Source organism: Pseudochaenichthys georgianus, chromosome 9 (genome assembly GCF_902827115.2).
Source record: "Pseudochaenichthys georgianus chromosome 9, fPseGeo1.2, whole genome shotgun sequence".
NCBI lineage: Eukaryota > Metazoa > Chordata > Actinopteri > Perciformes > Channichthyidae > Pseudochaenichthys > Pseudochaenichthys georgianus.
The window spans coordinates 11,821,222-11,946,256 of NC_047511.1; the positions used below are offsets into that span (position 1 = coordinate 11,821,222).

The window sequence follows — 125,035 nt, forward strand, 5'->3', positions numbered from 1 at the left end:
CACACTTTTTGCACTTACAGAAAATGCCTTAGGGGGTCCTCTGATTGATCCTTATAGATTATTAATACTTTTGTTCCAATCCACTTTACCTACAGAAATCTAAAATATTATTTTCATACTGCTTTCCTGATAGTGTCAGTTGAAGCCCAAACTATACAGCGCCTATAGCAAACATGTCTCTCTTTTAAATCCTTCCTCTAAGACTTCCAAAAATCAGATTTAAAATGCAGTCCAAATAAAAACTGAATGCCTTGCACAATTATAGGTAAAAGCTTAATCTGACTTAAAAATAGAGAACAAGGCTAAAGATCTGACATTCTGTGCTCATTTCTGGTCCTTCTATGATCTATGATCCTACAGACAGATACAATTTCACAACCATGATTAGTTCAGTGGATGGTTATTTTCAGTGGTGGAAGGTACACATACTCAAGTAATGTACTTAAGTGCCTAATTGAGGTACTATAATCAATGTACTTTACTTGATTGTTACCATTTAATGCCACATTATAATCCATTTTCACACAAAAAAATCTAGTTACTTTGCAAATTCCAATTATTCAAGCAAAAATATGTTCAACTTATTCTGCATAATAAGTACTTTTGGTTTTGTTACTTATGTATTTTGATACTACTACTTTTTTTACTTTTTCTTAAGTAACATTTGACTTAACAGAAATGCATTTGAAAAGATCTCAATTGTTGAAAACCTGTGTTTTCCTCTCAGGTCTGGTCATTTGCTCTACTGTAAATCGTTGAGTTGTTGCCTTGTGAGAGTGGTGATTTTCATATTGAACACCTTTTGCCTTTATGTCTAGGGCGATTCAGGTCTTGTGCCTTTGCTCCTTTACGAATTGATAATCTACACAAAGTGAACCAAACATGTTTTTTTTACTGTATTTGTTTTGTTTGTATTTATTGACAAGAGTACATTAAAACACTGATGATATGCATGTTGTTATAGAGTACATCTGTACAGACTGACATTCCCTTGTTCACATTCATACCTAAATACAGTACTGACACAAAAGTAACATATAATATTCAGCAGCATGAACTTAAAGTGCTACAGCGGCTACATCAACGTTGTCTTGATAGAATTCATTCAGTTAGCTTAATTCAAGAACATTCTATTTGTTTAAAGAGCAACTTAACACTCTGTTAAAGCTCTAACAGATAATAACTCCCTTTAAATAAATAAGTAAAGTAAGTGTAAGTGACGAAAAGAACTGAGCGAGTACGAAAATACTTACAAGAGAGAGCGTGTTTCAGTTCGCCCCATTGATTTGACATTACATTTGGACTCAAATAAATGTATATCTGTCTAGGTAGGTAAACAACACACAAACAACAAACATTTTTAGAAGGCAGACAGAAAGGAGAGGTTAGGTGCTTAAATTGATTTTGCTCTTGCATGTTGACTTGCAGACTGAACGGCGCCCACATTTGTCACTCGCTCAGTCCTTTTCTCTTATAAAGGTCCACATTTTCCCTCTCAATTGTAATCAAAGGGGTTGTTTCATTTCTTGGGTTTCACTACTATCTTTCCTACATTCTCCACCTCGTTTGAAGTGGTTACAACTGAGGTTCTAGAAATGTATGACACCCAAAACTGTATTTACATAAATGTCTTGGTTTCCAGCGTCTTTGGCAGTCAGGAATAAAAAAACAGACCTTTTCAAACCGTTGATTTCTGATTCTGTCTGATTCTGCCTTGTACTTTTTGGGTGCACAGAGCACAAGACAGCAACACATATTTGTATTATTTTTGTTCTAGATTACATATTTTCTCAATATTGCTCTGGAAAAAAGGATTCAAAACAGCTTAACACTAAAGACAATCAATTAATAGTATGATACAATTATGCTAATTTAACTGGTTTTAGTGTTAAGTTACTCTTTAAAGTATAACTCTGTTATAGTACTCAATAGTTCATCCACCTCTCCTGTCAGAGTTAGGGTTTTTCTATTCAAATGTGAGCGTGATAATATCAAAATCAGATCTTAAAGGGATTCGTTTTTTTATGAATTTCAACTATATCAAGACATGCTTCTAAAACCTTCGTCCCTGCGGCTCCTCTTCTTCCTCTTGATTTATTGTACTGACATCATGAGAGCTTCAGTATCACAGAATATTATTTGCTAAATTCAAAATACAGTTATTTTTCTTACTTTTATGGCTATATAATATTCTCTATGGCTTCCCTTTTATTTATATATATATATATATATATATCACTAGTATTTATAGGATTTCTAGTGCACAAGTTCATCACGGTGCCATGCACTTCTAATGAAAAAATAGTTGGTCAGGTGAGATGGATGCATCTTTGCTTTACGAGGGAACTACTTGAAATATGTCCATGTTTTAAGAAAACGCTTGTTACCAGAAATTGGGTAAGTGTGTTTCATTTGTTTGGTCAAGGCAGTGAGCAAAGCTTGTCACAGTGATGCATATAATTAGCAGAATGTACTGTATTTCTGAAAGAAAAATATTGTATAATAAGCAAAGGCCACAAAGCTAGCAGAATCTGTCTCGAACACACGGGATGCTTAAAGAGGCTAAGACTGGTTATTCATATGTAGCCTATTGTGTAATGTTTCTGACCAAGGACATGCTTGATTAGCATGAAACAAGTGTGTGTTATTAACCGAACAGGCTTAGATTTGTTTAGACCGATATACAGTCTATAAACACCTGGTGAACCTAATACATTAATTTAGTGTTTGTTTTTTTACATAATCAAGGGTGTTAACATGCTATGGGTTTAAAATAAAATAGTCATTGGAAGACATGATTTTCAACCTCAAAAATGGAAATAAATTGATCCAGGACCTTTCTTGACAGTCTTACCTGCATGGCTACAGTAATTTGAGATTTAGGTTGCGCTATTTTGTAAACCCCCTGCATTTGTTCTGATACGGAACACATTTTCGAGCATTGAATTCATGAAATGAAACCATAAAGATGGCGTGATAACGTTATAAACTCTTCAAGCACCCTGTTTGTAGACATTTCACCTGACCAGATCTCATAAATATACTCTTTATAGCAACAGCATGTGAGTTATTATTATTACTGCTTGAGCAAACAGAGCAAAGCCTGATTCTCCACAGAAAATATAAAGGCTAATCACTTTCTTTTGCTCTGTTACAAAAACAAAATTCTGCCTCGTTTATAAGATCGACTATTGGCCGTCGATTGGATGGCGGTCAGAACAGTCAGCAAAATCAGCCATGGGATTGTATGTAGAGTTCCTGTTGTAATGATTGAGCTGCAGAGTTATACAGAGTGTTAGTTCAGTTGGTGTTATCGAGACCAGGCTGGGAAACGTATAAAGGTACTAAAGAGGTACTTGTATTTAACTTCAGTATTTCCATTTTATGCTACGTTGTACATTTTACTCCACTGCCTTTTAATTTGTCCTTTTAGGCAACTTTGCAGACTTTCAGATCTATCTGACGACTATTTTATGGTTATTTCCCCTCAATACATTTAATTTTTTCGGTTATAGTTTGGTCTTTAAAATGTCCAAATATTTGTGAAAAAATTCCTTTTTTATTTCCTCAAAGACCATGTTGATGTCTTTAAATGTCATTTGTTTTGCTTTTAAAGATAACCTTAGTGATCAATTGAGTTCACAAATAGTTGCCATATCATTTTCTGTCTATTGAATAATAGATTGCATCTCTAAAACATATTATTGCACAAATAAAATATAATCCAATTATATAAAATGCATTATTCTAAAATGGGCTATACTGTTACTGAGTACTTTTACTCTTGGTACTTTATTTTATATTAATTAATTAATTAATATTAATATATTTTATGATAATCACTTATAATAATTGTCACTGATTATGCTCATTTATGCCAATTGACAGATAATAAATGAGCTGATACAGCACATTTTAAGTGTTGTTTTCAGTCATTTGGCTAACCCAAACCGTTTTACAAAAAATTGTAAATGGCTAGGTAATTTATTTATTTTACTTGCAAGTATAGGTTGGATATACAAATATGTAAATGATGGTGGTTGGTGACTCCTAAAGTGGACAAAGTTCCATCCGCAGACTAAATGTTATACATTTCCCACCCTGGTCCTTTCAGCTCCTCTTTTATCCATGCAAAGCGCAGAAGTCAAAGTCTGCGAAGGCTTCCTGCTGCTCGGCAGAGAGGATAAAGGGTTTGGCGGGAGGCGACAGGATTGGCTGGAGTTGAGTGAACTCGCTGTCAAAGTTTCCGACATCCATTGACTCTTTGATTGACGGCAGGAATGGTGGCTTGGCTGTCTTAGCCAGAAGGGCTTCCCAGTCGATGGTCTGAAAGACAAAGTTATATGTTCTTGTTGAATCAATATTAAATGCTGTACACTCTTTTTTGTAATTCAGACCAAAATATAGCAGTAGTGGAAACATGTACTCAAACACTGTGCTTAAATTCCAGGTATGTACTGGAGTATTTCCATTTAATGCAGATTTAGACTTCTACACATCTCAGAGGCATATGTTTTACTCATGACTCCACTACATGTATCCGACAGTGAAAACCATATATCTCCAGATGGGTTGATTAGCCTTTTTTTCTTAAAGGGGCCCTGTTATTCTCCTTTTCAGGTTTCATATGTATATGTTGTGCCTCTACTGCAAACTGTTTCCATGCTTAAATGTTCAAAAGCTCTTTCTTGTTCTCATACTGCCTGTGCTGCAGCACCTCTTTTCACCCTCTGTCTGAAACCAGAGCCCAGTCTGCTATGATTGGTTAGCTGGCCGGCCCTCTAATGATTGGTCAACCGTTTAGAAATGTCCCGCCCCTTAACCTATCATGTACAATATGTTTCAAGCGCTAGCCAATAGAAGCGCACATGTTACGTAGTGATGTCACTATGTGACGGAAGTAAACAAAGGAGTCCAATGTAGGCGTTTCAGGTGGGGCGGGCGGGACTGTCTGGGAGTGAAACTCTCTCTGGAGGGAACTTTGGGGATTTCAGCCTTTGCAGACCATTAACATGCACAGAAACCTATATATATACATACACACTACTATTTTTAGCTAAAGAAACTGTTTTAAAAGCCTTGAATTAAGAATCCTTCCAACACCCCTTTGGATTTGATTAAATACACAAAATGATTTATTTAGTACCTAAAGTTAAATAAAGGGATTTTACCTCAAAGAATTTCTCCCCTTTGACCTCATTTGCATCTCTCTCTCCAGCGCCGAGTCTTTTCAGAGGATTCCTCTTCAACAGCTACAGAAGGATGATTGAGTAATATGACATGATCGTTACAGCCATCTTAACCAAACACTTAACATTTCTGCAATCAACATTAAACCTAAGGACCATGACAAGATAACTCGTTTTGTTGTCCTTGTTTTCCGCTGGTGGTACTGTTATTATCTTCTTTTATGTCTGTCTTATGTCTACAATTATACCAAAAGATGTTAAGCTGAACTAACAAAAACATTTAGTATGAAATTAAGCTTAAACTCCTCAAGTAATTGAAATAGAATCAGGGTTTATGTGAGCCTTAGATGAGAGGCTTTTACCTTCTTGATGATGCAGACCGCATCAGGAGGAAGAGACCCTGGATACTGCACATCATCATTGACGATGCTGTCGAACACCTCCTCCTCATCCTCACCAGGAAACGGAGACTAGCAGCAGGGCAGAGTAACACATTTAAAGGGGACATATAATACAGATTTTCAAGCTTATACTTGTATTTTGTGTTTCTACAAGAACGTGTTTTTTGAATACACCTGTGTTCACCCACTGTCTGAAACGCTCTGTTTTAGCATCTTTGTCTTTAAGGCTCTCCATAAAAAAGGCCAGTCTGTTCTGATGAAAAATATGATACACCTTTACAAGGGTAGTTTTCAAACTGTTGGTGGAGATGCGGGGCAGTTTATTCTAATACGCCTGCATGTGACAAAGGAAGGGGAACCAAATCCAAATGACTTGTTGAATCCTTGTGTGGCACTTCTTATACCAAATGTATGAGCACAAGCACTGAAAGAGTGAGTTTAGAGTAAAAATCCCCTTTACCTATAGTCCATTTAGGAATTTGATAATTTAAAGATAAATGGGTATGTAATGTTGCAATGGATGTTAGAATTGTCATCAATGTTTTGAAAACTAACAAAAACGAATCGAAGAAACACAAAAACACGTATTAGCTACCTCTCCGACGAGCATCTCAAAGATCAGGACCCCCATCCCCCACCAGTCCACCGCCCGGGTGTAGTTGTCGTCTGTCAGGACCTCGGGAGCCAGAAACTCAGGAGTCCCACAGAAAGTGGAGGTCCGATCTCCGTGACCCATCCCTGTCGAAATATGTAAAACCCAATTATTCCAATTCTTTTTAACAATCAAAATCATCCAGGAAAAATGTTAATGACCATAATCTCATACAAACACACGACATAAGGCTTTCTGTAAACCTTTAAATTGTACTGAAGAAATAAGCAAAAAGAAGAAAAATAAATACTCATTGCAAAACAACAAAATGTTTTATAACATAGTTCTAAAAATATTCTATTAAAAGTTAGATACAAAAAACCGCACCAAAAGTAAAAGCCCTCATTATGCTGACGGCCCATTACTGCTGTATTCCAAGTATTGATGCATTTAGCGATCAACTCACCTTCTTTACAAAGTCCGAAGTCTGTGATTTTCACAAACCCATCTGCATCCATCAACAGGTTATCCAGCTTCAGGTCTCTGTGGAAAACACCCAGCGCATGGATAACCACGTCTGAAGCTACAGTACAATCAGGTGAAATCACTTTATTCTGTAGACTTACCGATAGATGATTTTATTCAGGTGGAGAAACTCTAAACCCAGCAGGACACATGCGGAATAAAACCTGTAGACAACAACAAATACATTAACAGTTATAATACAGAATACGAGCACACTTGCTGGACTTTCTTTCTATTTCTGGAGTTTTTTTTAATGCATTTATAGAATTTCAAGTGTTGTCATGTTGCAGCTGATCAAAGCGGAGCTCATTTAATCCCTTTTTATACTGCCGGGCGGCTTCATTTTCTATAAAATATCATAATGTTGGAGTTGATTTGCATAAAATACTTTATACAATTACCTCAGAATAATGCCTAGTAAACATACTTAGTTATATGCATTACACAAACATATAGGAGGACAAACGGGAACCTGGTCTGGGCCTCGCTGAACACGTCGTTGTGGATGTGGATCATGAGGTCTCCTCCAGGTAAATACTCCATGACGAAGCAGACGTGGTCGCTGGTCTGGAAGCAGCCGTGGAGGTTCACCAGGAACGGATGTCTGGACGCGTTGATCATCTCAAAGATCCTCTTCTCGCTCATAAGGCTGCAGAATAACAACTCAGATTCAATACTCTAAACGTCATATATTTACGAGACCTGTATAACAAATGACCATCTCTATACATTAGCTGAGTGTCTTCGATTTTGTTTTACTGGGTTACAATTGTTACAATCTCCGAGATATCTGTTTTATGATCTTTGATTTATTTTGATATTTGCAGTGTGTTTTTTGGAACTAACTTGCCAGGGATCCAAACAGTATTGGAACTAGTCTTTTTCTTTTTTTTGATGCTGCCAATACAAGGGCCTTTTCTCAATAATCCTACAGATTATTACTCTAAAAGTGGGGTAGGTAATTTTGGAGAAACCGGCTCGAGTGCGCTAGAATTTGAAAATACACAGCCGGAAAAAATCTGCCACTTCCTCACAGAGCCCCTCCTCCAACACACACAAACGCGCACATGACCAATGAGGGCACGAGATAAATGTGTGCACAGATGGAAGGCTGACAGGCAGGTAGGCCATCCAGTTATTTTAGCCGGGCCGGATCAGATGATTAGTTGTACTTTTTACAGTACTACGGCTTCCACAGATGACACTTTTGTATGGATTTTTTGTCAAAGCACTTAAGATACTCATTGCTATCGGGATGTTAAGAGCATTCCATGGAATATAACAAAAAGTGTATCTCGAGCCGGTTTCTCAAACTTACCTACCCCACCTTTAAGTATAGCCATGGTTTACTCGTCGGAAAGTCACAAACAAATTAGTAAGAAGACACAAAAAATGCCCTTCAAACTTAAAGCCTGAGAAATACAATCAGCAAATTGTAGCTATTTGTTTAAACTCTGTCTTGTTTTAGCTTTAAACATTTTTAAATTACAGCAGACTTTTAATGTGTCTTTTATGGCTCTGCTAATTTCTTGAGAAACTCTCTCTAGCGTGATCGTTGGGATTTTAGCCTTTGCAGAACATTTAAATGCACAAAAACTATATAACACACGACCACAGGAAAGGGAAACCTCCAAAAAGCATAAAGGGCCCCTTTAAAGCTTTCCCTTCACACACCTGTCCACTTCATCTCGTGTCACAATGTCTCTTTTCTTCAAGGCTTTGATGGCGTACAGTTTTCCTGTCTTCTTGAACTCTGCCAGCAGAACCTGAACAGAGAAGATTCACAACAAACAACTAAAGATGAACACCAGAAGAAGATCATTTAACAGTTTAAAGGTCACATGTCATGGCCATTTCCACTGATCATAATTCCATTGTTGTGGTCTACTAGAATAAATTTATACTGTGCAATTTTCCAAACTCACATTGGTTTCGCATACAGCATCTCTGTAAAGTATGTGTATTCACTCTCTCCACTAAACGGCTCGTTGCAGCTCGTTGCAGCCCCCCCCCCCCCCTCCTCCTCCCTGTGAGCCCAGTGTGCTCCGATTGGTCGGGACCAGTCGGGACGTTGTGAATCGCGCTAAGCTCCGTGGAGGTGTGATTTCCTTGTTTAGCGATACACAGCGAAACACAGCCAAACTCACCCTGAGCACACACAAAGTCACAGCCGAAGTAAAAACAATAAGTGTGGCTTGATATTGAGTAAGAAAAAGGTTGATAAACGCTGTGAGAATGGGTCTGCAGAGAGAATTTCGCCGCGATCCAAACTGTCTGTTATCAGCCTGCAGCCAGGGAGGAGAGATCAGCAGAGCTGCATGCACTGAGTGTGTGAGGAAGTCCGTGGATTGGTCAATTTGGACCAATCAGCGGGGGCTTAACGTAACGGCTCCGCGGACGTAACGTAACGGCTCCACCGATTGGTCCATTTCGTTCCGGGGACGACATGACATCATGATGTCCCCGGAAGAATCAAATGGACAGTGACGTATCTCCAACGAGGCGTTTTGGGGAGGTATTTTCTGTTTTAGAGTTTTACTCCCTACATGGTGTACTTTGAGGGTTTTGACTCTGCACACAAGGGGACGGGCAATAACCGGAAAAGCATGACATGTCACCTTTAAGTGAAAAGTGTTCAAACTTTTACCTTCCCAAAATGTCCTCTGCCCAGTACTGAAAAATATTTGAAATCATCCATCTGCATCCTTGTGAAAGAAGAGCCAACAATTAACTTAAAAGTCATTAGGATTTGTGTATACATATGCGTGCGTTCGTTTGTGTGTGTTTACTTTAGAGCAGATACAGGCTGGTCTCCACTTTCTTCTGTGTTGTTTATGGAAGACTGCAAACAAACAGACACAACGTTTGGAACATTTGATCATTCAGTCACCTCAACACATGACATCCTAACATCACCATGTCTGCAAGAGCTTTCTTAATGATCCACTGCATTTGGTATTATAACTATGTTAAGGAGTGTTGCTTGACTCTCACTCGAGTGTTTCCTCGCTTGTGTTATGAAAGACTTTCTACTTTAAAGCTTCCGTTTGTCATGATCTTAGTTTTTGTGTTGAATGTTTCTGGTTTTATTTTGAAATGTATATTCTCATTGTGTCTTGTCTGGTTTTACTTCCTGTCTTTTTGTTTTTAAACCTGTGTGATTGTATGATTGTGTTCATCTTGTGTGTATATAGGCCTGTCTCCCCTTGTGTGTGTAGGTGTGTCGTCTTTGTTCCTGTCCGGTTCCCCGAGTACCTGCCTGTGTCCTCGGGGACATGACGCTGGTCCTGTGTTTGTTGACCTGCTGTTGGGGGAGTTTAATAATAATAATAATAATAATAATACATTTCATTTCGAAGCGCTTTTCCAGGTGCTCAAAGACGCTTTACAGTGGTGATAAAACATGATAAAATAGAATTTAAAAATGTATAAGAACATGATAAAATAACATTTAAAAGTTATTAAAACAGCAACACAGCATAATTCACAGATTAAAAGTCAGTCTGAAGAGGTGTGTCTTGGTCAGTGTTTCTTGAACATCCACACTCATTTAGACTCTAAAAGGTGCCTGGTGCGTCAGTATGAAGACGCTCTGGGATTGAGACCAACTGTATTTGAAGTAGTTAAAGCCAGTTTTTTTCCAGCTTCGTACCATGGCCAAAATGTATCTGTTTCTCTCTTCCAATAATCTTGAGAAAGTTATCCACGCCTTTATATCGTCCCGTCTAGGCGACTGCAACTCCCTATATACTGGGATCTGTCAGTCATCCCTGCAACTGGCCCAGGTATTTAACTGGTATTCAACTCCAACTGGTATTTATTTATTTGATGAAAGGTTGTCTTGGCCACCTGCTCTGTTCTGTAAAGCAGTTTGGTGAACGTGGATTGTTTTTAAATGTGCTTTATAAATACATCTGATTGATTGATTGATTTATATGTATAATATTGGAGGTCAAACACTTTAGTATTTAGCTACTGTCTTCATTGTTTCAAAATCAATTAAAAAAACAGTCATGTACCAGATTTTCTTGCGAGGCAGGCACAGAGGATGTTTTGTGTGCTGTGGTGATGATGGCGGGGGGGTCGTCTCCCGGCTGGAGGCTGGTGGGAGGCGGCTGATCCTCAGTGAGGCTGAGTCTGACTTCTGGAGACTTGCTGCGAGATACAAAGACATAAAAGATGTTGGCTCACACAGTTTGGGCAGAGATGTACACCCTACTAAGTGTCAGGTGATTCTGACCTTGGCAGTGGAGTGGTAGCTAGAGGCTCCTTCTCAGTTGGAGGGGGGGGGTTGTTGGCCACCAGGTCGGGGGGCGTATAGATGGACGAGCTGAAGGTGGTGAAGGAGCTGTAGCGAGGGAGGATGTTCATCATCAGGTGACCCCATGTGGCGAAATTCATGTTCATCTGGGCCGCTCTGAGGAAGTTCTTCCCTGAGGAAGAAAAGGTTACCATGTTACACCAGAGGAGCAGAAACACAGACGAAGTCCTTTGAAAGGAAATTGTTTGATGCTTTCGGTATTTCCGCTGTACCTCTCTCTTTAGTGAAGATACATCTCTGACGCCTCAGCTTCGGCTGCCGCTCAACAACAGTGTCGATGAATTGAAGCTGAAAAAAGATAACAGGAGAAGAATTATTTTGGACATTCACTTGTGTTATTGCTCAATTTCTCAACATCTTATATTCAAAATATATGCATGATTTACATATAGAAATTTAGAATGCTAATGCTGGGAGAGTTGTTCTTGTTATACTTTGGTTTGTTTGGTCAATTGGCTCGTGACCCCTTCTTTGTTTGGAGTCATTAAAACATTATCTTTTTAATTTTGCTGATCAGTTTCTCCTTCTTCTCTCCCAGTTATTTCATCTTTTGCCCTTTCATCCCTAGACTAATAGGGAACGTAACAATATTAGTTTTTTGGAATCATTTTTGCTATACTTCGAGTAACCCAGAATGTATCTTTTGCTGTACTTTTTGAGAATGTATTTAAAGGAAAGCGCATATTAATGATATAAAGCAACGTTTTTTCACCACATAGGATGTTGAGGCCTCCGATGCAGAGAGAAACAGGTTTTCAAATGTTTCCGAAAAGTACAATTGCTTTAGGATCCTTTTGTTTTGATGTGTACACCAGTAAAAGGCTCTCTATAGTCTAGTTGTCATTGTTTGCCTAAACAATTTCTCCATACTACACATTCCACTGAAATCACACTAGCCTCTAAAGCTCTCCACTTATACATAAAGGGAACCCCTGCTTCCCCCTAAAACACTTAACATGTCCACACTCAGGAACATTCTCACCTGAACGATGTAATAACCATTCTTCATAAAACTCCAGTACGTTCAGAACCTGTGTGTCTGCCTGCAACAAGTACCTGAACATTTCATTTTGAAACTGTAGGCCTTAAAGGATTGATTTAATCATCAAAAATATACCCTCCTCAGAAATATGATCCGTACAAAAGCCTGTTTAGACATTATAAGACTTTTACTACCAAACACCAAGTGGTGACACAAGTATTTAAATATTTGATGTAAAGGTACTTATACCACCATTTGAAAATAAGTACAAATTCTGCATTCAAAACCTGACTTAAGTAAAACGATGTTGGAAGTTATGAGGAAATATGAGCTGCCGCATTAAAGTGTATGCCTCATTATACTGCTTTAGATGTTTAGAATATATATTTTGAGTCCATTTACATGTATTGTACAAGTAATTTTTTATTTCAGTTACATTCCAGCACTGCAAACACCAGGAAGTCGTTGCATGTACCTTGGCATGGAGGAGGCCCTGTGGCTCCAGAGGGAACTCCTGGTTGTGGTCCTGGTTGTCCATCATGTCCTCCAGTCGCAGCAACTTGACGGCACACATCGCCCTCCGGTCCTGCCAGAACACAGCCACCTCCAGCTCTCGAGACTTTTCAACAAAAGGAGAGCAGACAGAACAAGCACAACAGTTAATGAACACAAACAATTACTGATTATAATTGATTTACAAATGTGATCCAAAAACACAACCCCACAATATGAAAACAATTAAAAAATAACTCCCAAAGCAAAAGCCATCTTATTCTAAAATAATAGTGTCATTGCATGTAATGAATGATTGAGCTGATGAAAGAATATCTGCAGGTAGTAGATGGACACCTGCTGGTTCCAGACAAAACTACAACAATAATACATTAAAGCTTAAGAAAATGATGATACACTCTCTTGCAAGTAAGAATTCAAAAATATATCAACAGTATCATCAGGAGAATAACACAAGTTTCAAAAGGTGGCAAGTAGGAGTGCAGATTTCCCAGAATAGCTTTTCATTTTGTCTTATGATTGCAGCTATTTAATATTCTGATGGTGTCTCATTCTTCCTCCCAGCCCATCCAATCAGCCCCCTCTGTCTTCCTCGAAGCCCTCCTCCATTCCTCCACCAAATGCCCTTGGACTATTCCATCATCTGCCCTGCTGAAATTACCACGAGTGATATTATTAAACGAATAACCACCAGTAGAGGGCAGCACTGTGACACTGCACCATCTAGTTTGCCAAATAGGAAGAAGAAGACAGTGGCTCTGTGCTGGTTCTGCAATATCGTGCTCGCACATGCGAAATGTGTAGACTATCGTGAGAGTAATTAATAAGTTGCGTACGTGAACAGTATTGTAAGACACTCGTCCAATGGACAGAAAGTGGCTATTAGTTTTTGTACACATTCCTTCAGGCTGCACGACCGGTAATGGGACGGACATGACGTCAGCTTGGCGGGAGCCCCTGGGAGCAGAGCGCGCTGTTATTTTTCCTCCCTTTCCCTTTCTGTTCTTATTATATATCCATGGAAGGAACCCATCCGCAGCTTACTTCTGGGTTTTAGGACGCGTCATTACACCACTCTATATCAAGTCGGTGGTGTTTTACTTTATCACGACAGCCTATATTTAATTTACATACAGTAGCCTATAATGTGTTTTTTATTGCGGTCCTCTATAAAAAGTCCCAATCCCTAGTCAGGACCCCCGTGGAATTTACCTAACAAGTGCCATTTAAAGACACACTAACCCAGAAAAAGACACAAACTGACTACAAAAAGGGGTAAAGTAAAACAAAAAACAAAACGATATAAAGACCAAAACTATCTAAATTACACAAAACAACTACAAAAAGACTAAAAATGACAACAGTATATATTGCTAGTATGTAGTTATTGTGGGGTATCTTTCATGATTATTCCCAGGATCCCATCGGTTCAAGTCTCAGAGGGAGAGTACACTACAGGTTTCAGTGTCTGGGTTGGGGCATGTCAAAAAAATGCAGCCATTACCATGACATCCTGCATAATGAGATAACAAGAAAAAGGGCACGAGCACCTCTGCTGCAGGACAACGTGCCAGCTCCCCCTTTTCTTCAGAAGGAGAGCAGCCCAGAGAACAATCTCCTTCTCAACCCAATGGAAAGGCACAAAATATACAAAGAGGTCGGACCAGATCCAGATCCCCACTTCCAGCAAGCACGAGAGCCCACAGATTTATAACTTCATTTTTGTTTTAATTGCCTGCCTATAATATAATATAAAGAAAACAAGTGTTATTAAGAGTTTACACATTTAAGTATTTAAGTTATCTAGATGCAAGAAACATTAAAAAGATTTCCTTCTCAAATATATATGTATTATTTTGTAAATATCCCCTGTGTTATGTTGAGGACAAAAAGGAATTGCTTGGTTCAACTTACAGTTTTTACACACGTTTTATTAAGTGTGTACTTCCTGTGTATTCCCTCCCTGCATGGTGCCCTTGTACACTCTAAGGTCCTGTGGTGGACGTATTATACAACGTGTCAGCACATGCAGCGTTACTACAGCCTGTAAGCTGCTGATCCTCTTTCTATCTGCACCAATGTCACAGAGACAAAGTCCAGTCCATCCATCATACAAGGAGAACATGCTGTCTTTGATCCTGGAGTATCTCAGTGGTGTCCTGTTTCTGTTGTTCAACTTATTTCAGGTTGAAACAGGATGTACATGCAGAGGAAGTACTGCATGGACCTGGGTGCTGGTGATCAGAATAATAAAATTAATCACATAAACGGGTAGCTGGACTACAGTAAAGAAGGTTTATATTATGGGATATCTGGAGCTATTGTTTAAGTTTTCCCCCCAGTTTTGGCCAAACGTGCCACTGTAATTGACTTGGTTGAATTGAGTTGGATTCAATCATTTCATAGGGGCTAATTAGCGTACAAGGTAAAGAGAATGTAACAATTTCCCAGAGTTAGTCGATTTTTGTACTAACTGGCTTTCAGGAAAAATGGCCTAACTTAGATTTCTCCATGTTTAATATAGGTGTAGTATGGGGTAATAAACTCAATACGATCATCAGAACTGAAATGCTACTGGTGTATACATGCTGGGTTGACTGCACTTCAGTGACTCACCCGCTCCAGCTGGATGCAGAACGTCTGATCCCAGGTCAGCCTGCCGACAGCAGCCAAGCGCGTCCGTCCCACCACTCTGCTGTCCAATCGGAGCACCGCACTGATCTCCACTGTGGGACAGAAACACATAAAAGGAACTGAAACCACAGAATCACCACATTCTACAAAAGTGTTTCTAATCAGATTAAGGCAATAATCTGACTGTTGTAACCATCAATTGAACAGCTCTTTCTGTGGAGTTAAATACGATCTAAAATCATCCTTAACTTGTTTAGTGACTACAATATTTACAATTAAAACCTAGGTCTTGTTCCTATTGTTTGTCATAGTAAGAAGTCAAAGTTCTTTTTTTATTTCAACTGTGAAAACAAGATAAAATAGATTGTAAATACTGCATTTACCATAAGCTATCAACTATGTGAATATACATGTATATATTTATAAAAACAAATACCGTGTACTCACAAAACTGAGCATGTTCAAAGTGGGAACAACACATTTGAATTAGCTTAAAGCTGCATTTATTGTTTTGTTGGCCACATTTAAGCCCAATAACTGCCCAACAACGTTACAGAGAGAACTGTGACACACTGCAAATTGTCATAATGTCACCATACCAGAGACAGAGCAGTTATCCAGGCAGAAGTCATGTTTCTGTCCGCCTGATGAATGTAAGTCAACATTTCACTCTCTTTGGTTTCTGTTTTGGTCGCAATTTTCTCCAGAGAAACTAATCTGCCTCTTTAGCTGCTAGAAGCTCCACTTTCCTCAACACATGGCTTCACCTTTGCTGCAGGTAGAATGTATACTTTGGCTTTATCAGGGTTCACTGTAGAGACTCAAAGAATAACACCATCTACAGGGATTCTCCTACTTCCAAAGATGCAAATGTATAACCACTTTTTACTTGTTTACCATTTATCTTAGAGAGTAAATGTCATGCCACTTGGCAAATGGCCTTTTATAGATGGCTTCCAATATTGTTTGAAAAAAATACAATGCAATAAACTCACTGATTAGATTACATTTAACAAGCATGTTTCAGTTTTCATGAAAAATGCTTTTTAAAATCTGTTTGCTTTAAATTCATGTTCTTGTTAGGAGAATTACAACATTGAACAATTCTATTCATTGACAAGGACCACTGGAAGACGCTGGAAGACAGTTTGAATATGTACTTTAAGTTAAGATTGATATCAAATTATATTAAACGTCAACAATTCTCACACACCCACTCATCATGAACAAAGGTTTGCATTTTCATGTTTTTTTATTTCATCAATTACATTGCTTTCATAATTGTATTTTAGTTTATGGGGTAATAATAATTTCTAAGAATAGTCTTTGGAAAGAACTTTGTTTTCTCCCCTTGACAAGCTCAAGTTAAAGAGGAAATGTTAAGCTCATTTTCAGTTTCATATTTGTATACAGTATGCCCACTTACCAGGGTGTTCCTGTGTCCTGGGAGCATCTGGACTGTCTTCAGAAGGACAAAGATGGTTCTCCTGCTCTGGGTTTGTCCGGGATGTCAGTACACCCTCACATCCAAGAAGTCTGACTTCAAGTTTCCCTGAAAAGAAAGAAGATCAAAAATATTTTGACTTCTAAAAAAAAAGAAACATTTGAGATTCAATTTACACGATCAGCCTCCATTAAATAAAAAAATAGTATCAAGTGTAACTGTTACGGTTTGTGGAAAAGGTAGGACCCAAATGCAGACAATAAAAAAGGTAAAAGGTCTAGAAACAAAAACGAACATTATTTAAAAGCTGATGAACATAAACATGGCACGAAAAAACACAAGTAGCACCAGGTAGCATTAACAAACTAAACTGACCGTGACCAACATGGAGGGAGACAGGAAAGACAAACAAGGGACGGATCCCAGTCCCACAAACGAAAAAAAAAAAAAACGTCCAGCAGGGTGGGTGGAGGGGGACCGGAGGAGGGACACAAAACTAGGGCCACCAGGGTGGGTGAAGGGGGTCTGGAGGACGGGTTTGGACTGAATGCCCAGGAGCAGAACGGAGGACCCGGAAGGGATCTCGGGTGGACGGCCCGGGGGCAAGGCAGAGCTCGCGGTGGGGGTCTCAGGCGGACAACCCGGGGGCAAGGCAGAGTTCACAAAGGGGCGAAGGCCACAGCGGGCGAACTCAGGGGGCCGGGCATGAGGGCGAAGGCAGCGTCTGGAAGAGTCAGGGGGCAGGGCCCGAGGGCGAGGACCGCGGCCGGGATAGTCAGGGGACCGGGCTCGAGGGCGAAGACCGCGGCTGGGGAACTCAGGGGGCCGGGCACAAGGACGGGCAGGAGCTGGTCGGACGTAGATGAGACCCTGGACAGAACTTGGGCTGGTGTCAGTGGGACCCACGACGGAGCAAGGGCTGGTGTCGTGTCGATGGGACCCAAAACAGGACAGGACACGGTGTTGGCAGGAAACCCTGCGGAGCAGGTGTCGGCGGGACTCCCAAGTCCAACAGTACAGGATATGGTGTTGGCAGGACCCCCGGCAGAAGAGCAGTCGGCGGGACCCCCAACGGGACAGGACACGGAGCTGGCAGGACCCCCAGTGGAATCTCCAACGGCACAGGACATAGGTTTGGCAGGACCCCTGGCAGGAGAGTAGTCGGCGGGACCTCCAACGGCACAGGACACAGGGTTGGCAGGACCCCCGGCAGAAGAGCAGTCGGCGGGACCCCCAACGGGACAGGACACAGTGTTGGCAGGACCCCTGGCAGGAGACTAGTCGACGGGACCCCCAACGGGACAGGACATAGGGTTGGCAGGACCCCCGGCAGAAGAGTAGTCGGCGGGACCCCCAACGGGACAGGACATAGAGTTGGCAGGACCCCAGCGGAACCTCCAACGGCACAGGACATAGGGTTGGCAGGACCCCCGGCAGAAGAGTAGTCGGCGGGACCCCCAACGGGACAGGACATAGGGTTGGCAGGACCCCCGTCAGAAGAGTAGTCGGCGGGGCCGCCAACGGCACAGGACATAGGGTTGGCAGGACCCCCGGCAGAAGAGTAGTCGGCGGGACCCCCAACGGGACAGGACATGGAGTTGGCAGGACCCCCAGCGGAACCTCCAACGGCACTTGAGTAGGGAATAGAGAAGGGACTTGAGTAGGGACTGGAGAGGGGACTTGAGATGGAACTCGAGAGGGAACTCGAGAGGAGACTCAAGAGAGAGGGCTCGAGAGAGAGAGGGCTTGAGAGGGGACTTGAGAGAGGGCTTGAGAGGTGACTCGAGAGGGGACTCGAGAGGGAACTCGAGCGGGGACTTGAGAGGTGGCTTGAGAGGGGACTCGAGAAGAGACCCGAGAAGGAACTTGAGAGGAGACTTGAGACGGTCGGCTGGAGTCGGCCAGAACACCGACAGGACACGGGGAGCTGGCGTCGGCCGGTACGCCGACAGGACACGGGGAGCTGGCGTCAGCCGGAGAGCCAACAGGAGACGAGGAGCTGGAGTCGGCCGGTACACCGACAGGACACGGGGAGCTGGCGTCGGCCGGAGAGCCAGTACTGGAGCCGAAACCATGGCTGCTGGGGCCGGTTCTGGAGCAGGAACCATGGCTGTGTGGGCCGGCACTGGAGCATGGAACCATGGCTGCTGGGGCCTGTACTGGAGCCCAAAGCATGGCCTCTGGGGCTCGGGTTGCTAGCCTGGACTTGCGACTCTTAGGAGCCTTTTGGAGGCTCAGTGGACCTCCAAAAGCCAGACAAGTACCCGAGAACGGCTCCTGGACAGGAGCAGGAAATGGGGAAGAAGCAGGGGTTGACACCAGAGGGAACACACCGAGACGTATGGTGTCAGGTTGGGAATTGAGAGGCAGGGAGCTAACATGCCTGGGGCTAGCAGGCCGGGAATCACATGTCTGGAGGAAGTCCATAATCCAGCCAGGTAAAAACGTCACTAAACATAGTTTCTCTGTTGCCAACCGGTGCGCCTCTACCAGAGCGGCCCTCTTCTGCCGAACACTGGACGCTCCGCTCCCTTCCACCAATCAAAGCAGCAAGCCAAAAAAAAGGTAAAATTACTTAATTCCACCTAAAATGGATCATCTGCTGGGTCCACTTCTGGTTGGTTCATTCTGTTACGGTTTGCGGAAAAGGTAGGACCCAAATGCAGACTATAAAAAAGCTATAAGGTCTAGAAACAAAAACGAGCTTTATTTAAAAGCTGATGGCATGGCACGAAAAAACACAAGTAGCACCAGGTAGCATTAACAAACAAAACTGACCGTGACCAACATGGAGGGAGACAGGAAAGACAAACAACAACAGGCAAGACAGGCGGTGAACACTCTTCAAAAATAAAACCAAAGACAGAAAAAGACAAAACACAACACAGACAGATTGTGACAGTAACAATAACTAACCAGATGTTGGAAGTGGTTTTGAGCACATCAAATGAACCCGGTGTGTTTCAAATGCCTGGTAATGAATCTCAGTGAAGGCATGTGAGCTAGTGAAGCGTGAAGAAATCTCTCAGACCGAAGCCTGTAATCAGTGCTGCTCTCTGGCGCTCGTACATCTAAATGTACTTAATCTAACTGTAGTGCAAATAGCTGGGGAGCCAAAAATCAACTTGAGTGTATTCACTGCTCTGAGACCAATTTTTTGCTACAGAATTTGTCTCCTTGTTACATCATCAAAAGGCTTTTTGTGCGGCTTACAAGTGAACTGACCAAAAAAAAAACAGATTACACATCCTGATTATCCTCTACCAGAGGTCAGCGTATGCTCACCATGTTCAAAAACTAGGCATCCATAATACTACTGAATATTTGAGTAAAAAAATTATTACATTCAGAAGTACATTTTATAGTAAGAGAAAATACTACTACTACTTTTTAATTCCGCACTTATACGAACGGCATGAAGATGAATCTTTCAGAACATTTTTTTTTATTCATAAACAGTTTGAATTGGGTCATTTTAAGATATACCTTTATTAATTCCAATGGGAAATGTTACCGTTATAGCAGCTTAGAGCAAAAGCAAAGACCAAAACCATCCTTTTCAAAAATAGATAATGCCTTATAACTTAATACAAGTTTGAGAATAGCTGTATATAAACATGTATAATGCTGTGGTGTGATAAGTAAAGTAAAACCTTGTGAGATGGACTGGTAAAATAAATTAAATGTACGGATATTAACGTTTTAAGCAGTTCAGATCCGTGTCAGTATTGCAATGTGTACCAGTCAAAAAGGCAGGTCTGAAAGAGAAGATGGACGGGGACGTGGACAGGGGACATCCAGGTCTGGAGTTTTTAGGAGACAGAGTTCCCTCAGAAGAAACGCCCCCCCCTGCAGGCTCCTGGTTGTTTTCCTTCTTGCACTTATCCAGAGACAGCCGCAGAAGATCCAGCTTCTGGGAGGACTCCTGCACCCGGGTCTGAGCCTGAAGGAAGACAGACAATGTGTTGTTATGATCGGTCTGCTTGACAGACAAGAGTTAAAGACAATTCAGCCTAACCTTAGTTGATGATAATATATCAGGGTATGAAATTAACCTGCAGATGTCCTGGTCCAAAATCAGACCAAACTTGTTTATGGATGATGATTTTCAGCTAGGATGAAGACCAAAACAGGCTTTTGCTACTTAATAAGTTGTTAACCCTTTCAGCCTCTACCAGACAGTTCAGGGTGGTGAGCAGTCAGCAGCCAATGACGGTATAAAATAGTAATACAAAAGTTTAACATTTTAAGCCATTAGAGTTCATAAACATGCACAAGAAGTATTGGGCTGATGTGACCACAGTACCAAATTAGCTGTGGACAGACAGATACACACTCACACGACGGGACGCTTGATCCCCTCGAGGATTACGTCTGTTAGACAAACCTACCGCACGATGCACTTGAAAATGGTCATCAGTCATTTTATGTTAAGATTGCAAGATAGATGATTTGCAATGGGCTAGACTATACACCAGTAAAATTTAACATTATTTATAAATGTATTCTTCATGTTTCTGTGCTACAGTATTTTAAAGTGTTGCTAGCCATACAGTTAATATCCTTTTATGATCAGAGATATTTTCATATTGATTTAATTTTACCATACATGTACTTTTTTGAACATAATAAATACATTATTATTACAATTATAATAAAAACAAATATATAATAATAAAAATGGAATTCATATATTGAACATCTAAAATAACTCATTAGAATAAATCTTATTACGTGGGGTAATAATAAAAAATGAGCACACTACCATTTTTAGAGTTAGATTAAAGCTGATAAAGCTTTTACGCAACAGCAATAATTCTGTTATCAGAAAACAAACTCAAAATATTAAATAAGATCTCTAAGCTGTCCTTCAGAAATGATTATCAAGAAACCCAAATGTTCTACACATCTTTCTCTATAGCTCGAGGTTATTCTACAACAAAAAAGGAGTAGGAAATGTGCTGTCATGACGATATCCTTTCATATTTTTGTTTGATACAATTTTTTATAGAGAGTTCTACCTCAGTCAGTGCCTTCTGGTCCAGTGCTGAGATTCCCTCCAGCTGCTTCACCACATCTTTGGCCAGCACCAAGGCATCGGTCTCTCTCTGCATGTAGTGCTGCAACTCTGCCAAACGAGCCTCCACAGCACTGACAGGAGAGATCCCTATAAGACGAGAGGGAGAGTATTTCAGTCTACAGGAATTCACTTCAGATGAGTGATACAACCTCATATAGCCTCTTCTCACTCTTGCATTCAATATTTATAACGCTTAGCAGAGCCCTTTTCTCTGAAATGTCTCTGTGCTCCTCGCAAAGGTCTGTACGTTACATTTTTATGTTCCTGACATTTAGCTGACAATTATCTGAAATGTATGAAAGCTCTAAAAGGAAATATAAAAACGACACATTGGGAGAAAACCGTTTATCCTTTGCAAAGTTAATACAAGGAGACAAGGAGACAAGGAACAATGAGTTAGGTAAAAATGAGTACCTCACTTTTCTTTTTATCTTTCTGCTTTGCTAATATTGACTTCTGAATAATAATAATAATAATAATAATAGTAATAACTTGGATTTATAAAGCGCCTTTCAAGAGACCCAAAGGCGCTTTACAATAGGACGAGGGGCCGTTGTGAGGACAAAAAGGAAAACAAAAAAACAGAAATAAACAAAAGGCTGGTCACAAAACACGTAGAGGAGAGAGATCATTGAGGCTGAAAGCCTTGACAAACAGATGTGTTTTGAGTGCTTTTTTAAAGATATCAACAGAGTCAGCGGCCCTGTATAGTCCTGTAATGTATAGTGTTAAACATTTCATCATTGTTTTTCTAAATTCTAGATTCTCTACAAATTCTTTGTTTTCCGTGGGGAATCGGCCTTCAATGGGCCTTAGCTCATTTTAGGTTCATTTTTGTACTATGCTACATGGGAGTGAAACTCTGGAGGGAACTTTAGGATTTTAGCATTTGCAGACCATTTACATGCACAAAAACCTATGTATCACACTACAGGAAAAGGAAAACCCACAAAAAGCATAATAAGCCCCCTTCAATTAACATTTCCTGAAGCGTGAACATGGTAAAATGGTTTCTGTGTACTATCTGTATCATCTGTATGGTATACATTGAAATGCATCAATTATGTACCTTATTTCTCAAAATGTTGTATTCAAGTCCTGAGTGTTCTTTGAGGGCGTGAAAAAATAATAGTTATTTATTGTGGAAAATTGTGAATAAATCTATTATTATTCTCTTAATGACTCTTAATGTTAAGTGTTTACTTGCACCTTACTGTTTTATATTTGTAAAACTTAACTTGTTAACACCCCTGAAAGTGTGGTGTTTTGTTTTTTGCACCCCATCGATTACCCTTATTGTCTATATTTTTCCACTTTTTCCCACTCTATACTGCAACTGCTGAAAAACAATGTCCTTTGGGATGAATCCACTTTTATCTGATCTCTTCCAAAGCAGCAGCACAGTGTGTAAGGTGCCCTACTGTCTTATCAAATGTAGCTGACACTTGGATACACAGTGAATCGAGCTGCTAGTAGTAACAAGGACTTAAATTCCCGACAGAACAAAACATAACAAAAGAATCAATGAGAAAAAAGGTCAGGGGTGAAGGAAATGAAACGTGAGACGAGGTAACAAGGTACAGTTACATGTCTCGTATTACTTTTGAGCCATGAATAATTTTGTGTTAGGTTCAGAGTTTTCACTCTGTGGCACATATCTACAGTTCCGAAGTACGCTAAATGTACCGTCTCTTATTAGAGGTGCAAGAGTGGTTTCACTTTCCGGATTAAACAAATAACGCTTGCAAAAAGGAAGGGTGGCAGGAAGCACGGTTCAACTAATATGGGTAGTATTATATTTCAGGACAGAAGTTTCTGACAGGCATTGTTAGCTGTCACCAAGTGTCTTTCAGCTGTATTTCTTTCCCTGGAAGGGTTTTTGAAACACAAAAACATTATTGAAAATGAAAAACTATTGTCACAGCTTGTTACAGCATGTCAACCAAAACCTGTTTAATAAAAGGAAGGTCTTGCGTAATTTACTGGCTTTACTTGTAGGTGTGTATCTGGCTTGACATCAGCAGGGTAAATAAATTGGCACGGTTTACAAAAGAAAAAGGAAAATCCTAAAACCTTTTTTTTACCCTTAATCCCCTTCCTTGAAAACAGAGTTGTGACCTCCTTCCACAGAAGAAGGACATCCACATCTGACATCATAATGTCTCTTTTTAAAAAGTATTTTTCCTGACACACAGGAACATTTATAATAACCATACCGTTTCTGCTGAAAAGTATGGAAATGTATATCAATACCAGCGACCCTGAGGCTGAGCTTGAGATTTTGAGTTTAGAAAGTATGGTTCTCTATTACAAAATGGCATTACAGTTTGATTATCCTACTATGTTGTTATCTATTATGTTTAGATTCCTTCTTTCTTATAGATTGCTGGTGTAACGAGCCAGCTTGCTCTACATTAAGAAAATGACTGATTAAAAACCAGCGAAAATGTGTGTTACAGATGTGTTGCTCGTGGTGAGAGATGTATTGTATGACAGTAAATATGATTTCATGCCTTGTTGGAGATAGTTTACATGCTAGAAGAAGCTGTACATTTCCACTACACATGCCTCTAGAAATAAACAAAATTCCAACCAATCATGTAAACAACTAATCATCTTTTTGACATGCAGCGACCCTCTACAATAGGGGTCATGGCCCAAGACTCTGACCTCCATGAGTGGGGTCTCCGCCACCATCCTCGCCAATTCCACTGCTGCTGCCAGCCTGGGTGACTTTGATAATCTGCAGTCGGATCAGCTCGATCTTGGAGCGGCTATCCTGCAGCATCTGCTGAGCCGTGGACAACATCTGATCCTGGATAACGAAATCACATCAAGAGACAACAAGCCCCACTTCATCACCACACTTGTTTCCCCCTGTCATATCAGTCGGGACAGGGGAGTAAGATAGAAAACAGCCATTATTTATCAAAACAAATCTCACAGCATAAAGGGAATCACCAGAGACATGCAGCTCTGCACACACCACTCGTCTCCATATTGGACAAAAACAAGTGGCAAAGAAGATAAGTGAGAACAACATGTTCACATCAGGTGGAAACAGCATGACTTTGCACTTCACTCACCTCAGGTTGATGCTCTCGCTCCTTGCTGAATAAGGACTAATTTGACATCCTCTGTGGAGGTAGAGGGGAGGACTTCTCAGGTTGCCACCTTCACTATCCTTGAAACACAAGTCCTATGATGTTATGGTGCGTTCACACACACACACACACACACACACACACACACACACACACACACACACACACACACACACACACACACACACACACACACACACACACACACACACACACACACACACACACACACACACACACACACACACACACACACACACACACACACACACACACACACACACACACACACACACACACACACACACACACACACACTGACTTTGGACTCCTCTGATGCCGCTCCTACATCTTGAGACCTGGATCACACAGACTTGTTTTTGCCTCTGTGCAGCCTCTTCTAAAACGTCCCCTTCCCACTGCTTCCTCATCCTCCTCTGCTCTATTAACAACTCCTCTGTGTCTCTCCCATCTCTCTCTGTCTCTTTTAGAGGGGGTTGCTTTCTGCAGGGGGACGGACGGCGGAGTTCCTCTCTGGTGCCAGCACTGCTGCTGCTGCTGCTGTAGTCTGACAGTGTTGATCGCCTGCTCTGGGCTTCGTATTGGCCGCTGCAGGACCACATGTTCCTGTGTTGTCACCAACCAAAAGGCAAACAGAGCTGCTGCTGCTGCTCTCTTCGGGACAAGGCAGTGCGGTGGTTACGAGATTTGTTTATCCTGCTCTGACAAGAAGGGGTTGTGAGAGAAGTTAATAACCATAAGTATTGTAGTCAATATACATCTAGGGGGTGGAGAATGGTGGAGAAGCTGCTGGTGTGCTGAACATGATGCTGAACATAAAGCTTACTGACAGCACTGTGGATGATTACAAGCATGTGCACTTCTTGTCTGCAGCAAGCATGACAGCTCTATGATGCCCTGAGAAATTGGAACCGAGATGAATGGCTCTGTTCCTTGAAATCCATTAATATGAGTAACATGTACACATGAAAGGACACCAGTGGTTCATTAACATAGAAATACAATGGTAAAAAAAACGCTATTCAAATGTAGTTTCCTGCATTCTAAATATTAGCATCAACATTTACTAAGTGTTTAGCATTTACTAAGTAGTGAGAATATACTATATTTTGTCATATAAATAGACTATAATGGTTGATGAGCAAATGTAGTGAATTACTTTTAATGATATTTTGTATTATAATGTAAATCTGCAAAGTAACTGCTGTCAAATAGAAACAATTAAGTAGTCAAATAGAGTAATAGAAGTAAATAGAAAAAAGTACAGTATGCTGTTTCCTTTTGAGTTGCTGTGGAGTCGAACTGTAGAAATATAAAGTAACATGTAAAGGAAATGCCAGGGTATACCAGTATACCTCAACGTTTTTAAACAGGAGAGACAGAAACGTACACACGGCACCAAATCTTCCATATTGTGGCACACATTGGGCTAGTTTGAGTTATTGCCAGTATGCTTTTTACAAGAGTAATTTAATTGAACTGACTGCATGTGCTAAATACTGTATGTAGTCCTACCTATAGCATTGCAGTCCTATTTGTATTTTAGGCTATATTACCTTTTAATTACATTTTAAATACAGATATGTCTAAACGTCCTGTTTACTTGTCCTTTTCGTATCAAACACGAACAATTAAATCCTAAAACTGAAAAGCTAATTTGCATTGACCACCAGAACGAGGTCCCTCCTGCCTCCAATGATATACAGCATCTTTTTAAAAGTGCGCAAGTGCGAGTCGGTCCAAATGAAGGTTTGGCCTGGTCCTAATAAAATATTTTGGGCGGCCATTAACTTCAAAATTGTTTCTGAGATCAACATTAGTACTAATTAGAAATGTAGTTCAATTTGAGTGATATTTTAAGAGGAGAAAGAGGTGTAAATCAGCAAATGTGAGCAAGGTAGTGAGACCTATTTTGAGAGGCGGAGCTCGCCCTCTTCTCCATTCGGCGAGGCGCGTCGTAATGAAAGGAGCGCGTGAGCGGCGGTTGCTGTGACTTCCTTGCTCGTCGGCAGCTACATTGTGTGGAAGCAGCACGTTGTTGGCTTCTGCACGCTGTGAACTTTACACCGAAAATTCTCCTGTTCAAGGAGAAACCAGATTTAAAAGCTACCAGCTAGTTTCTCATACGACAGTTAGTTATCCCAGCTTGAGAAATCATGTCGGCCGCGGCGGCAAAAGTGAGTAAAAAGGAGCTGAACTCGAACCATGACGGAGCGGACGAAACCTCCGGTAAGATGGGGAATCATGGCGGCCTCCCGTTCACCGCCATTTTCACTTTCTTCTTCTAACACAATTTGTATTGCTACAGGGTTCAATATTGTTGATATATACTGTGTGTATTGCTTTAATTTAGCTCCAGGACCGTATTTGTGGTGGACCGCGGCTGTTTGCTGCGTGTGTTCGTATTTCGATAACAGCAGCTAGCTCGTCAGCTAGCGCATTTATTAGCATGCTCGCTGTTGTTCAGTTCAGACCGGCGCTGAGAGGCCATGTTAGCTAGCCCTTAGCATCATCAGCGTGGCCAGTTGTGTCGTTCGCTGCCCACTAAGTGGATGTGTGCGATGCTGGATGATCCCTTGCATTGGGTGCTGTTCTAAAACGAGCTTTAATTGAGCAAGCCACCATTACATCGCTTTTATTGTGATTTTGAAACAAGGAAAGTGAAAATTTCATTCAGGCGATAGCCGTTAGCCAGCTACTGTTGTTGTTGTAATGTTACCTAATGTTAGCTGACGACGTTATGTTTTGTTACTGGTCAAAACGCATCCATATTTACCAGCCTTTCTGTCTGTTTAACGTGGTGAATATTATATGTATACAACTGTACGCAGGGCTCTGCCGTAAGACCACCGGTACGACTATTAGGGGGGGTTGTTCTGGCATCTGTCCTAGCTTGGTCTCACGTTATCGCGGCAATGTATGTGCAGACTCACATTTAAACCACGCGGCCTTGTCGGTTGCAGCCGGCAGGAAACGCAGAGTGTCTGAGCCGCTAGAGCTGCAGCTATTGGCCGCTCATATTACGTTAACCTCCGGGGGAGCCCGCATTTTATCGGGCGATTAAATATTGTAATCTCAAAATCTATTTGAATGAGTAAAACTTCGAAAATCTTGAAAGTACACTAGGGGTTCATTGTGTCAAACACACACATGACTTGTAATGACTTTGTAAAACAAAGTATGCATGTATCTTTTTCTGAGCAAATCGTTTTTTTCCCGAGCTATGTTATGCATCTTTTATAACATATTTTTTTATTTTCACAGAGAAAGAGCAGCAAGAAGCTATTGAACACATCGACGAAGTTCAAAACGAAATTGACAGGTAATTTTAAAACACTTTTTAATTTTTAAGGTCAGGGTTGCTGTTTTGTAAATGTAATAATAACTAATGAAGTCAGATGGGGCAGCCTGTTTTGTGGCATAAACAAATGCAGATTCTGAACGGTTTGACTTCCTGTTACTTTTCAATTTGAAAGCATCACGTTTTTTAGAAACACTTCTTCAACTTTGTTCTCCAGGTTGAACGAGCAAGCCAGTGAGGAGATCCTCAAAGTAGAACAGAAATACAACAAACTCCGTCAGCCATTCTTTCAGAAGAGGTCAGAACTGATCGCCAAAATCCCCAACTTCTGGGTCACTACGTTTGTCAACCATCCACAAGGTGAGCTACTCAACATGAAGTGTTTATTTTCATAGCCTAGTCATTTGGAAGTTATTTCATTACCAGGTTAACATGATTTGGACAGTGGCTCAAGTTAAAGTCTGGTCCCCTCCCCCCCCACAGTATCTGCCCTACTGGGAGAGGAAGATGAAGAAGCACTTCATTACCTCAGCCGAGTGGAGGTGACAGAGTTTGAAGACATCAAGTCGGGCTACAGAATAGATTTTGTAAGTATTGACACACACGCTATGGAGGTACATGTTGTTTCATATATTCGTACTCATTTTGTAATGTTTTTGTTTTCTAGTATTTTGACGAAAATCCATACTTCGAAAACAAAGTACTTTCCAAAGAGTTCCATTTGAATGAGAGCGGGGACCCATCTTCAAAGTCGACAGAAATCAAATGGAAATCAGGAAAGGTATGTGTATTTTTCTAAATCTTTTTGCTAAATAGTTGATATGCTAGTTTGAGTACTTGACCAAAAGCAAATATCAAAGCAGTATGATCTGACAAAAGGACTTGCATATTGAACATTTTTAATCTGAATTTGTTTTGTTTATGCTCCCTCTGTTTGTAGGACCTGACCAAGCGCTCCAGCCAGACACAGAACAAAGCCGGAAGGAAGAGGCAACATGAAGAGCCAGAGAGCTTCTTCACTTGGTTCACTGATCACGCTGACGCCGGTGCTGATGAGCTTGGAGAGGTCATCAAGGATGACATCTGGCCTAACCCCCTGCAGTACTACCTGGTATGTCTACAAACGGGGTTATCTATCTTTAGCTACCACTTTTCACAATAAGCAGACCTGTTTTTGACTTTATATTCATTTATTGTATTCCGTTTTGGGGGTTCGAGGCATGCTATCTTTTTTGGTATGACTTAAAAGACACACATTCTCAACGTGATTTTCATTACTAGGTTCCTGACATGGATGATGAAGAAGGAGAAGGTGAGGATGATGAAGAGGATGAGGAGGGTCTGGAGGACATCGACGAGGAGGGAGATGAAGATGGAGAGGAGGACGAAGAGGAAGATGGAGAAGATGGAGAGGTATAATGGATAAAGTCCAAAATGTTTCTTTAAATGGTTTGTTTTTCAACAAGTCGCTAACTTTATGATATTTTGTCCTTTCAGGATGATGAGGGAGAAGACGACTAAGTAATAACTTTATCTACCCAAACCCTAAATCTTCTATTCCCTGTTTGGTTTTTCCACTCACATTCGGGAGCAAAGGTTTTAATTTTATTTTTTTGGTTACTTTTTTTTATAAATCTGTGCTTCATTTTCCATTCTGAAGCCTCTTCACCTTGGTGGTGCCATGTTATGTTCTCTTTTGAATCATCTTAGGACAATGGCACTTTGCCCTGAATTGTGAGTACCATCCCCAGTCATCTAAAAAAAAAAAAAATGTATAAAAATAGAATCAGCACGGCATCCTGAGTACAATTTTTAAACGACCATTCACAATGAATTCCTATTGTTAAAGGTTGTGTTTTAAATTGACTTAAAGCCATGGTGTAGTGACCCAGTGCTAGTTGACCCTTCAATTTCTTTTCCATCTATATATTTTTTTCGGTTGGGGTTGGATCCCTAGAAGAAAAACTGTTGTTTTCCCTTATGTGGAGTACCAGCTCATTCCTTTTGACTTGTAATGTTTAGTGGGAGGGGGGGGGTGGGGCAGGAATATGTTGGTTATTGGGGAGAGTGGTTATTTTTGACACCATTTCTATGGGACTTTTTTTTTCATTGTATTGTTTTACAGATATCCATGAGATTTGAAATGACATTTTTAATAAAGAACAAAATGGAAAAAAAACAAGCTTGTAAATTTTGGCCCCCACTGCTTTATGGGTAAAAAAAAACACTACTTAACATAGAATTTACATGAAGTCACCTTTCCTTTTCTGCTGGGGGGGGGGGTGAATGAACCATTTGAAATTGGAGGTGTAAAACTTTCTTTGTTACAATAATAAAACAATATTTAACATGTGGTACATAGACATTTATTGAAAAAATATATTTAGGTAGTGGCAGAGGCACCTGGGTTCATTGAACAGTTGAAAGTCCCATCAACTCTTGAAGGATTTTGGAATCATAAGCAGGCTTGAAGCAAAGTCTTCTCTTAAAAGACGATGGGTGATTAAAGCCAGGAAGGTATGCTCCGACTCCTCAAATCTGTTTTTCGTGACTGTATCCGGCCAGTCACTGGGCTGGAAGGCCCAACCTTGAGTGGGGGGAAAAAGAAAGATGATTTAAAACAGACAAGACTGAATAAACGGGCATTCTAATAATACAATCTAGCTCTAGGCAAGTGAAAAGTGTTTGAGATGGTCTGTGTCATATCTAATTCTTGAACATAAATTATGAAGCTATCGAAATACAAAGATTTCCTCAGATTTTAGGAGTGTGCATAACTTATTTAACTTCGGTTATGCATTTTCCTATAAAGACTTGCTTTACAAAATCCTGATGAGAACATGTTTATAAGTCTTTCAAAACTAATTGAAACAAAAGTGTGTTTGACTTGATTTAATATAATTATTACTTGTTACATTATCAAAACACTGATAAATAATATCATGAATATATCAATATAATCATTTTAAGTAGTTAATTGGCGTAAACTTTCTTTTTGGGTGGTGCTACTTTAATTATTCAAGTTACAGTACTACCTAACAGACCATCTATATTGTAATATAGACTTATGTGACGTTAGTGTAAGTACTACACAATTATGCCCATACAAAGAAGCTAAATAACAGTTTAATGTTGTAAAGTGATCTCACAGTACACCGTCTGTTACAGTTCCCACTCCCAGTATTTATATATTTATATTTTGAAACACGAAAACTGCATATTTGCCCCGTGATGGGTACGCACCTAAATGAGTTCCACACCGTGGACAGGTAGCCAGCGTCCATGAGAAGCCCGGGAACCAGGAGAAGTGTTTATCTGCCGGCCAGTGCAGGGTAACGTCCGATTTCCTGAAAGTAATCACCTCAAACTGGTGTCCGTGGGGGTTTTCAAAAAGCTGGACGTTAACCCTTCGGCTCCTGATCGACGTATCGTTGCGGATGGAGAGCGCCATCCGGCTCTGAACATTGTGGATGTCCGTCCCGTCCGCGAGCTCGTGTCCGCACCCCCTGCACAGTATCAGGGCTGCGGCGGGGCTGCTGCTGGTGCCCCCTTCCTCCTCTCCGGCAGCAGCACACGCCTCACCGGGCTGGTATGCAGCAGGATAAACCAGAAGTAATAAGGAAATATACTGCATTATTATGAATATGTCCTGCATCATTCCTGCCCCCCGCGCACATGGAAGGCTAATCACAAACTAGCTTAGCTTAAACTCCTTAGCATTTGGATGTGTTTTTAGCTGAAGTGATCTAACATCGATGTCGCTTCCTTATCGTATACCAGTCCAAGGTGCAGCAGATTAATCATAGGAGTATTTTAAATCCGACTAAAAAAAACACTTTTAGTGTACATATACTTCTACATCAATTTAAGAAGAGAATAGTTTGCTAGCTCTCCAGGCTAATTTATGGGCGGAAGTGCCGTCATCTCAACAATTTCCTTTAACAGTGGCTACATCGCAGTACAACATCAACTCTTCTATACAGTCTATTAACAACACAACTAAAAGTCCTGCAAATAGTCACTTGTTTTATGATGTAAATGTTATTAAAAACTTTTGATTGTGTGAGATTTAAGTATCTTTATTTATCGAATTATCATCTAGAGTACATTAAGTTCACACATTCATACATCCAGTGTGTTATCGTTTATTTACTTTCAAACTAGAACTCGTGGATTATGTGAACATGTTTATACATTTACCAAAAAGCTGTTCTGCAGTTTAGTATTAAAAGTATTAGTTTTATCGGTAGGCCTATAGTGTGTGAATAGTCATATTTAGTCAGCAGATAAATGTGTTTTACTGTTTATTGATTAATATGACTGAAGCACAAATTGTGTTGCATTTCATCGCATGAGGTTTACATGTAGGAATACATTATATGCTAATGGTTTTTAATTACTGTTCTATTTACTTTAATGTTGCTCCCAGTCAAGCTGGAATCTAATTTTAATATTTAATATAGTTTAGGAGCTTAATCTTAAACAAAACATCATCTAATCTGAATCTTTAAATTAAAATAATGAGTAACCACTTCTGTGGTTACCACGGACAACGTTTATCGTAAACTCGCCTCCACCAATCACAGACGAAGATACTGCAAATGAGCCAATCAGAGAGGTCGTTTGTAAATCCAAACAACCGTCTGCTCCACAGCAGACGGTAGAAGAGAGACAAACGACGAGATTTATCCTGAAAGCATGTAGCTGCTAACTTAGCACGGTAACATTAAACTACCCATTAGGTTTTCTAATGACAGTTTGTTTGTGTTTCTGTTGTTATGTTATGTTTTAACATCCTAAAAGAATGAAAACACGGGATTCACCACCGCCGCCGGTCCACTTCCATGTACCGGAGACCACACCTGTACATGTTCATATGAGGAGGAGTCCCTGCAGGACCCCTCAGGTTATTATGCTGTTTGTACATTATACTGGAAATACAGGTTTTTATATTGTTTAGGGTTTAACTAGCTGATGTGTACAATTCACAGTGGTAATAAATAGTACTGCTTTCAAATGTTACTGAAGCAAAAGAAGAGAACAGTTTTGTTGTTAAAAGATACTTCAAGTACCAAAAGTAAAAAGTACTCATTATGCAGAGCGACCTATTTCAGGAAAAAATTACACATTATATTATTCGTGCATCCTCACTTTAAAGTTTCAGCTGAGGTGAGAGTGGAGCTAATTTGTATTACTTACTGCTGCTGGGTATATTGTGAATTTCCACCCAGAAGTCAATAAAGCTTGATCTTAAAATGTACTATAACATTAACTTGTTTATAATGTTTCTGTCATTTATATTCGGAATCTGCAAAGTTGTGGCGTAAAGAGTACACTATTTACCTCAGAAATGTAGAGAAGTAGAATTAGAAAGAGGGATACAAATGTATCACTGATCCTGATTTGTATGTCGTTTTTACCTTTTAACATGCTTTTTAAAGTGTTAACAATAAATAAACTAAATTATGGGGAGAGTGAAGATGTTACAATAAGTTCAATGTGTTTTACCTGTGGATTCCCCCTGCAGATTAAAGCAAAAGACACACAGTTGAGGGGAGATGGCGGGCGGCCAAAGGTCCGTACGCCGTGGATTCCTCCAGGAATCCTGTCCTGCAGAAGAGATGTGGGCTCCCTTAAGTGCCAGGTATTTTCATAGTGTGTATCTATCATTGCAATGCTTTCAACCAGAGCCAAATACAAATAAATGTGCTTGCAAATGAATGCAGTGAACGAGAGTGCAGGATATTTTGTAAGTTGTGTTAATTTGTGTCTCACTGGCAGAGAAGCAGAGTAGAGCATCGGTCGGGAAGTGGAATCGGACATCAGTGGGATGAAGAGGAGCAGGAAGAAGAACTCGCCGGAGTATCCACAAATCTCACTGTCCTCCTCAGAGAGCAAGACAGCATCCGTCAGTTAAAGAAGTAAGCACCGCATCAGCCGCATGCCACCTGTCAGAGTAAGCTGTCTCCAAATGACTTTAATAGTGTTCAAAACAACTTTAAATTATGTTCTTTTCATATTTTATTTAGTTAGGAATTGCCTTTTTTTGGTGGATACATCAACTGTTCAACATAAAGACAAGGACATATTCCATTCAGATACTTTTAGTTGGCATTCGTTTTGTTGCTGTTGTCATTCCCCTCAAAATCAATATAACATCCCACAGGAGAGGTTTGCTGGCGATAAGGCCTAAATCCAGACTTTTGTCGTGACAGTCGGCACAAGTGTACTGGAAACATTTGAAGCCAATTACATTTTGCTTATAATACTTGAACACATTTTACAGCTTGATAATCTTCTCAAATTCATACCACTGTTAGGATTATGGAAGCGTTAAAGGGGTTTTCCTTCCTGTAGGTTTTTGTACATGTTCATAGTCTACAAGGGCTAAAATCCCATAGTTCACGCCAGAGGGAGTTTCTTGTTGGAGTAAAGATGTCGCAGCAGAGGCACAAAATATAAATATGACCCTGAAAATGAGAATAATAGGGCCCCTTTAAAGCTTACATTTGACTTCCACTACAACACCACTAAGCTTTAAGCAGGCTAGGAAGTAACACAGGAAGTAACACAGTTAACAAGTGTTTACTGACTTATATATTTAATTATATTATCTTATATACAGAACATATAAAACAAAAAACACTTAGTATCATTACTTTATCATCATCTTATGTACATTTTTTAATAAGATATAGCAGACTTGATGCTTTAAACCACACCATTGTCACTTTATCACTTAACACTGTCTTTCATTTGGCATGGAAAAATAAAAATTATATATTTACTTATTAATCATCATTATCAATTTGTTTATATTCTATTTACTCGATTCTCTTTGTATATCTGTCTTTGGGCTGCTGCAACACCTGAATATCTCTTCTGGGGATCACTAACCTAATCTCACTTTGATTGTTTCCCTCTTACTCACAGGTCTGATTCCAGAAGTCAACACAGAGAGACCGACGAGCTCTTGAGGGCGCTTGTAGAGGCAGAAATCGACGGTGTAGCAGTAGCCAATCAGCTGACAGCCCTGAAGGACACTATCGACAGCCTCGCTAAGGTAAACCTGGAGGGACAGATGAGTGATTGGTGGGGGCTTTTTGCTGTACATGATTGTGACTTTATTTATGTTCTCAGGACAAGAGGCTGTCAAAGTTGCACGCATCTTCACTGGCACGGCAGCAGGACTTGTTGCTAGAAAAGATTGAGATGTTTGACCACACGAATCACAGCCTGCGAGAGCTCCTCAGAGACTGGAGTGAATATGAGGTACAGGAAGTAGAAAACAACTCAAGGAGATAAAAAGAAATGCCAACATACAATACATGTCTACTGCCTGTGATAAGCATACTATGTTTTATCCATAGAGAGAATCCTTGGAGTGGATACAACAGAAAGATGCTATAAAGAAGAGATTGACTGCCAGTGAAGCAGAGAACACTGTGAGTGCTAACCACCCAGCATGTGCAGCGCTGCATCCGAGCAGTTGTTTCATGTTTTTCTTTTTCTCCTACAGCGACTTTTGACAAAACTCACCAACAAAGAGAATGAGGCTTCGAAGCTCGCGGAGCATTTGAACTTCGAAAAGGTTTGAAACTTAGCATGTGCTACTCAAAGACAAAAGGTTTTCAAATCTTTGATTTTGTCATGACTTGGTAGAAATATGTTAATTTCTCCCACACACATTTTTACAGAAGCCCTATTATGCTTTCTGGGTTTTCCCTTTCCTGTAGTGTGGTAAATATATAGGTTTTTGTGCATGTAAATGGTCTTCAAAGGCTAAACTCCAAAAGTTCCCTCCAGAGAGAGTTTCTCTCACAATTTGACTACTTTGTTTACTTCTGTAACATAGTGACATCACAATGTATCACTCGCACTTATATTAGCTAGCGCCCCAACACATTGTACATGAAAGGCTAAGCAGGGTGTCCGCGGGGTCTTAATAAATATTAAAAGTTGATAAATCAATTTAGCGAAAATTAAGGCTATTAAAAAGTATTAAACTGCATTTTCCAAGGTATTACATTTTCTAAGCTATTACATTTTGTAGCTTGTTTTCAATAAGTATATACATCGTCCAAAGAGGTTGTATTCTACAGTCTGCCTGAATGTAATCATGGCGTAGGTGTGCAGTGTGATTCTGTGTAGTTTATTTATGACATCCCGTTGGGCTTGACGTCATCTGAACAGGACATCGTGCGCTCACTGCTTGATAGCGCGCGAAGGTCCGTTTACGCCGGTTGTTAAACAACATCGTTACAGGGAAATGCAAGTCTGCGTCCAAATGGTTTGAAGATCAGGAGGAAGGACAATCAATACTGTATATAGTCAATGTGAGGTAAAGTGTGTCGCCAAGGTAACCGGTTAAAACTCAAAGTGGCGATGAGGTCTTAAAATGTATGGAAAGGGTCTTAAAGGTCTTAAAGGGTCTTACATTTGACTTCAGGATTCCTGCATATACCCTGCTACGGTGCAGGACATCTCTTATCGGTTGACTAATCACAACAGAGCTGGCCAGCTAACCAATCAGAGCAGACTAGGCTCTGGTTTCAGACAGAGGGTGAAAAGAGGTGCTGCAGCACAGGCAGTATGAGAATAATAAAGGGATTTTGGAACATTAAAGCATGGAGACATGTCACAGTAGAGGAACTAAATACAAATATGACACCTTTAAGGTTTAAGGTGTTTACAAATATACATTCTGCATCACCTTTCTCTGTCCTGGCAGGAAAACGTGAAGCAGACGGAAGAGCTTTCAAGAATCCTGCGGTCAACCCACGGCCATCTGGAATCAGAGCTGAGCAGAGCAGAAGCGGAAAAGGTCCATCTGGATGCTCAGATTCAGGTCTGTGAACATTAACAACACACTTGAACTGTTGGAGGTGGACCTGTTGGTCCAACATAAGGACTTGAATTGGGTGCTGCTGTTGATATTACAAGTAGGCACCATTTATTTACATGATATCAAAATTGAAGTATGGACTAGTGCAATTTTCAAAATGCAGGAAATTAAAACATTTGTTTAAAGGTTCATTATCGCCTACAAATCATTGTCTACAACCCTAACACAACCCAAAGGTTTGGTATAAATCCTCTTTAAATTAATCCTGATAATTGTAATATATTTGACGATTATGTGAATAATGTTGCAAAAAATATCTATATAGTAATTGGAATATATTGCAATTTTTTTCAGTTCATAAAAGTTATTTATAACAATTTAGTTGTTTAGTCGTTCCAGCTTACTGTTTCGTTTAGGGACTACATCCTATTCTTATATACAGTCTATGTCAAAAGATAAGAAACAAAGTGTAAAACATTCATATAAACTTTGCAAGCAATTCCCGTTTCATTACACATTGATATGAAAAAGCTTCTTCGATTGATCTTGGAAGTAGCATATTAAGCAAGATATTGGCAAAGTGACCCGACAGACCGGGGATTGATGTTTGCTAACTTTTGCTATTGATTGCTTTTATGAAATGTTACCCAGTCCTTCAGAATATAAAAATGTGGCTGCTCTTACTTTGCCTTTTCATCGCTTTCAGACTGTTAGAGCAGCATATACGGCCTTAGATATTTAGAAAATCATTCAATAAGATGAAATAACTCAAGTTCTTGCCAGATTAAGATCCCATTTTACTTTATTTTATTTTAATTCTGACCTTTTAAAGGTGAGATTTTTACGTTATCTGAAGATGGAAAGTATGACCAAAGACTGTTAGTGTTGTTGTCCTTGTCGTTGCAATGTATTATATTGTTTTGCTTTGTATCGTACTACTTTAACATGACACTGTCAACAATGACTGCTTTGCCATTGCTGTCAATTTGTTTGAAAAATCCATGAACAAAGATAGTTCAAATCTGTCGGAGAAATGTAGTGAATTAAAAAGTACAATATTTTAAAAAAAGTGTCATGAAAAGAAAACTCCAGTGAAGAATGGCTGGATGTTTGTTTCCCACTCTGTGTGGAGCAGAGGATGCAGCAGAGCCAGGAGCTGCAGCAGGAGGAGCTGCACACTCAGCAGGGGGAGCTGCAGACCCTGAGGCAGCGGAGAGACGAGGAGCAGGAGGAGCAGGAGCGGCAGGACCAGGAGGAGCTGACCCTGCTGACCCAGAAGGCCGAGCGAGCGGAGGAGAACACCAGGCAGCTCGCAGAGAAAGTGCAGGAGAAGGTCAGCCTTGAGAAGTATCACAGTGTACACCACGAGGTCTGTTTGCTTGGGTACCATGGTTTTACACAATAGGAGGAATTAAGTTTTAAACATAAAACTACCGTAAGAGCTATTTAAAAAAACCTATAACCAAGTTAAAATATGAAAAGAACTGTTTATAAGAATTTAAATATACAACAAAGGTCAGTACAGTACATCATATCTGTGAAATAACTTCAAAGCAGAGGTGTGAGAAGTACTCGGATATTTGACTTGAGTAAAAGTAGAAGTACCAGAGTGTAGGAATACTCTGTGACAAGTAAAAGTTCTGCATTAAAGGTCCCATCATAAGGACAGAGAGTGAATACACAGACTATACAGAGATGCTGTTTGAGAAACCAATGTGAGTTTGGAACATTGAACAATGTAAATCTATTCTAGTAGACCTCAACAATGGAACTATGATCAGTAGAAATGGCCATGACATGGGACCTTTGAAAATGTTAGTCAAGTGAAAGTACAACAGTATTAGCATCAAAATATACTTAAAGTACCAAAAGTAAAAGTACTCATTATGCAGATTGGTCTATTTCAGAATTATATATATAATACGTTTTGATTATAATTATGAATGCATTAAAGTGTTCTCAAAGCTGGTAAAGGAGCAGCTAGTCTGAATGACTTTGTATTCTGCAGGGTAGCTGGTGAATTTACTCCAGGTGGAACTAAAGTCTGATTTAACACTTGATTATATTTCACATAATTAATCCAAATCTGCAAAGTAACCAAAGGTATTAAATACATAGTGGAGTAATTATACATGATTTACCTCTGAATTGTAGTGGAGTAGAAGTACAAAGTTGCATAAAATAGAAATACTCAAGTAAAGTACAAGTCCCTCTAAATTGTACTTCAGTACAGTACTTGAGTTAATGTACTTAGGTACTTACCACCTCTACCCTGTGTTTTGTTTCAGGAATTCCAGTTGGCCCAGGCTCTGTCCACATCCAGGGACTGGAGCCTCCGCTGCTCCAGAGAGGCTGCCGCTAAAGCCCAGCTGGAGGAGCACGTCTCTGCTCTCAGATTGTGAGAACATGTCAGACACAAATGTTTTCTTGTTTCTGTGAATATCAGTATGCACAGCAGAAAGCTCCTTAAAACCACTTCATATTTCTTCTTTTTGTTTGAGGATTTCTCATGATAGAACTTAGATTTGTGACTTTAAAGTGAAGACAGAATTTAGGTCAGCACCTCAAGACACAGTTACAGTCTATTCACAAAATAGAACTGGTTTAATGGATTAATTCATTCTTGCTGGAACACACAAAGAAGAAGAAGGAAATAATCCCCATGATAAAAAATCTAAATTATGCGATGTGAAAAAAATATACAATATATATTATAAATTATAAAAATTATATTATTACATACAAATATGATTGTATATAATTAAATATAAAATAATTTTTATTTTTTTTAAAGCTGACTTTAATAGAGGACTTTCTGCAACCTGAAAACGTGAAAGACCATTTAGAAATATAAAGTAGTCCTCTTATAAGCCTGGCTGTACCAAATCAGGCTTCTTTGAAGGAGACACATAACTTCAGAACAAGTTTTACAGGCCTGTTTCCCTCCCAGTCAGGTGACGGAGCTGAGCTCTCAGCGTCTCGCGGTGGAGGTGGGGAGTCGGGCGGAGGAGGAGGGGTTCAGGGAACAGCTTCATCATCTCAGTGCTGAAAACACCTCCATCAATGTGGACAACCAAAGACTCAAGGTACCTTTAGAAATCTCGCCAGAGGATTTGAGTTTCTCACAACTTCAAATCACATAAGGCGGTGTTCAAGCATTCATCAATTAAAAGCCCAGTATTCATCGCATTATTCTATTAGGAAGAATAACATGACATTGGTCAATGTCCTATCAATGGAGGACTGCCTTTTACTGTTTTATTTAAAAGTCTCCTATTATACTATTTTCAGGCATATATTATAGGTCTCAGATATATAAAAACATGTCTATGAAGTGTTTTGCTCTAAATACCAAACGGATCACCCATTCTAGCCATGCCTCATACGCCTCTATTTCTGCCCTGTTAGAGAAGTGCTGATTCTGGGTCCGTAGCTTTAGGGAAAAAAAGAGAGGAGAGCTCATGCATATACTCAGCTAAACGCTGCCGTGATTAAACGCCATATTATGTCAAAAAGTGCATTTTGCATAATATGGCACCTTTAAAGCTTTTTTATGGGTTTTAAAGTTTTGGAAAGCTTTTTACCGTTTCCTTATTTCTGTGCCGTATTTAGGGTCACTTGACATCCGCTGAGGAGAAGCTCGGAGCGCTGCAGTCTGAAGCCCGTCGGATGAAGTTGTCAATTAAAAAGCAGGAACAACTGGTGGAGAAATACAAGAAGAAGGTAAAGTCAAGTTCTGAGTGACGAGCTCCACGGAGATTTAAATCAGCTAACCAAATATCTGCACCATGCACAGATTCACTTTAAGGTTTTTATAAGTCCTTGGATGCAAAGTTGATGTAGAAACAAACAGATATCTGCAAACATGCCCGGGGAACAACAAAATACCTCTGAATAAGAAAGCGATTGGATATTAATTTTTGTTTCTCACAGAAATGTAATCTGCCAAACAATTCAAAATACACAATACAGGAGAGCAATATATCTAATTAAAATAAGATATACAAGACATCGAGTGAGAAACCCTAAAATATTCGAAATAAGTAGAAATATGTATAATAATCAAAACTAAAGACATTTAAAAAAATAAAATACTTCAAATGCATAAAAAGATACCAAAACATTCAATCTGTTGAATTATAGGCCTTTTCATTTGGTTATATTATATTACAAGAAACTGTTAAATGTTTAAACATTTAGCAAGCATAGACTTATATACAATCAAAAAAAGATGAAAAAGGGGGTTTTAACCTAAATAAAGTATGTTTTTTTCAAAACAAAAATGTCCCAATAAAGTCAAAGAAAAGTTAACAACATAGTTTAGGGATTATAAAATAAACTATATAGACAATAAAAGTATTGAAGATTAGACAACATACAGTTCACACACAATACACAAATCAAAATAAAAGTGCTAGGTTGATTGATCTTCCCCTGTCGTGTAGTCTATTAAAATATCATGGCAGAGAACGAGACTCAGTAGCGTTAACTTGGAAAGGTTGCTAAGGGTTGAAAGCGGAGTGCTTTTAAACTGTACTGTGATGAAGTGACGTCCTTCTCCTCCGTGCAGGTCCAGCAGGTGCGTCTGGAGTCGGAGGAGAGCCTCCTGAAGCTGGAGACGACCCAGAGGGAGGCGCGGGAGGTGAAGCTGAGCCTGGAGAGGGGGACGGAGCAGGTGAGGAGGGGGCTGCTGGGCCGGCTCAGAGAGATGGAGGCGCTGCCCGACAGACTGCGCAGGGCGGAGCAGCAGCTCAGAGACGCCCAGCAGGAGGCAGAGGACCACCAGCGGAGGAACGTGGAACACAACTCCGCCCTCTCTGAAGTCAGACACAAGGTACTCCAGATCCCTTTATATACATCATTATACGAACTGGCTCTAACCGGTATATACTTATATATCCTTCACCACCAGCAGCCGAACCCTTTTAAACTGTTCAATTCAGCACTAATATCTTATTCATACTTATACAACACTGTATATATTGTACATGTAATATATTGTAGTATAATGTAATAAATTGCACATTTTGACTTTTTAGGTTTACATACCGTAATTATTTATATATATATATATATATATTTTTTACATTCTTTATTTGATTTGATTTCATTATAAAATCAATACACTGTCAAGAAACCCAATATTCCCGGGATAAATAAAGTATTCTGATTCTGATAGCATGGGATGGGAGGGTTACTTTGAAAATGTATTCTTAAATAATTACCCATTCAATAAAAATCAGAGACCTTTTCCAAGTATTGCTATATTAGAGTCATGTTATTAATCTTTTTATTTGTGATAATATGTTCTGAGAAACCGAACCCCGGTAAATGGCCGATAGCTCTACCAAGTGATCTAAACGGGCCCAAGTTATAGAGCTACTTAATACGAGTTTTTTTGTTTTAGTGTCACAGCCGAGGCAATATTTGCCTGATATGAATTTTGTTTTTGTTTTGCCATCCAATTGCATAGAGCGAAATGAATAGAATGCAGATGTTAATTTATTCGTGTAAACATGCCCTAAAGCATTTCTTCAGCAGAGAAAAACATTTTGGAGCAAATAGAAAGGCAAGTGTTACATAGTGATGTCACTATGTAATGGAAGTAAACAAAGGAGTTCAATGTAGGTGTTTCAGGCAGGGGGGAGAGTGTGGGAGAGAAACTGCCTATATAACACACTACAGGGAAGGGAAAACCCAAAAAGCACAATAGGGCCCCTTTAACTGCAAGTGATGTCGGCTGACACAATTATTTAACCCCTAACTTTCCTGAGTTTTTTGCAAACAAGTCTTCAGTTCCCAATTGACATCCTTGTAAATATTAAAACAGTTGTACAATTCTGGCTACAGGTATATACATTTAAGAGAATCACTCATTTAAAGGTCATGCTTGAACTGCATATTATTCTTAGTACAAACTGTAATTAAAAAGATTTACTTACTTCTCCACAGTCATTCTTTGCAAAAAAACGTTTATTTCCTGTAATAATGTAGGATGTATGCATGGATGTGTATTTATATTTTTTTCCATGATTTGGGGTATTTCACCTTTTATTTTAAAGCTGATAGTATAGACTCTGGGAACAGGAAATGAAACGAGAGGCCTGCAACAGAGGTTTAGGTTCGTGGCTGGAATCGATCTGTAGCAGTGCTGTTATATTTTCAGAGATTGGCGCTTCATGGAGGGGATTAGTATCATCAGAACTGATCTTTAATTGTGTTTCTTCACAGGTGGAACAGCAAGGCACTCAACTGGAGATGTTGCAGCAGAAGAACCTGCTGCTGCAGGAGGAGAACAACGTCCTCAAAGAAAAAACTCACAACTTTGAGAGGTACGGACATTTATAGAATGACCTTTACCAAATGAATATATACAGATAAAAAAACATCTGGACATCAGTATGTAAACATCACTACCTCAGTGTAGCATCACACCTAATCCGTGACAATGGATTAATTTGCTTTAAAGGTCCTCTATTCTCCGCCTTTCAGTTTGCAGCAGCTGATAGCTTGAATATCATACAAAAAACCTTGAAGATGGAGACCTTTATCTCCCCTCGCTCCTTCAGGGACACTATTACAAACACATGCAGCTGCTTCGCCTGATGCTCACTACCAGTAGGCGCTTTCACACCAAGTACTTTTCCCAGAATTACCGGAACTATCTAGTAGATCGTGTTCACACTGGAATAAGTCCCTGAGGGAGGATTAGGCAAATGAAGCTACTGACGTCACTTCTTCTTCTTCTGCTTTGGGTTTACTGGCAGGCCGCAAACAACTTTACGGCGTATACTGCCATCCGAAGTCCTGGGTAAATCGCCAGAAGTACAGACACCTCCTCATCACTCCACTGCTCTCACGTTTTATTTTGCCATGAGTTAGTCTCTTTGTGTTGGTGCGCTGGGCTAATGCTAATGCTAATAATGCTAATGCAAGCAAATAAAATGGCGGCTTCACAAAAGTTTTCGGAATTTTAACGGGCCGTGGTTTTCAATTCAGAAATTGGAACCTTTTCCTCCCCAGGAAAGTACCACCTCTCTAGCAGGGACTGAAAACGGGTGAAAAGGTTCCCGAGAACTAGATTCTAGTTCCAGATGTTTTTGGTGTGAACGCAAATTCCCAGGAACTATTGGAACTATTCCTGGGAAAAGTACTCCGGTGTGAAAGCGCCTAATGTCTTGACCTCTCCTATAGTATACATTACCATGAAGGAATTAATGAATGATTGAATGGATGAATGTTCTATATTATTTTAATGACTGATTGAACTCCAGCAGTATTATTTTAGATATGTTATATGTTTAACTGCTATGCCTGCCATCTCTGCTCTGTGTCATTGTGTTGTCTCCTGGGTTCTGTAGTGCTCGGAGTCTGTCTTCTTATTTTCTTCCTCCCAACCCCCATCCCCTCAGGAAGCCTTTTGCCTCCTGTCAGGTCATCATTGAAAATAAGAATTTGTTCTTAATTGATTTTCCTGGCTAAATAAAGGTTCTACTACTACTACTACTACTACTACTACTCAGAGTTCCCGTTAGCCGGTAATTACTGGACTACGACCGGTAAAATATGCTGAAGACCGGCAAATCTAAATCTCTCCGGTCAAAGTGTCCGTTCAAAATAATTTCCGCTTAGCGCAATACCACATCAGTTGCGCAACTTGCGCCATTTATGTGACAGACAAAAGATTATGTGACAGACAAGAATAGTCAATTCTAATGTCTAACACGTAATGTGGAGAAAGAGATGTCCTGGATGGGTTGATTGTGCGTTTATCTGTTGGTAATGCCTCTGGTGGGGCATGTAAACTAATGCATAATGCTGCGCTATACTTTGCGGCCTCACCCGGTTGCATAGCGACACTTATTGTTTAGGTGTCTTTTAATAAGCAGGTAGTCATATCATTAGCTAGAACCAGCTAGATCTGATCAATATGGACATAAACGGGAGTGAAGTCTAATCTGACGGGAGAGAGAGATCATATAACTATGTCCCATAATCCCCTCTGTTTCAGCCCTGTTTCAAAAGTGCTGATTCTCTGTCTTTTACTTTAGATGAAAATAAGGAGCACAATGGTGCTCTCGGAGGAGATTCAGGGGATGAGGTTGTCGGATGTTACCTTGGTTGGTGATGGGCTAATGGTTACACAAGCCAAAACATCGTTATGACATCATAAAGTGGCCAAAATCTGATCGGCTCATTTTCAGACAGGTTTTTATATGAATGGATCAGGACAAAAAGAGAGCAAATCCTTTTTCCTGAATCTTTCAGAATCTCTGAGGGGACACATATGTATGTATACAAGACATGGAAAAGTGGATTTTGCATAATATGTGATCTTTAACTTAGGTAAGAAATTGCACAGTTAGCGGACAGGGTCACCACTGTAGAGCACATTATACAGAGGGTCTTTATAGGGGAACATTTTCCAAACTGCAGCTGTAGATCTTTGTGTTATTTGTTGCAGGAGGCTGGAGGACTTGACGGTAGAAAACCAAGAGATGTCTGAGGCTCTGCCATCAAAGGAGGCCAGTCTTCGCAGCATTCAGCAGCAGCTGGAGGAGAAGAGCCACGAGGTCAGCTTCCTGTCCCGACAGCTGCAGACAACTCTGGACGACGCACAGAGACAGGTCTGAGACAGACAGACCCTTTTTACACCTTCCCTACACTTGTTACAGTCCTGACTGTTGCCTATCCCGCTTTTTCAGAATCAGAAAACGTTATTGATCACAGGGGAAATTGGGTTTTGTAGCAGTTGCTCCATTATAGAATAAAAGATAATAAAAACAAATACAAAAATATGTATTTAAATGCAAGAAGTTAAAGTAAGAAGATATTATAAACCTATATATATATTAAAGCAAAAGAAATTCAAAAATAATTGGTTAAAAAAGGGAAAAATGTAATGAACATTAAAATAAAATTCAAAAATGAATTGAAATAGAATGCAAATATTTATATAAACAAAAGAATGTCCAAAATAGATAAAATAAATATATTTATATAAAGATAAGAAGTTATTGTACAATGAGGGATAATATAACTATGTTAATATGTGCATTTCAAGCCTGGAATGACTAGTTTGGGACTATTTAGTGAGTGTGGCCTAAGTAAAACTTTGACAAAGACCAATTGGGGAGGCTGTGAAATGTGCAGGGACCAAGGTTTAAGCTACACCACAAAAGACCCTCCATGCTTGTGTGGTTTGATTGACTGCAATATTTTTGATCTAATTCTATCTGAGCTGATGTTGTATTAAAATAAATTACATGCAATGTTCAATCAAGAGGGCCCTTCCTCAAGTTTCTAAACACTCGACACGTATAAAAAAAAGACTGCATTTGGTAGACACAAACATTTTATTATTTAGAATATACTGAATGTCCTTAATAAATGACATGGGGTACACTGAACACGTTCTCCTCCCTGAAGGTGGACGCCAGCATGCAGAAGGTTCTGGTCAAAGAGAAAGCGTCTCAGTCTAAAGCTTTGGACCTGCAGAGCCTGCTGAGCCGAGCCAAAACAGAGCAGAGTCAGCTGCAGCGGAGCAAGGAGGAGGTATGTCTCAATGTCTTTGGAATTTCCTATTGGACATACAAACCGTTAGTTCTCATGTGTTGTTTCTGTTTTCTTTCAGATGGAGCGGCGTTTCCAGAGTCAGCTGCAGAACATGAAGGACAGACTGGAGCAGTCCGACTCTACTAACCGTAGTCTACAGAACTATGTACATTTTCTCAAAACCTCATATGGGAACGTGTTCGGTGACTCTTCACTTGCAAGCTGACCAGCATTCATCCATTCCCAAAGCATTGCAGTATATATAAGTGACATTTTTTTTTTACTTAAGAGTTTTATAGTATCAATTCAATTAATTAAAGGTTTTTAAACATCATTGTTGCCTGAAATGAATTTATATTCTAACATAAAAAAAATGCCTTCACAATTGTTGATTCTGTGGACAATTTTAGAAAAAAAACGTCCGTTTTTTAATGTATTTAGAAACTCTTTCAGTTATAGCGACACTCAGTATGCGTTTGTGTTGCATCTACCAGCAGGTGCTCAGGGACACTAGCTGAGGCGACCAACTTTGTGGTAAAAACGTTGTCCATCCCCTCGAACGAAACATTCCAACATTCCACTACAATATACATTTACAGATCAATATTTCTACTGTTTTATAGCCTCTCCAGTACTCCTGTAAAGTAAGCGTACATACAGTTAAAGTCTCACATTATGTACATAAATAACTACTTTAGATTCGAGTTAGGCCACTTTTAGGGATTGGATTTGACATGTTGGAAACATGTTGTCTTAATTATAAAATAAAAGAAGAGTCTTTTAAACGTACATAGAATATACTGCAAAAAAGACACTGGAAAGACTTGAAATGCAAAATAAATAAAAGGAGACATATTTATAAAAGGAAAAATGGGTATTTTAATATATTTCAAAGGTGATGTAATGAAAAGATAATTTGTTTTTGGTACAGTACATTTTTTGGGGGGAAATAGACATCCATAAGAAGATATGAACTGACTTTACCAAGAACCTTGCAGCAGGGGACCGCTATGGCAACATCATGAATAATGGTGCAGTGATGACGTATTTTTGTAGGCCGACCCGGAAGTAAGCTGCGCAAGTGTTCCCTCGACAAAAAGCAACGGGATTTCGGAATATTTTATTCTCCACATGTCTACCCTGCGTTTATCATTTTCGAATTATAAATCTAATCGCCAGAAGCAAATTGCTAACGTTATGCTATAACTGAACAACAGCGGAGTACAGCAGGGTCGCACGACTTCAACGTCACGTTTTCACCTTGTATTTGAATTTTGCGTGCTTGCATATTTTAAACAAAGCTTTTCCTTTTAGCCACACTGAATATAACTGGAAGTCATGACTGTTTCAATTACCAGTCTGATATCGTTTTACAAAGATGACAAACAGAGAGTAGATAGAGGAGAGAACCACTACAAGTCAGGACACGTACAGCAGTGCAGCCTAGATGAAGGTGTGCTTACCGTTTTGTCAGGGCTAGCATGAGGGACAAGGTCTATAGAGTGTCAGTGAGTAGTGATAGCAAGAAAGGGAAGAGTACCGTTGACCTAGAATTCATTTATTCATATTAGTGACATTAATTCCCATCAACAAATCAATTTGACGTGTCACATGAAATCTTTATTACACACCAGAAAACTCATTCTGGATATCCATTTTCTTGGGCATAGCAATTGTGATGTCCGTACAATCCAATATCATTCTGCGGATGAGCCGAAATGAAGAAGGCAAGCTGGTTTTATTTTTCTCCCGGCCGGGAACAGTTATCATTGTGTCCTTAAAAAGTAATTTGTGGAGAATGTCTATAAATGTACCGATCACATTTCTGACAGTGGTGATACTGCAGTGAAAGAGTGCAGCCAGGTGAAGGTGTGTGTAACTATGACGCAGTTTCATGAGGGTAATGAAAACTTGGTCTTCAAGACTCAGTGTTTTGGGGCTCCAACCTTCTGGGTATGTAATGGAACCCTCAAAACGAGCAACATACTCACACACAGATCTGAACGTGTCTCTATCTGGCAATCCTGTCTCCATCCGAAGGACCTTGTCACTCAGCTGAGAGGCAGAATACATATCACGGCAGTAACTCTCCTTATCTTTGAGGGACTTCAACTCTGCTTTGGACTCCTCTAGCTGGATCTCTAGCTGCATTCTGTGTTTTTGTTCAGATTGAAGTTTTTCTTCTACCGTTTCACTGGTGGTTGGCTCCTCATCATCCTCAGATAGTGGTCGAAGATACTCATTAGCAAATGGATCTGCTTCCCCCTCAGTCATTAGACACTTAGGATCTTCCTTTATTCCACGAATGTGAGTGTCATTCCCTCTCAGACAGTAGGAATGATCTTCTCTATTTAGTTTGACAACATTCTCGGCTACAAATAAAACAGGCATTTTTCCCTTTCCTTTAGGAAAATGACAGCTGCAGATGCGGGAATGGGCACCGGGCTTCCTGTCAGCTCGTCTGTTGGGGGAAAAATGTTCGAGATATCAAATATTAGTTTCATGGAAGTTACACCGTCACATATAAGAGCACACATATCTGACAGTTGCAAACAAAATAAATTATCATTTAATGCTCCTACAATTAACAGTTTAAGACATACAGTACATAGGCTAAAAACAAAAACATCGAAAGATATAACCTTGCACTTTGATAAGTCTCGTGAACATTTTCAAAATTTAAATTTAAATGAGAAAATAAATGGTAGATTAATCCATAATGAAAATAGGGGTCAGCTGCTACACTAATTATAATAGTTATATTTCTTAATTAGTTCAATATGTCAAACTAATTTCCCTGACTACAATCTTTAGTTACATGGCGAAACGTTATGCTGCTTGAACTAATTCGACTTATAAGCCACACAGGTTTTAATAGGATTTATTCATTATCTTTACTTATGTTACCGATACAGGACAACATTCCTGCCCACTGCAATAACAACAAATCACCTCTGGCTGGCAGAGAATTCACTGCTCCATAGTTTCTCTTGGAATAAAGCCACATTGTACATTTATATAATCTGTTCAATATTTAATATTCCATCTGTCATATATGTATGTATATATATATATTTAACACCTGACCTTGGTAAATGTATATTTTCTACTTTCTTGTTTATTTCTTGAACATGTCTTTTTTACGGAGCCCCTAAGCCTAAAGGTTCATGGAAGAAGAAAAAAAAAGTATCTCATCCCCACGATATACTTTCTCGGTCGCACAAGATACTTTCTTATGGTTAGACACATCAAAGTGCTGGAATACACACAACATGTATATCAAACTGCCCGATTTGATATATTTGATCATATGTGTGTAAATTACTGTTCATGGTAATTCTCACATACACACAGAATAATCGGGCAGTTCGGTGTGTGTGGTTAAAACGTAGCAGCCTCGATCTCTATTCAGCGGTTCTAATGAAGGTAAACACATGCAGCTTTCACACCAGCGCTTTTCCCTTTCTAGCTCCGAGCGGGAGCTTTTCTGATTCAGTTCCGGTTTCCCTTTTCAGACCAGCGCTTTTTCAGCTCCAGCTCGGAGCTGGAGCCTGAAAAGCGCCGTTTTTTCCTGTTCACACCGCAGCGGCGCCGGCTCTTAGCTCCGGAATCGGGTTCACTTCCAGCTCCAACAAATTGTCGGTCCAGAGGCAAGAGCTTCGGAGCTAAGAGGTGGCGTCGCTTACGTCTCTCTTACGTCGAGGCGTGCAGGAAACTAAACCCACCTCCCATGGGTCGACTGTAATGCCTGCCTACAAGCAGTAGTGCTTATAAACACACTTTATAAAGTCAGGCAACACTAACCAGGCTTCGTGTGATTCTGTTTATTTGTACCTTACTTTGACCATCCGTTCACTGTTATCGATCATTGTGAAGAGAGGCAGACGTGTTGTTTTGTATTATTGCAGCTATCGGATGCAAGTAGTCAGTTTAGCTTCGGTTGCTATGCTAACATCACCCATTTTATACCAGAGAAACTTTCATAACAGCGTTGTGATACCAAACAGAGTCAATTCAGACACATTCACTTAGGCTAAAGGGAACTGGGGATATGCATCAGCTGCTTGTGTGAGTCGGACAGTGAATACTTTAGAGCGGCCGCTGCAGTGTGAGCTAACCGGCGGGAGCTAACGGGAGAATAAACTCCTGTGGAAGAGCAGCCAATACTGCAGCGGTCGGTAAATGCTGCAGAAACACAATAAACAAACAATGAACCACGGCACTCTGGAGCAAAGTATAAGGTTGGAGAAGTCGTTATTCAATTTATTCTGGCTTCGTGTGATTAAAAGCAACACGATCATCGACCCGACGCAGTTGTTGTTGTGAGCGTCGTAATGGCTGCCGTTGGGGAGCAATGTAAACGGTGACGTCATGACGCAGCAGGGGCAGCTCTGGGGCGCCAGTGGGCGGTGTCACTACCAGATCCGTCCCCCTGCCCGATCGGTACTGCGCATGTGCGAGATGGTCCGGAAGTCCGGACGGCAACCCAAGATGGACACTTGACACAGTGGCTTTTAGCGAAGCTCAAAAAGAAAAACCGAGAGAGATGAGTTATTGTTATTACAACGTGACTTCACTATTATTTAACAACTCTTTTTATGGGGTTCCTTTATTTAGGGTTAAGTACATTGTCAGAATAAGTGAGAAATGAATTTAACTTCTGTTAGACAGCCATGCCATACATTTTTGCATACATTCACAGTAAATATGTATTCAGTATGATAGCTGTCTAACAGAAGTTAAATCCATTTCTCACTTATTCTGACAATGTACTTAACCCCAAATAAAAGAACCCAATAAAAAGAGTTGTTAAATAATAGTGAAGTCACGTTGTATTAACAATAACTCATCTCTCTCGAGTTTTCTTTTTGAGCTTTGCTAAAAGCCACTGTGTCAAGTGTCCATCTTGGGTTGCCGTCCGGAGTTGTCCAATATGGCGGACCATCTCGCACATGCGCAGTACCGATCGGGCAGGGGACGGATCGGGTAGTGACAGGCGGTGTGAACAGAGCGGGAGCTGAAAAGGGAAACCGGAGCTGAACCAGAAAAGCTCCCGCTCGGAGCTAGAAACTGAAAAGCGCTGGTGTGAAAGCCGCATGAGAGAGTCACAGACATTAATTCATAGATCAAGGCAGACTGGTTCACACAGACTCTCCGGTGCTTAAACAAATAGCTCTATACCTCTGGCCGAAATGTCCCTAAAATTAAGTAGGAGTTTGAAATATATCTAAAATAATGTATGCACTGCCATTTCCCCACGCTCCACTTCCTACTTGGCAAACGAGAAAGTATATCGTGCGAACGAGATACTTTTTTTTCTTCTCCGTGAACCTTTAGGGGCTCCGTAGCCAACTTTTTATGCTGCTCCAACGCAAACATTTCCCAAATTGGGATCAATAAAGTACTATCTTATCTATTATCTTACCGTATAACACGAGTCCAGACTCTCCTTTTGACAACATCTGTCGGGAAACGGTAGAATGAGCAAGTTCCATGCGAAGACTTGTGGCTGCAACCCGGAGCAAAGCAACAAACCATTGCGTAGCAATATTAGCTAATCGATAGCTAACAATCACTGCTGATGTATTTAATGTCGTCGAACAACACGTGATCCGCCTCTTACATGTGTGTCAGAGCCATTTATGGCGCTGATGTGTGTTAATCACAGACTTTATTTCGAGCTATTTGTATTTTCCAAAAAACGGTTGACTCTGAGACGAGGGAACCGGAAGTGGTAAAATACTAACTCTCTTCCGGGTTTTAGCACTCGTCGTCACTGATGAACTGGATACAGCGTGGGAGGCGGGGCCAAATGGCCCAACGTTTGAGAGAGCGAAAGGTCACAAAAGTATTCGTGTATAATCCGTTTTTATTGTGTATCCATGGGTAAAGGTAAAACCATAGGGTAAAAAGTCATAGTTACGAGAATAAAGTCGTAACATTACGAGAATAAAGTCATAATTACGAGATTAAAGTCGTAGTTTCATTAGTGATTTGAGAAGCGGGCTTGGAGGAGATTGTCCCCTTTCTGCAGGAGGAAATGGCTGCTTCTGGCCGACTACATTGCATTTAGCTGACGCTTTTATCCAAAGCGACTTACAATAAGTGCATTCGACCAACAAGATACAAACTTGAAGAAAACAGAATCATATAAGTACATCAGGTTTCTTAGAGTTAAAACATTTCAAGTGCTACTCAACTGGCTTTAGATAAGCCAGTCCTTTATTAGTATTATGTGCTTTGTTAGCAATTCTTTATTAGTAATTCTATCGCTCGAAGTGGAGTCGAAAGAGAGTTTTCAGGCTGCGCCGGAAGATGTGTAAGCTTTCTGCTGTCCTGATTGCAATGGGGACTCGGGAGCTCATTCCGATTCCACTACAAGGCTATCGACTCCTTCTGGATCCAAAGCCTTGATTACAAGTCTCATCGTTTCTTGTGAAACAACAAATCCCCTTTGAACAGCTCGTAGATGTAACCAACGATAGCCTTGTAGTCGGCCAGAACCAGCCATTTCCTCCTATTTCGTTATTTGAGAAACCTAAACGAAAGCACTGCTTTACAAGATGCTCCACATTCCTCATTTTATTGCAAGACGCATCCTGTTGTCTCCTTCTCAAGTCACTTATGAAACTACGACTTTAATCTCGTAATGATGACTTTATTCTCGTAACATTACGACTTTATTCTCGTAATATTACGACTTTATTCTCGTAACTATGACTTTATTCTCGTAACTATGACTTTATTCTCGTAATATTACGACTTTATTATCGTAACTATGACTTTATTCTCGTATTATTACGACTTTATTCTCGAAATCTCTCTGGGTGTGTCCCTAATACTCCGTCGTAGTTACTGCATGTTGATGAACGTAATGGGATTTTAAAAAGTACATTTGAATTTGGAAACGAAATGTGCGCAGTGATTACGCATTACCCTGCCGGAGCCACAGTCGTACACACTGACACGCGACATACTGTGCAACAAAGGATATTTTGCTCATTTTATCTTGATTACATATAAAGAATTCTGACATCAAATGAGACTAAAGAAGTCAAACCAAATAAAACACATGTCGGACGTCCCAGCCAAGAGCAGGAATTATACTCGATCCGTGCTCTTAAAAAACGGAGGATCTACTTTCGTTTGGCTTTTTTGGCTATATGCAAGCCCATAGAGTCCTATTGTGAACCAGGAAAGGCATACATTGCAGAAATCTTCAGGCTATATAACTTCTTCATCGTGTCATGTAGACACAACCGTACAGCAGGTGGCGACGTGCACTTGTAACGATGAAGTGTAGTCCGCCAGTAAAACCACAGAAGAAGTAGAAGGAAGTTGTTTTGATTGCGGAAGTACAGCAATAGAAGTAGGCGCTGCCGCAGCCCACTGAAGTTATTTTCTCTTGAGAGGAATACATCAATTGAATTTTGATTAAGGTGTATGTAGGTCTCTTTGAGCTTCCATTCACAGCTCGATCAGGTAAGAATGAAGCTGCGCAGCGGTGGTTAAGTTAACGGTTTTAAACTGGAACTGTGCTTTGCTAAGTTAGCTTGGCTAACGCGACGTCGCTGAGAAACACTTCAGTGACAGGGCTAGCTAGATATCAACAGCAGTGGAGGGTGAAACATATCTGTATGACTCCTACAGCATGTGAGTAGACGAGGTTTCTAAGTAATGTGGAAGTCATGTTGTGTCCTACAAAAAAAGGGCCTACCGTTTCTCATTGTGTCTCATCTCAAACTGACCCTTTAAAACTGATTCTGACACTAAATGAACTTGACATAATAAAAATATAAAGAAACTATAGATGATAATGAAAACAGGTAGTATGGTGATAAGCTGTGGTTACATTCTGAAAGTATGTATGTCATTTACTTAAGTCAAAGTATCAATAGTACACTCAAAAACGTATTATAAGAGTAAATACCACATTAAAGTACACTTAACATGTAAATACTTAACGTTTACACACTTATTTATACTAGTAAAAGGGTCCCTGTCATTTCTTCTTCTATAATTCATCATGTTTTTGCATTAATATGACTGCTTCCTTAATGTTTATGTTGCATATTTTGTTGTAAAAGTTGAGCACATATTAACTACTTGATACTGTTGGGTAGTTTAAATATACAGCAATGAATGGTACTCATCACCATCATCATCATATGTTTGTGTATTTTATTAAAATGTTCAGTCATTGTTTAAACGATCAAATTAACAGTGATACATTAACAGCCTCTGACCATTGTGCTTGTTATGGAACAGAGAGGTAGAATATGCTGGAAAAACAGTATTATTTTCTATAGACTTCAAGGAAAGTATATACACTCAAACGATTTCAAGTACCTCCACCTTTCCCTTTTTATTAGAGCTCCACCTCTTGATAACAACTTGTCTCTCTTGACTTCCTGTGTTTCTATACCAGCTAGCCAAGATGTCACAATCAATACAAGCTACATCACTATTATTAAGCATGCTGATGGAGCACCTCACATTTGATCAATACACAGTAGAAAAGCCCAAGTCATGGACCCTCCACGCAGAGTCATTGCTTTATTTTCGAGATGTATTCAGCCAGTTGTGGCCAGAATACAGGGTGTGAAGAGAGGCCTATTTGTTCTCGTTTATACAGCATATTGTTTCATCGTTCAATAACGTAAAAGGAAGCTTAAGACTTCAAATCATAACACCATAGCAGCCATATTAAGTTTACAATATTTAAGAACCAAAATGACAGTATGTTTAATCAGATGTACAGATATACAATTGTGAATTATAATACATATTTTATGTTGACGTCAAATCCACTCTAAATATTGTGCATTAACTTCCAATTGAACATTAGTTAAAGGCTTTTAAAATGTAATTGATTAAACAGCTATAGAAGGAAATGGAATACAGCAAGTCAGATTGGAACCTGGTTAGCAGAATTAAGGTCAAAGCCTTTATAAAGGAGCCTTTTTCCAGAAAACTGTCAAAATGCTGTGCATTGGGACGGTGGCTGTCGCTGGAAGAAAATGTTTCCAAATCACACAGTGTTTGACATAAACTGCAAGACAAATATAATGTTGTTTGCTGCAGCTGCGAAAAGGGTCGGTTTATATTATGGGTTTCCATATAGCTCAGTTGGTAGAGTTGGCCCATGTACAGGGGCTTGGTCCTCATGCATGGAGACCATCTGCGGGGTGTCGTTGCCCCTGTCTTCACCTTTCAACACTGTCAGTAAAATAAAGGCACTGGTTATATATATTGTATATAGAAATGTTATTGTGGTATGAAATGTCATTTTAGCTGAAAACTGAAACTACAGTATCTGCATGGAGCTAAGTATGCAGTAAGTCTGAAAGTATATAAAATGTTCTTGTGATTCCGATGAAAATACATTTAGTTATGAAATTATTCAAATCTAGAAATCTTTTAAAGTAATGATTGAACCAATAATCACAATAATAAGAACAGGTGTGCAAAACGTCTTGAATGTCAGTGTAGAAAGTTATCACCTCAGGGTAAGTCGCTGGTTCGACTTGCAGTTTTACATGTTCTGTTATTCTTCCCAGTGTTGCAGGTTGAGCTGTCGGGATGGCGGACCACAGCGACGTCAGTCTGCAGCCGGAGGAGCGAGTCCGCGCTCTCACCAAGAAGGGAAGCTCGGTGGAGGTGAATGACGACGTGCCCCCGCGCCGCTACTTCCGCTCCGGCATGGAGATGATCCGCATGGCTAACATCTACGCAGAGGAAGGCAACATCGAGCACGCCTTCGTCCTTTTCAATAAATATATCACGTGAGTGTTTACAGCGATAAGGCTGGATCATTGTGTGTATCAGCTTTTATTTGTTTGATTTTGTTTCATACACTAAGTTCTTTATACTTTGATCGTCATTGTAATGGATTAAACAGAACAGTTTAAACCAAGATCTTTCTCAATTCATTTAATTCACAATCAGTCCAAAAGTAAAACCATAAGACATAATGGAGATATGTAAAAATGGGCCAACCCAATAAGCCATCTAAAGTCTTAGAATAGAGGCCCAGACACTTAAAGGTGGGCTAGATAATTTGGGAGAAACCAGCTCGAGTGCGCTAGAATTAGAAAATACACAGCCGGAAAAAATCTGCCACTTCCTTACCGAGCCCCTCCGCCAACACACACGAACGCGCACATGACCAATGAGGGCACAAGATAAGTTTGTGCACAGATGGAAGGCTGACAGGCAGGTAGGCCATCGTGCTTTTTACAGCACCACGGCTTCCACAGATGAATTTTCGTTATGTATTTATTGTCAAAGCATTTAATATATTCATTGCTATCGGGATGTTAAGAGCATTCCATGGAATATAACAAAAAGTGTTTCTGAAGTGAATTACCTACCCCACCTTTAAGGCAAGGCAAGGGCAAGGCAAGGGCAAGGCAAGGCAAGTTTATTTATATAGCACTTTTCAACACAAGGCAATTCAAAGTGCTTTACAAAAAATGAAAGACATTAAGCATTAAAAAAGAAAAGCTAATAAAATAAACATTAAAAGAAAAAATACATGGATAAAAGTTACAGTGCAGTTTAAGATATGAATAGTTCAATTAAAAGCAGCGACAAAAAGAAAAGTCTTCAGCCTGGATTTAAAAGTAGTAAGAGTTGCAGCGGACCTGCAGGTTTCTGGGAGTTTGTTCCAGATATTTGGAGCATAATAGGAACAGGAAGTATTTATAAAATATCACCAAAGCATTTAGAATACGAAAGAGCTCATATATTATAAAGAAACATTTACAAGCTGTAACATACCTATCACTAACCAAATACCCCAAAACAAACTAATATAAAAGGGATACAAATCGTACAAATTAAATGCATTTCCAAATAAAGTAAACTTAAGTAAACAGCCATTTAGTAAAGTCAAGCTTTTTTTTAAACAGACACTATTAGGAACATTTTTATAGTGTTATCAATCTTATTCCTTACATGTGGACTTCCGCAAACCACACTGGGATAAGGTCACATAGTCTTTAATTAGGCGCGTTCACAGCACAGTACTTTTCCCACGTTAGTTCCGATATAGTTCCGAAATGTTGCGTTCACACCAAAAAAATCTAAACAAGTATTGTGAAAGATATTAGAGACTTATGCTGTGAAAAAGAGGGTCAGTGGGAGTATTGATCTTGGACAATGATATGGCACAAATCAATTAATTCTATCAATCTGTAATATTTAGGAACTGCAGTCTCACTGTTCCTATTTTTAAATACTTTTGTATCGAATATTTAAACAAGTATTATCAGTGCTGGCAAAATCACTAGGTAATAACAACCATTTGTTTTTACCCAGTCTCTTTATAGAAAAACTTCCCAAACATCGGGATTACAAAACCGCTAACATTCCTGAGAAGAAAGACACACTAAAGGTACTTATATTGTTCATACTTTCCTTTATAAGACATTTGAACTGTTCTAAGGAAATGTTGAAGCAAAACCTTGTTTTTCTTTCTTCCACAGAAACTAAAGGACGTTGCCTTTCCTCAAGCAGAAATCCTGAAAAAAGCTCTTTTGCGGAGATTTGAACAAGATCATGAACAGTATCTTGTCAAAAAGGTAAACTTTCAAATGACACACTGAAATGGATCTGTCTGTGGTCGTCATTGCTGTTTTAATTAATGACTCAGAAATAAAGATGAATTACCATCTTAAACATGTAATAAACACAAATATCTAAAGCTCATTGACAATACGACAAGCATTGTAAACTGATTTTACAATGTGTTGTGTAAACCTTTATTCGGGGGAAAGACTAATCAGCAGCGTCATTTCACCTTGTTATCAAAGCAAGCTAACAGAATAAATGGAGAGAATCAATGACATCGACCTTGAATAGTCACATTTAATGATTCAGTGATCCAAAGAGATATTTAATGTATAATACATTTCTGTATTAAGATGTCTAAAAATGACTAGATATATGTTATATATGTGGTTGTTTAGCTGTGTAAAAAAAGTTTCCAAACATTTCAAACCTGGAGGAATGTAATTTGCAAAGTATTTGACCATTTTATTTGCCTATAATGGCAACAGATCCTTCGCAATTATACCTTTGATCCAATTTAACCAATACACTTTCCAGTTCTTCGTGGTTATATGGTATATATTTCAACCAGGCGTTACTATATTAAGTTAACAGCAACATAAGCTAAGCAAACACTGTTTTGGTGTTTTTTTAACCGGTTTAACTTATCTGTATGATTGTTTTTAAGAATATGAGACCTCTCTGTATAATTAGGCTCCTAGTAAAAACATCCTGAAGCTCTGGACCTTAAAGGTCCCATGTCATGGCCATTTCTACATCATATTTCCATTGTTGTTGTCTACTAGAATAGATTTATATTGTGCAATTTTCTCACATTGGTTTCTCATACAGCATCTCTGTAAAGTGTGTGTGTTCACTCTCTGTCCTAAACGGCTTGTTGGAGCTCCTGCCCCCCCTCCCCATGAGTCCAGTGGCCGTCTGCGAGACACAGCGAAACCCAGCCCGAACACACACACACACACACACACACACACACACACACACACACACACACACACACACACACACACACACACACACACACACACACACACACACACACACACACACACACACACACACACACACACACACACACACACACACACACACACACACACACACACACACACACACACTCACAGCCTCGCCACGTACCGCCGTCTCAGGGAGGAGAAATCAGCGGAACATTTGTATACAACGAACTCAGTGTGATATAAGGTAGCGTCTTGTGAGATCATGTGGGCTGTGCCTCTGTACTCTATTACACAGTCGATCAATAACGTGTGTGTGTGTGTGTGTGTGTGTGTGTGTGTGTGTGTGTGTGTGTGTGTGTGTGTGTGTGTGTGTGTGTGTGTGTGTGTGTGTGTGTGTGTGTGTGTGTGTGTGTGTGTGTGTGTGTGTGTGTGTGTGTGTGTGTGTGTGTGTGTGTGTGTGTGTGTGTGTGTGTGTGTGTGTGTGTGTGTGTGTGTGTGTGTGTGTGTGTGTGTGTGTGTGTGTGTGTGTGTGTGTGTGTGTGTGTGTGTGTGTGTGTGTGTGTGTGTGTGTGTGTGGAAGTGTGGAACGTAACGGCTCCACGGCTTGGTCCATTTGGGTGTGGGCACGTCACGGTACCCAGGAAGAATACAATGGAAAAAGATAAATCTCCAACGAGGCGTTCTGGGGCAGCGTAGACAGGTCTTTTCTGTGTTAGAGTTGTACTCACTGTACTTTGAGGGTTTTGACTCTGCAGACCGTTTACATGCAGAAAAACCTTGACAACACACAAGGGGATGGGTGATAACCATAAAAGCATGACATGGGACCTTTAAGTTATCAGAAAAAGTTATCATGAAGAATTCTTCATAGCGCAACTCCAATGAGTCTTGCTATTTCATAACGGCACAAAACTCTTTCCTTTGTTATTGTTCTGATTTAGAGACCCCTTTTGGCAAATAATTACATATTGTCTGAATTAGCGAAGACCTCACATGAATTACAGTTCAACCAAACCTCTGCTGTCGAAGAGCAAAAGACCATCTGCTTTTTAACATGCTTGAACATGTTTCCTATATGCTCAGAAAGCGGAGCAGGAGACGTTGGCGCGGGAACAGTCCAAGCAGCGAGCACTGGACGCCGAGCGGGAGCGAGTGGTGGAGATGCAGCGGCGGCAGCGGGAGCAGGAGCAGTTCAGTGCCTTCGAGGAGATGATCCGTCGCCAGGAGCTGGAGAAAGAGCGCCAGCGCGTGCTCCTGGAGTTCGCCCAGCCCGCCGCTCCTTCCCCCAACACGCCCCTCCTCCCGGGCATCAAGGGTCCCGCGGCGGTCTCCCCCAGCGCCCCTCAGAGCCAATGGGACCTGTCTGGCGGCACCAACCACCAATTCAACGGCCCCCCCGCCTACATCGGCCCACCTGCCCCCGCCCCGCCCACCTTTGACCGGGCGCTCAAGCCCGGGACTCTGGTCAGCCCGGGTAACAACAGTGAGTTAATATTATTTTCTGAAAATAGGGGGTCTGACCTGAGTAGTCATGGGAATTCCGGCTGTTCTTGCGCCCCCACATTATGCAATGTGCACATTGCATAATGTGCCTTCATGCCGATCTAGATCCCTCCGTAAAATAAAACAAAAACGGCTCGTTCGCGGGCGAGAGCCGGCTCCCGTCGTTCACTTAAAAGAGCCGGCTCGTTCGCGACCGACACATCACTACTGCAGAGGATTTAAATACCGCCCTACTCCTGCTTTAAAGTACTTAAAACATCTGAGCTGATTTGTTTCCCCCTGGCCTACTTCATTTCCTGCTTACTCCATGCCTTGTCCCAGCACATCACATGAATCTAACTCTGTCTTTTCTTCTACATGGTTTTCGCAGATACAATGGTGGATGCCCTTCGGGAGTTGGCTGTTCCCGCGGAGCTGTGCCGGAGCTTTCTGAGGCTGGCCGAGGCCAACACGAGCCGAACTGTAGAAACCTGTGGCATCCTGTGTGGCAAACTGGTAAGACTGCTGGGACCAGCAGCACTGACTGCAATCTGTCACAGAAGCACACCAACTTGTATATGGTAGATGTTCATGAAATGTTTTCTCATCGTGTCTTTAAATAAGGAACTACAAGCAATTCCCTTTTCCCATGTTACAAGGGAGGTTTTCTGTAATGGATATTTATCACGCTTCTAATGTGTAAAGAATGTGGATTTTGAAACGGAGACATCAGCTGACCTCCCACCCCAGAGGGAAACACAATGTGACACTCCTCTTACGGCCCGTCCACACTACAGCTTCGACAGCTTCAAAAACGGTTTCCAACGCGTCTGCCCATTCACTTTGAATGGGGTCACGTTGCCTCGCTTTTCGCCGAAGACAGTGGGTGAAACTGGTAGGTTTTCGCCTGTTTGGGGAGTTTATATATATATCTCTCGCATAAAATCCCCGTTTTTTTTTGCTTTGTATGTCGGGGGCGGGAGATTCATGTGATTGGTTGTTGGTCGTGTTGCTTGAATAAAATCCCCAAGCTTCAGACACGCCCAGCTCCAAGCTTTTTTTGAAGCTGTAGTGTGGACGCTCCGTTACTGTCCCATCTGCTCAGGCTTTAGTGTGAATGAATAATTTGCTGATCGGGTAAACTTAAAGCTCCTTATATTTTGTTACGATCATGCCTTCTTTTTTCAAATGGCAAACCTTTCAGCGCTCTGTTAACTGTGTCCTTGTGTCCTCTTTGGCAGGCAGTTGCACTGCTTAATTCAAAGGGTTGTAATAGTGTGACTGTGACGCTTTTTTTTTAATGTGTGTTTGCTGCAGACGAGAAACGCATTTACCGTGACCCACGTCATCGTACCAAAGCAGACGGGTGGACCGGATTATTGTGACACAGAAAATGAGGAGGAACTCTTCCTCATACAGGACCAGTACGATCTCATCACCCTGGGCTGGATTCATGTGAGTAAAGAACAAAGGACATTTCTAGAGGGACAAATAAACCCATTCTTACACTTGATCAAGCCCCACATCATATAAAGAAGGAACATAATCAATGAAATCATTCTCATTAGAACTGAGCTTTGTGTTTTGCAAAGTAACTAATATCAAACGCAGGTTGCAGTGAATTCTAAATAAAGTAGACTTAGAGCTCTGAGAATTTTGTGACTGAAAGAAATGTGGCACATTATAACATGGCATAGTATAACATTACATTACATTGCATTTAGCTGACGCTTTTATCCAAAGCGACTTTCAATAAGTGCATTCGACCAACAAGATACAAGCTTGAAGAAAACAGAATCATATAAGTACATCAGGTTTCATAGAGCTAAAACATTTCAAGTGCTACTCAACTAGCTTTAGATAAGCCAGTCCTTTATTAGTATATAAGTGCTTTGTTAGTAATTCTATCGCTCGAAGTGGTATACTTCCACAAAAGTGAATATAGTATACAAAAATATGAACAGTTAACCCTGATCACCCAGGTTCAGTAAGCACTTGGCTTGAGTTATTGTGAAATTGAATTCACAATATTCCCTTGTTTAACTTTAATCTGCGCAAGTGCTTATTTCTATCTCTTACTCGATTCTGATTGGTTACAGCATTCTACAGTTATGTCTTTATAACAGACCGTTGCTATGGATTCCGTTTTGATATCCGAATACAGCAGGCAGACTATTTATTTTAGCAGATGCAATCGAGTTATATTTATGGCCCTACACTTGTGTTCAATTATTATTTAAGTAGCCATCCATAAGCCTGATAATGTGCGCTGAGTTTGTATCAGGGTCATCCCGAGGTATATTTTAACTTGCATTATCCCTTACTTAAATATATAAAATCACTTTTCCTCTTAAGCTCTGCCATCTGTGGAGGACATTCTTAAGAGACAAAGTTTGTCTTTTGTTATATTTAATAAAGTACTAAAAAAAAGTCAATACACAAGTAAGATCGATCTCAAATGCAGGAACAGAGCCACTTCATCCTCAGAGGATAAAGAAGTTCTGCACCCCGAACACAGCTTACAGTCCCACTATATATTCATGAAAGGAAACCGCCAACTGTTCCTACATCCCATCATCAAACCATTTAACCACCTGGTCCTGAACCATTTGCAAATCCCCCTTTTACTCTTCCTTTTGCCCTCCTGAAATGTAAATCCTTAACATATGTCTCTGTTAAACACATACAAGACTAAACATACAATTGAACAGTGTAAAAGGCAGTCAGAGTATAAGACTATATGTTTTAAATGATTATATGATCATTTGACACGACACCAACAACCAGTAAATAAACTGAGCTGTGTCGCTGTGTGTTTCTCAGACTCACCCCACACAGACGGCCTTCCTGTCCAGCGTGGACCTCCACACACACTGCTCCTACCAGATGATGATGCCCGAGGCCATCGCCATCGTCTGCTCGCCTAAGTTTAATGAGTGAGTTAGAAAAAACCACTGATGTCCCGTCATTCCTCAACATAAGTTATAATGTTTTCATGATGGAGTAGACAGCCAGAGGGGGGAGTAGCGATCTAGGGGCATGGCACATTGTAATGCCACTATTTATACACTGATGTTAATTATTGCATATTTCAACCAGGTGCCAACCAGATTGTGAACATGCTGTGAATTATTGTAAAGGAGAATTACGCTCTGATCTGTTTTTTTTGCTCCTTGTAAAACACGAGGCCCATCACATTGCCTTTCGTTGTTACAGATGCCCTGATCAGATAAAGAGTTTATTTGCTGTGTCTAGTTTTCATTGTAGCTAGGCAACAACCACATTTGTGCTAATGTTAACACAAACCAGGAACTGTATGCTCCTAGTATGCGTTTTAGCCCACACAGTCTGTCTTAATATTCAATCCTTACTTCAACTACCTTGCCGTTTATGTGTAATTGTAGCGTGTCTAGGAGATCGCCCTGCTGTTAAAAGCTTCTAAATAAAGATTTGAATAATAATGTCTGTAGAGGGAGTTGTTAAAGCCTACTTTACAAGTTGCTTGCACCTCTGTTTCAGAATCAGCCTGACTAGTGAGAATGTCCCCTGTCTGCAAAGCAATCAATGCCGTTCTTAATGTGTTCTGTCATCAGTTATTTTGCTAGTGTTTATCAAACCCTGAAGAGGACTCCGCGATTTGCTAATCAAGATGATTTCAGTCTCTCTCTGTCTGTTTATGCTGTGTGTGACTTAATTTGATTGTGTTTGTCCCAGGATCGGTTACTTCAACTTGACGGATCGAGGAACAAATGAGATCTCCACATGTAAACAGAAAGGCTTTCACCCTCACAGCAAAGACCCCCCTCTATTTACAGTGAGTACACCTCTGCTTTCACTTTTTCCCTGTACTGAATATTGTTCTCCTCGAACATTTAGGGAACAATGTGTCAATATGACTTTTGTGTTTTCTGTTTCAATACAAATGGGTTAGTCCTTGATACAGGAAATCTAATTTACATCTCATCTTGAGTTAAAGGGGACCCATCATGCAAAATGCACTTTTGTACGTCTTTTATACATGAATATGTGTCCCGGTGTGTCAGGGAACTCACCAAGTGTCAGAAAACACAACCCTCTCTCTGTTCCTCCATACCCAAATCTCCAAAAATGGGGCTGCAACGGATCTGATTCAGACTGATCCAGATTTGAAATTGTTCTGACGTCAGAAACGAGGAGCTCCGCCTATATGGGCAACTCTCCACCTATCAGGGGAATGAGAGGTTGCATGGCATGGTAACAGCATGGTAACATGACGCTCGTGCCACGCCCCCCTCCTTTGCAGGGGGGCGTGGTCAGCTGCAGCTCATTTGCCACAGAATCAGCCCTTGTGAAGACAGGGCTGGAATAGAGCAAATGAAGCTATTTCTATTATAGCTATTTCTGTATATGGTCATGAATTTGGCTAGATGGTCCTTTGGACTAGAATGTCCCATATTGTAGAAATTGAAATTGTATTAATATTTAAGTTTTTCAACATTGAAGCAGACCAAATGGTGGTGGTAGTAACTGTTAAAAAGGAGCATGATACAGTATGTCTCCTTTTTAAAAAAAAAAAGAAGTAATTAGGGTAGACCTACCCTTTTCATGTTGAAGTTGAAAGCATCAATCTGGTACACTTTGAGAGCAACATTAGGAGATCTATGGATACATCTCTCAACACCCATATGAAACAGAACTGTAAGCAGATTTTCTTTTTCTTTATGGATATTTTACAAATCACACTCCTTTCAAACTGTATTCTAATTTATTAATAACAACTTTGTGTTACTGTCATATAGTATTTTATACCTGTTTACTTTATTCTCTTATTTTTTATAACTATAATGATCATATAAAGATGTGGCTTTACCTCACTGGTTGTAGAAAAAGCTTCTTATATTCGTTAGCATAGCTAGCTAACCAGATGCTAATAACAACACAGTTATTGACTGTATGATCAGTATGACAGATGAACAGACCACTGGGCTTTCAACTAAAGACACAGCCACGCAAAAACTGAGGCATGTGTACAGCTCCTTATGGGTACTTCCATTTTTGGAAGTGCCGCAGCGACGTTTTGGTGCTCTCCATCAGAACTGCACCCCTGTCAGACGAGACATATACCACGTGATGACACGTTAGGCTCGTGTTGTGTTCAAGGACCCTGACATTGGCCAGCTTGTTTAATTATTTTGCGGTCTAGATTTCTTTAATTTTTTTCTTTTTTGCATGTGTTTATAAATTACCTCGAGGGCCGTACCAAATGGTCTCGCGTATTCGGCCCGGGGGCCGGAGGTTCCCCACCCCTGCAGTAGAGGCACAAAATACAAATATGAACCTGAAAATGGCTATAATAGGGCCCTTTTAATTCATCAAATGTACCTTTTGCAAAATGTAATTGTAGTTGATCTGTTTTCCATGTTAACCGAATCCAACTCAAATCTGTTTCTCCTTTTCAGCACGCGGGACATGTCAACATCACCGACGACACTGTGTCCATGATGGATTTGCGGTGATTTCCTTTTAAAAAGAAAAATCCCAGAACACTCAGACTGTTTTATCAAACCGCAGACATTTTACTGGAGAAAAACACCATTTATTTGCAGGGCAGTTCTGAGCAAATACTGGCCACGATTTGACCATTTATATGGACTTCAAAAAAAAAGGAAACGACCTAATGAATTCCACAAATAATTGCACTTTCCAGTCAAACAACTACTATCCACTTAACTGACCGACTCTTCAACCCCCCTGTTGTTTTTCACTCTGTGCACTACTTCCTAACTGTTCAACTTTAGTTTTTGTCATTAATAAAAATGTATGTCTGTCAGTGTCCGGTAACCAAACCTTTGTTTCATGATTGTCATCAAAGTTTGATTCTGCCCGACAGATAAAGTGCCAAGGACGACAACATTAAACGGCTGTTGAGTTGTTTACTCTGCAACATGAAGTTCTGCGTGAAGTCTTAAGTTTGTTTATCTGACTCGATGTGTGTTTCTGTTGAAGTGCTTAGAGTAATGGGAAAGAAAACAAAAAACGGTTGTATCTCAGGTAAGCAGGCTGTGTTGCTGTTATGTATTATATTTTTATATACACCCAACATCACTCCACAGTATCCTTTTATTTCTTTATCAAAAAAGGATTTGTTTATTTCCTTCTTATGATGGAGCACCCTTTATTCTTATTCTTTGTTCATGTTATTGGAGAAATGGTTTTTAGCACACGTACAGTGTGTCCGTGCTTCAGACATGTGTGAATGTACCTTCTGCTACACTTTACTACACATTACTAACCTCTTGGCCATGGGTCATGACTCGACCCACTTGTGTTTACCGCCTTTTGCTTCTTTGAAAAACAACTAAATGATTAACAATAATTATAATATTACCTTGAATACATTAAATGCCAAGTCAAAATAAAGTCATTGTACATGAATTTATTCTGCATTGCTTTGTCATTTTTGTCAAGTTAGTAACATGGTTCACATTTAAAGCTGAAATAAAGACTGGAAATGTAGATTTCCTGTGAGAGAAAATAAACAGTGGTAAATGTAAAAGGGAGAGAGATGGTGAATGCATTAACAAGTGAAAGAGTAGAACACATTTTTAACCTTATATACTCAAGGAAAGATCCTGCATAGGTAGATTTAATGGACAGCGGTAATGTACTGTATTTTTGGGAATTGGCTATCCTCAGATATAGGATAATTGTCATGACAACATTGATTGGAGCATTGCTTAAAATGTGTTTCAGTTTTGGGGTTTGCTTTCACAGAAAAGTGGAAGAAAATCAATCGGGATATTTATAGATATATTGTCAGTAGGGAGCATAACATTCATATGATTAAAAAATCATATACAGATGATGTATGGATTTGGTCTTCATAGAAAGAGTTTAACATGCAGAGAATGTTCCTCTAGGGCTTTTAACAGCTGTTCATATTTTCCTTATTTGTAAAGTGTATTTCCTGTGTTGTTTTTTCCGTGATAGTATAGAAAGGCTTTGGAACATCTTGGTCGGGGACTACTACTTCTGTGTGTGCTTATTAATGTACAGTGTCCCTTTGCTCTAATTAACCAAACAGTAAAAATAAGTATCTAAGAAAAAATAGAAACGAGAGAACAGTTTATTTCATGTTAATTGTTGTATTATCGATTCTTCCTGTGGGGGCGTAGTGTAGTGCCATTGCCATAAATGTTACGCAGTTAGAGTAGAGACGTCCACGAAGAAGAACGTAAACAGGAAGTCACAAAAAGCGAATGGTGGGTTTTGTTGACGATAAAGTCTATCGTTTTTATTCTTAATAATTTTTGGGATCCACAAAAAAACTCAAAATGGGAAAGCGACAGCACCAAAAAGATAAAATGTGAGTATCTGAGGTTTTCCTGAACATACATCGCACGACTTAGCGTGTGTTGTTGTTGCTAGTTTAGCTAGCTTATATGCTTTGCTAATGAGTTAGCTAACTTCTAGCCCTTTTTCTGGCAGTATGTTAGGCTCAACTGTATTCAAGATTCCTTCAAACATACAAGATGTATAGTCTTTCCTGCTATTCATATGTGTTTTATCTGCATAACAAAGGTACATCACATGTTCTGAGTACACACACTTCTATGGAGGGAAGAAATCAGGTGAGTTGTATTTATTTGCTAAATTACCTTTCAATATACCTTTGTTAAAACAAACAGTTGACGCTAACAGTAACGGTTATAAGTAACTGCTTGATTGTTGCCTTTTATATTTTACGATATTGTTTCCCCGTGTTGGAAAACTACTAAAATAACGTCACTGAAAAAGTCAAGCTTTCAAAACATTACTTAAACAAGAAAAAAACAATAATGATGTAGTGTGCGTGAAAATGAATTTATAGTTATGTATTATGATTTCATTTGTGTATCACTTAATGTGGCAGCTGGTTATAATAATACATCGAAATATTAGCTAATTTGTAATTAGAATGGCTGCAACCATTTCATTTTTTTAAATATTGGTTTCTTTGCCCCTTTAAAAAAAAAATCCATACTTGTGTAGTGTATAATTCGTCAAAGAAATTGTCCAATTAACTTCTCAAATAAACACACAAAGTCTTCAAATGTCTTGTTTTGTTGACCAAAAGTCCACATACACAGGAAACTCTCTTTTGAGACAATAGATCATTTCACAATTTCTGACATATGTCTACGGTATTTAAATGTATGTAAGCATCAGCTTAATAACATGTAATGTAGGCGTTCATAATATCATATGCAATCATATTTTTTTTAAAACATGCTATACAAAGACTTCCCCTTGTAACTTCAGAGTAGAGGGGAAAAAAAACACAATTTATGTTATTAGATTAACAAGTTGGGAGTCACTATTTGACTGAATGAGTAGCTCACCCTCTTCTGTCTGTTTTAAGCTTTACAATCTTATAACTTGATTTTAGCTACAGTAGTTGGACTTATCTTGCTCTTGTAAAGGTCTTTAATGACATCCACTTAAACACAGACAGTGGCAGAACTTCAGTGTTAGTATTATTAGATCTCAGTGCTGCGTTTGACACTGTTGACCACAACATATTACTAGACCGACTGGAAAACTAGGTGGGACTTTCGGAAACAGTTCTAAATTGGTTTGAATCCTACCTAAAGTACAGAAACAAATTTGTTTCTATAGGTAAATACACATCTGAGTTGACAAATATGACATGTGGGGTACCTCAAGGCTCCATCTTGGGGCCTCTTCTCTTTAACGTCTACATGCTACCACTGGCTCAGATAATGAAGAACAACAAAATAAGTTACCATAGCTATGCGGATGACACACACATTTACGTAACAATTTCACCAGGAGACTATGCTCCAATTCAAACACTGAGTAAGTGCATTGAACAAATCAATGACTGGATGTGTCAGAACTTTCTCCAATTAAACAAAGATAAGACTGAGGTAATGGTTTTTGGAGCCAAGGCAGAACGTATAAAAGTTAGCGCTGAGCTTCAGTCTGCAATGTTCAAAACAACAGATAAAGCCAGAAATCTAGGTGTAGTCATGGACTCTGACCTGAGTTTCAACAGTCACATTAAAACAGTTACTAAATCAGCCTACAATCACCTAAACAATATATCTAGGATTAAAAGACTAATGTCACAGCAGGATTTGGAAAAACTTGTCCATGCTTTTATCTTCAGTAGACTCGACTACTGCAATGGTGTCTTCACAGGTCTCACTAAAAAATCTATTAGAAAGCTGCAGCTGATTCAGAACGCTGCTGCTCGAGTCCTCACTAACACTAAGAAAGTGGATCAAATCACTCCTGTTCTGAAGTCTTTACACTGGCTTCCTGTGTGTCAAAGAATAGATTTCAAAATACTGCTGCTGGTTTATAAAGCACTGAATGGTTTAGGCCCAAAATACATTTCTGACCTCCTGCTAAATGATGAACCATCCAGATCTCTCAGGTCTTCAGGGACTGAACTAAACTAAACATGGTAAAGCAGCGTTCAGTTATTATGCTCCAAATATCTGGAACAAACTCCCAGAAACCTGCAGGTCCGCTGCAACTCTTACTACTTTGAAATCCAGGCTGAAGACTTTTCTTTTTGTCGCTGCTTTTAATTGAACTATTCATATCTTAGACTGCACTGTAACTTTTATCCATGTATTTTTTCTTTTAATGTTTATTTTTATTAGCTTTTCTTTTTAATGACTAATTTTAAATGCCATTTTCTTAATGTCTTTCATTTTTTGTAAAGCACTTTGAATTGCCTTGTGTTGAAAAGTGCTATATAAATAAACTTGCCTTGCCTTATCCGACAATTCCATGTATACTGCCACACTGATATTAATGTCATTTGATGCTTTTACTTTTCAGAAATCCCACAAGCAAACTTCAGAAGGCTTCCATTTGACCACTGCAGGTAAGAGATTCCTCAGAACTGTCTTAGTTGTATGCTGCCCAGTAAGGCTGCGATTAGACCAGTAACACATTCTGTCCACACTCTTCACCAGCATCGAGTATAAATGACAGCAATATAATGCTCAGACGGGGACATTTTAATTTCTAAAGATGATTTCTGGGCCAGTTGAGCCTTTTATTCATGACATTGAAAGGAGGAGATGGAGGGGATGATGCGTAAAGGGTTCACAGGCTGGATTCCAGCGGCTCTATATTTAGCTTTAACAATAAAATCTATTAACACCTGGTTGTATGTGCATTTTGGCTCACTAACTGTAAGTTGAACAACGTTTATCAATGTATGCATTTTGACTGTTTTCTCTGAAACCTTTCAGCTTGTCCCTGCAGCCGTTTGAGTATCCTGTCTGTACTGACGAGGGGGTCGTCTTTGACCTGCTGTAAGTAGGATATGGTTCTGAATAACTTTTGTTATACGTGTATGTCAGCCACTGTTGCAAGGAGCTCTTAGTAAACCTCCTTTTTAAGATTTGTTATTTCATTGTTGGTGTCAAACTAAACACAAGTGGAAAGGAAATGGCAAAGATCTCAAACAAGATGAGAACAAAGGACGTTTGTTGGTAGACCATTAAATGCAACTATGTTGTGGTTGTGTCTTGTTTGACCTGAAATGAATATCCCTTCCTGCTACCTTGTGTTTCAGGAGCATCATCCCGTGGATCAAGAGGTATGGCACTAATCCAATCTCTGGAGAGGTAAGAAATCAATACACATTAAGCAGCTTCTTGGTGATCAAAAGGTTCACTTGCATACCCTAGTTAATGGTCAGGTACAGTGACAAATAAACATGAATCTGCTACTAAGGAAAGAAAAGCATTGTTCCAAATGCAGCTACTAGCTACTGTTCTTGGGTAGGTACTGGTAGACAGACACACAACTTTTAAATTGAATACCAATATAATTCGAAAATACAATACTTGACACATTTCTTTCATTTAGAGTAGTGCTTTTTTTTTTTTTAAAGAATACAAGAACAATATTTTGTATTTATGTAGGGATCTATGTAAAGATCATCATGATTCACGCTTCTCAAATGTTTTACTCCTTTTCAAATACCTCGATCGTAAATGTTATATGTTTTGGTTTTCGTCGGTCCGACAGATGTTTAAGATTTTCTGACATTTAGAAAGCAAACAGATTATTTGAAAGACTCACACTTATTTGTATTTCCCAAGTATGTATTTTTCAAGCCGTCTAAATGTGACTGCTGTGACTCTGTGACTCTCGTAGTCTCAACAGTTAAATTAAGTTCAATATATGAACTATTGACAGCTCTTTATAAACATGAGCTCTTAACACTCTCAAGAGAAGTCCACGCAGCAGTAAAGAATTGTGAAAATTCCTTTTTGATCACATTATTATTTCTTCTTCCCCACAGAAACTGGAAGTGAAGTCCCTCATCAAACTTACGATTGCGAAGAACACCGATGGTAAATCTGCATGTTTCCAGTATACTTTAACCTTAAAGGGTGCAAAGGGGGATAATCGGTTGATATTTAGATTTCGGCTTCATTTTCCTGACTATAATCACTCAAATCAGCCAGTCATTTGGAAAATAAAGGTCAAAGCCCTTAGCTCTTGTCTTTATCTTAAAGGGTTGACTTTCTTTTCCGTCTGTGGCAACAGGTTGAGACTCTGCTTCTGATTCTTCTTCTCTTGTTCCAGGAAAGTATCACTGCCCCGTTCTGTACAACGTCTTCACTAATAACTCTCACATCGTGACCAACAAGGTCACCGGCAATGTGTTCTCTAATGAGGTGGGTGAAATCACACATCAATATCTAAAGTTACACACACACACACACACACACACACACACACACACACACACACACACACACACACACACACACACACACACACACACACACACACACACACACACACACACACACACACACACACACACACACACACACACACACACACACACACACACACACACACACACACACACACACACACACACACGTTATTGATCGACTGTGTAATAGAGTACAGAGGCACAGCCCACATGATCTCACAAGACGCTACCTTATATCACACTGAGTTTGTTGTATACAAATGTTGTTCCAAAAATAATTAGGGATAACACATATGTACACATTTGATCTTGTTTTACAGAAACATTACAAAAAGTAGAATTCAACTTTGTTTTTATTATTGTCTGATCAAAAGAACACAAACAGAAACCGGTCATATTGTCAAATGACAATAAAAAAAAGTGCAATTCGCTATGTTATATTTTCTTCTTCATCTATTGGTGTATCTGTAGATACTCTATAGATATATCGTTCCACTGTTGAGATTTACATTTGAACTGTTTATACCTACTGTATATTTTTTAAATATTTGCCTAACTCATGTGCAATGTCTTGTTAATATTCTGCTGTAGTAAAACCATTTCCCAATTTGGTATCAATAATGTATGTCTAAGCTAATCAATAAAAACAAAAACACAAAATTAATTAATGATCTCTTTAACCTAAATTATGTAAATGTACAATCAGGGTTGTCTATCGAAGCAATCAAATTCCTTGGTGTGTGCTATGTTGAGCGAGTTCCCCCTTCAACACTGATCCTAGATCAGTATAAAGGGTGGAGAATATTCCCTTAAGTCCGTAAAAGAGAAGCTTTTATTTATTTCTTTACATTTCTGTTTCCACTCAGGCTGTTGAGCAACTCAACATCAAGACCAAAAGTTTTAAAGACCTGCTGACCGACGAACCCTTCACCAGAAAGGACATCATAGTACTTCAGGTGGGTTGTTGCTTTACTTCGGTTTGCAAAAAAGGCTCATTATTTAGGGAAAAGTTTCTCTTTTTATTGATACAAATAAATAACTGTCTTTGCAGGACCCAACAAACCTGGATAAGTTTAACGTGTCCGACTTCTTCCACGTGAAAAACAACCTGAAGTTGTTGGATCCCGGTGAGTTTTCCAAACTATTTGGGATGGGGAGTTAAATGATTTTCTAATCGGGTTCAAATGTACTTGGTTTTGGAGTATGAACTTGCTGCTGAACTTCACATTTCTTTCCCTTTGCTTTGTTTTCCCTGGCACGGGTCAGATGAAGAAAAGGCCAAGCTGCACCCGTCCTACCACCTGAAAACCACCAACATGGAGACCAGGGAGACCTTAGCGGAGCTGTACAAAGACTACAAGGGGGACGCGCTCCTGGCTTCCACTATGAAGGAGCCAGTGGACAAGAAGACAGACAAACTGAACGCTGTAAGCTAAAACACTAAAGAGTGGTGCAGGAATGAGTTGGCATGTCTCATCTCAAAATCAACCTTTTTTTCAAGGGTTTTTGGTCAGAGGCCTGAAATAAGGTCTGTGGTTCACACAAGCTTTTATGATATTCTAATGTTCTGTTCTGAGACATTAGCTACGTCAGTGAACACCCTCTGGTGAATGTCTCAAGCTTATACATCACGTCGTAAATTAGCCACCTTTAGCTTAGCGAGGGGATACACAGCAATTTACACAGCCATCTACATTTTACAATTTATAGACAGTATACAAATGGGATGTCAAACATCATTATTTACTTCTTAGAAATGGTGATTTGATATTCCTTACCCTATTAATTATTTTGTAATCAATCGTTTCATTCTTCAGTTGTGCTGCTGTAGCGTTTCAAGAGGGCTTTCATTTTGTGTGGATGTGTCATTTTAACTTTGCCCACAGGAGGGAGCTAAACACACAGTAATGCATGGACACAGTAATGTCGGCAAACAAGAAAACAACTGCATCCAGAAACGGAACAAAGACTATTCACAGTGCTGTGAGGAAGATTTCTGATATTTCATGCCTACATTACAGGAATTATATTTAAATAAGACAATACTTATGTGTTGGTCTGAAACATCAGCCTTAGAGAGAAATCGAAAAAACAAAGCCCTTTCTTACAAATGCTTTGAGTTCATTGTCTTCAATTCAAAATCTATTTTAGATACTTACTGTTACCTTCCCCAATAAGGTCTAACTGTAGGAGGACTCACAGATGTGTAACTAAAAATGTCGAACGCGGCCACGTGTACCACCGTGACCGTGTCCTTGAATGACCAGGGGCCTCATTTATAAAGGGATATATGCTATAAAAAAGGCGTACGCCAGTTTCTACGCAATGTTTGCGATTTATAAAATACTAACTTGACGGGAAAATGTGCGGTCCTCCACGCAAACTCTAACCCATGCGTACGCACTAAGCACAAAAACGGGAGAGACGAGTAACTGCGACACCGTTGGCAGAAGGAAGAATGGAGAGAAATATTATGTACCATAAATAAAATGTTACCTCTCATTTATCATATATGAAGAATTCATTTTCAAACATTGATTAAAGCCAATCTTAAAATGATTAAACAAACGCCTGTTTGTGACTCCTCAGTGCACACAAAAACATAACTTGGAGAAATAAATAAATACGGATATGTTATTTAAAACCACCTCCAATATGTTGTGATAATGTTATGAAATGTTTTCTCATAAATTATGCGGTAAGCAGGAGGACAGAATTACGTCTAAACTGATGCCGTTTTGCATTTCTATAGGTTGTACGAGCATGGTTTGATATACTATCACGTTTAATCATGTTTAATGCCGTTTGCCAAGACTTGATAAGTTGTTTGTAAAACACAGGAGGTATGGAAACTAAGAACACCATATGTGGTAAATTGTACAGCTAATATAACACAACACATTAGTTGTATTTCCTTTAACTGGTGGATTATGGATATATAGTTGCTGATCGACAGCTGGAACACAAACCACCAAATACAAAAACATAATTCAGATCCAGTCGTCATGACTCCACTCCGGAGGGATTCCCCGATCATTTCTTACAGTTTCTCATCAAGGGGGGGGGTCTCCTGTCCCCGGTACAAACACACTGCCTGAGGAAGGCTATGTGTATTCTTTTTGTCATTAACCTTTTTCGGACCACTTATTTATTTTGGTGACGATCCGACCTCCATGCATACCCTCGCCGGTACGCAATGTTTCGTGAATTGGAAAATGTCTGAACATTTCTGTGCCTATTTTTTTGCTTTGTACTACGTAAGCAACCTTCCCACGTGAATCCTACGCAACGCATTATAAATGAGGCCCCTGCTGAGGATGGTTCAATTTGAACTGTTTTGAACTTTTCTGCGCCTGCTCTCTTTTCGCTACGTTTTTTTTTTTTTTTACACCTGAGCTATTCCTCAGTTGCTTTCCATCTCGAGTTCACCGTCGAGGTGACGCTCCGACAGCATCTGAGAGAGCAGGGAATATAGGTCAGACGGAGCACACAAGGTAAAGTCTGGGCTTTCATGCGCCTTCACAATAACTAGAGCAGAAGAATGCCAAACCAGGACTGCAGAGTAGACTTGAGCTTTTGAAATGGATTTTCATCTCTGCTTTCATCTCCCCAGTTGTTATTCTATTGACTCAAATAACTCTATTCTCATCGTTTTATGGTATTACTGGATGCTGCATATTGCTATTCAGTTATTCTACTATCATTTTGAGATCAAAGAAGCTAAAAAACATCTCCGAAGCTTCTTGATTATGAAGTGGTATAAATGTACAAGCTGCAGAGGCTGTCATTAGGAACCACTTAGCGTCAAAACCGGCTATGCATATTTAAGCTGATCATAATCTCTATAGGAATATTTCAAAACAGGGTTAAATGTACAAATTGGGACTGAAAGATGATTTATATTTTTAGACAAACTATACTTAAATGTTCAGGTTTTTCAGGTTCATATTTGTGTTTTGAGCCCAGTCTAATCTGATTGGTTAGCTGGCCGGCTCTGTTGTGGAAAACATTTCCTGCCCCTTAGCTTATCACGTACAATTTGTTGGAACGCTAGTAAATTAAGGTCGCTTTGATTGGTTAGCCAGTATAAGCGTGTTTGTTACGCAGTAATGTCACTATTTTACGCAAGTAAACAAAGGAGTTCTGGGGAGAAAAACTCCCTCTGGAGGGAACTTTGGGATTTTAGCCTTTGCAGACCATTTACGTGCACAAAAATCTATATAACACTACAGGAAAGGGAAAACTCCAAAAAGCACAAAGGGGGATATTTAAATCCACATGTTGAGTTTGAGGCAGTTATTTTAATTTATATAAGGCAATAAAAGACACACATTTCAAGGGTAAGCAAGTTGAATCAAACCAGATAATAAATAATCACGTTTTGCAGTTTTAGTGGTGGTCCGAGATCGATACACAGGTTAGTTGACAGTCACTGAACCTGCAATGCATTTCAAAGCTCTGAAATAAAAATGCTTGATGTTGTCAATTGATTTCTGACAATTTGTTTTTTATTTGTACTTAAAGTGGACCCATCATGCTATATTTGAAACATATATTGTAGGGCCATACCTATATAAAACATGTCTGTGAAGTTTTTTTTCAAAATACCAAACGGATCATGCATTTTAGCCATGCCTCATTTCGCTCCATTTGCTATTTTCCTGCCCTGTTTTTGCAAGGGCTGATTCTGCTTTTGTGGCAGACTACAGCGCCACTTACAGGCCTGGCATATGTACTACAGCGTCTCCAGCGCTTTCGAGCGGTCTCTCATTCCCCTGATAGGTGGAGAGTTGCCCATATAGGCGGAGCACCCCTTTTCTGACGTCAGAATAATAATCAGCTCCGTTGCAGCCCCGTTTTTAGAGATTTGGGTATGGAGGAAAAGAGAGAGGATTGTGTTTTCTGACACTTGGTGAGTTCCCTGGCACACCGGGGACACATATTCATGTATAAAAGACGTACAAAAGTGCATTTTGCACGATAGGTCCCATTTAATTGAAGAAGAAAAACTACCATTCAATTGACTGGCTTTTGAAGACAGTCATAACATGGTAAAGGGATACCTTAACAGGGGAAGTAGTAAGAAGGGTTTTAAAACACATCATAAAAGATGATATTTTTGTTTCTTTTTCCTCAGGCTCACTACTCTACGGGCAGAGTTTCTGCCTCCTTCACATCAACAGCCATGACTCCTGCAACAACACACGTAGCAGGCAAGTGATCATCATCATCCCCAGCAGACGGAGACATTAGCCTCTTCTTCTTTAGTCTCTTTAATACTTATCAATCCAGGGGACAGTGGCTAGTCACGCCCACTCTTTTTCAACAAAGTGCAGCTCCGTGCTCCCAGCCGAGTGTAGCTGCTTCTGGGAGCCGCTCAGTTCGCCTGTGATGTCGCTTCCTGTCATCCCCTGAGCTGCTACATGGGAGAGATGAGCTGTTATGCAACTTAATGTACAGTAGGTTCGGTTAACTTTAGAAGAGGAACCTTTTGGATTTATTGTCCCCTTTTTATGTTTCTGGAAAAGGTTGGTGTGCCATTTATTTCTATGGATGTGCTCCTCACAAAAATGTATACACAAGAAAGACAACCTAAGACAAAGGGTAATGCTGATCTTCTATTAAACACTAATTAACACTTAACCAAAAAGCTTGAAGTATTTCTCAGTGACTTCAAGGTTAAGAAGCTCAAGTTACCTGCCTTTTTTTCCCTTAAACTTGATAATTCATTAATTATACAATAAATTGTACACAAAATAACCCTATCAATTTTTGTAAAGAAAAGTTAATTACTTTTACTTAAGTTCGAATTTGGGGTACTACTTTACTTACATTTTTACATTTTATGCTACTTTATTTTACTTAGTTTTATTTAAGAAATTACAGCCGCTGTCTTTCAGAATAGTAGTTGTAATCTATATAGTCTACATCTAAATTAGCTTCATATCACTTTTATCTTATAGATGCCATCGCAGATGACACGGTGCGTTACCAGTATGTGAAGAAGAAAGGCTACGTCCGTCTGCACACCAACAAGGGAGACCTGAACCTGGAGTTGAATTGTGATAAGGTAAAACACACGCACGCACGCACGCACGCACGCACACACACACACACGTATATATACAGTGGGGCAAAAAAGTATTTAGTCAGCCACCAATTTTGCAAGTTCTCCCACTTAAAAAGATGAGAGAGGCCTGTAATTTTCATCCTAGGTATACCTCAACTATGAGAGACAAAATGAGAAACAAATCCAGAAAATCACATTGTCTGATTTTAAAATAATTTATTTGCAAATTATGGTGGAAAATAAGTATTTGGTCAATAACAAAAGTTCATCTCAATACTTTGTTATATACCCTTTGTTGGCAATGACAGAGGTCAAACGTTTTCTGTAAGTCTTCACAAGGTTTTCACACACTGTTGCTGGTATTTTGGCCCATTCCTCCATGCAGATCTCCTCTAGAGCAGTGATGTTTTGGGGCTGTCGCTGGGCAACACAGACTTTCAACTCTCCAAAGATTTTCTATGGGTTTAAAATCTGGAGACTGGCTAGGCCACTCCAGGACTTTGAAATGCTTCTTATGAAGCCATTCCTTTGTTGCCCGGGCGGTGTGTTTGGGATCATTGTCATGCTGAAAGACCCAGCCACGTTTCATCTTCAATGCCCTTGCTGATGGAAGGAGGTTGTCACTCAAAATCTCACGATACATGGCCCCATTCATTCTTTCCTTTTCACGGATCAGTCGTCCTGGTCCCTTTGCAGAAAAACAGCCCAAAGCATGATGTTTCCACCCCCATGTTTCACAGTAGGTATGGTGTTCTTTGGATGCAACTCAGCATTCTTTCTCCTCCAAACACATCTAGTTCAGTTTTTACCAAAAAGTTCTATTTTGGTTTCATCTGACCATATGACATTCTCCCAATCCTCTTCTGGATCATCTAAATGCTCTCTAGCAAACTTCAGACGTGCCTGGACATGTACTGGCTTAAGCAGGGGGACACGTCTGGCACTGCAGGATTTGAGTCCCTGGCGGCGTCGTGTGTTACTGATGGTAGCCTTTGTTACTTTGGTCCCAGCTCTCTGCAGGTCATTGACTAGGTCCCCCCGTGTGGTTCTGGGATTTTTGCTCACCGTTCTTGTGATCATTTTGACCCCACGGGGTGAGATCTTGCGTGGAGCCCCAGATCGAGGGAGATTATCAGTGGTCTTGTATGTCTTCCATTTTCTAATAATTGCTCCCACAGTTGATTTCTTCACACCAAGCTGCTTACCTATTGCAGATTCAGTCTTCCCAGCCTGGTGCAGGTCTACAATGTTGTTTCTGGTGTCCTTTGACAGCTCTTTGGTCTTGGCCATAGTGGAGTTTGGAGTGTGACTGTTTGAGGTTGTGGACAGGTGTCTTTTATACTGATAACGAGTTCAAACAGGTGCCATTAATACAGTTAACAAGTGGAGGACAGAGGAGGCTCTTAAAGAAGAAGTTACAGGTCTGTGAGAGCCATAAATCTTGTTTGTTTGTCGGTGACCAAATACTTATTTTACCGAGGAATTTACCAATTAATTCATTAAAAATCCTACAATGTGATTTCCTGGATTCTTCCCCCCATTCTGTCTCTCATAGTTGAAGTGTACCTAGGATGAAAATTACAGGCCTCTCATCTTTTTAAGTGGGAGAACTTGCACAATTGGTGGCTGACTAAATACTTTTTTGCCTCACTATATAAAAAAATGCCTCAACATGCCATAGGAAGAAAAGCTTTTTTGGGATTTTTGGGGGAAATTCCTCCAGTGTTTCAGTTTCTACTTCTCCCCAACTTGAGAAGTAGTAACTGAGTTGACTGAGGCTTATGTATTTTTTCACATGATTGCTGCAGGATAGAACTAAAAGTGAAAAGGGGACTTTAAAGTTATTTTAAAATCATACGCCAGGTGTATGTTTGCCAGGTAGAGTTGGAAGGATGTTAGAAAAGATAAAAAACATAAATAACTGATTTTTATAGTAGTAAATGTTTGAGACTAGCTGATCAAATATAAAGGTTTATGTAACTTTATAATTGAGAACTTTGTGACATTCAAGCTGTGATTCAGACTAGGTTTAATTTGCTTCCAAAAAGGTTCTCAAATAATGCTGTTGCAAGGTAGCTTTGGCACTATGCGGCGGTTAAATGGTAGTTCAGATGACTCATCTAAAACACTAAAGTCAGCCTCCTGAAGAGTCTCTTCCCCGGGCTGCCAAGTTGACATCTTGGCAAAGATGCGTTTCCTGTGTTCTCCTTTTTTTTTAGTCAAGTGTGGGGCTCCAGAGAGACAGCATGAGTTCCAGGAATGCATTTCTGCCCTGGTAACCGGGGCGCTTTTCATCGGTTTTCATTGGCTTCTGAGCTGTCGAATCAGGGTAATGAGGGGACAGTTGCAGCGGTTAGACAACCTGCCCTTAGCACCCCCCCAACCCCCCCCCCCTCCTCCTCCCCAGTCTGCAGCTCTATTCGTGGACTGCTGTTTATGAATTAATGAGTGCCGCTTCACTGTCACATACACTCTCGGTCAAACGGATCCAGAGCCCACCTCTCTGTTAAAGAGCCCATTGGCTCACACAGCTTTGGATGTCTGGGTCACCCCCCCCTGCCCTCATTTTCCAGATGTTGGAGTTGGGATGACGCGGCATGTACTTTGGGATACAATTGGATGACTCTATCTAAATTTACATTTTAGTCTGCCAAAGCAATTTTTAAATCTAACACGGACTAAACTCAAAATACTCCAATTCTTAAAACTATATAGACTATTCAAAATGTCATTAAGGCACACAATTATTTTACTTAACAATTAGTTTAACTACATTTAAAATAATAAGATAAGTATTTTAGTTATACAAAGACTACATACATGGGCACAGACACACACAAAAAAAGACAACTTAAAACAAATGTGTATAGATGTATGCTTGTGTGTGTGTATATATATATATATATATATATATATATTCTTTTAGATTAATTTAATTATTTTTAAAAGCATTTTTTTATTTTCCTCATGATCTTCTATGTAATGTTGATGGCCTGGGATATGAAGGAGCTTTCAAACTTTGTGAATTTCCGCAAACAATGTTTTCATGTTGAAATCACTGATGATTAACAATCTAAAAAAAAGTCTCCAAATTGCACATTTGAAACGCTCCGAGGCTCGACCTACAACACAGAAACAGGAAAGCATGCATGTAGACACGCTTCATTCATCTCAGTTAGATAAAGATCTCTGATGTGGGACATTCAGGTTAAACATATAATGGGATTCAGATGAAGAAGTAGAAAGTAAACTCCAAAAAGAGTCGTTAACATTTTAAGTGTGCATTTTTTTCAGTCACGTGTTAGTATCTGATGTGTAAACTGTTTTCGGTGTTCCTTTTCATTACACAACATCTTCTTCTTCTCTTTTGTCGAGGTTTAAAACAATAAGCTGCTTTGTATCAGTGCTTTAAAAATCTTGGCTTTATAAAAGAGGGGAAGAGGCATTGAACAGCAAACGACATGGCAGACAAGACCCAGTCGAGCTTGGACAAACCTGTCACACGGCTGAAGGCCAATTCATTAAAATAGTTTTTTACAAAAGCATCTGGTCTCTCTTGGAAACCACCAAACATTTTTGCCAAAGGGGAAAAAGTGAGTCTCTCACGCAATCACACGCTGTGCTGTTGACGTTAATAACATCAGACCGGACTGCCGTCAGAGTCGAAGCCACTCCTCCAGCTCTGGGGACACAAACCGGCTTCTTTCACACAGTGCCACTCAGTCAAAATGAGCTTCTGTCAATGAGTGTTTTTGTTATGATTTACAAGATGCTTGAACGTTTTTATGACCCAGGATTGACCTTTTTAGCAAGAGGGGAAAAGATCCAGATGTCTGTGTTGTTTTCACACCCACACAACTGTTTTTTAGAAGACTGCAAAGCCTTGCTTCGGGCAATATAGATATGAGGCCGCCTCAGGCAACAGATGAACTCTCCTTCATGTTTTTAAAACACACAGGTCAGACACAGTAACATCTGTGTGTGACTCTGCTTGTTGTTCATGTGAGTTCAGAGCTGTCAGTCTTACCCAGACGCTCAAATATAACCTCTCCAGTGGTTCCCCTAGGATGGATAATAGCAGCGGTGCTAAGGCACGTGGGCCCAGCATAATGTGAGCGCGGCGCGCGTGGAATTTTTTAGTACGTGCGAATTGCGCCCTGCCAATTTGTTTCTATGTGTCTGCCAGCACAAGAAAGGCTCTTGAGGCCCAGTACCAGGGCTGGTTCTAGGCAATTTGCTGCCCGAGGCGAGATTTTAGGCGAGATTTCATATATAAAGAATAAATGAAAAATCTCTACAAAAGACAAATACACTACAAAAACAGAAACTTATTCCATCCATCTTCTCCCGCTTATCCGTGGTCGGGTCGCGGGGGTATCAGTTCCAGCAGAGAGCCCCAAACTTTCTTTTCCCTGGCCCCATCAACCAACTCTGACTGAGGGATCCCAAGGTGCTCCCAGCCAAGCGAAGAGATATAATCCCTCCGCTTGGTCCTAGGTCTACCCCTTGGTCTCTTCCCAGCTGGACGTGCCTGGAACACCTCCCTAGGGAGGCGCCCAGGTGGCATCCTAACTAGGTGCCCGAACCACCTCAACTGGCTCCTTTCGACGCGAAGGAGGAGCGGTTCAACTCCGAGTCCCTCCCTGATGACCGAACTTCTCACCTTATCTCTAAGGGAGACACCAGCCACCCTGCGGAGAAAACCCATCTCGGCCGCTTGTATCCGCGATCTCGTTCTTTCGGTCATGACCCATCCTTCATGACCATAGGTGAGGGTAGGAACGAAAATGGGCCAGTAGACGGAGAGCTTTGCCTTCTGGCTCAGCTCCCTTTTCGTCACAACGGTGCGGTAAAGCGACTGCAGTACCGCTCCCGCTGCTCCGATTCTCCGGCCCATCTCACGCTCCATTGTTCCCTCACTCGAGAACAAGACCCCGAGATACTTGAACTCCTTCACTTGGGGTAAGGACTCATTCCCTACTTGGAGTGGACAGTCCATCGGTTTCCTGCTGAGAACCATGGCCTCAGATTTGGAGGTGCTGATCCTCATCCCAGCCGCTTCACACTCGGTTGCGAACCGATCCAGTGAGTGCTGAAGGTCGCAGACCGATGAAGCCATTAGAACCAGATCATCTGCAAAAAGCAGTGGTGCAATCCTTAGTCCACCGAACTGCTGACCCGCTCCCCCACGACTACGCCTCGAAATCCGATCCATGTATATTACAAACAGGATTGGTGACAAAGCGCAGCCCTGACGGAGGCCAACCCTCACCGGAAATGGGTCCGACTTACTGCAGAGGACCCGGACACAGCTCTCGCTTTGGGAGTACAGAGATTGGATTGCCCTGAGTAGAGACTCCCTTACCCCATACTCCCGCAGCACCTCCCACAGTAACTCCCTGGGAACTCGGTCATACGCCTTCTCCAAGTCTACAAAACACATGTAGACCGGATAAGCGTACTCCCAGGCCCCCTCCAGGATCCTTGCGAGAGTAAAAAGCTGATCCGTCATTCCACGACCACCACGGAATCCGTATTGTTCCTCCTAAATCTGAGGTTCGACAATCGGCCTGACCCTCCTTTCGAGTACCTTAGAGTAAACTTTCCCGGGAAGGCTGAGTAGTGTGATGCCTCTGTAATTGGCACACACCCTCTGATCCCCCTTTTTGAAATGGGAACCACCACCCCGGTCTGCCACTCCTTCGGTACTGTTTCCGACTTCCACGCAACGTTGATGAGACGTGTCAACCATGACAGTCCCTCAACACCCAGAGCCTTCAGCATTTCTGGGCGGATCTCATCCACCCCCGGGGCTTTGCCACTGTGGAGTTGTTTGACGACCTCAGTGACCTCCCCCCGGGAGATTGGTGTTGATCCCCTGTCATACTCCAGCTCTGCCTCTAACATAGAGGGCGGAGTTGTCGGGTTCAGGAGTTCCTCAAAGTGTTCCTTCCAATGCCCTAACACTCCATCAGTTGAGGTCAACAACGTCCCAACAGCTTGGATGGTTCCCTGCTTCCCCCTCCTGTTCTGTTTCATATGGGTGTTGAGAGATGTATCCATAGATCTCTTAACTCTTAAAGTTCACCAGATTGATGCTTTTAACTTCAACATTTAAAAAAAAAAAAATCTTTCCGGGGGAACATGCCCCCTAGAGGAGGATAGGTCCCCCCCCCCCCCCCCCCCCCCCACACTTAAATCATATTCACATGGATAGGAAACTAAATTGCACATATCTTGTGTCCATATCTTTCTGTTTTGGTGGTCATGCCACAACCGTGCACGTACCATGAGAAAAACTCAGACATTTCAATGATCTGTCCGGCACAGTTAGGTTTGGAAACGGTATAATTTCCTTTTTGGAGGGCATGCATAACACTGCATAACACCGGAGCCTCACTGCGGGGAAACTTTGGCGCTGTTCCGAGTTTGTTCTAATCTGTCAAAATGACAGACTGCTTTCAGATTTGTCCGTCATCGACGGAAAATATTCGATTAACGCGACCTCTGCCCTAACCTCACCTGAGCTGTTTATCTATCTCAGTCTGACAGCAGAGGACTCTCCCTCCACCTTGTTGTAGAAACAGGTCCTTATGTTTAGAGCTGCTAGCTAACCAGATGCTAACAACACAAATACAAGTAACCGGTGCTTCTCTCTCTCTCTCTCTCTCTCTCTCTCTCTCTCTCTCTCTCTCTCTCTCTCTCTCTCCTCTCTCTCTCTCTCTCTCTCTCTCTCTCTCTCTCTCTCTCTCTCTCTCTCTCTCTCTCTCTCTCTCTCTCTCTCTCTCTCTCTCTCTCTCTCTCGCTCGCTCGTGCCATACATACACACACCCTCCCGAGCTTGAATGACACACAGAGACCAATCGAGGGCTTTGATTTATAATCGGTGTGGAAGTGGCCATGTCGGCAGGCCACATCATGTAGACAACCAGTCACCCTGTGTGAGGCAAACCCACATTTGCGCAGCGTTGCGTTCACAATACATAATTAAAAAAAATCGCCAGACCAGCAGGCCACTTAACAGGCCAGGCCATCGGGAAACCTCCCGATGGCCTGCCTATTACATACAGTGGCAATATCTCAAGATTTAGCAAAATACACCTTTTTGAACATACTGTAACACAAATACTACAAATGCACATAACAAACAAACAAATCAAAAAGGGCCGGCACTTATCATTATTTATAAAGAAAATAATATTTATTTTGTTGATACCTGGCTGGCGCCCCCTAGCAGCGGCGAGCATATTTCAGCAGCGGCACAGCACCGCCGCTATTTGTATATAGGGGAAACACTGCTCTCTACCGGTCACATGTCTTCTGAGAACCGTCACAAAAGGTCATTGTAGTCAAAGTAAAAATCATCCATTTGGGTACAATTCAGAAGAGCTTGCCCATCCCTTCCCTTAAAGAATCACTACAAATCAGCACTATATTCATTTTAATCTATGCCCTTCTTAACATAATTCTGTACATTTTCTTTTTATCTGGACAGTAGAAAGACTATCTTCTAACCCTGACTGAAAACCCACCTGCTACAACTGCACGTGGGCCAATTTAAAAATAAAATCTTTCCTCTGTACCGATCATTTTAAACATGCTCATTTGAATCCAATGCACTAGCACTTGCAATATGTTTTTTGTGTTAATAACTGATTTACACAATTCTCAATTGTATCTCTTCATGGTTTAATACACTTTTTGTAATTGACTTTGGACAAAAGTGTCAGCTAAATTAAATCTAATTTTAGTGTTATATCCAACAATAACAAGGGATTTTTTTGCATTGAGTGCTTTGAGTTTTAATACTTTCAAAACAATGTCTTGACTTGCATACTTATCCTAGGTAGTATTTTAAATATTGTTATTAAAGTAAGGTATCATCAGACAGTTATAGACATTCAGCAACTTTATGTAAATGTAGGTTTGTTCATTTCTGTCAGCCTTATGTTTCTGTACTTTTGTTTAGGCTCAATGCCTTACCTCAACACTGATTTCAGTAACAATGACTTTGTAAAGTAACTGATATGATTTGCTGTGGAGAGCCCACTCGGTGTGTCTGAAACTAGAACTGTGCTGATGCAAAGCTGAGAGTCGTTGGAAACATTCTATTTAATCTATTTAGTTTTACTGTGGGTGTCTAAACAGTCTCTGCTTGCTTTGTCGTCTAGGTTCCTAAAGCTGGAGAGAACTTCATCGGTCTGTGTAAGAAAGGCTACTATGATGGGACAGTCTTCCACAGGTCCATCAGGAACTTCATGGTAAGGACTTTGACCAGATAAAAATGCTTTTCTGTGTTTTGCGTACCACCACCACCACAGCCATCTTAAACACTTAAAATATACATTCTAATTTTCACAATACCCAAATACAAAGTGACACCTGTTGTTTGTATTGTTGGTATGGATAGATTATATTGAGCCTAATGGAAATAAAGAGAATTGTACATGTTTTATATCTTATTACTGGTTGTTCACAAGTCCTGTGAAAATTTCTGCATAGACTACATGGATTACTCTTGATTACTTTACTTGACAATGACTTGTGATTATCTTGAAGTTATCATCAATATTATTTCCCCTTTTATATACTATAGCTCATATACCTTTTTTTAAATGGACATATAATGCAAATTTTCAGTTTTTAAATGTTCATATTATATATATGTATGTTGTGCCTCTACTTTGACACGTTTCCATGCTTTAATGTTCAAAAAGCTCTTTATTTCCTCATACTGCCTGTGCAGCATTACCTCTTTTCACCCTCTGTCTGAAATCAGAGCTCAGTCTGCTCTGATTGGTCAATCGCTTAGAGATGTTCCTTCCCTTAGCATATCACGTATAATGTGTTGGAATGCTAGCCAATAGAAGCAAGATTGTTACATAGTGATGTCATTATGTTACAGGAGAGAAACTCCCTCCGGAGAGAACTTTGCGATTTTAGCCTTTGCAGACCATTTACATGCACATAAACCTATTTAACACACTAAAGGAAAAGGAAAACCCCCAAAAAGTGATAAGTAATCAGCTTGATTTAGATAAGGTTTATCCTCCAGAACATCCCTGTTTAAATGTAATGCAAGTCACTGAAAAAAAAAAATTACTTGCCATGGTGATGTCCACTGTTTTATAACAATTTATTTAGTTCGAATAATAATTTTCTTTAGTTTTTTCTGCTTAAGAGATGAGTAAACATTTTCTTCCAGAGAATATGAAACGGAGGTCTCTGACCAGCCGCTCGTCTGTGTATTCCAGAGCAGCCTCTCCCATGATTAAAGTGGCTCCAAGTGTAGATCAGGTGCCTCATTTATAAACGGTGCGTACGCTCAAAAGATGGCGTACGGCAGTTTCTACGCAATGTTTGCGATTTATAAAAAACAAACTTGACGGGAAAATATGCGGTCCTCCACGCAAACTCTAACCCATGCGTACGCGGTACGGACAAAAACGGGAGAGACGAGAAACTGCGACACCGTTGGCAGAAGGAAGAATGGAGAGAAATATGTGGAAATAATACCATAAATAAAATGTTACCTCATTTATCATATATGAAGAATTCATTTGCAAACATTGATTAAAGCCAATCTTAAAATGATTAAACAAATACCTGTTTGCGACTCCTCAGTGCACACAAAAACACAACTTGGAGAAATAAATAAATACGGATTTGTTATTTAAAACCACCTCCAATATGTTGTGTTAATGTTATGAAATGTTTTCTCATAAATGATGCGCTAAGCAGGAGGACAGAATTACGTCTAAACTGACGCCGTTTGGCATTTCTATAGGTTAGATGCGAGCATGGTTTTATATACTATCATGTTTAATGGTGTTTTATGCCGTTTGCCAAGACTTGATAAGTCGCTCATAAAACACAGGAGGTATGGAAACTAAGAACACCATATCTTTGGTAGATTTGGCAGCTGATATAACTCAATACATTAGTTTTATTTCCTTTAACTGGTGGATATAGAGTTGCTGAGGGGGGAGGGGGGGGGCTGCAGGCTGCAGTTGAGACGCTGCGCACAGCTGATAACTGGAACACAAACCACCAAATACAAAAATAAACATTAATTGACTCCACTCTGCAGGGATCCCCCGATACTTTCTTACAGTTTCTCATCAAGGGGGGTCTCCTGTCCCTTTCATAACAACAAGCAGATTAATACTGGCAAAAATAATTGTGTCCCTCACTTTCCCTTTTTAAAGTAGTTTTATCAGGACCTTGTGAGAGTACAGAACATCCTCAGGTGATTCTTCTCAAGTGTTCACTATGAAATGTGAGAGGCTCTTCAAGGCTGCCACCCTTCAGTTGCATCATAGTCTCTAGACCCTTTCTTTGAGCCTGTTTCACACGTGACTCTTCTTGGGTACCACGTTGGAGTGAATCTTGCATTTTGCAACCTACTGTCTGTCTCCATTCGCTTTGATTAGGCTGATACAAACAAAACATATAATCAAAAGTAAATGTTTTGCCGATGATGTAGTTTGAGGCGGTAGTGAAAGAACTGCTTTTTATTTTTTGTAACCTTTTTAAAGTATGATAAACTTACCTAAATACACAAATGTTCAGAGACCTTGAATGGCTATTTAACTTGTTTCGAGGCCATGTGTGTTTGACCCTTAGAGTGAAAACCATGTTGAATGCATTTCTTTACTACCTTTGTTTGCATGTTTTTAAAACGTTCATTGCTACATTTCTGGTTCAATTCAATTTCACAGTCTTAAAGTCTTTATGCAGTTACAGTTTGTGGGAGTGAAACTCCCTCTGGAGGGAACTTTGGGATTCCTGTCTTTGCGGAAACACCTATATAACACACCACAGGAAAGTGAAAACTCCAAAAAGCATAATAGGGCCCCTTTAATTACTTACAGGAACTTCTAACTGGTTATAACAGTAATGCCTCTAAATGACCTACGTAAGCAAATGAGACCATTAGCGTGAAGATTGGCTATTTGTATATAGGTTTTCAAAATGTCAGTCATAGGTGCCAGCAGCTAAACCAGACGAAATGATGCATGTTCACCAGGAACTCCTTCAGATCACACTCCAGAAGGAGCTCTGGCAGTGGAGGAACATCAGTATAATGAGACGTTTTCATAAGGGACTTTTTACCACTTCTGTCCACAAGCACAACGTGTCCACGTCCACGTTCGTTTTTGCACTGGAACAGCACAGCCCCTCATCAAACCTTGGCTCCACAGTAGTGTTATCAGTCATACCCCCCCCCCCCCCCCCCCCCCTGTGTGTCTTTACTAAAGAAACGCACAGAGCAGTTACTCTCCAATACCAACTGTAATAGGAAAGTTGAGCCTGAACAATGAACAATGGAGACCTGTATCCTGCGTCAGTGACTGCTAACACTTACAAGGAACAGGCCACCATGTTGGATCTGTGTCAAAGGAAATACTTTATGGTTTATTTAAAGACCACTTTACAGAAATGAGACATTTTACTATTTTAAGTAATGGGAACAACTTTAATGTGCAGCAGCTAACGTCATTCAAACCGAACAGTTTTTATTTTTAAATGTTTCCAGATTCAAGGAGGGGACCCCACTGGCACCGGTACAGGTAAGATGAGGACTGCACTCAAACCACATTTTGAATTGCGTAACACGTCTCTGTTGAATTATTTATAGCTCTTTTTTTGGAAGCTTTGTGTAAATACAGCTTGCAATTCCTGATGCAAATCAAAAGTGTTACTAAATATACTCTGTTAAGGCACAGGGGAGTGAAGACCACACTTTAGCACACACAGATGGTGCAGATGGAAGAAGGCTGAGTTGATGGTGTTTTATAGCATTCAGTGTTGTTTTCCTGTCTTTAAAACCCAGTTTAAAAGGCTCCTCAGTGTAATCGACTGGTGGCCTAATGCAGTTAAGTTACAGAGTTTGAAGCACAAAGGTGTGCCTTGTGTCTGTGGGCGTCTCTCCTAACGCTAGGCAAAACTAGTCTACAATGACAGATTTATGAAGGTGCTAAGTCCCTGGCCTGTGGGTAAAAGCTTTCAACAGCACCTAGATGGAACAACATGTGAACACAACCCATAAATAGACATTTGGCTTGACTTAAAAGATGGATTTCCCCGGTAGTTTTTAACAGTCATTTAACATTCAGTAGTGACTTGCATTAAATGTGTGTGTATCATTAAAGATAATAGTACACACTAGGCAACTGCTTTAAAACTTTGGACTGTCGTCAATCATTTGTCGATTTCATTCTGTGTCTTTTATAAGAACAGGTGTTAAAGGGGCCCTATCATTCTCATTTCCAGGTTCATATTTATATGTTGTGCCTCTACTGTGATGTGTTTACATGATTTCATGTTCAAAAGGTCTTTATTTGTCTCATACTGCAGCACCTCTTTTCACCCTCTGTCTGAAACCAGAGCCTAGTATGTTGTGATTGGTTAGCTGGCCAGCTTGGTTGTGATTGGTCAACCTCTTAGAGATGTCCCGTCCTTGTTGGAGCGCTAGCAAATAGAAGTACAATGTACAAGTAATGCAGATAAAGTCAACTATATACATGTCAGAAGAATGTATGAATACAATAAGCTAAATAATGCAGTTAATGTTGAAAGTGGCTAAGTAAATGCAGGAGACTATATATGTAAATAAAATAAGATATACGAGAACAGAATGTAAAATAAAATATTGTAAAATAAAATACTGTTTATTGTAAATTGTAAGATGCTGACAGATTATTGCTTTATGTTATGGAGGCACTTAACAGAGCTCAGGCGTTTAGCAGTCTTATTGCCTGTGGGATAAAACTCTCTGTAATTTCATATTTTCTTTGGTATTCTGCTTTTTGGTGATACAGAAAAATCATTTATTGTCATTCTGCTTAACGGGGTTGCACAACATAATGCAGTTGTAGTTATTTTATGCTGATGAAACAAAACAAAAAAGGCTGTGCATTCCGTTTTTTTTTTTGAATTTGCATTATTGGGAAAATGCAGGTACAATAAGTGTTTTGATGCAGGGATAGAGATAGAAAAATAAGATATTGAACGTCCGAGACTTGAATTTCTTTTGATTTATGTGTCAAGTAAATCCTAAGAAAATTGCCCCCTACGTTTAGAGCGGATCGCCTCACACATGCGGCTGACTGCTCACTGTAGCGGTAACACTTCCTTTCAGCTTCCGTAGAGCCTCATTTATCTAAAGCCCTTCAGAAAAAGATTCTTCAGAGAAAAATGTTTTAAACATTGACTTGTGAATGAAATTCCACAAGAGCATTTAAAATATGAAACAAGAAGCATACGCTGGCACTTTTTGAAATGCCGAATAATGCGTTCATTATCGCAGATGCATCTCAGTCGGTGGAGGATATTGTACTGATGGCATTCAATGAGTCTTTTAAAGAGCATTAAAAGAAATGCAGTTTGATTTAGTGCTTAACTCTTTGGTGAGAATTCATTTTCCTCTCTGGCTCTCCCTTCATTTATGATCCAGTGTTGCTCTGAGATATCAGCCAGTTGATAAATGATGCAAAGGTGTCACCTGTGGAAGTTGACGGCTGCACAAGCCGGGTTGATTGTTGGTAGTATGCACCAATACTCGGTGTGTACATACAGCACATACTGTAGTTATATATACTGTATGCACACACTGTTCCATGCCTGTACACCAGCTGGCAGCACAGTGAAACACATTACATGTCACTTGTTAGACGCTTTTATCCAAAGCGACTTACTTACTCAATACTGTGGGCAATCCCCACAGGAGCAATTTGAGGTGAAGTGTCTCAGGGACACAACGACATGCTGACTGCAGTGGGGTTTGAACCTGTGACCCCCTGGTCCGAACACCAAGGCTCTATCCACTGCGCCACATGCCTCCTAGGCCTCACCTCAAGGCGACAAATCCTCTCACCTTGTCGGGAGCCAATAAGCTCATGCAGTGTGTATTCCTGTATTCTCATCGTGATGACTCGTAATGATGAAGTCAATCTCAATTAATGATTCACAGCTGAAGGCGAACAACATGGCTCCATGTTCAAGGGCAAAGAGGTCTGCTGAAAATACATGGTGCCTTGTGTCTGTTTCTCTATTTTGAATATGCAGTGCAATTTGTTTCCTTTTTATGCAAACTGTGAAATGGGTTTGATCATGTCACAATGAAGTGGTAACCCTCTTGCCTGAAAGCCAATGTGTAAATGCATAAAGGGGCCCTTATTTAGCTTTTGGGGGTTTTCCCCTTTCTTGTAGGTTGTTGGGCTGTAAATGATCTGCAAAGGCTAACATCCCAAGTTTCTCTCCCACAAATCCATTGGACCCCTTTGTAACATAGTGACATCACTATGTAACACTCAATTGGCTAGTGCTCCAAAACATGGTACGTGATACTAAGGCAAGGGACCTTTCTAAGCGGTTGACCAACAATAACAGCTGACCAATCACAGCCGACTGGAGCTTTTTGAACATTAAAGCATGTAAACATGTCACAGTAGAGGCACAAAATACAATTATGAACCTGAAAAGGAGCATACAAAGACTCCTTGAACAAGGCGCTTTTAGTTTCTCAGACCTAAGAGCAATAAGAACTTGTGTTGTCGATCTCTCTCTCTTCTCCTCTTCCTCCCTCACCCACCTTCTTCCTTCCCAGGAGGGGAATCCTTCTGGGGGAAACCTTTCAAGGATGAGTTTCGGCCCAACCTGTCTCACACTGGCCGAGGGGTTCTCAGCATGGCAAACTCTGGTCCAAACACCAACAAATCTCAGTTGTAAGAACTGCTCTTTTTTAAAAGCTTAAACTTTGAACTCTCTGTTTTATAGAAAGTCGGTCAGCAGGGAGTTATGTTTTGTTCTTTGCTGTCTGTTACTTACTTGTTAATTTCTTTGGCCCCACAGGCGAATGAAAGAAGAAATTAATCAATGCTCGCAGAATACATTTTTTTCTGTTGACAATCATCAGATGTATTTTGGTATTTTCTTAATTAGTACTTAACAGAGTCCTGTTTTTAACATTCTCATTCAAAAAAGTCAATTTAAACAATGACCTTTCTTACATATAGGAAAAGTGTTCTAAACACTGTAAAACGTAATTTAGTTCTGATTATGAACTTAAAAAACGATGCACTATTTAAATCTGAAGTTTTCATTTTAGATTTTAGCTTGTAATGGTGTCTTTGGTCTTTAGTCAACAAGTTAAAGGCCTCTAGTGATTCTGGAATAAACCATAATGACTAAATCATTTTAATGTCAAATGTCTTAATAGGATAAGGTAAACAATGTTTAATACAGCACAATTATAAACACTTGTAAATGAAAGTCCTCAGGATAATAACAACATTAGAACGTTTAATTTACAATTTACTCTAAGATTATATACTGCTTATTATTATTTGTAAGGCAAAGCTCTCTTTTTATATTTCTTGTTAGTTTGCTACACGGTTAACCTATTTATTTTCTGCATCTTGTTTTTCTCTCAGCTTCATTACGTTCCGGTCGTGCGCCTACCTTGACAGGAAGCACACAATCTTTGGAAGGTAAACCTATGTTGTTTTTTTTACTGTGCAAGATTGATGCATTTAACTTCAAAATATACATATACTTGTTTTAGGTACGCCCACCATAGTCCCTTAAAGAGGCCCTATTACACTTTTGGGGTTTTCCCTTTCCTGTACTGCTTTTATATATGTTTTAGTGCAATGGTCTGTAGATGCTTGCATCTCAAAGTTCCCTTCAGAGGGGTTTCTTTCCACACATACCCTGCTTGAAATGCCTCTATTGTAATCCTTTGTTTACTTCCTGCTCATTGTGACATCACTATGTAACACTCACACTTGTATTGGCTAGCGCTCAAACACATTGGACATGATAGGCTTAAGGCCCCGACACACCAAACTGACACCAAAGAACACGTCCCGATGGACCAGACTGTTGTGTCGCCTCACGTCTCCGCGTCTTGGCCAACAGTCGCACTGGAACACACCGCAAAGACTTCAGCCGATGGCCAAGAAGCACGTACGAACTGCGCATGCGTGAGTGGCAATAACTCTCCTTACCAGCAGGCGGCGGTAGTGTGTATTCGTCATTCAAAAGAGGCAACAACCAGAAGACAGACTGCGTGATACACAGAGAGAAGAGAAGAATAGACTGCGTGATATAAACAAACAACAAATAGCGTGTGCGTTCCATTTTCACTCTACAGCGAGAAGCTCACGGGGCTTTCCCGAACCTGTGTCGAGAGCTGGAGTTAAATGAAGTCTCAGATTTGCCTTCTTAATAGTTTGTTTGGGTCCCTCACTTCCGTTTCGCTTCTCATACACTGATTCGCTAAGCTGAACAGCCAATCAGAGTGATTTCTTTTGCCGACGGCCTTTAGCCGGCGGAAGGTGTCAGCACGGCCGAAAAGACACGACGGTGCAGGACACACCAATCTGAGTAGGGCGACAGGACGCTCATCGACGGCCAGACATCTGTCGACATCTATCGACGCCAAAAATCGGCCCGGTGTGTCCGTGCCTTAAGAGGCCAATCACAACAGAGCCAGCCAGTCAGAGCAGACTGGGCTCTGGTTTCAGACGGAGGGTGAAAAGATGTGCTGCAGCACAGGCGATCTTGGAAAAAGAAAGATGCACAAAATACAAATATATGAAACCTGAAAATGAGCAGAATAGGGCCCCTTTAATATCCTGTGGGAAACATTGATTGGGTAAACACCCCATGTTCACTTTAGCTTTTTATCTGTTCTTCATTATCAGTCTTTTCCTTACTGTCCGACTGTTTATAACGTTCTCATGTAATTCTTTAAAAGTGTCTGGTTGCTTTGGAAGTCCATAAATTGGTTAGATTGTGTGACTCCCGGCCAATTTAGAAGATGCTCATTTGTATCTGAAGGCTCTCTCTAGCTGCTGTGCTGGGCTTTTATCATGACTGTCCTTTTTAGCGACTTTCTGCTGCCTCATTCTTCACATGGCCAACACACTTTAAAAAGCTTCTGCTCTCGCCCCCGCGTCCAGCTTCCTCTCCTTTCCAGACGGTATTCTTTGCAGATTTAATGGGAACGACAGAGACAGTCCACTTTACCCCATCTAGACATAATGTGGACTCTTTCACAAAGGAATTTTTCTTTTGAAATGCAAATCGAGCAGACTCTTTCCGCCTTTTTGTGTGTAGTTGTTCAGGTTTGAACACAGCCAGGTAGTCTAATTGAGGTTCTTTAAGCTTGAAAGCTCTCTGAGGACCAGGGGGCTTTCTTTAGGCATTAAAGGCCTTTACAACTGGGGGTGTGACAAAGAAACAACGCAACCATTTGAAAAACTTGTCTGCAGGAAATTATGGACTCAACATCATTCCCTATTTTTTCAGTTTCCTTTTCGTGAAATGCTCTAAACTTAATTTTGTCAAACAGTGACGTGATGTGTATGTCGAGGGCTATTTTTTTGGTGGAAGGAAGGAACTGATAGAGTGGAGCTGGTATGCGATGCTTTGTTAAAAGAAGTATATCGGTTGGTCGTCTTGGATCAGACTACAGAGCCACCATGTTGTCAGACTTTTAAAATATATTGGCGTGTGAAATAATTGCAAGATAAAACTCCCTATTGTTTAAAGACCTCACTACTGCTACATCTTCCCTGATGAATTCCAGTTATTAATTTAGAACACTAGAAAATAAAGGGAACAGTAAATTGCCTTACCTTACAATCTCTTGATATGTTCTATCCTTTGACTGTCAATGATTACTGTATGGCCCCTATTGTATTCTGCCTGTCTTTTTAATAATTATTTTTATTAGAGAATTGACAGGAAATATGGTGTGTGTGAGAGACAGCCAAAAATACTCGTGGCCTAGATTTAGATAGGTAGATGGATAGATTTCAGTGTTGAGACGGACATCTCCTAGTAATATGCCAGTCAATCCTCCTCCTACACGATTTAACCTTTCCTTGACCCTAAATTCTCTTTCTTCTCCTTATCTAAAGTGACGGCATGCTCAAGCACAGGGATGGATTTCTTACTGAATGAATGTTGCTGCTTTTTTCCTCCCTAGATATATAGTCAAAGAACATATTCTAATCTGGAAATGGGTAAAATGTCTTGGATGACATTAGAAAATATTCCATCATGTAGGTGTTAAAGTATAGGGGAAAAGATGTTTGAGATGTGAGGTGTTGAACACCTGTTTGTTAAAAGCAGATTTACTGGGACCCTAATAGTTTTGTGTTATATTGCAAGGTCAGCTCCTCATCCAGTGTTCAGAGCTCCTTCGTTTGTGCTAACGCTTGGATGCGATGTGGCCTATGAAGCACCCCCTGCTAACTATTGGCTGTACTGTTCTAGGTAGTAAGCCGGCTGTTAAAGTACATTCTGGTAGTGGCCAAATGGCATTACTACAACTACGTGTAAGACCATGTCGTCATCGGCCCCAAAACGTTTTTCCATGAATTAACATTGGGAAGAAAACTCTGTAAATCAGCAGATTTTCCCCTTTTTGAACGAAATCAAATACCCAGTGATAACACAAATTGCTTATTTAAATCCTTAAAGTCCTAAAAGTTGTCAATCCATTACTTTGACTGGCCAAATGACAATGCTAATGAAAGTAAGAAAACTAAAGATTAAAGAAAACTCTATAAATCAGCAGATATTCTTCTTTTTGAGCGAAATCAAATGCCCAGGGCTAACATTAGAAAATTGCTAATATAATTTGTTCCTAAAAGTGTCAAATCAAGTATCAAATTTGATAAAAAATGAATCTATAGTTATTTTCCTGCTCTATTAACTTGACTGAGCATAGATCGGCCGTGACGCTGCGGTGGGGCAGCACATTTGAGGCGGGGCTTAAGGAAACGCAAAAGTGCATGCTCCATGGTCCTAATTGCTGGAAGACCCCTAAAAGGTAGTGGCAGGTCATTTTGACTTCATGCGCCACTGAGCGACTTTCAAAGGAATGAACGGCCCTGCCTCCAACACTATCTATCCAATTATCCTTCCACATCCTGAGGTTTGTGTGTCTTCTCTCTCGACACATTGTATCAGGGGCCCCGAAGGAGCAGCTGGACAAAGATTTTGTATTTAAAGGAGCAAGGCGAGAGCAACTGCTTTTAAAGTGCTCTGCGGCGTGGGAGTTGCTAACTGATACACCTCCTGGCCCTCAGCATTTGACACACTCTATCTTCAGAGGTGATTTTCTCTGCTGTGTTTTAGAGGCCAGTGGTGCTGATAACAAAGACTTGTGTTCACTGTCTGAGAATTATATTCAGGTCTGCACAAAAATCTCAGCGGCTGTAGGAAATTCCTATTATTAAAAAAAACAAAAGGGTGAGAGGGAAGTACACCTGTTTTTTTGATTGACCAATGGAAATATTGTATTTAACTTTTTAAGTTGTAGGTGCTTTTGTTGATTTCTCATCACTTCAATGTTGCAGCACAGAGCCAAAAGACCAAATAAAGGAATTGCTCATAGTGAGGACCCTACAGAGAATTATCACCTGAATCTGCAGCGCCTCTTGGCTTCACAGAGCTTTATCGTTTGAGCACATTGTTTAGCTGTCTGGCTGTAATTGTATTGCTTTGGTCTACTCACCCCACAGCAGGCAGCTGTTTTCAGAGTGAACTATCTTACTATGCATTACCTGCCAAACACCAACCTGCAGACAGACTAAGTTAGAGACCATCGGGGGAGCATAGTCGATTATAGAGAGCTGCAAGAATCGGTCCTAAAACCTGATGTGAGTTAACACTAATGGTTTCCTCTTCTCACAGACAATTGGTTTGTAATGGCTTTTTGGTTTAATGCCCGAATGAACCTGCATTATAGCTCTAATGGTCTTTGTTTAAGCACGTCCACTTTTTGTTCTACATCATAAATACCCCACTTGTGACATTTGTTGGGAAAATACTGAATGTACTCTTCTAGTATCAGAGTAGCACATGATAACAAAGGCCCTACGTAGCTGTGTACGTAACCGGATGTATGAATACCTAGAAGAGCATCAGGACTGGTTTAGGCATATGATAGCTATGTGACAACGATTAACATGATGATTCAGGCTCTATGGAGATAGACATATGACTGTCATGTTTATTGCTTACGCAGGCCTTAGCTAATCTGAACTAAACATTGTATACTGCTTTGAACCAGGCTTTAGCTAATCTGAACTAAACATTGTATACTGCTTTGAACCAGGCCTTAGCTAATCTGAACTAAACATTGTATACTGCTTTGAACCAGGCTTTAGCTAATCTGAACTAAACATTGTATACTGCTTTGAACCAGGCCTTAGCTAATCTGAACTAAACATTGTATACTGCTTTGAACCAGGCTTTAGCTAATCTGAACTAAACATTGTATACTGCTTTGAACCAGGCTTTAGCTAATCTGAACTAAACATTGTATACTGCTTTGAACCAGGCTTTAGCTAATCTGAACTAAACATTGTATACTGCTTTGAACCAGGCTTTAGCTAATCTGAACTAAACATTGTATACTGCTTTGAACCAGGCTTTAGCTAATCTGAACTAAACATTGTATACTGCTTTGAACCAGGCCTTAGCTAATCTAAACTAAACATTTTATACTGCTTTGAACCGGGTTTTAGCTAATCTGAACTAAACATTGTATACTGCTTTGAACCAGGCTTTAGCTAATCTGAACTAAACATTGTATACTGCTTTGAACCAGGCTTTAGCTAATCTGAACTAAACATTGTATACTGCTTTGAACCAGGCTTTAGCTAATCTGAACTAAACATTGTATACTGCTTTGAACCAGGCCTTAGCTAATCTGAACTAAACATTGTATACTGCTTTGAACCAGGCTTTAGCTAATCTGAACTAAACATTGTATACTGCTTTGAACCAGGCTTTAGCTAATCTGAACTAAACATTGTATACTGCTTTGAACCAGGCCTTAGCTAATCTGAACTAAACATTGTATACTGCTTTGAACCAGGCTTTAGCTAATCTGAACTAAACATTGTATACTGCTTTGAAACCAGGCCTTAGCTAATCTGAACTAAACATTGTATACTGCTTTGAACCAGGCTTTAGCTAATCTGAACTAAACATTGTATACTGCTTTGAACCAGGCTTTAGCTAATCTGAACTAAACATTGTATACTGCTTTGAACCAGGCTTTAGCTAATCTGAACTAAACATTGTATACTGCTTTGAACCAGGCTTTAGCTAATCTGAACTAAACATTGTATACTGCTTTGAACCAGGCTTTAGCTAATCTGAACTAAACATTGTATACTGCTTTGAACCAGGCCTTAGCTAATCTAAACTAAACATTTTATACTGCTTTGAACCGGGTTTTAGCTAATCTGAACTAAACATTGTATACTGCTTTGAACCAGGCCTTAGCTAATCTGAACTAAACATTGTATACTGCTTTGAACCAGGCTTTAGCTAATCTGAACTAAACATTGTATACTGCTTTGAACCAGGCCTTAGCTAATCTGAACTAAACATTGTATACTGCTTTGAACCAGGCTTTAGCTAATCTGAACTAAACATTGTATACTGCTTTGAACCAGGCTTTAGCTAATCTGAACTAAACATTGTATACTGCTTTGAACCAGGCTTTAGCTAATCTGAACTAAACATTGTATACTGCTTGAACCAGGCTTTAGCTAATCTGAACTAAACATTGTATACTGCTTTGAACCAGGCTTTAGCTAATCTGAACTAAACATTGTATACTGCTTTGAACCAGGCTTTAGCTAATCTGAACTAAACATTGTATACTGCTTTGAACCAGGCCTTAGCTAATCTAAACTAAACATTTTATACTGCTTTGAACCGGGTTTTAGCTAATCTGAACTAAACATTGTATACTGCTTTGAACCAGGCCTTAGCTAATCTGAACTAAACATTGTATACTGCTTTGAACCAGGCTTTAGCTAATCTGAACTAAACATTGTATACTGCTTTGAACCAGGCCTTAGCTAATCTGAACTAAACATTGTATACTGCTTTGAACCAGGCTTTAGCTAATCTGAACTAAACATTGTATACTGCTTTGAACCAGGCTTTAGCTAATCTGAACTAAACATTGTATAAGATTAAGATGAACTTTTATTAATCCCTCATGGGGAAATTATTTCTCTGCATTTGACCCATCCTAGTGTTAGGAGCAGTGTGCTGCCATTTTGAACGGCGCCCGGGGAGCAATGTGGGGAATGTGCCTTGCTCAGGGACACCTCGGTAGCACTTGGTCTTTCGGGGACTTGAACTGGTGACCTTCCAGTTCCCAAGCCAAGTCCCTATCGACTTCGCCACCACCGCCCCCCTGCTATATACTGCTTTGAACCAGGCTTTAGCTAATCTGAACTAAACATTGTATACTGCTTTGAACCGGTATTCTGCATATTGTGACTGTAACACCCTCTCTTGTATTGAAAGCATGTCAAGGTCACTGTTCTGGGAACTATTTTGACCACGCAGCCCTGTATGTGATGATTACTTCCATTCTTGCAAGGATAATAAATACATGTATCCTGATATTGGTGGTGATGTTAAAGTCATGCGACCTTGGTGTAGTTTGTTTACAAATGACAATAGCTATTTACTTCTGGTAAATGTATTTAAGCTTCAAAAATGGTAAAAGTGTAGTCAGTTTGTAAAGATGATCCTGCTGAACGAAACATAGAATGATCACAAACTTTTGTTTGCCATAGATCTTATTTTCTGCAAAAATGCAGGTGCAATGGTTACTCCTGGATTATGCCTGCCAGGTACTTTATCGATACAGAGCTCTTTTTAGCAGCTTAAAAGATGAATACATCTCTCAGTAGTTGGTGGAGACCAGAAACGGAGCTAAAAGAGAGACAATATTTAATTTGCATTAATCTGGTGGACATAAAGAACTCATTGAGTCATAGTGTTTCTCAGAACTCTCAAATCTACAGTGAGGTTTCTTCTTTGATGCAGTGTCTTGCATGGAGTTGGACACAGTACTGTTGCAAGTCTGAACATGAAATAAAAGTGAATTCCTGCAGCCTCTTCCACTACAAGGTCAGCAGCAGTCGACTGAAGTTCAGCCGCCATGTAAATAAGAGTGATTTCGTGTCAAGCTCAAGGGCATTTCAACCGTATGGAAGGTGTCACAGGAATCTGAACTTAGTTTCGTTATACTCTTTGAAACCAACCATGCACAGCCCTCATGTCATGAGGGACATCAGTCTTTACAGAGGATATGAGATATTTGCAGGGAAGATTCAATCAGGTCTCCAATGGTTACATTTTTAGATTTGCTTGAGGGATAGGCTGCCTTCATTTGATATTTTCTTGTAAAATATCCAAATGATCTGGGACCTTTGTGACTATCTCCGGTCTCTCTTGCTCTTATATTGTTGTACAGTAATTAGCTCATGAAGTGTGTTTGTTTTTCACTTTCCTCGCAGGATTGTTGGTGGATTTGAGGCGCTTACAGCCATGGAGAATGTGGAGAGTGACGTCAAATCAGACAAACCAAAGGTAGGAATCGGTGACCTTTAAGGTCCAGATTGCCTTAGAAAATTAAAATCAAGAATACAATTAAAATGATAGTATATTCAAATGAAAAACGAAAATCTCTAAATGTTTTTCCATGACAGTATTTTGACCCTTATATGGATTGTTTCAAAAACAAGGTGCTAGTTAGAAATGAGTTAAAAATGCCAATGAGGATTTATTATACTATTCTATTGTTAATTTTAATACAGCTACAAATGTATAATATCGTCAGTCATGTTTTTCTGCTGTTATCAAGGGACTTGATGTCTTCATCATTTAGATATTGGTATTATTAGGTCAAATTGACTAACATTTTAGATATTTGAATAATTTAATGATGCCCAGCATAAGTCCGGATTTCACGTAGAGCCGTGTCCTTTTTGGTTACACATTTTTGTTTGTTTGTTTTACAGTCGGAGATCAAGATCATAACTGCCACTGTGTTTGTGGATCCGTACGAAGAGGCTGACGCTCAGGTGATTATTTCTCTGTCTGCATATATAAACAATGCTGACTTTCCTGAATGCTTAACATCCGTTGTGAGTACTTGCAGTGCAGAGCGTTAAGGATTTGGATAGTGAAACATTTTGATGGTAGCAGGTTTTAATTTAAATGGTGTGCAATCGTGTCGAACTCTGCAAGTACTTCTATCTGCACAGAGAAGGTCCAACAACCAAGAAAAACACATTTTGCTGTATATGAAATTAAATAAAACAACTCGATCAATTTACACATACATCCTCTAATAATAGTTGGAGCTGAAAAGATGATTTGACTCCTCCATAAGCCGACAAAGAAGGTCACTGACTACTTTAATTGATTCATCGGTAAAGTAATTCACCGGGTTAAAAAGTAAGAAGCAGCTCAAGTAAGGAGATTTGGGTTTTTCTTTTCTTCCTGTCATTAACTGCATAGCTTTGGGTTTTTGACTTACAAAACAAGACTTTTGCAGACATCACCTTGGACTGGGATGGATCCTTTTTCCAAACATTTTATACACTTTACATTTAATCCATTCTTTCATAATTTCATCCAGGAAATTATCTGCATCCAATAAGTTATGTCCAATAGAACCTCAAACCTTGATTGATTATTTTTATATTTAAATTGACTTAAAGGCATTGAATTCATCTAAAAAGAAGTGCTTCATTGTTATTAAATTGTCTTAAATAAATCAAACATTTAAAACAAACTTGAGCATGCTAAGACATGGGAAGAAGGGTTTCTGTGAATTGTTAACCATGAGTGGAACAACATAAAACTAAATAATTGGTCATATTGAACTGTTTGCCTCTGATCCAAGCGGTGGTAACCGTTAACCACATGTAACCGCTTTACATCCAACTCTTGACCTCGTTAGATCTTCTGTCAGTGTCAAATGTTTTTAGTAAGACCATCTGAATCCACCTGAGGCTCGTTCTCCCACCTGTATTCGTAACAATGATGCACAGTGCAAGTGCCAAAGTGGAAGTAACTGTTGAAGAGCATAAAGTCCTGTGAGCAGATTTATTTGATTTCAAATATGATTTCAGATCGCAGCAGAGCGAGCGCAGGAGCTGCAGAAGCAGGAGGACGAGAAGGAGCAGACCAGCATCGCCCGGAAGAAAGCCAAGGGGGAAGAGGCGCCGAAGACCTTCAAAGCGGGTGTGGGGAAATACATCAACCCTGCCACCACGTAAGGACACACATGCATACTGATTTACTATTCACCAAACTGTACTCTGCTTTAGTAAGCATCGCCGCGATGTGTGGAAAATATAAGCAAAAAACAGAAGAATATTTGGATGATAAAACATGATGATTACATAGTGACACAGAGCCATTAGAAACAGAATGTGAACCATTTCCAATTAAGTAGAATAGTATACATTTCCCCCAATGGGGATGTTTATTGTCTGTGTTTTTGTGATTTAACAACATTAGCACCATACTTCCGTAACATAGTGGCATTAATGTAACGCTTCTTCTTTTAGCTAGGGCTTCAACACATTGTATGTTGGACTAAGGGGCGGGACAAATCTAAGCAGTTGACCAATCACAACAGAGCCGGCCAGCTAACCAATCAGAGCAGACTGGGCTCTGGTTTCAGACAGAGGGTGAAAAGAGGTGCTGCAGCAGAGGCAGTATGAGAAAAATAAAGAGCTTATTGAACATTGAAGCATGGAAACATGTAGAGACACAACATTCAAATATGAAGCTGAAAAATATTAGTCTGTAACAGCTGTTTTGGGCAGTGCACTTGTAATTTCTTTGTTCAAAATCATCTTGATCAAATATGATGAAGAGATGGAATCATTATGTTCTCACTTTTAAATCCCTATAGCTGCATTTCAAGGAAGGAAGAATATTTTTTAAATAATATATGCACATGTTTCATATAAGTATCTTTACATAATGTGTAGCGTGAGTGGTAATATTGAAATGGCTGTCGTTATGCAGAGCGAGGGTACATTAACTGAACCTGAAATGCCAAAGAAGGCATTAGAGATAATTATGCTCATATCTTTCCCTCTTTTATGGTGTTTTATCTTCAGATCTTCTTCTTCTTGTCCTTCTCCTGTCATCACATCGTATTCACATTAACAATGAGTATGTCAGTATAATGCTCCCAAATGACAGCCTGTCTATTCTCCCCAGACAGTTAAACATGGCATATGGGGTGTTTCAGCACTCATGTTGGGGCTTTTCAGGGCTTTGTCAGCAGTGAGATGTTTTTCATTTATTCATTTAAGATAATAGAGCCTCAGTCATCCCCAGGAAAATGCAAATGTAAAAGATATGTATGTATGTACAGAGTTATGTTTTGTATGGAGTTGTATATATTGTATGTATCTATGTAAGTGCGTATGTATGAATGTATTTCCAGAATAATTCTGAAAGGTAAGAAAGAAAAGTGAAAAGCAATAGTACGGTGGCCGACAGGGGCAAACGCACTCTAATGGCCCAAAATAATTACATCAGGAGAAATGCATTGCACTTTCAAAAACGATGCAAATATAGAAAACGCACGCATGTGAAGAAACATCTTCACCAACTTGACACCACATGTGCAGCGTTTACTAAAAGTGCAGTCTAAAAAAAAAAGTTGCAAGTATAAAACGCTGTAAGAAATTATAACGCACACAGCTGGACCGGAGCGCTTGTTGACATTCGGGGATTAGAAAGTTGGCAAACAATCACTGTCACTGGTAAATGAACTAATATGTGCATTTAATTGGCTTATTTTAACAATGTGATCACATGATACCTTCTGATATTTTTGCAGTAATTATTATTAATAATTAAAGTATTAATATAAGCTAGCTAGCTAACGCAGCTAATCTAGTCATTTCAAAAATACAGAAAAAACCCTAACAATTATTAAACAGACTAACTCTGCCAACAGTCGCAGTTGGCCAACTTTATAATCCCCAAATGTCAACAAATGCTCTGATCTGCGCTTGTTCCAGCTGTGTGAAGTTTCTTCATTTGCATGTTTTTGAAATATAAATGTTGACTTTTTTTCTAATGTAAGTGTGTTAGGTTGTTGTAGTGTGTTTGCCCGTTGGCCAACGTAAACAAGAGACACACAAATGCTAGATAAAAACAGCTGATTGTGATATTCTTCTCCCTCAGAAAACGACCGGCTGCTGTAGATGAAAGCGGGCCGTCCACCAGCGGAGCGGCGCCTAAAAAGTCCAAGGGCAAGACCAACCTCGGAGACTTTAGCTCCTGGTAGCACCGAAACATTTAGCATTCACCAGTCTGGATTCTGACTGGTCGGGTTGAGCGCAACACAATTATTGTCATTTATACATTTGTCATGTGAAACGATTAAAGTTACTTTTTACAACGATGGTGACGTTATCTAATTGTTCACCTCTCCCTTTGAAGACACTGTATGGCTGTTGTTTTAAAGACAATGTATTGACATCTGCGACAAAAAAAAAGGGCAGTATAAAGATTTATCTGCACTTATCAAAAGGAAAATCAATATCGTAAGCAACAAATCTCATCTTTAACATTCATGATAGTCTAATCAATAATTGGGCTAAAACGTGACTGATATCCTTTTGTCCTGCACACTTTAATTACTGCAACGAGAACTTGTGAACATGATTAACTCCTGACGCCTCAGTTAGTTTTCTGGTGAAGAATGACGACATGCAGGCGTTTTCAGAGACGCTTTGGCTCAACGCCCCATGTGTTTTAGTGGGTTTGCTCTGTCACGTTTCTATAATCATTTAGTACAGTGCTCCAAAGAAAGATTTGTACTTCTTGAATCAAAGCCAAGGTGTCCCACACATAAAAATAACGAGCCTGGTCCCTTTGTTATATCCACACTTTTGGTTTGGTTATTTAGGACACACACAACATCGCTTAGTTTAAGTGTGAGCTGAGAATGCTATTAATTAATGCAATGAAAATGTGATGCTATTATTTTGGTACGATGGCATGCAGTCAAGGCTCCGGTTTCCATTGTTAGATGTATAGTCATGTCAGTACAGACATTTGCATCATGGGATTTGAAAGAAGGTAATTTCACAATGTTACACAGCAATTGTTTTTTGCATCATATGCAAGAATCGTTTTTGATCTGTAAAATGTACAGGCATATACAATTCACGAGGTAAACCAGAGACATTTTCTGACTGATTGTTTTCAGGTTTCTAATGTGTATATATAGACTTAAATGCCTAAACAACTATAAAATGGCTAAATCATTTTTGTTATCTGCTTATTCAATCTCTCTTTATTCCCCGCTTGCTCTTTGTGATCACCTTCACTGTTGTCAAACAGTCAAACACGATAATTGTGTCACCAACATACATTTCATATCTGATGATCGAGACACTAAATGAAGGTAAACACATATTTTTCCCCAATTGCTACATGGAACAGAAGTTCCCCTTCACTATTGGTCTCTGTTGTCAATGGACAACAGAGTGGAGAGCTTCCAAATGTTTGCTTAAATTGAGGTGTTTATGTTTTACCAGCAGCTGCATTACATTACATGTAATTTGTTAGACGCTTTTATCCAAAGCGACTTACATACATTCAGTGTGGACAATCCCCACAGGAGCAATTTGGGGTGAAGTGTCTTGCCCAGGGACACAACGACATGCTGACTGCAGTGGGACTCAAACTTGCTATCCCCTGATTCGAAGTCTAGCACAGTACACTGAGCCACAGCCTCCCTCAAAAAATATCGGCTACATCAGTATATCTATTTCATTGGGTCTGTGTATGTACTGTTTGTCTATTGGAAGAGCAAACTGGTCCCATGGGAAGTCTCTCAGTATCATACACTTCTAAAACTGCCACAATGGACATGAGGTACATTTTCAGACATCCCCTTGTTGCTTTCTATTCCCTATAAATGTTTCCCAGCAACACCTGTTTTGAGAAGCAAATATAAAAGCCTTCATGCTCTGAGACGGGTAATTGCATGAATCTGTGGGATCATTACTTTTAGGATCACTGTGACACAGTGATGGCACCCTTGTCTCACATAATTTATTGGATGCATGGTTATTGCCTTAATGCTGCTCCACTCAAGCCTCATTATTTAGCTGTGCTCTTGGCTACAGTTGTACAGGTGTCTCTCCCCTGCCTGAGCGAGGGAAAGCTTTGTGGGAACAGGCGATGGAAAAATGAAGTCGGTGCCCTCCAAAGCTAAGGTTCCAGACCTACATCATTATCCCACATGGAGTGCTAAAAGTGATTTGTGGTGTGATGGTAATGTTGAGTGGCTTTCACAACTGCCAAGTTAGCACAGAGGCATAACATCATATCCAGCAGGATAGTCCCAAAATTATTAAATAATTGAGCTCTGGGGATCCGTCTTTATTTGACCTGCCTCTATTATGGCCCTGGGTCAACAACTCAGCACATGTTTTAAATGTTAAAGTAAAGTCTTGGCATTTTAAACATTTGTTTGCTCTCCTCCAATCAGAGGTGAGTTTATAACGTATGCCCTATTGTACACCAAGAAGAAGCTACACTGGACTTTTTTTGTTCTGTTTTTTAAAGTGTGATTGTATGAGACGTTTATCCATAGTCAGTGTATTTTGTAAAGTAGATCATGGTTGCCACATCGCAGAAGCAGGCAGGAAAGCCAACTCTAAAGCTAAGAAATGTGGACTCCGGGGGCAGTAGCGGAACTTATTGTATGCACCGAAAAAGCAGTAGGGCCTGGCTCATTTCGTGGCATCTGCAGGCAGTGGCAAGTCCTTCCGGCATATGCCACAGAGGCCGCTACTCTGTGGTAGCTGTGGCAAGTACTTCCGGCATATGCCACAGATGCCACAACTTGCCGAGGCATCTGCCGCTGCTCAACGGGAGTTGCCACAAGATGCCAGAGTAAGAGAACGTTGACGGCCCGTCTACACTACAGCGTCGACAGCGTCGAAAGCTCCAATCTGCCCATTCACTTTCAATGGGGTGACGTCACGTAGCCGCGCTTTTTCGCCGAACTGAATTGTGGGTAGCAGAGCGGTCCGTGATTGGTTGTTGGTCGTGTTGCTTGAATAGAGAGGCGAAGTCCCTCCCTTTCCGGGAGCCTCCATGGGACCCCGGAAGCGTAAAATTATACATTGAAGTCAATGGAGAGAGAAAGGTTATCTTTTGATCCCGTTTGAATTGTGCCACGAATGACACATATGATGTTTGTCAATTTAAAAGAATATTTTGCAAGTCAAAAAAATTAAAATGTGTCGTAAAACTGTGAAGTTACAATTTTTTTTGTGTGAAACCGCTGAGTGAACTACAGGTCTCTTGGTCTCGCACAATACGCGTCACCATCACAAAGATGGCCGTCACGTTAGCAAATTTCACCTGTTTCTTTCAGAATGAGAATAAAAGTATAAAACGAGGTGACTACAAGTCTGGACACGTTGAGAGCTGTACATACACGAAAGGGGAGTTAGTCGGTTCTGTAAGAGCAGCGGGACCGGCTTTACAAGATGTTGGTGAGTAATATGAGTGCAATGTGTAACGTTAATGTCAGCTAGCTAACATTAGCTAACAAGGTACACTAACGTGTTTTGTTTCAGTAACTAGTGTTCTCCTTTAGAACTTCGTGGTCTGTGTGTATGCTGTGGATAACATTAGTGTTCACAAGAACAAGGTAAACTCCCGTGTTTTGTTTTAGTTGCTCTTCAGATTGAAGCGGCCAGTTTTATATCGACTATACTGTATGTGTGATCTCCTTTTACATCTCGTTGTGTCATTTGAGTTTATTTGTGTGTAGATTCAAGGGTTTTGGTTATCTTGTCAATTTGTTTGGTTATCCAGGCACAGCTGTGTGTGACTCCCTCGGGTACACTGGTATGTGTTTTCCTAATGTAGAGAGCATTGATTAATTAATAAACTACACAGAGTCTAGATCCTGACCAAATCCTTTTTTATTGTTGATCAAATGTTTTTCAAAAATGTATTCATACACATTTAGAAAAATACAATGTACAATCACAACCAGTACAACACACATTACAAAAAATACAGAAAAAACAAACAATAACAACAATCAGACAAAACTATGGAAAAATAACCCCTCCCACCCCCAGATCCGGACCATCCTTGTATTATTGCTCATTCAATCTATTATAGCATGCTAACAAACATGGTACTTTCTTTATTTGTACAGATCTGCATGGGAGACGATGGCGCGATGCAGAGCGCTGTCTGTGATTGTGCACGGGGGATGTACAAATGCAGCCACGCTGCAGCATTGGCAATATCTGCCATGTGGCAGATCGCTCCACAGATGTTGAGTGCCAGTGGAGGAAGCCTGGCACTTCCAAAGTAGTCCAGCCGGTGTCTCAACTCTACCAACAGTGAGAGGAGACATACAACCCACTGGCCAGAGACATCGCCACTCAGGATGTAGACTGGTTCAGGTCTGCACTGAGGGGCGCACAGTGTGGCATGGCATGGCTTTTGTCACCTGAGCCAGAGCCGCGGCCTCAACATCAGGCCATTGTCACCGTGAAGGGGCATGGGGGTCGGTGGCTTGAGGCAATTCTTGCCTCAATGCGACTGAGCAGAGACCAGCAAGCTGCCATCCAGACAGCCACCGGAGGACAGCGGACAAAGCGGCAGTTACACAGGCGGGGCAGGTTAACAGCCAGCAAGTTTGGTGCTGCGGGACTTTCATCCACTCCATGCGCGTCCCTCATGAAGAGGGTGCTCGGGGGGTACAACTTGGACGGAGTCATGGCTGTCAACTGGGGGGTTGTAAACAAGGCCGAAGGGGTGAAGGCTTTTGTGCAGGCCTATCAGGAGACAGTGTTCGAGTCTGGTCTCTTTGTGAGTGAGTCGGTGTTTTGGGAGCATCCCCCGATGGACTTGTGCAGCCATCTGCCCTGCTGGAGGTGAAGTGTCCACCATCATTATATAGGATATATATATATATATATATATTTGTATACATATCTGTAAATTGTATAATTTTATTTGATTTAAAAGTATTTTTGATCTCTGTCTATAAACACAAACTGAGTAAGATTGACAATAAAGTTGACTTTGAAAAATATATATATTCTTTATGAAAATAGTTGACTGTTGGAGAAATAAATCCAAATGAAACGTTGGACTGAACTACAACTACGCCTTTAAATCTCTACGGACTGTTTTTCAGTGGGATGGCAAGTTCCTATCTTTAAACATTTATTAGTTTTTTCTCAGAACAGATTTGATTTTCTGAAGTTAATTTAACTTAACCATGTAAGGTCATTATTAAAAAGGTACAATCAATTTGTTTAGGGTTGAATAAAATAATGATAAACATTTCATTTGGATAATTTACTGACAGAATAAGAAACTCAATGATGCTCTACTCACCTGTTCCTTTTTATAAAGTGAAACAGTTGAAACGATAGATTTTAGTAAACTTAAAAACAACCTTCTCCAAAAGCTATCAAGGAATATACCGAATACTTGTTTTAGAACTTTATTACATATTTTTATATAGTTTGAGTGATCCATAATTGACAGAAGCTTGTGTTTACACTGACCTGTTACTCATATATTAATGTCTTTGTAACTTCTTTAAACCACTACCTCACTCATTTCTTTCATTCATCACGGTTCAGTAAACTAAGTGACACATGAACCAGTTTAATAATTATAATAACGTAGGATTGCAACTCTTTGAAACTGTAGGTGGCTCTTAAAAGAGCCGTTGTGTTTGGGTGTGCTGGTCTCAGGTCAGTCTAAGCCCTCTCTCCGCGGATGCGGCTGGATGTCCTTGGGCATGATAGTGACCCTCTTTGCTTGGTTCATCTTACTGGGGGCAGCTACATGGATGTCGGTGCAGTCCACAATCATTGTGCAGTTGAAGGCAGAATGAATTTATTATTGACTCCGAATGAAGCACAACTTCATGTCATACAATACATTGACTTTATTTGTAATTGTGTAAAAAAATAAAGCATTGATTAGCAAGCAGGACCTGCAGGAACAGAGCACGGTGATGGATGGAGCTGGGAAAAGAGAAGAATAAAGAAAACAGATCAACTTAATTATCGGATATTAAAAATTCAATTTCAAAACAAGTTGCCACTCCTACAGTTTTCTAGTGTGTAAAGATGATTTCACTTGACCTATGCACAATATCACACTCAATACATGTGTGTCTCTGGGGGGTGCATTGTGCCTTTGATGTATATAAATAATATACCATAACCAAATACTATTACGTACAGTGGAAATCAGGTTGCCAGAGCAGGTCAGTCCAGTGTGCATGTTCCTCAGGGTCTCAGCAGTTACAGGTGAGGTAAAGAAAATAAAAGAGAAAAAGGTCAGTAACAACACTTTAAAGAATTATCTCTTTTAATAATGTTCTCTCAGTAATCACTCAACTACTGTCTTTCCAACAAACAGATTGACTCACTATCATCACAATGAAACACGTCCAGAAGAATGGACCACAGATGGAAATTAGCTATAATCTGGCATATTGCATCTCTTCTCTTTGCTGAGATTAATGTTTTTGTATGCATGGTCCTTCTATAAATAAATAAATGTCATGCAAAGCTGCCTGCCTGCCTTCCTTCCTTCGACTCTCCCTGAACTGCCTGATCTTTTAATGTTCAATGTTAACCATTTGAGCAGATAGCATTAAGTAGAAAAGATCGCAGATGCTAATCTGCCGTTAGCCTACCTCCCGTCCCCTTAGCACCTGGTGGAGAGGGCGATAGGCTCCTCTTCAAATGTTTCACAAAATATTTACCATCATGACTACTCTTACTGTTTAACATTTGGGTTCACTTCATGTTAAGGCTAATACAAATGACAAGGCTAAGTAATGTGATGCTAACTAACGTGCTCGCTACTAGCTATGTAGCTAGCTTGACTGTGTTCCATGCACAACATGTGTATTACCTGATATGTTTGGTCCAACGACTCACTGCGGTCAAGCCAGCCTCCACTTGGGAAAACACAGTCAAACCAGCCCGCACGTGATATTGGGGTGCGCGAATATTAGAAGCATTACGGTAAAATCCCAGCGCTTACTCGGTCAATAACAAAAGCACCTATAAAAACAAACCAAACATATTAAATTAAGAAATATGTACTATATAATGTGATCAATAATTATTTAAAACAAACTACGTATAACTACCACGAGTAAATGTAAAATGTAAGGAGTTTCAAAATAAAAGTCCTTTGAAATCTCATATTGAAATCTCATATACGATACGATACGATATACTTTATTGTCCCCGTAAGGAAATTTGTTCTGGGCTCCGTCCAGCAGTTCCGCATACATGTACATAATATACAAACATAGTGGACATTCATACACATATCATCAATCATATACCGTTTGAACAAACACAATACACACAGACGCACATACTGACAATGGCGACCTATTGCACAACCCTTATGGCCAACATTTAAAAAGTACATTTCATTACATTTGACTTTTGACTACATTTCATTTCCTGTGAATGTTAAGAAGCTTAACGGACATTGGTAGGAATGAGTGCTTATAGCGGTTCAGCCTGCTCTTGGGAACCCTGAATCTTCTACCAGAAGGTAGGAGCTGGAATTCTGGGTGGAGTATGTGGGTGGGATCAGACACTATTTTGTTTGCCTGTCTGATAATGGACTGCTCATATATGTTTTGGAGAGATGGGTGTTTTTTAACCCCCATAATTTTCATAGCAGTCTGTACCAGGCGAGCGATCTGTGACTTTGACTGCACTGTCAAGTTACCGTACCAGGCAGTGATACCATACCTAATGATGCTCTCCAACACTGCATGATAGAACAGTAACATGAACTTCTGCCCGGAGTCGACGCAGAAAGTACAATCGCTGTTGAAGTCTAGAGCACAGACCTTGAACATGCGCCTTCCAGCTGAGTGTATTATCCAGATGGACATCAAGGTACTTATAGGAGCTGACCTGAGTTATGGGTTCATTGTGGATAACCACCGGGCTAAGGTCACCCACTGCCTTTGGGTCCCACACCCACCATCACACCACGTCCTTCTATCACCCTGCAGTGAGATGAGTCTTGCATCAGGGAGAGATTTCGTTTTATTCTTATCTAAACACAGGGCTGATAGCTCATATATGGGATTTCAAAGGTCTTTTATTTTGAAACTCCACATCAGAATGTCCTGATTTTTTCTGGGTGAGTAGATGGGCTGTCCTTCTATCACCCTGCAGTGAGACGAGTCTTGCATCAGGGAGAGATTTCGTTTTATTCTTATCTAAACACAGGGCTGATAGCTCATATATGGGATTTCAAAGGTCTTTTATTTTGAAACTCCACATCAGAATGTCCTGATTTCTTCTGGGTGAGTAGATGGGCTGTCCTTCTATCACCCTGCAGTGAGATGAGTCTTGCATCAGGGAGAGATTTCGTTTTATTCTTATCTAAACACAGGGCTGATAGCTCATATATGGGATTTCAAAGGTCTTTTATTTTGAAACTCCACATCAGAATGTCCTGATTTGTTCTGGGTGAGTAGATGGGGTGTCCTTCTATCACCCTGCAGTGAGATGAGTCTTGCATCAGGGAGAGATTTCGTTTTATTCTTATCTAAACACAGGGCTGATAGCTCATATATGGGATTTCAAAGGTCTTTTATTTTGAAACTCCACATCAGAATGTCCTGATTTCTTCTGGGTGAGTAGATGGGGTGTCCTTCTATCACCCTGCAGTGAGATGAGTCTTGCATCAGGGAGAGATTTCGTTTTATTCTTATCTAAACACAGGGCTGATAGCTCATATATGGGATTTCAAAGGTCTTTTATTTTGAAACTCCACATCAGAATGTCCTGATTTTCTCTGGGTGAGTAGATGGGGCGTCCTTCTATCACCCTGCAGTGAGATGAGTCTTGCATCAGGGAGAGATTTAGTTTTATTCTTATCTAAACACAGGGCTGATAGCTCATATATGGGATTTCAAAGGTCTTTTATTTTGAAACTCCACATCAGAATGTCCTGATCTTTTCTGGGTGAGTAGATGGGGTGTCCTTCTATCACCCTGCAGTGAGATGAGTCTTGCATCAGGGAGAGATTTCGTTTTATTCTTATCTAAACACAGGGCTGATAGCTCATATATGGGATTGCAAAGGTCTTTTATTTTGAAACTCCACATCAGAATGTCCTGATTTTTTCTGGGTGAGTAGATAGGCTGTCCTTCTATCACCCTGCAGTGAGATGAGTCTTGCATCAGGGAGAGATTTCGCTTTATTCTTATCTAAACACAGGGCTGATAGCTCATATATGGGATTGCAAAGGTCTTTTATTTTGAAACTCCACATCAGAATGTCCTGATTTTCTCTGGGTGAGTAGATATCACTCTGCAGTGAGATGAGTCTTGCATCAGGGAGAGATTTCGTTTTATTCTTATCTAAACACAGGGCTGATAGCTCATATATGGGATTTCAAAGGTCTTTTATTTTGAAACTCCACATCAGAATGTCCTGATTTCTTCTGGGTGAGTAGATGGGGTGTCCTTCTATCACCCTGCAGTGAGATGAGTCTTGCATCAGGGAGAGATTTCGTTTTATTCTTATCTAAACACAGGGCTGATAGCTCACATATGGGATTGCAAAGGTCTTTTATTTTGAAACTCCACATCAGAATGTCCTGATTTTTTCTGGGTGAGTAGATAGGCTGTCCTTCTATCACCCTGCAGTGAGATGAGTCTTGCATCAGGGAGAGATTTCGTTTTATTCTTATCTAAACACAGGGCTGATAGCTCATATATGGGATTTCAAAGGTCTTTTATTTTGAAACTCCACATCAGAATGTCCTGATCTTTTCTGGGTGAGTAGATGGGGTGTCCTTCTATCACCCTGCAGTGAGATGAGTCTTGCATCAGGGAGAGATTTCGTTTTATTCTTATCTAAACACAGGGCTGATAGCTCATATATGGGATTGCAAAGGTCTTTTATTTTGAAACTCCACATCAGAATGTCCTGATTTTTTCTGGGTGAGTAGATGGGCTGTCCTTCTATCACCCTGCAGTGAGATGAGTCTTGCATCAGGGAGAGATTTCGTTTTATTCTTATCTAAACACAGGGCTGATAGCTCATATATGGGATTTCAAAGGTCTTTTATTTTGAAACTCCACATCAGAATGTCCTGATCTTTTCTGGGTGAGTAGATGGGGTGTCCTTCTATCACCCTGCAGTGAGATGAGTCTTGCATCAGGGAGAGATTTCGTTTTATTCTTATCTAAACACAGGGCTGATAGCTCATATATGGGATTTCAAAGGTCTTTTATTTTGAAACTCCACATCAGAATGTCCTGATTGTTTCTGGGTGAGTAGATGGGGTGTCCTTCTATCACCCTGCAGTGAGATGAGTCTTGCATCAGGGAGAGATTTCGTTTTATTCTTATCTAAACACAGGGCTGATAGCTCATATATGGGATTGCAAAGGTCTTTTATTTTGAAACTCCACATCAGAATGTCCTGATTTTTTCTGGGTGAGTAGATGGGCTGTCCTTCTATCACCCTGCAGTGAGATGAGTCTTGCATCAGGGAGAGATTTCGTTTTATTCTTATTTAAACACAGGGCTGATAGCTCATATATGGGATTTCAAAGGTCTTTTATTTTGAAACTCCACATCGGAATGTCCTGATTTTTTCTGGGTGAGTAGATGGGCTGTCCTTCTATCACCCTCCAGTGAGATGAGTCTTGCATCAGGGAGAGATTTCGTTTTATTCTTATCTAAACACAGGGCTGATAGCTCATATATGAGATTTCAATATGAGATTTCAAAGGACTTTTATTTTGAAACTCCTTACATTTTACATTTACTCGTGGTAGTTATACGTAGTTTGTTTTAAATAATTATTGATCACATTATATAGTACATATTTCTTAATTTAATATGTTTGGTTTGTTTTTATAGGTGCTTTTGTTATTGACCGAGTAAGCGCTGGGATTTTACCGTAATGCTTCTAATATTCGCGCACCCCAATATCACGTGCGGGCTGGCTTGACTGTGTTTTCCCAAGTGGAGGCTGGCTTGACCGCAGTAACGACTCCTGGGCTGCAGTCGAATAGTCCAAAGATCAGCTCCTAAGTTCTAACCCTATCGTCTATTCCTTGACCTCTGACTGAAACGTCACGGGGTTAAGGGATAGTGGACAGGAGAATTCAAAAGGATTTAGGAGAAGAGACTGCGGTACTTTAGAGAATCCGAATGCACTTTCACTATCCGACGTATTTATGATGCGCCAGCGGACGTCATGAATGTGCGTCTGCTGCTGTGGGGGAACTATGGAAACTACAGTTTTCTATACAGCGGACTACAACATGGATGTTTAATAAGAACGAGGGACGACTGTGAACTCATCTGGAGACTCTGCACAGTGCTCTGATGCTGCTGCTTTGCTTTATGAACGTGGACAACAGAGAAACATATTCTTCAGGACCAAAGTTGGAATTGAAATAAAAAAGGAAAGTGAAACTTCTGCTCGTCCCCCTCTCCCTCCGGTCCACATTAATACCAATGATCCCAATACGTATGATTGTATGAACTAAAGATCTTAAATCAATACAGATGTATTTATTATAAACGTTAGTCCTTAACATCTATCATTGTGTATATCACCATTCAAACATCTTTTAGAAGTTGAACAAACTCCACACAGCTCAGTGAAGACTGTGAAATGTTGACTTTATTTGATCATTTCAGTAAAAACTAACGTTCATATTTCTCTTTTTGATTATAATACTGATAAACGTTCAGAACAAAGCACTTTGGCAACTTACCACCTACGTTTTAAAATGCTTAATAAGCACCGTAACTTTCATGATATCATTTCTCGGTCATAATCGGTTGTTTCCGTGAACGGCCGACTGTTGAGTGACGGCAAATGCTGCGGCTGCAAGGCATTGTGGGGCAGCATTTTCGCTACTCCTGTCGGATAGGGAGGTCCAGTGGTTCCTAAGCTAAAAGAGGCTATAAAGGAAGCTTGAAACCTCCTTTCCTATCATTCTCATCATTCTAGAGAATTCGAACGGCACTTATCATGGCTGCCACTGAGGGACTTCCGGGTCATTTCACTCCTTTAGGAAGGTTCCTAAGCTAAATGGACTATTCGACTTCAGCCCTGGTCCTTTCATCAGACGGGAAGCGATAGAACGAGCTATGATCTATAAGTATGATCACTTATGTGATTACAACCTGGTACAAAGCACACAGGCATCTTGTAAAAGTGAATTTATGTTTAGCAATCTCTTATTTATTGGAGGGAATAATCAGTTATGAGATATTCTTCTTCTTCTTCTTCTTCTTCTTCTTCTTCTTCTTCTTCTTCTTCTTCTTCTTCTTCTTCTTCTTCTTCTTCTTCTTCTTCTTCTTCTTCTTCTTCTTCTTCTTCTTCTTCTTCTTCTTCTTCTTCTTCTTCTTCTTCTTCTTCTTCTTCTTCTTCTTCTTCTTCTTCTTCTTCTTCTTCTTCTTCTTCTTCTTCGCTTTAATTACGAGTCGCAACCACTTGGAGCATTATCGCCTGTGACATCACTTAAGCGAGCCAGAATGGGATTTGGGATTTGTAGTCTTTGTAGTCGCGTATTTTTCATAGTCTTATATTTCAACAGTTTTACGACAAAATGTGACTTTTTTGACATGGAACTTATTGTTTAAGATTGACAAACATCATATGTGTAGTTCGTGGCACAATTCAAACGGGATCAAAAGATACGTTTTCTCTCTCCATTGAATTCAATGTTAATTTTTCGCTTCCGGGGTCCCATGGGCCGGAAGTAGATGGGCGTGACTTCGCCTCTCTATAAAATCCCCAAGCTCCAGACACGCCCAGCTCCAAGCTATTTTTGAAGCTGTAGTGTGGACGCTCGGTAGCTGCCACTCGCCTTCCGTGGCAAATGCTGCTATTTAAAATGTCGCTGTTTTGGCATGTCTTTATCGAACTGATCAGTACACAGGACTGATGATCTGTACACAGGGTTGGGTTGTAACGGAATACATGTAACGGCGTTACGTAATCAGAATACAAAAACCAAGTAGCCTAACTGTATTCAGCTCGCGTTACATTTGATAAACAACTAATCCGAATACAGTTACTTTCGTAAACCTGAAGTGAATACATTTTGAAATACTTATTGGAATTATTGGTGGAAAAGTTTCCTCATAAAATGTATCCTAATCATTACCGGCAGAACTGTGTGCACAGCGCAGCAGCGCAGCAGCATGTCTGTGAGGCCCCGCCCCCGCACGCAGATGAGAGAGAGATCTCTTTTTAAATATATTGAAAGTTAGAAACGGAGATGGTTCGATAAAACGTGCAAGATAACGTTTATGTAGCATTTCTTTATTGTCGAAATGATGACATTTCATAACTGGATCAAATCAAAGTGAATGGCCTGCTGCTGCTGCTGAAGGCATGGGGCAAATATAAGTCCTTTGCCTAATTTATAAAGTAAACTTAGCATCTCACTAGCAGTGGCAACTGCAATCAGTTACAGCTGCCCTAAGTCTGTAGCTAAGTCTAATAACACCAGTGTACATGTTGCTGTGTCAATACAGATATGTATTTGTTAATTATTTGTCTTTACTAGTCATACACCTGGTTTATCGTAGCAAGCAGTGGAAACTCCCCTCAAGAAGCGACAATTGCCAAGGGCGTTGCAACCCTCACTCGCCAATATTTCATCATAAATATAGCACGTTTGTTTATTTTAGCAAACCATGCTCCAAGTAAAATTGAATAGAAATGATAATGTATAATCTTTTTGAAAAATAGAGATCGCACATCAGTCCTGTGTACAGATCAGTTCGATAAAGTCATGTCTAAACAGCGACATTTTACACGATAAATACGGGTTTAAATAGCTGCATTTGCCACGGAAGTCGAGTGGCAGCTACAGTAAACCTTCTCTTACTCTATCATCTTGTGGCAACTCCCGTTGAGCAGTGGCAGATGCCTCGGCAAGTTGTGGCATCTGTGGCATATGCCGGAAAGACTTGCCACAGCTACCACAGAGTAGCGGCCTCTGTGGCATATGCCGGAAGGACTTGCCACTACCTGCAGATGCCACGAAATGCGCTTGCTGTCTCTCCCTAAAAGAAAGCCCATCCTTAAAAAATACATGTCAGTTTAATGTACACCATAATTAGAATATTGTCCCCGCTCTACAGTGCTCTTGCAAAAGCCACCAGAATCGACGACTGACAAAAGAGTAACACTTCCTCTCAGAGTTGCTGGCCGACAGTAGTTTGGATCAATTTGTTTGTTTCTGTTTTTGTTTAACTTTGAAACACCACATTCAGACAATAACTAATAAACTAACTTGCTGTGGTAGTTAGGACTCAGTAAATGAATGTTGTTTCAAAGGAATCTGAAGCATTAACATCACTTTGTTGGCGTCTAGAAGCCAGCGATGCTATCTAGCGAGTGGGTGAAGTAATGAAAATACATAATGATAGAGGTGAGGATAAAAGTCTTAATATCAACATTTTGCTCAGATATATTATACAATTGCATTAGAAAAACGATGTGACTGAAAATAACATGAAATTAATTGTACAAATCTGCCATTGAATGTTTCATCTAACAACTACAATGTGACAAATAACAAAGTATCAGCTCACTCTTCATGGTATGTGTTATCTATGGTAGCTTCTGGGCTACATATATTGTCCTTTATTTATCCTTTACAAATGAATAAGACTATTGAACATTTTGGCAACAAAGTGGCTATAATCTGAACTTTTAATAAAATATTAAATTGGTATCATTTCATTCGTCCACAGAAAGAAATCTGCTAAATCAAGGTCTGTACGAATAGATTTCCCCTCCAATACATTTGCCAGCAATTTTTTTCCACAAAATCCGTGCTCTGGGTGAGACAGTCTTTAGTTTGGTTTTATTCCTTGTCGAAATATAAATGTGCTTTTCAACAAAGCCTTCTTTTCACCTAACAAAAGTTGTCAAATATTTGAATAAATAGATTCTTGTCTAAGACAAAGTTCGATTAACAAAGTCCCAGTTTACATTAGAAAATATCTGATTGAGTAATAAGTAAACAAGTCTCTGATCAGGAAGTCAATAATGACATTTTCTATGGCCTTTGAGTAAACACTACATTTTTCACCATTTTCATTTAGCTTTTACTGCCAGCTTTAAACAGTGATTTTTCACAATGAAAAACATAATTCCACTTGTTTGTTTGGTCCAAAGCACCACCTGACTTTTATAGAGATATGTTCCCTTCAGCTCCCAAATAAACATCCATCCTTTAGCAGCACCTGAGGAACCATCTGTCAGCACCAGTGTTCGGGTCTTTTTATACCTCTCCTTTTTATAAACAATATAACCTTTGAGCTGTCCCTCTGTTTCCATTTCAAAAAAGTTGAATTCTCCATTTTACATGCAACACCATTTTATTGGAAGTGAAAGTGTTCTCAGAGCAAAATAAATCACTTGGTACTTTTTAAGACAAGGATATGAATCACCCATCCTGGAAAAAGAGCTAAAGCGTAAGTCTAACACTCCCTTCCTCTCTGCACCACGGCAGAGGGCAAAGGGTTGATTTAAGATACATACCGGCTGAAGCGTTTTAATATGAAACATTTATGATGTTACACAGTCCAGAGAGATGTTAAAGTGAGCCACAGGAACTCCACTACCAAGAAACCTGCTATACAGACTCTTTAATGGATTAGGTGCTTCTGTCAAATCTTAACAGCTTTTGAATATCATTTAATGAAACATGACAACTGATTTAATTCTGCTTGTCTGCAGTGATAATAGTGTATTTCCGATAAAGGACACAAATATAGTGCCACAAGCTGTAAATAACTACAAATTCTAATTTCAATACAATTTTTTTTGTGTGCGTGTGTGTGTGTGCATTTCAGAGTTAGTACACTGACAAACTGAAACATTGACTTTAATTAAATGTATAACGTCAACAGATTTCACATAACTGTATTAGATTAGTTGAAAGCAGTATTTTGAGTTTAAATACAAAAATATTTGTTTCAACTTAATATTATTGCTTTCAACTAACTTGATACAGTTATCTGAAATGTGTTCAATATCTCTTTATTAGTTCATAAAGGACACTTAATAAACAAGACTTTACATACTATCAGCAAAACAAACAAGACAGAAAAAGAAAGAAAGAAGAAAATAAAAATAAAAACACAGCCCAAATAGTATTCAAGTGTCTTCATTCATGTTGTAGACCATTATGCTCCAGGAAGTCCTAAAAGGTTTTCCAGATTTCCCAAAACCTATCCAGTTTGTTTTGAAGGAAAAAATGTATCCTTTCAAGAGCAAGGTAGAAAGTCATCCCTTTCAGCCATTGAGAAAGTCCACAGGTTGATGGTTCCTTCCATGTGCGAGCTATGCACCGTTTAGCCTCCAAAAAGCAAGCATTGGGCAGAAACCTTACATTCTTGGAAGTTACAAAGTCATGAGGGTATATATTCAGGATACACAATTTGGGATCAAAAGGTACTCTTTACCAATAACCACCGTGATCAGCTATAACACCCTTTTCCAAAAGGAGATTATTTGTGGGCACTCCCACTGAAAGAGCGACCCCTTCACGTTGTTACATTTAAAGCATGTATCAGGAATATTAGGATTAAAGTGGTGCCACCTAGCCGGAGTAATGTACTGTCTGGTTAGCCATTTATACTGTAGTCATTTGGAGTGTGTGTTCGTTGTTTCAGTTTGAGCCAAGGAGCAAGCCTTTGACCATTCCTCCTGTGTTATCATTGTTTTAAGTCCAACTTCCAGGCCTGCAAGATATTGTTTGAGGATTCTTTACATTCAGTTGCAAACAGATTGTATAATAAGGATACTTGATGACCCCTGGCTTCTTGATGTTTCAAAATGACGTTTTCTAAAGTGGACAGAGGGGGAAGTGCTAAGCTGCCCTGGCAGGACCTTAAAACTCCGGAGTTGGAGATATTTGAAAAAGTGCTTTGCAGGAATTCCACATGCTCTTCAAATGACAGAAATGTAGCTTCTTTATAAATGTCAGACACCTTAGCAATACCTTTGGTAGACCAGATTTTAAAGCCTGGATCTGCCCTGCCTGGACGAAATCCATCATAACAAAAATTGGGATGGATTCTGTATCTAGGTATTTCAGAACACTGTGCCAAACCACAATTGTGTTTTTGAGAAAGGGGTTCCTTGTCTGTTTAATTAACTTTGTTTTATTTGCTGAGTAAATATAAAGGTTTATGGGGACAGCAAGTGACAGGGATTCCATTGTGACCCATGCAGGAGGGTGGTCCTTCACAAAATAAAACGGTCCCACCCTAATTTGAGCCGCCCAATAATACCAGGTGAGATTCGGTAATTGTAGTCCACCTCTATCGTATTGGCAAATATAACAAAGAGAGCCTAAGTCTTGGCCGTTTATTTTTCCAAATAAAGTTTTCTTTAACAGTTTAAAAAAGGAAGATGGTGGGGAAAGTGGAATTGACTGGAAAAGGTATAAGAATTTGGGTAAAATTGTCATTTTGAGAACGTTGATGCGTCCAATCAATGAGATGGGTAATTTAGTCCATCTATTTATCAGCTGTATAACTGCATCTGTGAGCTGGTTGTAATAAGCTGGGATAATTTCGTTTATAATTGGGGTGATTTTTACACCCAGATAGGTAATAGGAGTCGTACCCAACTTAAAAATCTACCCCGAATGCTGAACCTCTCCAGAACCTGAAATAAGTACTGCCATTCTACCCTGTCGAAGGCCTTCTCTGCGTCCAACGACAAAATAGCATTGTCAGGACAAACAGATTTCTCATAGAGAACATTGAGCACCCTCATTACATTGTGAAAGCCCTGCCTTCCCTGTACAAATCCATTCTGGTCAGAATGAACCACCATTTAGCTAGTATTACATAAGATTTTAAGATGGGGGGAGATTGTTTCTCTGCATTTGACCATCCTAGTGTTAGGAGCAGTGTGCTGCCGTTTTGAACGGCGCCCGGGGAGCAGTGTAGGGAACGGTGCCTTGCTCAGGGACACCTCGGTAGCACTTGGTCTTGCCGGGATTTGAACTGGTGACCTTCCAGTTGCCAAGCCAAGTCCCTATCGACTTCGCCACCACCGCCCTTCAAAGTAGAAATCAATTTGTGCTCCTATAAAATGTATACATTTGGGATCTCTAAGCCAAGTTGTTTGTAGATGCCACCTTGGAAAATGGGGTACAAGTGTTTGCGAATCTAAAAAGAGAAATGAAATGGAAGCATGGTCTGAGGATATTATGCTATCATACCAACAACTTTTAATTTTGGAGATTAAATCAGATGACATTAAATAATAGTCGATTCTCGAGAAAGTCTGATAGGAAATGGAGTAGCAAGAAAACGTTAGCTGATCAGGGTGTTTACTTCCCCACACATCCACCAAATGAAAGTCCTTCATGCATTGAAGTAACTCTAATCGTGTCTGAGGGTATGAGGTATCTGTCCCGGTAGATCTGTCTAGACCTGGTTGAAGCACACACTTAAAATCTCCACCTATGATGAGGTAGCCAGCCAGAGCAGCCAGCGTTAGGAAAAGGTGTCTGAAAAAACCTGGGTTATTATTGTTCGGTCCATACACATTCACCAGATTTAGTCTGATAGAAAGGATTTCACATTGGATTACCAAATACAATAATTGGATTACCAATTACATATCTACCAAATTTGTCTTCAATGACATTAATAAGATGAAAAGGCACAGATTTATGAATAAGGGTGATTATTCCCAGTGAGTGTGAACTAAGAGATGCTGAAAACACCTGACCGGACCATCTCCTCTTTACCCTGACCACATCTACAGCAGTCAGATGCGTCTCCTGGAGAAAAACTATTTGGGCTTTTGATTGCCGTATCCTACTCAGGACTTGCTTTAGTTTGACAAGTTTGTTAAGTCCCCTTACATTCCAGGAGGAAAACTTGATTTCAGATAACATACAAATAGATCACAACAGTCATGTCAGGCCGCTGCTAAAAGAACACAACATAGCAACAAGGAAACAAAATAAAGGGCAAAAACGTCCGTTAAGAACACATGGAAGACTAAACACATACCCGAGTGTAATTCCCCAACTGAAATACACCCCCCCCACCCCACCCCACAGTACGCACATCCCAAGGAGCCCAAAAAAGAGCCCAACCATGGAGCTTTGCTGGTCCTCCCGCGCCATCGTCCTGGTGAGGAACAGCCTATGATGACCAGAACGAAGCCCCCCCTCCTTAATCAGCATTATAAACTATCACAACTGAAACAACTTGACCTTTTTCAAAACTAGTTTAACCAAGTGCCAACAGAAAAACATACCACAATCCGAAGCAAGTTCAGTACATTGTGTTGGTAAAGTACAGTTACCGTTAATCCCCACTGCACGTTCATGTCACGTGCATTATACTGTGTATTCTGGCGCATACCTGCTGAGGCCAGTTGATATCCAAAAAAGTGGTTTTAGAACTGCAGATTTATTTGTTCCTAGTTTCCCGAGTGTTACCGCGTAGTTCTTGCACAAACCTCTCCGCCGCCGCTGCCGTGTCGAAAACGTGGCGTTTTCTATTGTGTGTTAGGAGTTGAGCCGGGTGAACAATCCCCTAACGCAGGTCGGAGATGGAGAGGTGTGACATTTGATCAGGTAATGCATTTTGATCAGCATGTTAAATCACTGACCCATACATGCTTTTTCCATCTCAGAAATATTGCAAAACTCAGGTCTGTTGTGTCATTAGCGCAGCTTGAAAATTAATGATCATTCATGCTTTTATATCATCCCGGCTGGATTATTGTAAC

The 125,035-nt window shown here is 40.1% G+C and overlaps 6 protein-coding genes and 2 long non-coding RNA genes across 10 annotated transcripts in view; 5 read left to right on the plus strand and 3 right to left on the minus strand.

The window, feature by feature from the left end:
• Positions 1–953, plus strand: part of LOC117452887 (palmitoyltransferase ZDHHC12-B-like) — a 5,772-nt gene extending 4,819 nt beyond the window's left edge. For both annotated transcript variants that reach the window (XM_034091690.1, XM_034091691.1), the window contains exon 5: positions 1–953. This exon is cut by the window's left edge and continues 957 nt beyond it. The gene's annotated coding sequence lies outside the window, so the exon portion shown is untranslated.
• Positions 954–3,849: 2,896 nt separating this feature from the next.
• On the minus strand, positions 3,850–28,063 carry LOC117451996 (serine/threonine-protein kinase N2-like). Its single transcript, XM_034090394.2, has 21 exons — positions 27,740–28,063; positions 24,768–24,865; positions 24,352–24,496; positions 21,623–21,768; positions 20,343–20,544; positions 16,584–16,709; positions 15,140–15,249; positions 12,486–12,629; positions 11,241–11,316; positions 10,948–11,140; positions 10,727–10,862; positions 9,497–9,549; positions 9,355–9,412; positions 8,382–8,473; positions 7,180–7,356; positions 6,809–6,871; positions 6,649–6,725; positions 6,186–6,328; positions 5,552–5,659; positions 5,172–5,252; positions 3,850–4,326 (listed from the first exon to the last, which is right to left on the minus strand). The coding sequence occupies exons 3-21, from the start codon at positions 24,488–24,490 to the stop codon at positions 4,123–4,125; spliced, it is 2,328 nt and encodes a 775-aa protein (XP_033946285.1). The 5' UTR covers positions 24,491–24,496; positions 24,768–24,865; positions 27,740–28,063; the 3' UTR covers positions 3,850–4,122.
• On the plus strand, positions 26,769–30,460 carry LOC117451998 (protein SET). The gene is made up of 8 exons (XM_034090398.2): positions 26,769–27,035; positions 28,071–28,128; positions 28,325–28,467; positions 28,591–28,694; positions 28,775–28,888; positions 29,048–29,218; positions 29,389–29,520; positions 29,605–30,460. Exons 1-8 carry the CDS (start codon positions 26,963–26,965, stop codon positions 29,626–29,628), a joined length of 819 nt encoding a protein of 272 aa, XP_033946289.1. The 5' UTR covers positions 26,769–26,962; the 3' UTR covers positions 29,629–30,460.
• A 1,176-nt stretch (positions 30,461–31,636) lies between these two features.
• LOC117451997 (outer dense fiber protein 2-like) lies at positions 31,637–46,841 on the plus strand. Its single transcript, XM_034090397.1, has 18 exons — positions 31,637–31,719; positions 32,911–33,013; positions 33,635–33,751; positions 33,889–34,028; positions 35,041–35,170; positions 35,248–35,379; positions 35,478–35,552; positions 35,627–35,698; positions 36,839–36,955; positions 38,088–38,285; positions 39,241–39,350; positions 39,903–40,038; positions 40,565–40,675; positions 41,523–41,786; positions 43,184–43,284; positions 45,417–45,579; positions 46,382–46,507; positions 46,587–46,841. Exons 2-18 carry the CDS (start codon positions 32,912–32,914, stop codon positions 46,731–46,733), a joined length of 2,241 nt encoding a protein of 746 aa, XP_033946288.1. The 5' UTR covers positions 31,637–31,719; position 32,911; the 3' UTR covers positions 46,734–46,841.
• A 521-nt stretch (positions 46,842–47,362) lies between these two features.
• Positions 47,363–52,330, minus strand: LOC117452678 (uncharacterized). The gene is made up of 2 exons (XR_011643736.1): positions 51,933–52,330; positions 47,363–48,968 (listed from the first exon to the last, which is right to left on the minus strand). It is a non-coding gene; the product is annotated as an uncharacterized lncRNA (long non-coding RNA).
• Positions 52,331–53,758: 1,428 nt separating this feature from the next.
• Positions 53,759–66,937, plus strand: LOC117452718 (STAM-binding protein-like A). 2 transcript variants are annotated; one of them, XM_034091450.2, is made up of 10 exons: positions 53,759–54,160; positions 56,068–56,292; positions 57,830–57,905; positions 57,997–58,092; positions 60,121–60,520; positions 60,911–61,035; positions 61,837–61,974; positions 63,343–63,455; positions 64,234–64,333; positions 65,958–66,937. In XM_034091450.2, the coding sequence occupies exons 2-10, from the start codon at positions 56,090–56,092 to the stop codon at positions 66,012–66,014; spliced, it is 1,308 nt and encodes a 435-aa protein (XP_033947341.1). In that variant the 5' UTR covers positions 53,759–54,160; positions 56,068–56,089; the 3' UTR covers positions 66,015–66,937. The 2 variants fall into 2 exon arrangements, with proteins under 2 accessions (XP_033947341.1, XP_033947340.1); XM_034091449.2 differs by having other exon boundaries at positions 53,760–53,989.
• Positions 66,938–67,715: 778 nt separating this feature from the next.
• On the plus strand, positions 67,716–105,615 carry ppil2 (peptidylprolyl isomerase (cyclophilin)-like 2). The gene is made up of 20 exons (XM_034091372.2): positions 67,716–67,864; positions 68,080–68,129; positions 70,354–70,399; positions 70,773–70,835; positions 71,099–71,150; positions 71,834–71,885; positions 72,121–72,212; positions 73,126–73,215; positions 73,311–73,386; positions 73,526–73,686; positions 77,397–77,472; positions 78,223–78,329; positions 86,501–86,590; positions 89,869–89,902; positions 92,941–93,058; positions 93,767–93,823; positions 101,690–101,762; positions 102,194–102,256; positions 103,313–103,455; positions 105,396–105,615. The coding sequence occupies exons 1-20, from the start codon at positions 67,833–67,835 to the stop codon at positions 105,496–105,498; spliced, it is 1,578 nt and encodes a 525-aa protein (XP_033947263.1). The 5' UTR covers positions 67,716–67,832; the 3' UTR covers positions 105,499–105,615.
• Positions 105,616–110,696: 5,081 nt separating this feature from the next.
• LOC139434390 (uncharacterized) lies at positions 110,697–112,166 on the minus strand. Its single transcript, XR_011643737.1, has 3 exons — positions 111,465–112,166; positions 111,214–111,244; positions 110,697–111,058 (listed from the first exon to the last, which is right to left on the minus strand). It is a non-coding gene; the product is annotated as an uncharacterized lncRNA (long non-coding RNA).
• Positions 112,167–125,035: the final 12,869 nt, after the last annotated feature.

Coding starts and splice junctions, on each gene's coding strand:
- LOC117451996 (XM_034090394.2), bottom strand. CDS start 24,490: ATGTTGTCCACGGCTCAGCAGATGCTGCAGGATAGCCGCTCCAAGATC. Junction 15,250..16,583: donor CAGGACACAGGAACACCCTG/GTAAGTGGGCAT, acceptor TCTGTCCCACAG/TGGAGATCAGTGCGGTGCTC. Junction 5,660..6,185: donor TTGAGATGCTCGTCGGAGAG/GTAGCTAATACG, acceptor CCCTGCTGCTAG/TCTCCGTTTCCTGGTGAGGA.
- LOC117451998 (XM_034090398.2), top strand. CDS start 26,963: ATGTCGGCCGCGGCGGCAAAAGTGAGTAAAAAGGAGCTGAACTCGAAC. Junction 28,695..28,774: donor CGGGCTACAGAATAGATTTT/GTAAGTATTGAC, acceptor TTTGTTTTCTAG/TATTTTGACGAAAATCCATA. Junction 29,521..29,604: donor AAGATGGAGAAGATGGAGAG/GTATAATGGATA, acceptor TTGTCCTTTCAG/GATGATGAGGGAGAAGACGA.
- LOC117451997 (XM_034090397.1), top strand. CDS start 32,912: ATGAAAACACGGGATTCACCACCGCCGCCGGTCCACTTCCATGTACCG. Junction 38,286..39,240: donor CAGAGAAAGTGCAGGAGAAG/GTCAGCCTTGAG, acceptor GTTTTGTTTCAG/GAATTCCAGTTGGCCCAGGC. Junction 45,580..46,381: donor TGGACGACGCACAGAGACAG/GTCTGAGACAGA, acceptor TCCTCCCTGAAG/GTGGACGCCAGCATGCAGAA.
- LOC117452718 (XM_034091450.2), top strand. CDS start 56,090: ATGGCGGACCACAGCGACGTCAGTCTGCAGCCGGAGGAGCGAGTCCGC. Junction 56,293..57,829: donor CTTTTCAATAAATATATCAC/GTGAGTGTTTAC, acceptor GTTTTTACCCAG/TCTCTTTATAGAAAAACTTC. Junction 57,906..57,996: donor AGAAGAAAGACACACTAAAG/GTACTTATATTG, acceptor TTTCTTCCACAG/AAACTAAAGGACGTTGCCTT.
- ppil2 (XM_034091372.2), top strand. CDS start 67,833: ATGGGAAAGCGACAGCACCAAAAAGATAAAAT. Junction 67,865..68,079: donor CAGCACCAAAAAGATAAAAT/GTGAGTATCTGA, acceptor TGCATAACAAAG/GTACATCACATGTTCTGAGT. Junction 103,456..105,395: donor TACATCAACCCTGCCACCAC/GTAAGGACACAC, acceptor CTTCTCCCTCAG/AAAACGACCGGCTGCTGTAG.